Genomic DNA, 121,896 nt, shown 5'->3' on the forward strand with positions numbered 1-121,896 from the left:
GGATCGATATAGTAAAAATGGCCATCTGCTAAAAGCAATCTACAGATTCAATGAAATCCCCATCAACATTCTAACTAAAAAAACAATTTTCAACTTCTTATATAAAAACAAAAAAACCGAGGATAGCTAAAACAATGTTCAACAACAAAAGAACTACTAAAGGTCTTCGCATTTCCAATTTCAAGTTGTACTACTGAGCTATAGTAATTGAAAAAAAAACTGCATGGTATTTACATAAGAACAGACACGTTATCAGTGAACTCAAACTGAAGACCCAGGCATAAATCCACACATAGGTACACACCTGAGTTTTGATAAAGAATCCAGAAATAGCACTGGATAAAATATTTTCAACAAACGGTGCTGGTCAAACTGGATGTCTGCATGTAGAAGAATGCATATAGATCCATCTTTCTCACTCTGCACAAAACTCAATTCAAAGCAGACCAAAGACATAGGAACCTGTTAGAAGAGAAAGTGAGGAATAGCCTTGAACTCACCGGCACAAGAGACATCTTTCTGAAAAGAACATTAGTAGCACAGGCACTAAGATTGACAATTAATAAATGGGACCTTATGAAACCAGAAAGCTTCTGTAATGCAAAGGAAACTACAGTCAGACAAAGTGGCAGCTTACAGAATGGGACTTGACTTAAGGCCCACTCGAGGAGAAGGAACCCATGCCTGACACTGTTTGGGTAACCAAGAACCAAAGACTAGAGATCGCAGAGACCTAGGGAAAACCAAACACTACTGGTCTAAAAATAGGAAGTGTCGATAAAATGCCTCCCAATGATGCTTAGTTACACTCTTAGGTCAGCGCCGTGTCCAGTCATCACCACAGAGGTTTCCTCTGGCAGTAGGTGGGGACACATGCAGATACCCACATCTAAAAATTATGGAGAGAAAGAGAGAGAGAGAGAGAGAGAGAGAGAGAGAGAGAGACAGACAGACAGACAGACAGAGAGACAGACAGACAGACTATAAATGGGAAGTTCCCATCACATTCCTCCCCTCAGAGGCAGAGGGCATGGAGGACACCAGGAAGTCAGCGCCCATTGAATAAACTAAGCAAGGTGCATATGAACTCATAGAGACTGGTGCAGAAAGCACGGAGCTTTACATGGGCCTCAACCAGTTCTTCTGCCTACAATAATATATAATATACAATATATGGTACATAACATATAATATAAAATATATAATAGTTATATATTATAACTATTAGCTTAGTATTTTTATGGGACTCTTGACTGTGAGAACTAGCTGGTATCTGACTCTTGTGCCTGCTCTTGGGATCCTTTTCCTCCTGTTGGATTGTCATGTCCAACTTTGATATGATAGTTTTTGATTCATCTTATTATATTTTATGGTCATCTATCACTTTAAACGTTTACCATTTCTTGGTTTTGAAAACATTAGTTAACCTTCTAACTGGCCTACAAACCAACTAAGCAGGGCTCATAAGGACTCACAGAGACTTAATTGACAATTACCGACCCTATATGGTCCTCTGCATATAAATTATTGTTGTGTAGCTGGTGTTCATGTGGGGCTCCTAACAGTAGGAGTGTTGTGGCGGGGGAGGCAACACTGAGTCCTTTGCCTGTGCTTGGGACTCCTTTCCTTCTATTGGGTTGCCTCCTCTAGCCTTGCTCTGAAGGTTTGTCTTATTGTAACTTGTTAGGCCATATTTGGTTGACATCCTTGAGAAGCCTGCTCTATTTTTTTTAAAAGGCAAACAGAGGAGGAGTGGATCCTGGGAAGAGAGGAGGTGCATGTGGTGGACTAGAAAGAGTGGAGGGAGGGGAAACTGCAGTCAGGATGTAATAATGTATGAGAGAAGAATTAAAAAAAAAAAAAGGAAAGAATTCCGAAATGTTTTGAGTCATCTGGTTAAGGGTTGTCAACTGTGGTTATCCTTCGGCACCATAAGGCATTAGAAGCGATTCCTCCAATCTTGACCGCAACACCTACCCACCAAACATCTTCCTCCCATTCCCAGGACTAATAAAAATTTGAGGCAAAAATGATTTATGGAAGGTAAAAATGTGAAAAAGTTCTGTTTGTTGCCAACTCTGCCATTTGGAAGTTTATTGTAACTTTAAACACGGTTATGCAATTTCAAATGTTCGCATCTTAATCTGTCAATAATTAGAGACATTAGCTCTTAACTTATGTGTGGGTGTGTCAAGGGTTAAATGAAACAGCATCCTATCTTTTTCTTTTGCATTTCTGAAACTAAAAAAAGCACATCAAAGAAATGAGTCCACAGCCACTCACATGCTGCAAGATACACATTCCGGAGTAGTGGAAAATTGCTGTACAATTTTTCAGCAAACTCAGTTATGAAGCTGGAGCCTGCATCTACACCACATTGTATAACTTACATGAGTCTCTGAATTCCACCCTTGGAAAGAATATATTTCACTGTTGTTGCAGGAAAATGAAAATTTTTAACTTGCCAAATTTGCTATGACAGCTAACATTTCAGGAATGTAGGAGATAAATCTTAACATTGATTAACAATTTTATACCTTGACTCATATCCTGGATAAGATGGAATGTATTTTTGACTGTCCTCATTTCTTGTCCTCCCCCCCTCCTCCCACCTTCTCCCTCCCCCCACTACTGTCCAGTGAAGTGGTTCCAACCAGTGAGTCTGTTGATGAGGGAATCATTTATTTATTTGGTGTAGTGTTCTAGGGACACTGTTTTCAAGTGTTGCCAACATGCTTCGACATTAAGTAATGTCATCAAATAAATAAAAATGCTTTGAATTACTCCTGGTGAATCACAGCCCTTCCTTTTTCCACCCCTAGGGACTGTAGTGTAATTTTTTTTGACACATTCCATTTCTCATCACAAAAGAGCAATTTGGCACATATTTTGTGTTTAGTTCCATAATTAAAAATTTTTTTTGAGGCGGGGGTGGCGGTGTGGGAATCTGGAGACAGTCTTACATCTTGCCTGAGGCACAGTGGGCAGCTGGATGCAGATGCTTGCATAAAACATCTTGAATGGACCCTGTATCCAAATCAAGTGGTTGGGCCCAAGTTTGGAGTCCTGCTCAACAGAGAAACAATGAACAGAAGAATGGAGCAATGGAGCCAAAACCCAAAGAGCACCTGAAAAGAGAAACAAACTACAAGTGTAGAGATATCAGGGAGATGACTCTGAGGAAATTGTGACCAGGACATGGCTGATTAAAGGGTCATATCAAGACCATGGAGACCCGGAGCAGAGGTTTTTTACCATGTGCCTCTGTGGCAAGGCTATTGCACAAAGCTGTTTAAACACTAATCCAGATGTTGCTGTGCGATTATCTGACATACCCGATGATGCTTACGATCAGCTGATTTTCGGTGGACCTGTTGGATTTTAAATAGATCATGTGACAGTCTCCACAGTGAAATCAAGAAGAACGAGTTCTGTGTCAGGACTGTTACATAGAAATCCTTCAAGTTCACAGCCAAACCAAGACTGTAGTATCAACTCTCAGTTGAGTTATGCCACCCCAACTTGACCTCATGTGCTAACATTTTCGTCACCCTATTCTTGACAGATGCACTTGTCTTGTACTTATTGTTATACATTCAAGAAAAGTGGATACTCTCATGCACACACAAAGATGATGGATGGCAGGTAAGTTTCCAAGGAGACAGTAAAGAGAAGCACACGTACAATCAGGGAAAAAAAAAAACCAGGAAAGATAAATATCTATAATGAAAATTTGTGAATCTGTGAGGTGAAGTTTGGTGGGATGAGCAAACTGGGTTGTGATTGGAGGACTGAGGAGGTGATGATCTGGGAAAACCTTGCTCTACCATCAGCCTTGCCCACAGGAAGTACCTGAGGAACTAGGAAACTTCCTCTTTTTTTTCTTTTTAATTAACTAGTAGACAACCCTGCAAACTTTGCTTCAAATAGTGCAAAATTATATTTCCAAAGTCTGTGCCAATTTGTATGACCAGAGAAAAATCTCTGAGAATTCTAAAAAATATTGGGAGGAATTAGATGAATGCAGTTTTTTCCATTTTATTATTTTATTCATATTACATCTCGATAGTTAGCCCTTCCCCTGTTTCCTCCCATTCTTCCCTCCCTCCCACTTCCCCCCTTATCCCCTCCCCTATGTCTGTGATTGAGGGAGACCTCCTCCCCCATATATGCTCTTAGAATATCGAGTCTCTTCTTGGTAACTTGCTATCCTTCCTCTGAGTGCCCCCAAACCTCCCCATCCAGGGGACGTGGTCAGAAAAGGGGCACCAGAGTTTGTGTGAGAGTCAGATCTCACTCTCCACTCAACGGTGGAGAATATCATGTTTGTCGGCTAGGTCTTGGTAGGGGTTCGAAGTTTAATGCCTATATTCTCCTTGGCTGGTGCCTTAGTTTGAGGAGGACCCCAGAACCCAGATCTGCCTGTCATAAAGTTCTTCTTGTAGGTTTCCAGGACGCTGTGGGTCCTACTATTTCCCTATTCTTCCATGCTACTCTCGCCTAAAGTCTCAATAGGATGTCCTCTCCTCTGACCCACTTTCTTGGTAAGTAAAGTTTTTCATGGTACGTATCCCTTGGACTAGTGTTTTGATATAAGTGAGTATATACCATTTGTCTCTTTTTGCTTTTGGGTGAACTCACTCATTATGATAATTTCTAGATCAATCCATTTGATCACAAATTTCAGGAATTCCTTGTTTTTAATAGCTGAGTAGTATTCCATAGGGTAAATGTACCACAGTTTCTTAGTCCTTTCTTCTACTGAGGGACACTTAGGCTGTTTCCATGTTCTGGCTATTATGTATAAAGCAGCTATGAACATGGTTGAGCATATGTCCCTGTTGTGTGGTAGGGCATTTTCTGGGTATATTCCAAGGAGTGGGATAGCTGGGTCTTGAGGAAGCCCTATTCCCATTTTTCTGAGAAAGTGCCAGATAGCTTTCCAAAGTGGCTGTACTAGTTTGCATTCCCACCAGCAATGAAGGAGTGTTCCTCTCTCTCCACATCCTCGCCAACATGTGGTGTCATTTGAGTTTTTGATCTTAGCCAGATGAATGCAGTTTTAAAACAAGCTACTTCCTTCCCAACTCACCAGGTTTTTATCTATTTTTAAAATACCATTTGTAAACATTCTGCTCTTGTCATATAATCTCAGCCCATTTTCAAAGGGCATCTATTATTATTATTATTATTATTATTATTATTATTATTATTATTATTACTTGTAAAATCTCACCATGACACTGAGGAAAATGCCACATAAATAAATAATTCATATTTTTGATATGAAATCTATGTGAGCAGTCTTGAACCCATATATTGCCTAACTCTTTAAAATTTTTTATTTATTATAATTTATTCACATTACATCCTGATTGTTATACCTTCCCTCTTATCTTCCCATTCCCACCCTCCCTCCCTCTTCTGCCCTATTTCCCTGCCATAAGCCTCTAATGAGGGGGGCTACTCCTCCATCTTATGACTTCCACCAATCAGGTCTCATCAGGATACTCTGCATCCCCTTCCTCTGTGTGCTCACAAGGCTACCACACTCTCAGGGGCACCAGAGTTGAAGCGGTCCCCACTCTTCCCTGCACCACACACATGGAGAATGAGCTGTCCATCAGCTACGTCTGAACAAGGGGTCTAGGTTCTCTGCTTGCAATGCCCATGGTTGGTGTATCAGTTTGTGCAGGGCCCCCTGGGTCCAGATCAGCCTAGCTTTTTAAAAGGATTTATTTATTTATTATGTATACAGTGCTCAGCCTCTTGTACACCTGCAGGTCAGAAGAAGGCATTGGATCACATTACAGGTAGTCATGAGCCACCATGTGGTTGCTGGGAATTGTACTCAAAACCTCTGGAAGAGCAGTCAGTGCTCTTAGCTACTGAGCCATCTTTCCAGGCCCCAGAGCAGCCTATCTTTACTGTCTTCTTGTGGAGCTCTTGACCTCTCATGTCCTTCCATCTCCCAACTCTTACATACAAGTCTCAGCACTTGGCCCAGAGTCTGGCTGCAGCTGTGAGTCCCAATATCTCTCCTGATCCCTTGCTGGGTAGAGTGCCTCAGAGGACATTTATGTTGGACTAATATTCACTTATAAGTGAGTACATACCACATGTGTCTTTCTAGGTCTGGGCTACATCACTCAGGAGGATCTTCTCTAGTTCCATCCATTTGCCTTCAAATTTCAAGATTTCTTTGTTTTTAATAGCTGAGTAGTATTCCATTGTGTAAATGTACCACAGTTTCTTCATCCATTCTTCAGTTGAAGGACATCTAGGTTGTTTCCAGATTCTGGCTATTACAAATAAAGCTGCTATGAACATAGTTGAGCAAATGTCCTTGTTATATGGAGGAGCATCTTTCGGGCATATGGCCAGGAGTGGTATAGTTAGGTCTTAGCAATAGCATTATTCCCAGTTTTCTGAGAAAGTGCCAGAATGATTTCCAATTGTACAAGTTTTCACTCCCACTAGCAATGGATTATTTGGTTTGGTGGTGTTCAATTTCTTGAACTCTTTACATATTTTGGATATTAGCCCTTTTTGGATGTAAGGTTGGTGAAGATTTTTTTCCAGTCTGCAGGCTGTCACTTTTCTGTTGACAGTGTCCTTCACCTTACACAAGCTCTTCAGTTTCATGAGGTCTCATTTATTAACTGTTGACCTTAAAGCCTGAGCTATTGGTCTTCTGTTCAGGAAGTTTTCTCCTGTGCCAATGAGTTCAAGGCTCTTCCCCACTTTTTCTTTTTCTTTTGTTAAAAATTTATTTATTATGTATACAATGTTCTGCCTGCATGTAATGCCTTCTTACCAGAAGAGGGCACTGGATCTCATTATAGATGGTTGTGAGCCACTATGTGGTGGCTAGGATTTGAACTCATGACCTTTGGAAGAGCAGGCAGTGCTCTGATCCTCTGAGCCGTTTCTTCAGCCCTCCACTTTTTCTTGTAACAGATTTAGTGTGTATGATTTTATGTTGAGGTCTTTAATCCACTTGGACTTTACTTTTTGCAGGGTGATATATATGGATAAATATGGAGAATTTGGCAACTTAATGGTATACCTGAAAGCTTTATACTAAATGAATAAGTCACAGTCAAAAGAAATATATTGTTGGGCTAGAGCTCATAAGGATAAAATAGAAACAAACAAAGATCAGCAAAAACAATTACAAAGCATCAATAACATTAAGAGTTGCTTCTTTTAACAGATTTAGCATGTCTGGTTTTATGCTGAGGCTTTAATGCACTTGGACTTTAGTTTTATGCAGGGTGATAAATAAGGGTCTATTTGGATTTTTCTACATGTAGACATCTAATTAGACCTGCACCATTGGTGAAGATACTATCTTTTTTTCCATTGTATGGTTTTGGCTTCTTTGTCAAAAATCAAGTGTCCATAGGTGTGTGGGTTTCTTTCTGGGTCTTTGATTCGATTCCATTGATCAAAAGCTTATTTCTGTCCCAGTACCATGCCATTTTTATGACTGTTGCACTAGTATCGCCTGAGATCAGGGATAGCGATTCCTCCAGAAAATTTTTTTATTGTAAAGATTGTTTTAGCTATTCTGGGTTTTTGTTTTTCAAGTATAGCCTGTGTACGACTGATTAGCACAAGGGTCACCTAAGGATGCTTATTTACAAATATTCCCATCACAACACCACCCTTATGCTGAAAGCATTTGGACCACATATCTTCCCTTTGTAGCAGATTCAACCCATTGCTAGGTAATGGGTATTGTCATACATTTATTTGCTCCAAAGTCAGCTAAGTGTGTCACATTTGTGGTAACACGGAATATACATGCTTGGATTTTTTCATCTTTTAAGTAAATTCCTGACTGCACATAGTTCAATGTATTCTGTAATAAAATGTGCTGAAATCAGCTTCTTCTTTTAAAACAAGTGGAAATCATTCTCAGTGTAGGTGGTAGAGTTTATGGAAACCACACCCATGTGAATAAAGAAAGGTGTTTTACAGTGCCGCTGGAGTGTGCCTTAGTGACTTATTAAGGGGGAAGGGTGTTTTTGACATAAACCACATTCTTGTCCTAAGGATGCTTTTCACATGCATGCTGGGCTCCTATCCAGTGAGATCCAGGCAGCAAGCAGAACATGTCTGAGAAAGGTGGGTTGAGCCCTGAGACCCAAATCTGTCGATTTGGAGTACCACTCTGCTAGTTTGAGTCCATTTTAGGGGATGTCTGATTATTTTACTTCTGCCTCTGTGTAGGCAGCTGTGACCACTCAGGTGAGGTTGGACTCATATTCACCTATGAGGCTGAAATGTGAAAATGTAAAATTGGGGTTTTCCCAGTCTGCTCACTGTGGGTACAGTACGGATTTTTAGGTCCTTTATTGAGACCCAAGAAGACTTATCCTTTTCAGTTAATGGTGAAAGAGGGACCTGAACACAGTAAACTGTGCACATACACAGGTAGGAAGATGATGGAGTCTGTTTTTTGTTAAAGCTCTTTGCATACTGGATGCAAGTTCCTTGAGAGAAGGGATCGTTTCTTACCCATCTTTGTATTCCTTGCCATTCCTAGCCCGAAGCAGGTACTTTGAAAGGTCTTGCCAAATTAAATTAGAGAAAGAGAGCTGCCAGCAGTCTAGAATTGAATCACACTGCGACACACCAGCTTCCATGTCTGTAGGAAACATAATTTTAGTGTTATGATTAAGGGTTTATTTTTCTTGTGCATGATTTGAAAAATTAAATCTACACCAACTTCTTGATTGTTGCTTCTAGCCTGATCATTGTTCTCTCAGAAATGATTTAAAGCAGTAAAATCTTGGGCTCGGCACTTTAATATTTCTTGTATGTTTAGATACTTTCTGTTCCCTGTCAATAGTATGGGATATTATCTTCCCAAATTATCCCAACTTTGGCATCTTATTCATTAATATTGTAACACTAGATATCCTTTCGCTACATAATAGTCCCCAGGATGATATTTTCCTTATTTTTTCAGGTGAGAAAGCTGAAGTTCTCATGGGGAAGGAAAAATTACATAATTCTTTGGGCACTTGCTAGAGCTAGAATGTTCTCTGAATGCAGAAATCTTGCTTCTTTGCTCCAAGACCCCCTAAGCCCAGGAAAGCACAGTTACCTCTTTGCTTATCATTCCCTTATTTGCGAAGGAGCATTTCCCATCGTCTTTATTTTTTTATTGTTGATCAAAGCCAGGTTGCTTTGAAGATTCATGAACAGGTAGGTTATTGCCTTGAAGGGACTTCAAAGAATCAAGATCTATTCACGCACAGGTCTGAGACACTCTGTGCCGAGGGAGAACTTTTCTTTGTAAAAAAACAAAGAAAGTACTATTATCCCTTCCCTGCCTTTCCTAAACCATGTAGACCAGGTGAACTATCGAGAATCTGTATCTATCATCACAGTATCTCTGTGATGGTTCAACAAATGCGAGGGTGTGGGCAATGTACATAGATGGTGTGTGCCAACTCTCTTTGAATTTCTATCATTTATTGGCTCTAGTCCCTTCCTATTTAGAGTTTAGCTTTTGGATCACAGCATTGCAATATTCTGGGCCGTGTCAGCAATTCAAATTACCACTAGAGGCCTGTTGATTCAGAACCCATATTTGATTTAACAAAATCTCTTCTGATTCTTAAGCTCATTAAAGTTAGATGTAATTAGGCCATAGTAGCCTTTTCAGTATTCTCATGCTGCTTTCCTGAAACACTACTATTGCCTTCCTTAAAATATAATGTACACACACAAACTGAAATTAATCCTTAATTACTCTGGTGATGATAGTCTAATGTGTAATTATGCCTTAGGGCTTTTGATGAACTACAATTGGCCTTTGGATTGACATTCAATTAGTTTAATTCTTTTACTTGTAATTATAAATACCTTTCATATATTTCCTTGAGGACAAGAACTGCATTTTAATAAATATGTGTGGTCATGCAATTCTTTGTATGTAAATGCTTGATAAACTGAAAGTTGAACCATAATAAAATACTGAATGAACATATAGAAGAGGATTTCTCCAGATGGCAAATTTCTTGAAGGCCAGAACAGGATCTTAAGTCATTTTAAAATTAAGAATGGAAAAAAAAAAAAAGCACTAGTCATTTTTGTTGGTTATATATGTAATGAGGCTAATTCTAGGATATGACGCTAGACTCTATAATAAACAGCAGTTCTCAATCTGTGGATTGCAATGCCTTTGGGGGGGTCAAATGACCCTTTCACAGGCGTTGCCTAAGACCATTGAAAACCACATACATTTGCATTACAATTCGTAATACTAGCAAAATTACAATTATGAAGTAGCAACGAAAATAATTTTATGGTTAGGGGTCGCCACAACATGAGGGACTGGCTGGGTTCATACGGACCATTAGAAATGCTGAGAACTGCACACACACACACACACACACACACACACACACACACACACACACACACACACACACGCACTTTGTGGCTGAGGAAGAACACGCTTTTGTTCTGGGTTTTTCATCAGACTGGGTAGGAACAATGAAATGAACTCTACTACCTGGCCCTGTCTCTCTCCGTCCTCGGAACGCAAGTGCTAGGTCTTTCAGATGCGGAGGGGACCAGAGAGGGACGGACACTCGGCCCAGCAGTTGCCAGGCAACGCTTGCTGGAGGAGTCCCAGCATAAAAAAGGTCCCGGAGAAGTGTAAGCGGCCAGGCGTGGGACCCTGCAGCACATTCTTTCTGTGCCAGCGGCTGTCCCCGCGGCTGGGCGGGTTAGGGCAGGGGAAATGTTGCAGGAGGAGTCGGACCTGTCTCTCATCATTGCCCAGATCGTCCAGAAACTCAAGGGCTCCAATTTGTATGCTCAGCTGGAACGGCAGGCCTGGGTAAGCAATGGAGACTAGCGGGCCCGCAGGATGTCCTGTCTGCTTCAGGGCCTCCACCCAAGCCAGAGCTCTCTGAGGTCTCCACCCCTTTTTTGGTGTTTTAAACCCCTCCCTGAGCCCTGCATCTAGGTTTGCTCAGATCCAGGCATGGGGCGATTATGTTTCATTAAAGATGGGTGGGGCGCACCACGCCTTTCTTCAGGCCAGAGAGTGCCCAAGGCTTCTTATTCGTTTGTCTGTTCTTGTAGTCCTTTAAGGGACCCATTTTTTAAAGCTGTTGGATTCACGAGTGGCACGCCTTCCTTCTGTTTCACTGTCTCGCGGGTGGACTGGGGCTGCTTGAGGGTTTTTAAAATGCGTTACTTTCTTGCACTTTACTATCCCTGCAGTGATTTTTTTTTAAAGTGCTCCCACCTAGCGCTTACTGAACACATTCAAACAGACCAGGCACCGCGAGTACATAGAATAACCAGGAAATCGTTACTATATGAGAATGTAGTGTAAATGGAATCATACAGTATGTAAACTTTTGTGGATGCGTCTGTCCCTGTTATGCTTTTGGCGTCCTTCCAGAATGCTGGTATTTTAGTATTTCTGTTCCTTTTAGTTGCTGGATAGTATTCCATTGTTTGGAAGCCCTGCCATTAGTTTCTCTGTTTGGTACTTACCTGGTGAATATTTAGGTTCTTTAGCGATTATGGATAATGTCAATATGCTATTCTGTGACAGTATCTTTGATCCATGCGTTATCTGGAAAAATCCATTGTTTAGTTTTCAAATTTTGGGAGTTCCCCCAACCCAGTTCCTTTCTTTTGTTGATTTCTAGTTTAACTCCAGGATCTAGAGCATTTATATTATGTTAACTCTTTAAAATTTGTTGACTTTTTAAAATATTTTATTTTAATTTTGTTACTTTATTCAGATTACAACTCAATTGCTATCCCATCACTTGTATTCTCCCATTCCTCCCTCCCTCCCTCCCGCTTTCACCCTATTCCCCTCCCCTAGGTCTTTTATGATCCAGAATATGCTTTAGCTTGCTGAACGTTCCATATGTACTTAATAAGCATCCTTTTTTCCTAATGTTTTCGAAACGTCAGTTAAATCAAGTAGATTGAAAGTTTTGTTCAAGTGTTCTGCATCTTTATTGAGAGTGGTATGTGATGATTAATCTTAGGTGTTAACTTGATGCACCTGAGAAGAGGAAACCTTGATCGACAAATTGATCCTGTAGATTTCTTCTGTGGGCATGTGTATGGGGCATTTTTGTGATTCCTAATTGGAGTAGGTTGGCCATGCCCACTGTAGGTGATATCTGTAGGTGGGTGACGAGCCTTGGAGCAAGCCTCCGTGATCTCTGCTTTAGTTCCTGCCCTCTGAGCTGCTGCTCTGGCTTTTCTTTGATGACGGACTATAATGTGTAAGCCAGATCAATTAATTCTTTAACTCCTCCAAGTTGTGCCGGGCATGGTGGCGTTCGCCTTTAATCCCAGCACTGAGGAGGCAGAGGCAGGAGGATCCATGTGAGTTCGAGGCCAGCCTGGTCTACAAAGCGAATCCAGGACGGCCAAGATAACATAGAGAAACCCTGTCTCGAAAAAACAAACAAACAAACAAACAAACAAACCAGCCAAACAAACAAACAAACAAACAAAAAACTCCAAGTTGTGTTTGGTCAGTGTTTTATCATAGCAACACAAAGTAAGTTGTGGTGCTTCAGTTGTGTGTGTGTGTGTGTGTGTGTGTAGGGTGAAGCACGTTGTGCTTACAGTAGGTCTTGGAGCAGAGTCAAGTTGTCTCCGTATTTCTATTCCCTCCCCAGTGTTTGTAAGTTTCTGCCTATGTCCCCTTTAAAGCAATAGGCTGCTTTAGACTAGGCTAGGATCTTGGTGGGTGTGGGAGCTCCTGATTAGTCCCATCTGTACTAGTAGGCTGTCTTCCTTACTGTGAGGGGCCCTTCTTACCCCTGGCCTTTATCCTTCTCCTTCTTTGTTTTGTAACCAAGCTCTACTTTGTATCCGTGGCAGGTGTGTGAGAGATACAAACCTACGCAGGTGCCACCTCACCTCTTTGTATTGGTGTGGGGTCCTAGGTCCAAGAGAGTTTTTCTTTTCTTTTTTTCTTTCCAACCTGCCCATGAGGCAAAGAGCTTTCACAAATACTCGAAACTTTGTGACCTTGTTTGTGCTTCAGGGCCTTTGCCTCACAGGAGAGGAGGGCTGAGTTGATGTTGCACTTTTATGCTCGTTCTTACATTTTTAGCAGATTCCTGTGCTGCCCAAATCTTTTGCGAGACGCTGATGGAGGCCCACGGGAAAGGATGGGCCCGTAGGAAAGAAATCCACAATGAAAATAGCTTTCTTCTCTGTTTTGTTCTCTGTGCTACTCCCGACTGATCTGCTAGCTCATGTCTAGTCTATATACTGTGTACCTAACCTCAGTGGTTAGGCAGATTATAACAGACACCTGGAAAGTTTAAAAGCTAGCATCCACATATAACAGAAACCATACCGTATTTTCTTTTTGGCTATTGGCTTCCTCATTCATGATGATTTTTTTTTCTAATTCCATCCACGTACCTACAAATTTTATAATTTTATTTTTCTTAACAGGTGAAATATATTCCATTATGTAAAAAAAAAACCCACATTTTCCTTATTCATTAGTCAGTTGATGGACATCTGGGCTGTTTCCAACTTGTGGCTAGTATGGCTAGAGCAGCAGCAAGGAACATGGATGAGCAAACACCTGTACAGTAGGATGTAGAACCCTTTGGTTATATGCTGCAGAGTGGTAGAGCTGTATCAGAAGACAGATCAACTCCCAGCTTCCTGAGAAACCCCCACGTTGATTTGCATAGTGACTGTACTCCTCTTTGAATAGGAACCACTAGCTGTTCCCCTTTCCCTGCATCCTCCCCAGCCTGTGCTGTCGTTTGTAGTATTGATCTTGGCCATTCTGATTGAGTAAAATGAAATATCAAAGTAGTTTTAATTTGCATTTTTATCTGATAGTAAGGAAGTGGCACATTTCTTTGAAGTGTTTCTCAGCCCATTATGCTTACTCTTTTGGGAACTCTCTGCTTAGTTTTGTACTCCGTTTCAAAATTAAGTGATTTTTTTTTTTTAATTAAGTGATTTTCAAAAATCAAGTTTCTAGGTTTTTTTTCTTTAGTTTTTTATATAGTCTAGATACTAACCCTCTGTCAGATGTACAACTGATGAAGAGAATTTCCTGGTCTGTAAGTTAATGCTTTGCCAGATGATTATGTCCTTTGCTGTAGGCGAGGCTCTCCTAATGAAGGGGTATTAGAATATAGTGTTGAGGAGATGTAGGGGGACTAGAGTAGGGCAATTAGATAGGGAGGAGGATGGGAGAGGAGGGAGCATGGGCAAGGACAGCCAACAAGAAAGGCCCTTTGAAACACCAAATGGAAACCCACTACTGCAGAAGCTTCCTAAAATATATACATATGTGAAAGGAATCTAAACAAAGTTACCAAATAAAAGAGGAAACAATGCCTCAATTGGATATCTCCTGCCACCAAGTAAAATTTCCAATGCCAGGAATGGGTTAATGTTATTAAGTCATTGGCCAAAAGGGTACCATGGCCCCTCCTGCCCCAAGGCTATTGATTACTCTCCACAACCTGAAGGTCAGGCACTATTGCTGAAGACATTTGTTTATGTTATCAAACATGGAGAAGCCAAGCTGGTACCTAGCTAGAAGCTTCACTGGTAGTCACTAGAATTTGTGGTACTGGGAGGCACTCTGCACACTACCAAAGAGAAAAGTAATGATCAATAATAGTCATCTACAAACCCTGCAGCCTGCAGCAGTGACTTCCCTGCAAGATAATACCGACGCAGTAGTGACACACGTGTTATGGGAATAACATCAAAGCCCACTCCGTGAGGTAGAACCCACACCTGACTGTCTAGTGTTCTTTTGCTGTGAAGAGACACCATGTCCATGGCAAATCTTATAAAAGGAAGCATTTAATCGGGACTTGCGTACACTTTCAAAGGTTTAATCCACTGTTATTATGCCGGAAGCATAGTGGCTGTTAGACACGGTGCTGGAGAAGTAGCTGAGAGTTCTACATCTAGATCTGCAGGCAGCCGGAAGAGGGAGCCTCTGGGTCAGACTCGGGCTTCTAAAACCCCAAAGCCTATTTCTAGTGATATAGTGGCCTCCAATAAGGCCACGCCTACTCCAACAAGGCCATATCTCCTAATCCCACTCAAGTAGCTCTATTCGCTGATGCCCAAGCATTCAAATATATGAGCCTATGGGGGCCATTCAAACCATCACTCCCAGTGGTAAAGTGGTCAAGAACTTGAGTCTAGATAGGTAACAAGCCTACAGCAATACCTCCTACTATTATTCTGCCAAAAGATCACAGTAATAAAAATAGTTCCTCATGACAGACTGCTGTACCCGTATAGATCAATGCCTTGCTCAACTCAAATCAGAACAACTTACAGTAGAAAGTTAATTAACACAGAGACCCACACTTGACAATGTGCAGAGAGAGTCTTTGGAGAACTCAGTCCTAAATAGGATGTCTTCATCAGCATCCTCCCCTCAAGGTATAGGAATCTATGTGGAAGAGAGAGAGTCTAAGAGCCAGAAATGATGGATGATTCCAAGGAAACTGTGTCTTTTAGACACAATAGGATTGATACACATATGGACTTACAGACACTGGGAGCATGTATAAGACCTATACTACTGCGAGTCAGATGGGGTCCCATCACTGAGAGAGGAAAGTAAATACAGGTTCTCACTTCTAACCAAGAAGCCATCTGCAATTGATAGCCACTAGCAAAAAGAAAATCAGGTTTTTTTTTCCCCCCTAAATAGATTGTCACTGGGTATATCAACCATGTTTCAGGACAGTCTCCATGCCCAGGAGTAGTTTTGTTTGTTTGTTTTTGTGGTCTTTTGTTTTTGTTCTGAGAGAGAGAGAGAAAGAACATAAAATTGGGTCTGTAATTAGGTGGTAATTAGGGCCTTTGAGGGAGGGGGAAATATGATAAAATATATTGTTTGAAAGAGTTTCAATTAAAAATAAAAATATGTAACAACTAATAATTAATATAAGAGGTCTGCAGAGACGATTGAGTGGTTGAGAGCACTGGTTGCTCTTCCAAAGGTCCTGAGTTCAATTCTCAGAAACCACATGATGTCTCCCAGCTGTCTTTAATGGATCTGATTACCCCTCTTGGCATGCAGGTGTACATGCAGACACAATACTCATATACATAAATAAATCATTAAAAATTAATATAGCAAAAGTGAAAAAATCAGTCTATTTGTTTAGTAGTTGATTGCTTATTGCCTGCTGTGTATCAGCCTCCCTTTGTTCCCAGGCTCTGCCAAAAGTAAACTAGATTGGAGACCTGCTTGTCCTTGGATGATCTTGTTGAGAATTTGGCTCATTTGGTTTTCTTAACAATTTTTGGGGGGAGGTGCGTGGGAGACAAGGTGGAATCAAAAGTTATGATTTCATTCCAAATGATCTGACATTGGTAAGAAGACGCCGGATCTCCTGGAGCTGGAGTTACAGGCCATTGTGAGCTCTGGGTGTGGGCTCTGGGAACCAAACTCAGGTTTTCTGGGAGAGCAGTGGGTGCTCTTAACTGCTGAGTCTTGCCGACAGCCCCTTCAGGTGATGCTTGTTTAATTGTAAAGGTCCCGCTTCATTAAAACTGTTTTCTAGATGCTGCATGGAGGTCTTTGTAATCTTGTTTCCTCTTGCCTTTGTGTGATGACAGTCAGACAGCAGCATGCCTTTAGTGAATGCTTTGCATTCTGTACTAACTAAAATGTAGCCTCCAAATGACAAGATCATTGTCACCTAACCCTCCACGAATCAGCCTTCAGATTAGTTACCAACTTTAATGCCATTATGTGTTGAGCCAAAACTGAGTTTTCTCAAGATCAGTTTTCCCTTGGTTCTTTCCTGGGTCTCCTAGGTTTTCAACAAAGGGTTTGATATATTCTGTGGGTCTTTTACAGTGCTTCTGTTGTTGTTGTTTTATTTTATTTATTTATTTATTTATTTTTGTTAATTTGTTTTTTTCGAGACAGGGTTTCTCTGTGTGGTCTTGGCTGTCCTAGACTGGCTTTGTAGACCAGGCTGGCCTCAAACTCACAGAGATCCACCTGTCACCACCTCCCGAGTGCTGGGATTAAAGCTGTGTGCTACCACACAGCTGAGAACCCAGCTTCAGCACTTTTTTGGTGTTGAACTTTTTAGCCTTCTATCTCACAGTGTCCTAGTTTCTTGAGGATAAAACTGGCCAAGCACTTAATGCTTGCAAAGTGTCTACTTAATTCTCCGTGTCCTCCGCAGCCCTGCATGAGCTTTGTGATGGCCTTGTCCTGATTCTCAAACCCATGTCTTCCAGGACAGGCTTACAATCCCAAGGGAAGTGTAGCTGCTGCATAGCCAGTTCTTCCCTCAGGGTTCTCGCTCATTACTTCTTTACTCAGCAATTCTTTTCTACTTTCAGATGTGTGTGTGTGTGTGTGTGTGTGAGAGAGAGAGAGAGAGAGAGAGAGAGAGAGAGAGAGAGAGAGAGAGAGAGAGAGAGAGGGTGAGAGAGAGAGGGTGAGAGAGAGAGAGAGAGAGAGAAAGACAGAGACAGACAGACAGAGACAGACAGAGAGACAGAGACAGAAAGACAGAGAGACAGACAGAGACAGACAGACACACACACAGAGAGAGACAGAGACAGAGAAAGACAGACAGAGACAGACAGACACAGAGAGAGAGAGACAGAGAGAGAGAGACAGAGAGAGAGAGAGAGGGGAGAGAGAGAGCCCATTCTTTGTTCTATACAAGTTTATTAACCAGCTAGCAGATTCTCTATCCACTTTGTACATATTCATCTCATTTGACTGAACAAGATAACATACCTCACAAATAGTTATATTAGTACGTGCTTTATAAAAGAAACCCTGTTTTGTTTTGTTTTTAGGTACAAATGACACAGTATTTCTTTGTTCAGTGTCCCTTGTTATCTCAGTGTTCAATGTGGTGCTTTGCTCTTTACCCCTGAAACACTGACCCATTTATTCCTTTAATCAGCTTTGCTGAAGTACTTTTAAATAGCTGTCTTGGTACTATGTGTTTTCTACCTTTAATTAACATATTTCCCTGCTGGTACATCTCCTGTACTGCCTCAAGGTTTCTGTTTTGGAGTCCACAGAAATTGGTAGAGCAACTTACAGAGAAAAATACAATTGTATAGATGCTAAACATAGATTTAAAAATTTTTTCCTTGCAAATGTCATTTTAGCATATATAATTAACCATCAATTATGCTTAACATAGCAAATTGTCATCTCTTTTGTTTTCTAAATATCCCCAAGTAGCAGTCTTGATGTTATTTTGAATTTTAGGATTGCGTTTTCTCATTCATTCTCTAGACACTGGGGTGATGTTGTAATTCCAGATTGGTGTCCAGTGCGACATCGGTATTGCTACTTTATTTTATTCTGCATTAAATGGATGTTATATAAGCCATGGAATGTTATTTTTAGTCCATTAAGCATTTAATATGTCTTGTTATTCATTTTTTATTATAAATAATAGAATTATAACAGGAAGAGCCCTGAAAGAAGATGGACTTTAGAAAGAGGAATATATAATACGTATTGTCATGTCTAGAACCCCAGAACATCCTGATACTAGTAAAAAAAAAAAAAACCTCATGACATTTATCTCAAATATATAGAATTTATATTAGTATAAAAGGTCTGGTCCATAATTAGAGAAAAATATGTTCTATGTTTTTAAAAGATTTTTTTATTATTTTAAAATTGTGTGTGTGTGCCTGCAGGTGGGTGCTGTGAGTGCAGCTGCCTGTGGAGGTTAGAGGCATCAGGTCTCTCAGAGCTGGAAGTTAGCGGCGTCATGTGGTTGTAACCTACCTGAGATAGGGGCTGGGAATTGAACTTGGATCTTCTGGAAGAGCAGTATGCATAGACTGGTTTTTTGAGTATATTTTAAGGTAACATTTGGCATATACTTGGGAAGATCTAGACTGGATTGTTGCACTTGGTATACAAATTAGAAACTCAGAGTCTTTTATTTGTCCTGAAGCAGGAAGTGATGCCATCCTTACCCATTTTATGTTGGCTTTTATTGTATTTTTACTTCTGTAAAGTAAGATAGCAAGGAAATGAGAATTCCAAGAGAAGAAAGTTCTTGCCTGTATAGAATTTATATTTAAGATACAAGCCAAAAGGACCTGGAGGGGACAGGAGCTCCACAAGGAGACCAACAAATCCAACAAATCAGGACCCAAGGGGCCCTGCAGAGACTGATGCACCAACCAAGGGCAGTGCATCGTGAGAACCTAGACCTTTGTTCAGATGTAGCTGATGGGCATCTGCCTTCATGAGGGTTCCCTAGTAAGGGGAGCAGGCACTATCTCTGACATGGACTCTGGTGCCTGCTATTTGACTGCTTCCCCCTGGCAGGGCAGCCTTGCTGGGACACAGAAGAAGAGGCTGCAGGCCGCCCTAATGAGATCTGATAGGCTGGGGTCAGATGGTAGGGGAAGAGGGCTCTCTTTCTCAGAGGACTAGTTGTTGGGGATAGGAGGGAGGAAGGTGGGAATGGGAGGAGTTGAGGGAGGGGGTTATAATCAAGATGTAGTGTGAATAAATTATAAAAAGTAAAAATTTAAAAACTGAAAAAAAAAGATACAAGATCTATATTACTTGTGAATTTGGCTTGATAAAGTGTATTTCCTTTTTATGTCAGCACTGAGTTGCTTAGAAAATGTTGTGAAAGATTCCTGGATTAGTAAGAATAAGCTGAAAGGGCTAAGGGAGAAGATTGGTCACAAAAAGTAAAGCAAGAAGGATTTTATGAAAGAGAATAAGAGGTAATGGTGAGACTAAAGGTGGAAAAGACAGTAGGTTGAAAGTGGGTCAGCTTGGGGACGTGAGCAGCCAGCCAGGGAAGGCTCCATCTTCAGCTGAGAGAAACCAGAGTAGGGCTGGAATTGTACAGCACTTGTTGATGTAAGGCACAGTCAGCGCTCAGGGCGCCAGGCCTTCCCATCTGAAATCAACACTTACTCCTGGCTACAGCGTGTTCCGTTGGGACTGCTAGGATTACAGCAATGAGTCTGCACTATGGTTTTAGATGGAACCAGAAGTATTAGGAAGAAATGGAGATACCCAATTCAACGTGTCTTCATTGAGCATCTCATTAGTGATGGTAATGGGCTCTTGAGAGGAATTAGACTAAGTCCAGAACAATTAAGGTAATGACAAGGATGTCTGGGAATTACTGTAGGAAAGGGCAATAACTTTTTAAATAGTAGGTCTCACTTTCATTTTTATGTCTTTAATTATGCTGTGAGATTGTTAAAAGTAAGGAAGGATATCTTTTTATTTTTAAACTCAGCAACTGGCACATACAAAGAATTCAATTAATTATTGTAAGAACAATGCAGATGAATAGAGCACAAATGCACCTAGAGGAAATGGCTAGAGAGTCAGAAAATCTTGTGTAGCACTCAAGGTGGGACGAAGAAACCCAGTTACCAATGTTGGGGCAATGAGAAGGCCAAGCTGGGTTCTTGTGCAGGAACTTCTAGATAAGTAGGTTGGGTGGGACGAGGTTTTTTTGAGAATTGGAAGTTCCTGAATGACGACTATTATTATTATTATTATTATTATTATTATTATTATTATTATTATTATCCACAACAACAACTACTACACCAGGCATGAAGGGGTTGCTGAGGTACTTTCAGGATGGGAAGTCACAAGATTGCTTACAGAGCACAGGCATAGCCTCTGATAATCAGGAGAGAGAAAGTGAGAGGAATGCTGTAGCCTCTTCTACTTGTCTTTACTTCCACATTCTATGGGTTCTTCTGTATTTCCACAAGAAGTCCATGAACTGGGCTCAGGAGACCCCGACCTACACAAAGAGCTAGAGGCAACTAAGGAATTCTGAGAGAGAGAGAGAGAGAGAGAGAGAGAGAGAGAGAGAGAGAGAGAGAGAGAGTCTTCCTTCTCAGGGAAGAACACAGTAACTGATTATCTAGAACCAAGTGCCCTAAAAACATACATGTAACATTAGACAGACTGACCAGATTATATTTAGTAATGTGACATGTATGTGGCATATAATCATATATATTTATATAATGACAATTAATGAAAAAAGAGACCATCAATTTGAAAAAAAAAAAAAAAAAACAAGGAGCGGGATATATGAGAAGGTTGGAGGGAGGAAATTGAAGGGGGTAATGATGTAATTGTAAGCTCAAAAAGAGAAAAATAATTAAAAAGGCACTTAGGAGTTACAAGCAAATGAAATAGACTTTTCAAAAATGAAACAGTTGAGAAACTGGTGAAAGCTATGATAATTCATAGGTATTCATGTAAGCTATTATTCAGAGAATTGATGGTGTTATTCAAAAAATATTTGGAAGATACTTTCTCAAAACTGTATAAAGTTAGCATGCCACGTGAAGGAAAGCCATTGTGTGTGATGATTGAACTCAAGCTTTGAATAAAAATGAGGCACTGGAAATGTGCCTGCCACTGTGAACCTAATGGCTTCCCAATATTTAAAAACTACTTGTGGTGATATTGGTGGTGACATTAATGAATCTTACTTTTTTTTTCTTTTCTTTCTTTCTTTCTTTTTCTTTTTTCTTTTTTTTTTTTTGAGACAGGCTTTCTTTGTGTAGCGTTGGCTGTCCTGGACTTGCTTTGTCGATCAGACTAGCTTCAGATTCACAGAGATCCACCTGCCTCTGCCTCTCAAGTGCTGGGATTAAAGGTGTGTGCCACCGTGCCCAACCGAATCTTACTTTTTGAGGTTGTTCAGGGACATGTATCAATCACCTAGCATAGTTAACCAGTATTTGACCATGCGTGATGTCACAGAATCATGTGCAGGCAAAGACGCAAGTTCAAGGCTGACCAGTGCATTTTTATGTGCTGGAGACTAGAGAGTTTATTGACATTAGGCTCCACATTACAGCCGATCTTTAGGAAACCACTGCTTATATGATTTTGGTGTATTCTTTTGTTTGTTTGTTTGTTTCTTTGTTTTTGAGACAGAGTTTCTCTGTGTAGCCTTGAATGTCCTAGACTCACTTTGTAGACCAGGCTGGCCTCAAACTACTCAGAGATCCACCTGCCTCTGCCTCCTGAGTACCGGGATTAAAGGCATGCACCACCATGCCGGGCTTGATTTTGGTGTATTCTTCAAAGAACATCTTCAGATATTTGAAAGAATAATAAAATTCTACCTCACCTTGCACAAAACTCAAATCCAAGTGGATTAAAGACCTCAACATAAAACCAGAGACACTAAGTCACTTAGAGGAAAAAGTGGGGAAGAGCCTGGAACATATTGGCACGGGAGACAACTTCCTGAACAGAACACCGACGGCCCAGGCCTTAATGTCAACCATTAACAAATGGTACCTCATGAGGCTGAGAAGTTTCTGTAAGGCAAGAGACACTGTCAAGAGAACAAAACGACAGCCTACAGACTGGGAAAAGATCTTCACCAACCCTACATCTGACAAAGGTCTAATATCCAAAATATATAAAGAACTCAAGAAATTAAACACCACCAAACCAAATAACCCAATTGAGAAATGGGGCTTGGAACTAAACAGAGAATTCTCAACAGAGGAATATCAAATGGCTGAGAAACACTTAAAGAAACGCTCAACCTCCTTAGTCATCCAGGAAATGCAAATCAAAACAACTCTGAGATTCCATCTTACACCCATCAGAATGGCTAAGATCAAAAATTCAAGCGACACCACATGCTGGTGAGGATGTGGGGAGAGAGGAACACTCCTTCATTGCTGGTGGGAATGCAAACTAATACAGCCACTTTGGAAATCTATCTGGTGCTATCTCAGAAAAATGGGAATAGGGCTTCCTCAAGACCCAGCTATTCCACTCCTTGGAATATACCCAGAAGTAGCTCCAGCACACAAGAAAATTTGCTCAACCATGTTCATAGCAGCCTTATTCATAATAGCCAGAATATGGAAACAGCCTAAGTGTCCATCAGTAGAAGAATGGATAAAGAAACTGTGGTACATATACACTATGGAATACTATTCAGCTATTAAAAACAAGGAATTCCGAAAATTTGTGGATAAATGGATTGAGCTAGAAATGATCATAATGAGTGAGTTAAACCAGAAGCAGAAAGAATCAAATGGTATATACTCACTTATATCTGCATACTAGCCCAAGGGGCATGTCCCACGAAAGCCTTCACTTACCAGGAAACTGGGACAGAGGGGAGGACATCCTACTGGGACTCTAAATGAGAGACGCATGTGAGAATAGCAAAATAGAAGGATCCAGAGGGTTCTAGAAATCTACAAGAAGAGCATTATGATAGGCAGATTTGGGCCCAGGGGTCCCACTCAAACTAAGGCACCAGCCAAGGACAATACAGGCAGTAAACTTTAAACCCCTTCCCAGATCTAGCCAATGGTCAGAACATTCTCCACAGTTGAGTGGAGAGTGTGATATGACTTTCTCACGTACTCTGGTGCCTCACATTTGACCATGTTCCCTGGAGGGGGAGACCTGGTGGCACTCAGAGAAAGGACAGCAGGTTGCCAAGAAGCGACTTGATACCCTATGAGCATATACAGGGGGAGGTAATCCCCCTCAGGAACAGTCATAGGGGACGGGAAGAATGGGAAAATGGGGGGGGGGGAGGGAAGAATGGGAGGATATAAGGGATGGAATAAACATTGAAATGTAACAAGAATAAATTAATAAAAAAAATTAAAAAAAATAAAATTCTACCCCATTTCCAGTTACACAAATATATAGTTCATATACATCAGATAAAACAGAAAGTACCATAGATGAGCTGCCATGGAAATTTCAAAATGTGAGTTTTAATCTACTAATTTATACATTGAAAAGATTATATGATGTTTCTCACTGATGTTTTTTTTTTTATGTCATTTATTATTATGCACACCTGCAGGTCAGAAGAGGGCATCAGATTACATTATAGATGGCTGTGAGCCACCATGTGGTTGCTGGGAATTGAACTAAGAACCTCTAGAAGAGCAGTCAGTGCCCTTAACTGCCGAGCCTTCTCTCTAGCCCTCTCACTGATGTTTTAAATTCATACTTGTTTCTAAAAATATAGTCACTTTAAATATGTAAACATTTAGGGTTATGATGATTATTTTAAGATGAATCAGACAACTCTTTATTGTGGTCAGATATACATAAAATTTACCTCTGCTCCTTAGGAGTGCAGTCCCTTGGCATGACGTACATTCACACTGTTGTTAAACACACTACCGTCCATCTCTATAACTGTTTAAAACCATCCCAGGCTGAAGCTGTGTGCTGTCAAATACTGACTCCCCAGCCCCCCTGATCCCGGATCAGCACTACTTTCTCTTTCTGACTTTGACTATTCTGGGCAGAAGGAAATCATCATATTTGCTTTTGTGTCCCTTTCATATAGCATGATGTCTTCAAGTTCATCCATATTATATGGCATGTATCAGAAAATACTTTCAAAAGGAAGATAATATCTCATACACACAGCATTTTGCTTATCTATAAAAGTATCTTTCATTCTCCAGTTGTAATTATCATCTTGGAGGCTTAATGCAGAATAAGCTCACCCTTTCTAGCTCTTTCTGCCCTTTGGCTGGCTGGTTCAACAAAGCTGTTCTGATTCAGAACTCCTCTCCAAGCTGCCTGATTCAATTTGGCTTCTCTCAGCTTCTCACTGGAGTGCTCTGGTTGGAAAACTGCCCCTGAACTCCACGAACTCAACTGTACCAAACTCAACTCTACTCAGCTGAACTCACTGAACTGATCTGAACAGCCATGAACTGGACTGCCAGCATTCCTCTCAACCTTCCCCCCACTGACTGCCAACTGAGTTGGGAGTATCCTATCTCTGACTCATTCTGTCAAGTTTTTCTCTGATTTGTCATTTTCTCTGCCTGCAGTTAGACATTTCTTTCAAACATGGGTGCTTCCTTCTACAAACTAACATTCATAGACTCTGGATCTGTTGATAAGAATTTCTTCTCTGGACACCCACAAAGTTTGCTATGATTTGTGTGCTGAAAGTTTTTCAGTGGAGTGAGGAGATAAAAATTATCCATCTACATAGAAGTGGTTAAAGAAATTGTAATCTACTTAAATGATGGGATCTATGAATCCAGATGCTATAAAAAAGTATAAAATAGAAGTTTGTGAGATTGATAATTGTTTCTGTTGTGACAATTAAACTGTGTGTGAATTTTAGCTTAAACAGGAAGGGGGCAATGTAGATGAATTTCAATCCAGCAACATGGCAACTCTGGCAAGGGATCACATCCAAAGACCTAGGTTTGTGTAATCTGGGTAGAATGCAGATATGTCACACACCTTTAATTCCTCTGGCTGGAATACAGACACACCCTTAGCATACACCTTTAATTCCAGACAATGATGTCTAAATGAGGGACAGACAAAGTGACAAATCAGAGAAAGATTTGACAGAAATAGGATACGTCCAACTCTCATGAGAACAGAACAGGAAAGAGAGGCAATTTAAGAGAGAGCATGAGTTGAGTGAGTTGAGTTAAGGTCAGTCAGTTAGCAAAAGTTGGGAGTCAGTTGAGAGGCATTACAGTGGAGTTGAGTTCCTGAGAGTTCAGTTGGTGGCAGTTCAGTTCATGGAGTTGAGAGCTAGACAGTTTTACAGAGACGGGTTGCAGAAAGAACAAGCTAGACATAGCTGAAGGCAAAATGAACTAAGCCAGAGAACGGGTAGAAGCCAGAATATTAGAACAGATTGATAGAGTTAGTTTGAGGCCAAGCAGAACAATTCAGTCAGAAGCTGAGAGAAGCCAGTTTGAATCAGTCAGCTTGGAGGAGTTTGAGCCAGAACATGAGTTGAACCAGCCAGCTAGAGTTCAGAAAGAACTAGAAATGGTGAGCTTATTCTGTGGTAAATCTCCAAAATGACAAATACATCAGGCGAATAAAAGTTAACTTTTCATTTATTTGTTCATTATCTCTAGAGTTTTGGGCCGTTTCCACATTTGGGATGTTGAAAATAACACTGGTGTCACGTGTCTATTTGCCTCCTGCTCTGGGATCCTTGTCGATGCCCCCAGAAGTAGAACTCCCAAGTCACATGATAATCATGTGCTCCATTTTAAAGGAACCACCATACTAAGAATTGCTTTCAATTGTTTTCACTTCAATCTAATGGTGTACAATACTTAAAATTCACGTAAAGCATCCCAGAGTCCTCAGTGGTGCTTAAGAGAAGGAGGAACCTGAGATTGAAAGCGTAAGAGTCAGTGTTCTGGAGGAATGGCAGTCAGTCAGGAAGCCACAGCAGCGGTAGACAGGTGAGGGCAGAGCTGCTCACAGAGCCAAGGCTGACATACGAGGGAATTTGATGAAGCTTGAAATTGATGTGGCCTTAAGGAAAGCAAATTCTGAGAAGACACAATAGCTATTATTAAAGGGCTCTCACCACAAGGGATCAAACTTGCTCTGTGGCCCGAGGGTGGAGGAATTAGTGGTGGCACATGTTAAGTGCTGCCTGCCACTAACCCAGAGCAGGAATGTTAGGTGAGCATGGCAGTGCTAAGGTAGGAAGGTAAACTGTTTCTAAGCACGAAAGCTAGTTCAGCTTCCACATTGAATTTCCTCAGGCAGATCACCTCTTGGATGGGGCAGTGGCCTGCGAGTGGTTAGTGGCACAGCAGAGCTTCCTGAAGTTTCTTCTAACCCTAAATTCCCCAGATTTTCAGGCACAGCTGGATACCTGGAGTCCAGTGCTGGTATGTGAGTGTAGTGAGAAGGGGAGGTGTGGGGCTCCATCAAGCAAAGGCATATGGGAGCCCTCTTGATTGCCCTGATGTGTGTGCATGTGTCCTCAGCCTCCCTCAGTCTGCAGCTGTGTGTGTGGGAGTGAAAACTGTGTGTGTCTGTGTGTGCACGTGAACCTGTGCATTGGGCTGAGGAAGAGCATGTGTTTGGACATGCAGAAGGGTGGTGTCACCATCAGCATGGATGCATGAGGAGTGAACACAGTGGCAAGATTCTGAGTTTCCCTCCCACTGTCTTGCAAGAGGAGTATATTTTAGTTCTTGGAGCTAGAGGTAATGGGTTTTTAAAAGGCTCAAGTTTTGCCTGTAGGTTTTCCAAAAACCTCTTTCTCCAAGAATCATATCTTTCCGCATGAAAATCTGTTATAGATATCTAGTCCATTACGATCTGGGCATATCTTATATCTTATAACATTAATTCATATTGAACTTCATAGCCTAGAAATTGCTTTGATAATTTTCTACTCAATTATCATTATGACTTAGTTTAGCTTCTTTTCTTTGTTAAATAAAGAAGACATAACTGCAGAGATGTTAAATGGCTTAATCAAATTAATAAGTAAGTCTGGGAGATAATTTCAGCTCTCTGGTGCCAAACCCATGCTCATGCCATCCTATGTGCTTTTTAAACTCACCTCTATTATAGCCAGGCTTAAAACAGGTGATTAAACAACTATATTAAATAACCCCTCAAACTCATTAAGCACTAGAAGTGCAGTGCATAGACTTCGGTGAACATCTGTGCTCACTCATGTTTGCACCTGATACATCACACAAGTCAGGATGCAGCTGCAGCTGCTGTGCAAAGTATGGTGTTGGCCAGGGAAAGCACATGTGCGCATGCTCACAGGCTGCTACTGTAGCATGCTGCTGAGGTGCAACACACCAAGTGGAAGGAATGCCATGCACACACAGTGAACGCCTGGGTCAGAAGCCCTGCTCTGGTTTCTGTGTTAGTGATAAGGGAATTTTTGATTTATCCTAAAAATAAAAATTTTGAACTACTTCTCTGTCAATTTCCAGTGACGTGTTAACTTGGCAAAGTGATTAGATTGTTAGGAAATTTATTAGTAATATGAATATTTCTCTGTAAATCAGAAGTTTTCTCTTCATTGAGCCATCAAAACAAAATACAGAAATAAGATACTGAAACTGTGGCTATCAGAGTACAGCTGCAGCTTTTCAACACTGAAAAGACTCATCCTCAATGTGTAGCAATGCTGACCTTAGTGTGGTTTATACAGCACAGTTCCCAGAGTGTTTTGAGTGACATTCACAGAACTCATGCTACTGAGTCACGTGTCAGAACCGTGTCACAGCAGCACGTGGTGCTCCTGCTCCTGCCCTGCTTTGTGTATTGTGTATTGGTTTGTATGGTGGCCGTGCCTGTGCCTTTGGTGTGGCTGTGGTCCTGGGCTCAGACCCAGGTCTTTGAGTCTGCTTGGCAAGCCCTCTACCACTTAGCTACATCGTCAGGTACCCTCTCCTGGTTTTAATAATTACCTTGAATGACTAGTGAATTTGGTTTCTGCCATATCCAGAAGGGCTCAGGGAACAGACTTCACTGGGGCAGCGAGGAGATGAAGAAAAGACACACAGGAGGGTGGGAGCTAGTGGTCTAAGCCCTCTGCTAGAGAAACCCCAGGTCCTTTCCCTGCCACCACCTCAATGTGCTTATTATAATAGAGGTGAACAGAGAGGCAGGGCTATTGTGTACAGATAGCCAGGAGGCAGGGCTTATGACCTATAGCTGAACCACAGAGGCAGGTTTACATTGTCTGATAGGAAAGTAGTCTTCAGACAGTTCCCAGAAGAAAGCTGTGGTGATATCTTCTGCACATTCTCTCAACATCCATACATGGACCAGAAGGGAAGGAGTGTGTGGGGTGGGGTGGGGCCAGGTGGGGTCGGGTGGGGAAGCTTTGCCATCCATGGAAGGCTTTGCTATTCCTCCGTGAATCTGAGGCTCTGGAGTCTTTGATGTTTGTGCCCACGTAGGCAATACGCATTCACTCAGGACTGCACTTGCTCCCTGCTATAAAAAGTCTATCAAAGAGGCCTAGCAACCTTGAGATGGTGTGAAAATGTCTAGAAAGAATAGTAAGATTTTTCTCTTCAGATTCTTTAAATGGTGCTCTGTGAATCATTTCCAAATACAAACCAGGAAGGGAAAGAAAAACAGGAGACGTTAACTTTCCATTTGCCTCAGTCATTGTGAATAATGAGCCGGAAGTTTTACAGCTTTTAAAATACTCCTGGGAATAATGGGCTGGAAGTCACTCTGCTCAGTTAAAAATAATTTCATGAAGTTCCTTATTTATTTGGAGATAAAATTGGCTTAAAGGGTAGGACATGGCTTGGTCAATATAATTTTTTTCAAGCAGCAATTAATGCCAGAGTAATATGTAGGATGCAGAAATGGAGGCCTGACCTTGTCCTTTGGTGGATAATTTACTCAGAAAGATAAATGAGACGAGTGCTCCGTTGTGTCGCTGTGCTGTCACAGAGGACATGGTGTTCTGTCTTTGTTAGGGGCCCCGGGGAGGGAGGTTTTTGGAAGTTACTATGTATTTGTAATGAGGGAGCGTTGGTTTCTAGGGAAATGACATGAATAAAAGTTTGAGCCCTCCTTCCTCAAGACCCAGCTATTCCACTCCTTGGAATATACCCAGAAGATGCTCCAGCACACAACAAGAAAATTTGCTCAACCATGTTCATAGCAGCCTTATTCATAATAGCCAGAACATGGAAACAGCCTAAGTGTCCCTCAGTAGAAGAGTGGATAAAGAAACTGTGGTACATATACACTATGGAATACTACTCAGCTATTAAAAACAAGGAATTCCCGAAATTTGTGGATAAATGGATTGAGCTAGAAATGATCATAATGAGTGAGTTAAACCAGAAGCAGAAAGAATCAAATGGTATATACTCACTTATATCTGCATACTAGCCCAAGGAGCATGTCCCACGAAAGCCTTCACTTACCAGGAAACTGGGACAGAGGGGAGGACATCCTATTGGGACTCTAAATGAGAGATGCATGGGAGAATAGCAAAATAAAAGGATCCAGAGGGTCCTAGAAACGTACAAGTAGAACATTATGATAGGCAGATTTGGGCCCAGGGGTCCCGCTCAAACTAAGGCACCAGCCAAGTACAATACAGGCGGTAAACTTTAAACCCCTTCCCAGATCTAGCCAATGGTCAGAACATTCTCCACAGTTGAGTGGAGAGTGTGATATGACTTTCTCACGTACTCTGGTGCCTCACATTTGACCATGTCCCCTGGAGGGGGAGACCTGGTGGCACTCAGAGGAAGGAAAGCAGGTTGCCAAGAAGGGACTTGATACCCTATGAGCATATACAGGGGGAGGTAATCCCCCTCAGGAACAGTCATAGGGGAGGGGAATAATGGGAAAATGGGGGGGGGGGGAAGAATGGGAGGATACAAGGGATGGGATAAATATTGAGATGTAACAAGAATAAATTAATAAAAAAAAAAGAAAAGAAAAAAAAAGTTTGAGCCCTCAGGGGATTTCCAGTTGTAGGGCTACAAGTGAGGACCATGGTGAGATGCTTAGGGGGTCCTTAACTTGACCAAGCAGCAGCAACAGCAGCTCTATAAGGATAAAGTAGATTTAACCTGTAAAGGGCTAGGAATGCCTGTTGAAAATTCAAGCTCCTTTATATGTTTGGAGAGCCACAGCCAGGACAGACTTAAATTTTAGGAAGAAAGCACTAGAGAGCAGATTGGAAAAGGGAGATGTTACTTCATTCATTCATTCATTCATTCATTCATTCATTCACTCAATAAACATATATTGTGTATGTACTTTGTGAAAGTGACTATATTAGGTGTAAAGATAGCCCTAGTGGAGTTTGCTATTAATGGTGAGTCATATAATTTACTAATAAATATAGTAAATGAATTAATTGATAATATGCTAGAAGCTAGTGAATTCTAAGAAAGAAGCCAGGTTAGGAGTGCAGTCTGGGTAGATAACAACATGAACCGCATGCCAAGTTATCCAAGTAAAAGATGAGGACGGGCCACAGAGAGCTCGGTGCCTAAGAACACTTACTATTTCACAGAACCCTAATTTGGTTCCCAGCACCCACGTTGAGTGCTTCCCACTGTCTGTAATTCCAGTGCTGAGGATCTGACACCCTTTTTCATAAATTAAAAAAAAAGAGGACTAGACTAAAGGTGATACCTTAGAATGGAGAAAAGCAGTGTATTGGAAGACATGGGTTTTTTTCTTTGATTTTTACCCTTTTTCATACAAACTCATGACCAGTCGATAATGCATTGTTTCAAGGTGAATGCTCCTTGTAGTACCTATCAGGGTAGCAGGTTGACTGTCACAGCTAGACTCTTCCTCGTGCCTCTGTAGAACTGCAGATCAGTTTCTCCCTGGCCACCTGATGTTTATGCTAATGAGCTTCCTGCATAAGCGTATCTGTTAGTATAGCAGAGTCTTGACAATTTAAAAATCAAATGCCTTCTAGTCTTTTAAAATATAGGTTTATTTAGTTATGTGTGTGGTATATATGTGTATGTGTGTATACTCGTGTGTGCACATACTCCTGTGTGTGCACATGTGTGTTTTCGTGTGTGTGGCTGTGAGGCGTTAGTGCTGGGTGTCTGCTGCAGTCATTCTTCTCCTTGTTTGCTGAAGCAGGGACAGTCACGTGAGCCCAGATCTCGCTCATTTGGCTACTCTAGTGACCTCGCTTTGTCATTGTCTCGGGAAATATGAGCAGGCCACCATATCTGCCTAGCATCTATGTGAGTGCTGGCAACCCCATGTCTGGTCCTCACATTCTCACAAAAAGCACATTGTGCATTGGATCTTCTATCCAGGCTTTCTTTTTTTCCTTTTTCAGAGTGTCTTGTCAGCTAAAGGGCTGGACTTTGCTGACTGTAAACTCACACTGCAGCTCACCATGTTCTGTCCTTTACATGGCTGTCCTGGACCTCAGGCATCATCGGAGCCGGTGTCATCTTTTGGCCCAGCTGTTGGTAGTAGAGTGTTCTTTCGTTGAGCGACACACACGCTGTCTAGGTGTCTCTTCTGCAGATTAATAGTTGTGTCTGCTCAAGGCCTAGAGTCCGCAATTCACTGGGGTTGCAAAATGCGATATTCTTACTGGATCTGTTTCAGTTATTAGCTGTAATACCTTAATTTTTATTTATTTTGCCTGAATGTATATTCATGCGCTACATATATGCCTGGTGCCCATGGAGCCGAGAGGGCATCAGAACCCCTCCATCTGGAGTTGTGCACAGTTGTGAGCTACCGTGTGGGTGCTGGCAACTGAATTCAGGTCCTATGTAAGAGCAGCAAGTGTTAAGTGCTGAGCTCATGCTCCAGCCCATAAGCTGAAATACTCATATAAATTAAAATTTCCCTTTTACTCTTTGGTTTCTCATATGTACACTTCTTATTAGAAAGACAGGACAAATGTGTTTTCTTTTACTCACCTGTTTAAAGATAAGGAGTTACTTCCCTATCACCCACCATTTGATTACTCTATCCATGTTTTACTTGTGTGTTCTTACAATAAAGGGAGCCCCGATTGGCTATACCATCCTAGTGTCTTTATATAGCACACAGGAGTAGGCCAGTCCACTCCAGACTTAAGGTCCTCCACTATAGTAGGTGCACTAAGTGTCCCATATTTGTTGGCTAGTTGGGGGTTCTTTGTCCTCCTACACATGACAGCTATCTTGATTGCTTGGATTCTTCCCACGTAGGTGCTAATACCTAGCTGTTAAGTCGTCACAGCCAGTTGTATTTTGGGTTTGTGGAATAGATTACTTAGCTTTGCTATAAATGCTTTTCTTAGGATCTTCTTTATTAGTTAGTTTGTTTTATGTGATAGTAAAGGAAATTAAAAATTAAAAATTAAAGCCCCGGATAGAGATGACTTAGCAGCAAAGAGCGTACATTGCACTTGAGAGAACCCAAGTCTAGTTGCAGCATCCGTGTTGGGCAGCTCACAATTTCTCATAATTCCAGCTCCAGGGAGTTGCAAGATCAGATGGGTGGCAGTTTCCCTGCAGAAGATTTCAAAAAGGAGCAAGACAGGTGGGGAATGAGAGCACTCTTTGATTTCATAGGTTTGAAGTGAGCATAAAATACCCCGGGTAACAGAAATGTCTTGTTGAAGTGTGTTTTAGAGTTTCTCAGACAGAGCTGAGTACTGAGACCCCAGCAGCTTGAGGATGATCAAATCCACCACAGTTAAGGGAGGATGTTATGGCACAAACTGCAGTGTGGAATACAAAGAGGAAAGGGACCTTAGTGGTAAACACTAAGGAATTAGGGTTTTATGTACTTTTGTAAATAGGCACCATGCACGTGTGTGCTGAGCAGCAGTCTAAACCAGAAGCCACTGTCCAGACATGCATCATCACATCAGCGGGTCTGGTACTCTGGTGTCTAGGTGTGGGTGCCATGGACTTTGCATATAATATGGGATTAGATTCCTAAAAATCTGAGCATCTTTCTTCTTGGGCCTGTAGCTAAACATGCTATGTATTTGAAAGCTGTCAAGTTTTGTGTTTTGCATAGATTGGTGTGCTGTCATGAAAGTAGACGAGGAGGCCTTCTTTGTGAGGAGCCAGTCCAGAGGGTTCTAAGCTCCTATAACCTCCAAGTGCATTAAAAAAACACCAGGTGTTTCTTTCTACACATTCGTTAACATTACTTATGAACTCAAGTGGCATAACCTTTTATTTCTGTTTTCTCTTTCTTTTCTTTTCCAAAAAACTAGGCCTGCCTTCAGAGACCTGAGATCAGACTTGAATCACTCAAAGAAGATATTAAGGAATTCTTTAAAATATCAGGTTTGTAAAGTACTTCTCTTACCTTTACGTATCCCCAGACTTCCAGCTACTTCTTTAAAGCTCATGTAACTTGGCTGAAAGGCGTCTGTGTGGAGAGAATTAGAATTCACATATTTAATAAAATTGTACAAACACTCAAGGATGGTGTAAAAATGACTGCTTTGCAATAACCAATTGTTTTCTTCCTAGTCAAAATATGTCCCAAGTGTAGCAAATATATACTTATTTAAGTAGCTTGTCTTTTTACTTCCTACTATGGCTCGCCTTCTACATTATTTTTCTATGCACTCAAAAATCAAAAACCAGAAACAAAATCTTAATTGTTGGACAAAGAGGGACACCCTGGCGTCAGCACTTACATGTGGGAGCTGAGACACTAAGTGGTAGCGCCTCAGAATATGATGTTGGTCAGCCAGAAGTTTAAAGACATTCATTTTTGCATTTTTAACAGTGAGAAATGATGTTACTCTTGAGAAAACGATTTGGTAGTTTTACATACATAGCAATGGTTAGCAAAATTCTTTCACAAATAACCATGATGCCAATGTTTTAGTGAGTTAAAGTTTATTAAGTTGTGGCTCAGCACCCACATGGTGGCCCACAACTACCCTTAATTCTAATCCCAGGTGATCCGGTTGCCTTCTTCTGAGATTCGCAGGCTCATATGTGAATTTTGGTGCACGTATATATACACTCAGGCACACACACATAAATTTTAAGAAGGTAAAAAATTTTACCATGTTGCATATTTAAGAAACTTATATTTATTTATTTTTTAATTTAAAAACAGGTTGGGAGAAGAAGCTCCAGAATGCTGTTTATAGTGAACTGAATGTGTGAGTTTTCCCATCTATTTTGAGATATTTATTTGTTTAACTATATTTACTTTGTAAGTAGTGGGATTAGTGTTGCTGTCTGTACCTATATTCTCACTTTTCATTAGTGCACTTACAGGATTTCAAGTAAGTTATGTCACCAATCATCACAGTCTAGTCTGAGAGGAGTCATGAGCAGGTGGTACTTTCCTATGTTGCCAAGTTTGTATACTGAGACTGCATTCATCCAGTGTAATTAGTAATGGGATGTTTCTCATAATACTTACATTCTTTTTATTGTTGAATTTTGAATATTATACTTCTTTCTGTCATTACAAAGTGACCATCCAAAACATAATTTCTTTTTCTTTGTAAGATTATTATTGTTACTAAGAATCTAATGTTTTTTATCTTGATTTGCCATCAGTGCTTATTAAAGTGTATATAACTTTTGCTCTAAAAAAGTACAGCTCTAGACTTTTAGCTTTGTGGTTTATTAAACACCGCACTGTTCACACATTGTTTATGGAGTGTCCCCTGTGTGCCAGTGGGATGCGAAGCACTCAGGGTGTGGACTAGAAAACTAAGCCCACATCCTGCTCTCATGATGTGTGTAAGCAGGCCAAGGCGTTTCTGGTCTCCTCTTTGGTCACCACCTGATCTGTCTCTAGCACTCTCTAGTTTCTAACATTCCATTTCCCACGTTCTCTGACTAACCTGTTGTTAATGGGGAAATGGATACCTTTGCTTAACCAGGATGCTTGTGAGGTAGGCTCAGATGAAGATCTGTAGGTTTATACTTTGGACATACACTTAGTTTCTTTTCTATTGTTGTGAAGAAACTCTACAGCCAAGGCAATTTATAAAAGAAATCATTTAATTGGGGACTTGCTGATAGTTTCCAAGGGTGAGTCCATGACCATCTTGGTGGGGAGCAAGACAACAGGCAGACTGTCTGGGCCAGTAGCTGAGAGCTTACTGATGCACAGGCTCAAGGCACAGAGAGAGGGAGAGGGAGGGAGGGAGGGAGGGACAAGGGAGGGAAGGAGGGAGAGAGATGGAGACAGAGAGACAGACACTGACTGAGACTGACTGGGCTTGGTAAAGGCTTTTGAACCCTCAAAACTTAACCCCCCAGTGATGCCCCTCTTCTAACAAGGCTACACTCTTAATCCTTCCCAAACAGTTCCAAAAACTAGGAACTCAACATTCAAATATATGAACCAATGGGGGCTATTCTCATTCAAGCCACCACATACATTTTAAAAATTAGATTTTAGTGTTTTTCCTATTATCGTCTTCCAAGTTGGTTTTTGAATTCTCAGCTAACATCAGATATAAGTGCTATCTATTATTGAAATTGAATGTAACTATGTTATTGGTAGTTTGGCCACCAATTGAGTAGATGTTTGTTATGACAAGTAAAAACTATGAATTCACACAATGTATTATTACCAATCCTGGCCTTTCCATCTGAGATGTTATTAATGACTTCTGTTGTCATGATCTAGTGCAACCTGAAAACAGTTTTTTGATTTTCTAAAATATTTTATTTAATTTTAATTTATGTGTGTTGGTGTGAGGGTATCAGATCTTGGAGTTACAGACAGTTGTGAGCTGCCTATGGGTGCTGAGAATTGAACCCAGGTCTTTGGAAGAGCAGGCAGTGCCCTTAACCACTGAGCCATCTCTCCAGCCCCTGAAAACAGTTTTGTATGCTCAACTGTGTCCTTTTGTTTGATGGGAAGGCCTGTTTTTCATTCATTATCATATCTTCTGTATCCTACACAATGCAACTTTGTACATTTTTCTAATAACTAATTGAGAGGTTTAAGGAGCTCATTAATACTGCATTTCTTGTTTATTGGGAAATGATAAAACAGAAGTGGGAGCTCGGTATCAGTCTTTTGTTACTGAAAAAGACTTAATAGACACATGCATGTGCTCATACAGAATTTCACATACATGTAAACACAGTTTTTTTTAAAAATAAAGGCCATAGCTCATAATGAGAGTACAAGGAATCTGTAACCTGAACTTCAAGATTAAATAGTAATAAATATCCAATCAAACAATTATTTAAGTGGTCTGCTATGGTTTAAATGTCCCCTCCAAGATCCAAAGTGGGTGAAATGTATATTACCAACTGAGACCCTTGGGAGCTGTTAGGGCACAACCCTTACAGGTTGGCCTGGAGATACTATAAAAGGCCAGGTTTGGCCCTGTTTTCCCAGTGAGCCTCTTACCTTCTGTAACCAGATGATATAGAAGGAAGGCTCTGTCCAGATATTGGCACTTGGGTGTTTGACTTCCTGGCTCCAAAACTGTAAGCCTGTGTGTTTCTGTTCTTGACTGATTACATTTTGTCTGGGTGTGGTTTGTAAACCTATCATCTCTGTGCTTGAGAGGCAGAGGCATCACCAGTTCAAGGCCATCCTGGTCTGTATAGCGAGTTCCACGCCTGCTGGGGCTGCCCAGTGAGACCCTGTGTGAAATATAAAACAGAAGCATTACTCATTACTAGGATGATAATGAAATTAAATTAGTCCCTATACGTACAAATGAACTATTAGCAGATACTCTATTTTGTTTGTAGCATAGACTACAGAGGTAAGTAACTTCTTACCAGGACAATTCATTATTGAGAGCTCGATATGCTACTTAGCTGTGCTACCCAGTGTGCTGCCTCTCTCTGCTTCCAGGTATCCTTTGCCCAGTCATCCTTCTGCACCTGCGGAGCATCTCAAAGAGCCTTTGGTGTACATGAGGAAAGCACAGGTCGGCCACTGTTGGTTTTCCTTTTCTTCTTGCATGCCAAGTAATACAATGTAGAGCATATTCTTATTGGCCCAGTATATATTAGATCATGTAAAGACTCGGTGAGAAGCTTGTAAGTAATAGTGATTCTTGTACTGATACCATATTTAAAATGTAGTTACTCTCACAGCAGGCTTTTACTGTTAGTTGGCTGGCAACAGGAATAAAACATTTCAAAAGTTAAAAATAAAACAAGTTAAGTACAAAAGCTACAAGAAGGCATTAGCATGTAAAGTCAGTGATCCTGTTACATGTTCCCATCTCTCCAGCCCACTTCTGTGGCACAGCCGTGCTTGTGGACCTTCCTTAGAGTGCTGAAAGGGGCTGAGGAAGCACCACAGCCGCAGACAAGGTTCTTCTCTATAGCATGGTCTCAGAAATAGTTGAGAAAATTTCAGATCACTTGTACAGAAAGCCTGTGAAGCCATCCCTTTGCCTCCTCTGTCATGCCTTTGCAGCTGTAGGAAATGCTCTTCTGCATCCAGGGTTACTGTGGTATGTGCTAGCAAGATTCTAAGTGCTACTTTCATTAAAACCTCCTCTAAATTAAAAGGCAGTAGAGACAGTATAACAGAAACTGTGGAGATTCCAAGGAAGTATGTAATATACTTATTCTTGGTGTTATCTATAAGGTCAGATAATATCTATTTGTATAAAAGCACAATCGCTAAATATATTCATGAAAGAATTGTGTGGCTTTTGTTACAAATTTAAACTGGAAAAAACTAGAAAGGTAAAGTCTAAATATTTTTTGGAAATTTTTTTCTATTTTTATTTTTACTGAGACAGAGTCTTACTATGTAAGCCTGGCTAATCTGGAACTCACTGACCTTAAACTCAGAGAGATCCACCTGCTTCTGTCTCTATAGTGCAGGGATTAAAGGGGTGTATCACCATGCCTAGAGAGAAAAAAAAAAATCGTTTTAACTCATTTCATGGGAGAGAGCCAACCCCTGGACACTATTAACAATACTCTGCTATGCTCACAGACACGTGCCTAGCAGAGCTGTCCTCTGAGAGGCTCCACCCAGCAGTGGACTGAAACCAGTGCTGAGACTCAGAGCCAAACATTGGGCAAAGCATAGAGAGTTTGTGGAAAAGTAGGGGGAAGCATAGAAGGACCTGGAGGTGACAGGAGCTCCACAAGGAGGCCAACAGAGCCAACTAAACAGGGCCCAGAAGGGCTTGTGGAGACTGAAGCACCAACCAAGGACCATGCATGGACTGGACTTAGGCCCCTATACAGATGCAGCCGATGGGTAGCTCAGGCTTCATGTGGGCCCCCTAGTAAGAGGAGCAGGGCTGTCTATGACATGGATTCTGCTGCCTCTTTGATCACTTCCCCCTAACGGGACTGCCTCGCCGGTCCACAGGGGAAGAGGAAATGCTCAGTCCTGATGCAACTTGATGATCTGGGGTGGGTGGATAGGGTGGAACTCCCCTTTTCAGAGGTATTGGGGAGGGGGGATGGGAGTAGAGGGAGGGAGGGTGGGGCCAGGAGGAAGGGAGGGAGGGGGCTAAGAAGGGGATGTAAAGTAAATAAACAATTAATTAAAAACATAAACAATCATCATAAGTCACAAGATGTTACTGTTTATCTTTTGTCAGCCTGGGACTCACTGTGTTGACCAGATTAGCCTCAGACGCACAGAGATCTGCCTGTCTCTGCCTTAGAGTGTTGAGATTCTAAGTGCACATCAGAATGTCCAGCAGCATTTTTAATTGATTTATGCAGCAGGAACTTCATTTATATTGAATAAGAGTTTGCAGCTTTTCTCCCAATCAGGCTTCCATAGTCACATAAGTTTGAACAACATTGGGTTAACTGAAGTTTAAATACTTAAAATTTTATCCAGTGTTATTTAAACTTCCATTACTATAAAACCCCATTTCTGTATAGAATACTTTGGGAGAGATTTTGGTACATTCAAAGAAAGTGGTATGTGAAGAAACTAGTACAAGTTCAAGTTCTTTTATCCCAATGCTATTAGCACAGAGCTCTAATGGGCCAGGACTCAGTACGTCCCTTGTGTCCACTGGTTTGGTTCTCATGGAGACTGATAAGGTGAGTCACTCTGCCTAACTTCACATAGCAGTCAGTGGTAGACACAGAACTTGACCTGAACAGTATGCGTCACAGTTCATGCTTCCTAGTGGGACTCATTTAGCCCTGATCTACTTCTGGAAACTCAGAATACTCTATGTGCATCTGCCCTCAGGACACACCCCAACAGCTTAAATAACTTCAATAGGCTCTAGTTCTCAGTAGTTCCCTTGCCTCTCAACTGTATGCCACTGGGGTCTAAGAAGTTAGTACATGGGCCTGAAGACACTGACTGTTTTGGTTTTTTTTAAAGATTTATTTGTTTATTCTTATGTAAACAGTATTCTGCCTGCATGTTCACCTGCAGGCCAGAAGAGGGCACCAGATCTCATTATAGATGGTTGTGAGTCACCATGTGGTTGCTGGGAATTGAACTCAGGACCTTGGGATGAACAGGTAGTGCTTTGAACCTCTGAGCCATCTCTCCAGCCTGGCACTGACTGTTTTAGCCACAGTGCTGCTGATGCCACCACACTCTGAACAGTACCTGGTGCAGAGAAGTCAACTAAAGAGTGAGGGTAGCCATCTCAACCAGCTTTGCCATGTCTAGGAATATCATTGTAATGTTTTTTTCCTATTAGGGTAGATATTGTTAATGAAAAACAATGACAGATTGCACCTTTTCTTTCAGGGAAGTTGGGAAAAAAGAATCCTGAAGAGTTTAAATAGTATGTGCACAGAACTGAATATCCCGTTAGCACGAAAGGTACATTTAACATTTTTTTTTCTGCTGAAGTATTTGTGCGTTAACTACTGAAAAAAATGTCATAAATTGTATACCTGTTAGACTTGATATTCTTCAGTTACTGGTGTATGTGCCAATTGTTTGGTTATGTTTTATGCATAATCTTACTTTACATACTTAATGATTTTATAATGAACCTGTGCTGTAGCCTACTTAGACATTTGGCTGTTGTCTTGGTTACTTTCCTATTGCTGTGCAGGTTATGCAAGGAAGGGTTTATTTGGAACTCCTGTTCCAGAGGGGTAGAGCCCATCACCGTCTCAGTGGGGAAGCATAGCAGTGGGCAGGCATGACGAATTAGGAATTAGAAAGCAAGCTAGAAAGGAACCATGCAAGCCTTTGAACTCACAAAATGCACCCCCAGTGACACACTTTATTGAGGAAGGCCACACCTTTTACCCTTCCCAAATTTCAGCACCAACAGGGGTGCCAAGTGTTCTTATGCCTAAGACTCTAGGGGCATCCCACTCAAAGCACCACAGCTATAAAAAAAATGATTATACTTTAAAGATTTCAGTGTTTGGACATTTAGTGTTTGGACATTCTGAGTAAGTGAGCACAGTAGCACTGTTCCTTGAAGGCCACGATTACTGCAATCTTGTAATTAGTAATATGTATTACCATCTTCTAGTATTAATGTAATAAATAAAAAGAATATCTGCAGGCCTGGAGTTCTGCTTAGATCTAGTTCCTTACTTAGTAAGGAAACATCACTGGGAGTCTGTTCTAGATAGTATAGCTGCTCCCAGGTAGGAGAGAATGAGTTTCCCTTCCTTCCTTCCTGCCTGCTAGCTGTCCTGCACCGCTGAGTAGCTCAAGAGTGAGACTGTTGGTGAGTGCTGAGGAGAAGCCACTGAAGCACTAACAGGGTAGCTTACAGACAAACTTAGAGGAAAATCTGTCTGAATGCGTAGTGCGGCATGGTGCTGTCTTTCACACCAGAATATCATGCTGCGGAGGCAGTCATACCCTGAGCCACGCTTTCCTGAGCTTGCTGATGGGTGAGAACTGTGGGGTATGGCTGAGGAGCAGGTCTTCCTGAGATTTCCTGGCCCGTCTGACCGTTTACTTTCTCTTCTTAGACTCACTGGCTCCATGATCTAAAGAAACCATTGAGACTAGATATGTTGTAATCATTTTAAAACTTAATTCATATATGTAATTCCAAAAAAGTTCTCTGTGTTTAATTGGTTTCCCATATGCTATGGTACCTTATTTAAACTTTTGAATAAGTTATTGATCTTTGAAACCAATTAAAATTTTTTCTAGAGACCAGTTGGAGAACAGAAAGAACTTCTCAATAAATGGAACGAAATGGGAACTGATGAGCCAGGTATGTATGGACTCCTATGAGATTGGCAATTGGACTGAAATAACATAGTGCTTCTCTGGAGGCACGTGACCTTCCACCTCCACTAATCCCCTGACATCTGATTTGTCGATTTCTGTTTTGCAGTATAAGAATTTACAGCTTTTTAGTCTGTGTTTTCTATTACTTGGATAACACTAAATCACTTATTCTTTTTTTTCAAACAGCATTTTAAAGCATTTTTATAAAAGAATAAATAATCTTTTGGTCACCTCTTCTGTGATGTTCCCTGACCCTTAGTTATAAGAAGTTTGTTATAGACAAAGGACCAGGGTGTCTGCTGTGAAATTAGGTTCTCTATATAAGACTGGGAACCTGTACTCCTGAAATGACAACAGTACGGTAGGGTAGCCTAAACAAGACCAGACAAGGACAGCACCAGTTGATATGCCAGCACGGACAGGGAAGATCTATGATTTTAGGCTTATTATAGATGGACTGTACATAGTTAACAGATGTTGAGAGAGGAAAACTCAGCCTGCCCTAGGGATGGCCCTAAGCATTTATCCAATACCAAGCGTACAGCCCTAAAGTGTATGCTTATGAGCAACACTAAATGGACTCGATTGGCTGTATTTATAGATTTATGTGCATGTAGACATCTAACAGTAATAATTGAAGAGAAACAATAGAGATCATACAGAAAGTAGAAGGAAGGCTTGGAGCTAGAGAAAGTGTAACAGTGGTAGGAGGAGTGGAGATGGTGGTAATAGAGGATTGAAGATAATGAGAATACGTTACACCTGTGTTTGAAATGTCACAACGAAGCCCATCAGCGTGTACAATTGATGAATGCTGATGACAGTGAAAAAAATTTAAAAGTGCTGATGACAATGAAAAAAATAAGAACAAATATAAAGTTCATTCAGTAGTTTCCCTAGCTTTATCTTTTAGTTAAAGTAGAAATTCTGTAAGCTTAATTATATTGAGGTGCTGAGGAAAGATTGGCTAATGAAAAGTAAATTTCAGGAACTTCAAGTGTTTTTAAGTTGTGTTTTGTCTCACTTTAAATTTAATGGACAGTCAGTTTTATAAACACATAATGAGTAACAGTTGTATACTGTATGCCTATAATTGTTTGGACAGATGCATACATGGCTCCCCCCAGGCCAGCCCCCACTGCTAAAGCTAGTCTGGGAACTAGGCAGGCACGTGCTGTAATAGGAAATGGTGCAGCTGAAGCCAGAAAAGCTTGATCCAAGCAAAGGAATTAATTGAGAATGCATTATTTGTATTCTAAAAGCTTTGAAAGTTCTCAAACAGAATCTTTATAAGAAACTCTTAAGGTCTTCTGTAATGTTGTTTAAGGTGTCGAAGACAGTGTTTTTATTTCTGTGTTCCCAGTATCTCATACAGTGTACAACAAATAATACTCAATAAATAAGTGATTCATCTCTATAGAGCCATAGGAAAGTGATAATATTTACTGGACATTTCCTATGTTATCTGAATTTTTGTTTTACTCTCATTTCAGACTTAAGACTTTTTCGACCCGTTTATGCACCTAAGGATTTTCTTGAGGTATGCTCTGTTGGGTAGATATGCAAACAGGATGGGTGTAACAGAAGACCCTGCATGACCCCAAATGGCTTTTTAACCTGAGGTGATGCAACAAGAATTATCATGCTTGACAAGGGAAAACCTATAAGAGACTAACAAAGCTTGTTGTTTATTTTTAAAGGTATTAATTAATCTCCGCAACCCAAATTATGAAAATGGTGATTCTCTTAGTTTTAGGACTCATTTGGGTTTAATCCAAGTTCCTCTGAAGGTAAAAGACATCCCTGAATTGGTAAGTATGTGTATATATATATATACATATATATATGTATATATATATAATAAGTTAATGTATATTCAAAGATAACCACTAGAAAAATATTTTAGTGCAGCATGTATCTACTATAAGTCATAGATGCATTAAAAATTAACTATTGTGATATCTTTTTAGTTGGAAATATATACATAGAAAGAGCAAGTTTGTGTATGGAAATCAAATCAGTTTACATTGGCCTATAAATGTTTTGCCCATTATCTTAATAAAGAACAAATATTTGTGAGCAGTTTGCTTGTATCATTATAAAAATGATTGGAGCAAATCATAAGATTTAAAAATGGATGTTTAATAAAACACTTGTTATTTAGTTTAACCAACTTTCCTGGAGCCTGTAACATGGTGAGACACTATGCTCTGGAACCCATCGCTTCAGTGAGGGATAAGTTTGAAAATGGACTCTGAGGAGATTTCCTGATCTCGGGAATGAAGTTGTCATCACTCCGTTACTCATGTCAGAATAAATAAATAAAGGATGCAGTGTTGTCAATTCCTCTGTGGTGGTGAAACTCTGAATTTTAAAGATAGAGAGGTCATGATAACTAATGTGTGTTAGTGAGAGGTGTGCAGTGACCCTGTCAGCTCCATGCCCTCTGCTATCTCCCTTTTGCCAGCTGGCTCTTTTTTTTTTTTTTTTTTTTTTTTGGTGAATAAAGGGATGGTTCTGGAGAGCTATTTGAAAGACTCCATCAGGAGAAAATTGTTTCCTCCTGCTTTCTGTGTACAGTATTGTCCTCCTCAGCCCAGCTCCAGCCTGCTCCTTTTTGCATTTTGTTGTTTTTCTCCACCCTTGGTCTTGGTCAAAGCCTTGAGCACCTGGAGGACACTCTTCTGATTTCATACTTTCTTTTCATTTATGCCCCTAGAAGCCAAAGTTGCTTTCTGGATTTGCTGCTTCTGTTTTCTCCCTTGACATCTGTGGCATGCCTTTTCTTTATTAACTAGAAGTTGACTGATAAATAAGCAAAAATGGCTTTCTTCATAGAGCTGTGGAAAGGCTCAAGGATCAGAGACCTCATAGGCTGAGAATGGAGGTTCTGTGAAGACTGTCTGGTGGAACTTCTTCCCACTACAAAGTCACATGCCTCTCCTCACCCCCATAGGAGTCCAGAGGCACACTCACCAGAGATACACAACAGCTATTAACTCAGAACCCTCCGATGTATGGTAGGAAGATAGACGTTATTAACACAGGGATCAAGTAGAAGTCTATGGAATGGTGAGACCTATGTTCTTTTCTCTGCTCTATGCTTTCAAACCCTCTACCCACTCCAGAAGATCAGAAAAGCTAGCAAAGATGTGGAGAACCCTTCTAGTTTCACAGTTGGCTGGCTACAGAGCCCAGCACACTCTAGGGAAATCTCTGCTGCATAACTCCCAGTCATATTTTTTATTGCCATATTCCCATACTTAAGTGATGAACTTAAAATCCCTAGGTGTATAAACTGTTGCAATTTGAGAGCATGAGGTAATGAACTCAATGAGCAAAAGCAGAGGGGAAGGGGAGGGGAAGTGAAGAGAGAGAGAGCATGGGAAGGGAGGGGAGAGGAGGAGAGAGAGCATGGGAAGGGAGGGGAGAGGAGGAGAGAGAGAGCATGGGAAGGGAGGGGAAGCGAAGAGAGAGAGAGCATGGGAAGGGAGGGGAGAGGAGGAGAGAGAGCATGGGAAGGGAGGGGAAGCTAAGAGAGAGAGAGCATGGGAAGGGAGGGGAAGCGAAGAGAGAGAGAGCATGGGAAGGGAGGGGAGAGGAGGAGAGAGAGCATGGGAAGGGAGGGGAGAAGAGGAGAGAGCATAGGAAAGGAGGGGAGAGGAGGAGAGAGAGCATGGGAAGGGAGGGGAGAGGAGGAGAGAGAGCATGGGAAGGGAGGGGAGAGGAGGAGAGAGAGAGCATGGGAAGGGAGGGGAGAGGAGGAGAGAGAGCATGGGAAGGGAGGGGAGAGGAGGAGAGAGAGCATGGGAAGGGAGGGGAGAAGAGGAGAGAGAGCATGGGAAAGGAGGGGAGAGGAAGAGAGAGAGCATGGGAAGGGAGGGGAGAGGAAGAGAGAGAGAGCATGGGAAGGGAGGGGAGAGGAGGAGAGAGAGGGTGAGAGAGTGTGAAGGAGAAGGAGGTTTGGACTTAGGGTGACACAGAAGAGAAGAGGCCACAGTTGGCTCCATATTAACTTTGATTTATAGACTGACACAAGACAGAAAGCAGAGAGGCCCATGTACCAGCACTGGTATCAAAAACATATTCTCCTGGTAGTCTCAAGCTCTGGCTCCAATCTGGGATCAGTCTGTTTTGGGTCTTGGTGGAGTCCTTTTTATTAACCCTTTTCTCTTTATTGCTATCTCTGGAAATTTTCTCCTCTTTGGTTAGAATAGTATTTGTTGGGCAAAATCACAATTTTAGGTTCTGCTGTAGGGCCTATGGTCTCCCAGTCATGGATTTTGGTAAGGATTATAGTACTGGGCATGATAGTCCTTCATTCTAGAAACTTTCTGATTGGATTTGCAGCTTGTTGCAGCATTACAGTCATGCCTCTATTGCACCACTGGACCCATCTTGCTTGCTAGGTCAGTATTGTAGCGTGCAGGAGTATGGTTATGCCTCATCTGCAGTCATCAGTATCAGTTCCTGCTATCCTTGTACTGTGCAGGATGATTCTAACTCAGAATGATTGGATTATGTAGACTCTTTCATGTTACAAGGAGATTTCTTGAAATGGAGATTTACTAACTCAAAAGAGAGGTTGTAACTAGTTTAGTGGACTATCCAGATGGGACTAGACATTAGTAGTTCAGTGTTTGCCGGGCCGGGCATTCGATAAGTACTGGGGAGTGCTATACTGAGAAGTAGTTGTCATCTTCGAAGGACTGCAGTCTAGTAGGGGGATGGACAGTGAAGGGCAGTTTTACTAGAGTGTGAGTGAGTGTTTAGGTCTAAGCTGAGAAGAGATAATATATTGAGAGTTCCTTTTGTCAGTCTGGAATAGCAAGGAATGCTTGTGAAGAGCCAACCTCCCTATGGTCAGTTTTGATGGAAATTAGAGTTCAGACCAATGAAATGGAAAATGGACATCCAGATCCCATATGCCATAAGTAAAACTCTCCATTTTGATTATGGGACCTAGTATTGAGGTGTTTATTGGCCCTAGATTTGTGGTTTAGTGTCCAGATCAGCACTGTTATTTTTTGTGTTGTTTTGTTTTTGGAGACAGGGTCTCTCTGTATTAGCCTTGGCTGTCCTGGAGTTGCTTTGTAGACTAGGCTGGCCTTGAACTCATTCTGCTTGCTAAGTGCTGAGGTTAAAGGCGTGCACCACCACGCCTGGCTTTTTTTTTTCCAGCATTGTTCTTAAACTGAGATGTATAATCACTAATAGTAATGATTCATCCATTTTATGATTCATAAAATACATGGACAACTGTGGTTGAAATGGAAGAATCATCAAACTCACTAGCCTACTTAACAGATGATTTGGAAAAGTTTAAATTAATTCCGTTTTAAAGGAGAGGGATGCACGGCTCACCAATGAGAATATTTATAAAGTGCTAAAGCAATTATTAATAGAAACATTTAATTTGCTGTAGAATAAAATAATACAAACAATATGAGGATGTTTATGTTTCCAAAAAACAGATGTTACTTTTGTCCCAGGATATCACCAGACAAGTCGAGGAAGTCTTATGAATAAATCTAATTCATCCTTGTTTTAGCTGAGCACTTAATAGTCACTTTTGCTAAAAAAAAAAAAAAAAAAAAGAGCTTGTTTTAGATATTTGTGATGTTTGGTTTGTTAACAGCAGAGTAAGATGCCAAGTCATATCACACTCTCCACTCAACTGTGGAGAATATTCTGACCATTGGCTAGATCTGGGAAGGGGTTTAAAGTTTACCTCCTGTATTGTCCTTGGCTGGTGCCTTAGTTTGAGCGGGACCCCTGGGCCCAAATCTGCCTATTATATTGTTCTACTTGTAGATTTCTAGGACCCTCTGTATCCTTTTATTTTGCTATTCTCCCATGCGTCTCTCATTTAGAGTCCCAATAGGATACCTTCCCCTCTGTCCCAGTTTCCTGGTAAGTGAAGGCTTTCGTGGCACTCAGAGGAAGGACAACAGGTAGCCAAGAAGAGACTTGATACCCTATGAGAATATATAGGGGGAGGTAATCCCCCTCAGGAACAGTCATAGGGGAGGGGAGGGGAATAATGGGAAAATGGGGGGGGGGGGGAATGGGAGGATACAAGGGATGGGATAAACATTGAGATGTAACAAGAAAAATTAATAAAAAAAAGATTAAAAAAATATAAAAATAAATAAATAAATAAATAAATAAATAAAGGCATGGTACTGGAATGGAAAAAAAAAAAAAAGATGCCAAGTCATAGAAAACACAGAAGTTTATGTTGGTAATTTGGCACAATGATGTTAGGTAAAATTGAAACAAGTGAGTGGCTCTGGGGAGGGGGGAGAGGAAGGAAGAGAGAGAGGGAAAGAGGGAGGGAGGGAAGGAGAGAGGGAGACCTTATGCATGTGCTTGCTGCTTTCATGCGTTAGGAAAGGTTAAAGCATTAATATATTGTTAGCATTCATACTAACAAAAGGGTTCAAAGAAAAAAGTTTTAGACAGGAAAAAGCGATTAAAAGAAAAATATTATCAAAGGTCTGTACCAGAAAAATACTGTACGTTTACATTTCTTTTCCCATATGTATACTAATTTTTCCTAAATGCTATCGCTTTTCTAGTCTTGTTTATTCCACATGATAATGAAATAAATGTGATGCCTAGCCATATCTGCAGTACACAGCTTTGGTTCCTCTGCTCCTCAGTGTTCAGGCTCTACTCTTGTTGTTTTGTTTTTAGATATTTGACTGAAACAAAGATTCATTTTACATGTGATTTTTTTAAATGTGTTGATATTTAGGTGAAAGTAACCTTTTCCCATGCACCAGAGCCTGAGATGTGTGCTAATTTTCCTTATGTTATTTTCCAGAAAGAATGCTTTGTAGAACTTGGCTTAAATACAGGACAACTGGGTATAGATGATTCTACACAAGTGCCTCCTGGTTAGTATTTCCCATCTGACATTAATTAGTGACAAGTGATAACCCCCAAGTACCCAAGCCATCTCTTAGTATCCGTGGATTGCAAAGTGGACACACTGTTGACCTCTGGCCCCATCAAGAAACAGTGTATCATAAGAGCTTAGAAGCCCCCTGGGCACAGATAACAACTACCACCCCATAGGAACTGCTGTCCTGCTTGAAGCACCGTAGGGCTGATGTGGCCTGTTTGGAATTAATCACTGCACACACTTGTACCAGTTTTCTTTGGGTTACAGTTGTCTATAAGATCCAAACTGTTATGGAGAATTATAAATTGTTTGTTTCCACTTTCTTATTGTGATCCGCCATATGTAATTACTACTGCCTATCTCGTCTGTTGCCGATGGCCATTGGAATTATTCCCACCATTTGGTTATCATCAGTTGTCCTGCTGTGAATATTTTTTCCCAGGCCATTTGATGTGCACATACATCTTAGGGCACATACCCGAGAGTTAGCTGGTAGTTATCCTATCATGTGCACATGAACAATCTCAATGGATAGTGCCAGTTTTACAAACTTATCATGCCAACTTCCATTCTCACCAACTTTGTCTGAGAACTTCATTTGCTCCATATTTTCCTTTGTCTAAAATTCCCAGTCTTTTTTTGTTTTTCCCATTATGGTGGCTCTTTGTCTCTTATCGGTCCCTGTTGTTTTCTCTGATGACTAATGTAGTCAAACAGCCTTTTATGTTTCCTAGTCTTTATAACTTACCACTGTTGGCAAAGAGCCTTTTCAAGTGCTTGGCTTATTTGTGTCTGACAGTTGTGCGCTGCTTTCTGTAAAGCTGTTTTATAAATTCTGGATACAGGTCCCCTGCCAGATACACATGTATGAATACATTCAGAAACTCACCTTGTCAGACTCTCTTAATGGCATCCTTTTCTTTTTTGTAGACAGAAGTTTATTTTACAGTTCTTTAGTTAATGAGGTTTGTCTGCATTGTGATTATATGTGTTCACAAGCAGACATTCCAGTGAAATCATTTAAATAGCTTTCAGGAGGTAGGCTGTGCACAGATAGACTTTAATCCAAGCCGGAGTTGGAAACAGCACCTTCTAAAGGAAGCTGCTAACAAGTGTGGTTTTTAAATTTTATTTAGTGTGTGTGTGTGTGTGTGTGTGTGTGTGTGTGTGTGTCTGTCTGTCTGTATGTATATGTGATTACAAGTGTGAGGGTGCCAAAAGCAAGCACTACAGCCCTTGGAGCTGGAATTTGCAGCCCGACATGGATGCTGTGATCCAATCTCAGGCCCTTTTGAGTGAGCAGCAACAGCTCCTAACCCGGAGCCATCTCTCCAGCCCCTGAAATGATATAAAAAACAAATTCTTCAAAGTTCTTCCTCTTGAATGTACAGAAATATTTTTGTATGAGAGTATATTTTGTTTTAACAAAATTTCCCCATTTTTGTTTGCTAATTAAGAGTGTGAACTCACTTCTAACAGCTTAGGAAAAGGCTTTTCTACATTTAGATTTAGGTGCCTTATTCTGGTTTTCAGGGCCAGGTGGGGTAGTGTGCCTTGAAGCCTAGCACTTAGAAGGCTGAAGCAGCAGGGCTGTGCTCCTGGGGCTTCCCAGGCTACTTAGTGAGAGGGAGACCAGTCTGGGCAGCAAAATTCTGTTGCAAATAAACAGACAAACAAACAAATAAATAAGTTCTTACATTTTCTATATAGTTATCCAATTTTAAAGATAATTAAAAGTATTAGTACCTGGAAAAAAAAACTTTTCCTAAATGTAGTTGATCATGTTTGTGTCTAATAATTTTATTTTCTTTTAATATTTTTAGAACTTTTTGAAAATGAGCATGTGCGTATTGGGCAAAAAGGTAAGTTTAGTTAATATTTATTAAAATCTATTTAACAAAATGAGACAGCTTTTCAGATCTAGCCAATGGACAGTTCAGTTCATCCTCCATGGTTGTGGGGGATGGGGCACTGCCTCTGACATGAACTCTGCTGCTCTGATTTGATCACTTCCCCTGGATGGGGAGGCCCGGTGGGCCCACAGAGGAAGGAGAGGCAGGCTATGGAATGAGACCTGATAGGCTGTGGTCATGTGGTGGGGGAGGAGGCCCCTTCTGTCTAGGGGAGGGGAATAGGGAGGGAGGGGGGGAACGGGAGGATACAGGTGAAGGGATAACAAACTGAATGTAATCTGAATAAATTATAATAAATTAAAATTTAAAAAATGAGACCGTCCCCATGAAATAAGCCTCAGTTGAAGTGTACTCTCTGTAAAGTGAAGCACTGGCGATTCATGATGTTTAACTGAGCAGGCAATCTAACAAAGTGCAGTGCGCTGGCTGTCTCAGTAGGTGAAAGTGAAGCGCACATTGGCTCGCTGAACAGGAAGTGCAGGCCAGCATACGTCAGGCTCTGGAGAGTTGAGCACTCTGCAGCAGAATTTTATCTCACAATCAAGGAGGCAGCTTCCTCTTTGATGCATCACACACCTCTCATTAGCGCTAATGAGGGCATGCTCCTGCATCGGGAGAGGCTGGAGCTCTTACATCCCACTGTGGGCTCACAGCAATAAGGCTTAATGAGTGTAGCAGGTCTCTGTATCCTAGGAACAATTGCCCATCTTTTGGGCACTCTTTCTTGTTTCTATAAATCCTTTATTGTCTCTGAGGTGCAAACAAGGATTTGTGTCAGACTGAACTGTCTTTGACAGTTACTATCATGTATCAATGTCCCTACTTCACATTTTCAAAGTCATGTTACTTTCAAAGGCCTCTTTTGTAGGCTTGACCTCTTTCATTAAACATTCAGATAGAGAACATCATTTTAAAATTTATCATGCTGTCTTTGTCTCTTTTCACCATGTCTTTCTCATTTAGTAGAAAATGTCCTCTTTAAAAGGAAACAAGAGAATGAAACTGGTAGATGAACATTGGTTGTGTAGTATGTCTCGTGTGTTTTGTTTGTCTGCCTTTATTTGGTGGGCTTTTTATTTTTATGCTGAATAGCTCATATTTTAATTAAAGAACATAAAAATGAAAGCAAAAGATACTATACTGGTTTTTTAAAAAAATATGGATGCTTAAAGGATAACTTTGTTGAAAGTTTATTAGCCTTTGTTTTGCATTTCTTTTCCTTTTTTTGTTTTGTTTTGTTAATCTTTGTAGAGCTAAGAAGTCATTTGGTAGAATGGATGTCTTAATATTCGCACACATTATTCTTGGGCAAGATACTGCATGGACAGCGCTGCTTCCAAATAACAGAGCTGCACAACTTGGTAGCATACATTTATGAAAATTACTGCTTCTGAAGATGAGGCTCTGCTTGGTCACAGAAGCCAGACATCAGTCTCATTAGTAGTGTGGAGCTGTGGAGCTGTGGGAAAGCAGGGTGCTCTCAAAGTATCAACACTGAGCTTTGTCAGGCTGAGGAGCTGGGGGATCGGGACTTGAACCTGTGGGCTGTTCTAGGGCCATCTCTAAACTCAGAGCTGGAAGGCAGACAACAGTAGGTGTGTGTGTGACAGGTGCAGGGCCTGAGGCCTTGCTGCTAGCCCAAGAGATTCATATGAGAGATTCCTGAGACGCCCTTGCATTATGAATTTTCTAACAGGATTATCATATACCTTTGACAGTTCTAGCACAGCAAGATAGCGCTGCTGCTCAGCAGTACATCCGACAAGGAAGTCCCACAGCGCTGAGAGCCGAGCTCTGGGCACTCATTTTGAATATCTCCAGTCAGCCCGAGGTAAGACGCAAACAGGACAGATGAAACTTGTTAACGTTTGGTTTCTAGATACCGTGTGTTTCAAAGCAGAACAGCTGTCAAGTCCCTCGTTATCCACTCTGCTTTCCATTTCCAGCATCACTGTTGGTTTAGGGTAAGGCAGATTTAAACAGTATGCTCAACAGACATTTTTGTTAATAAATAATGTGGTTGTGTATATATGTTGTAAAACAAGTAAAATTTTAAGAACTCAGATCGGTGAAGCTGTGACAGAATTGGACGTTATAAAGAAGAACAACTATGAATAAATTAATAAAATACATTTTAAAAAAAGAGTAGTTTGTTTCCCCAGTGAGATCCCCTTGGAAAAAATAAAATTTCATTAAAAAAAATAAAATAAAGAAGAACAGCTGAGAATGAGTAAGTAAATTTTTTGTGGTGTTTAGTTTGTTTGTTTGTTTGTTTGAGGTAGGCTCTCATGTAGCCCATGTTGGTTTCAAATTCATGTATATAGCTGAGGCTGGCCTTGAACTCCTGATGCTCCTGTCTGCACTTCTGTAAGTGCTGGGGCGATAGGCATGCATAACCACCCTTGGCTGTTATGGCTGCCTTTGACGTATGCACTGTCCCTGGGCTTCTAACATTTGACAGATAATGTGGGAATATAACTTTTCCAAATACATGATTATTTTTTCAGGAAATCTAGTGAATATTAAAGGAAGTAACCAAATCACCAATAGATAGACCAGGGTTGTTTGGGGATGGAGCCCGGGGCTTCGTGCATGCAGGGCAAGCACTCCACTGACTGAACCACTTCTCCAGCCTTGGGAACAGATTTTACGTAAGACATCGACTTTCCCTGGGACATTCTCACTGAGTCTATGTATGTAGTTACCTATGTAGCGTGGTTACATATGTGTATAAAGTCACTCATGTAAAGATTTTTAATAACTGTTACACTAATTATATAACAGGTTCTATGAATACGTAAACCTGGTCTAAACTCAAGAGTTCCCTCAATTTAATGAATGCATACCATTGAGCAAACTGCCTAAATTTCTTCAAGCCTCAGTTAGCCTATACTTAAATATATATAATGATATTTATATCATGTAGTTATGACAAATATACAAAAATGTGAGTTTGCCACTAATGGCAGTAATCATAATAATTAATATTGTAATATTTATTATTAATATTAATATCGTAATAATAACTCTGATAACAAAATAAAACATTGTCTGTTATAAAACTACATTTTTAACCTTTGCAAATTATGTACAAGATGTGTGTGTGTGTGTGTGTGTGTGTGTGTGTGTGTGTATATATATATATATATATATGATGTGTGATACTGCTGATCTTTTGTGGTAACACTTTGGAGATAATTTTTTACAAAACAGATCTGAGTAAGTTGGACAGATTTTTTTTCTGTTTGTATGATCTTCTATAAAATGTAATCTTTGCTGAATTTAAGTACTCAAGTCCAATGCTGCCTCCACTGTGGAGTAATGCAAATTCTGTTCTCTTTGCAAAGGAATTGCTACCTTTTCAAAACCAAATTTATGATAAAAAAAAATTACCTAAAAAAATGACAGGTAGTGATTATTTTGTGTAGTATTCCAAAATGAATTTTTACATTTCAGTTTTGAAGTCTTGGACCATTTTAATTTAAAAAATTTAAGTGCCAAATCTATCTAATATTTATAACTAGAAACTAGTATTTTCAGAAAGACACTGGAGAACAAAAGTTTCAAAATAACTATTACAGGCAATTCTTTAGAATTTTGGTTCAACTCATTGTACTGTCTTTGAATGTTTCCAGTAAGTTGAAAGCTATTCTAAAATAAAATTTTGTTGAAATATTGATATTTTTGTTTTAGTGCAAAGATTTTGTATATACTACCTTAAATTTCCATTAGTTAATATAGTACATTCAATGGACCATTATTTATCTTTTACTTTTTATTTCTGTTCTCCAGTGTTTCTCTGAAAATACTAGTTTCTACTTATTTGACATTTAAATAGGTGATATGTTTTAAAGGATTAATTTTATATGCTATTTTCTACATATCTCTATATTTGCCAAAATATATTTACTGAATGATACTTATATTTAAGCATGCTTAAATCAGTTTGCTAGCTAAAATCAAAAGCTTTTCTATATTTTGCTCACCAATAAAACAACAGACACAACAGCCTGGTGGCACATGCCTGTATTCCCAGCACCTGAGAGGCAAAGGCAGGCGGATCTCTGTGAGTTCAAGTCTAGCCTGGTCTACAAAGTGAGTCTAGGACAGCCAAGGCTACACAGAGAGACCCTGTAGGGAAAAAGAAAGAAAGAAAGAAAGAAGGAAGAAGGAAGGAAGGAAACCATAACAAACACTTGTATAAGGCTTTCTTTAGTGGTGTATGTGCGTGTGTGTGTGTGTGTGTGTGTGTGTGTGTGTGTGTGTGTGTGTGTGTTGGAGGGTGCTGGGCAGGTGCTCTGTCAATGAACTCCTCTCTCCACATGGTCTGTCTTTTGTCATTTATACATATAGTAATCCTCCTCGGCTAATCGAGCTCCCGTCCCAGTTCCCTCAGATTGCTAGTCTTGTCAGGCCTCTCTCCTGAGGCGCAGATAGGGCTGCCCAGTGGCTTGATGGTGCATATGAATATCGTTAGGGCACCTCAGTTCAAAATGTCTCAACTCTGCCTGAAGTCCTTGTCTGTCTAGTACAACTGTCCATCAAAGTGTCCCAGCGGAAAGGCTAGTGCCATTCTTTTCTCTGTCTGAATCTCTCATTACATTCATCAGTAATTCCCTCTTGACTCAGTTCCTCACCATGTTTGGAATCCATGTATTTCCCTCCGTACCCATATTTCTACCAATCTACCTCAAAATTCTATCTGCTTGTCCCTGGATTCAACCAACCTGGTGTTGTGCATGCAGCTTGGTCCCCTACAGAAACTTTCAAACACCCTTTCTCTAACACTGACACCTGCCAGTTCTGCTTTTATTTATTTTCTTTTTAACCAGAAGGGGTTCTCTGTGTAGCCCTGGCTGTTCTAGAACTTGCTCTGTAGACCAGGCTGACCTCGAACTCAGAGATCTTCCTGCCTCTGCCTCCCAAGTGCTGAGATTAAAGTCATGCTCCACCACACAAAGCTATCTCTGCCCGTTTGCTTAAAACATTTGAAACCTCTTCTTTAAGATGCCTTAACACATGTTACTTTTCTCTGATCTCTACATATGTCTCATATACCAAACCAACCAATCAACAGCAATTCCCCCTATTATAAGCTATGTGCTCCATGTCTGTTAAGACCCTTTCTCCAGAATGACTGCCTGGCACCCTCTCTGGCAGAACTTTCTCACTATAGTTAACCAACAAATACTTAGCATTATTTTTCTGTTTTGACTGCTGTGGCAAAAGAAAAAAAAATCATACCTAGCACATAAAAAATGGCCAGGAAATATATATTGAATTAATTGATCCTTATTTAATTAAAAACTTTTAAAAAAATGTTAGGCATGAATAGGTGTTTTGTCTATATGCATGTGTTTACACCACGAGCATGCAGTGTCCTCAGAGGCCTGAAGAAAGCATTGTGTCCCCTGGCCCTGTGATTGATCCCTCTGGAGGGACAGCAGTGCTTCTGTGATGAGCTATCACTCCAACCCACAACTGATTTACTGTTTAAGAGGTCTAATGATAGATGTATTCATGAAGAATTAGTTTGGCTATCCTCATGGTCATCAGCTTCTTTCTTAGAGAATGCTGTCCAAGCTGGTGAGATGAACACACACTACTGCAGAAAGATCATGTCTCAGTGCTGCTACCCCTCCGGTAGCCACCCAGGGGTGAGCCTGGAGCAATCAGTTCACAGCTTCTCTTTTAAGAATAAAAGCAAATTGTAGATTCTGTGTTTTCTCTAGCTGTCTCATTGCTCCCCTTTCCTTTCAAAGCTGCATCTTAAACAAAAGTCTGTGATATATTGAACTTCATTAATGATTTTCTTTAACTGGTAAGATGAATTGTTTTATTCAATAAATTACTCAGTCGTATCCCTATTGCATAGCAGCAAGTGCCCTACACAAGTTGCCATGGAGCAAAGGGCACACTTTTTTGTTTTGTTTTGTTTTGTTTTTTTGAGCAGAGTTTCTCTGTGTAACAGAGCCCTGGCTGTCCCAGACTCACTTATAGACCAGGCTGGCTTCGAACTCACAGAGATCTGCCTGCCTCTGCCTCCCAAGTGCTAGGATTAAAGGCGTGCGCCACCACACCCACCTTCATTGATCATTTTCTAAAGCAGTTTTTGTTTGTTTGTTTGTTTGTTTCAGAAGTCACCAGGATCGTGTTTCTCTCTGCATTATATAAGTCCTAGGACAAAGTGTAGTTTAATGTAATATATCAATAATATTTCTCTGATGCAGAGCTGTCCCCTCTGACAGGATGCTCATCTTCTTTGGCTACATCTATACCATAGACAACCACTGAGTGAGGAAAAAGGCAGCCTGTCTTATCCAGCATGGGCCAGCCAAATTCACAATGGCAGGGCATTGAGTGATGGGTGGTGCAGCTAATAGGCCTTCAAATCACATCCATCAGCACAGTAGTGGAGATAAAGTAACAATACACACCGTAAGGCCTCGATAAAATCCAGTAGCCACTCTGAATCAAATCTTGAGCGATCTGAGTGCAAGCTGAGCAGTGACTCTAACACTCTTCTCGTTAGGACCATGATGAGGCTGCAGTGTGACCGCTGTTACGCAGCATCTTTCTTTAAGGTTCTAGCTGGTGTGGTAAGATAGGAAAATGAACTGCTTCATAATTGAATAAAGAAGCCACACCGTCATGTTCTCTAGAGATGCTTATAGTTAGGGTTAAGTACCTAGAAAACCAAACATTGTTAGAATTCAAATATTTTGGTAAGATATTATATAAAATATTTAAAAATAAGTTGCTTTTATCCATATTATCAGCTTGAAATACAAAAGTGAAAAACACCTAGTTTGTAATAACAGAATCACGAAAACATTTACTATCAAGAAAGCAGGAAAAGCCACCGAAGCCATATGAGGAAAATGCACACAAAAGACAGGGAACAATAACATCTGACTCTCAGGAAATCTTCCAGGCACCATTTTGAGCTTATTGGTGTATCCATTCCCCCACACCACCCTAGAAAGAAGGCATTGCTATCATTTTTCTGAAGCCCACAGAAGCTTATGAATTTGCCTTATGTAACTAAGATCTCCATCTTATTCTTAGACGTGATGGTGCCTTAGCATCATAAAATAGCTCTTTTTCCAAAACAGATATTTGGAACAGTCTCGTTTATTTTTAACCAGATGTAGTTATTAAGGTTTTTATGGAGGTTAAGTGTCTGAGAATAACCAAATGCATTATTCAATAAAAGCAGGTGGCGAATTAATAAGTGGCTCTTACTCCGTTGAGTATGCTGGTGCTGACAATTGACTGTGACTCAGGCAGAAGTCAATAAGACCTTTTGATAGCAGATGTAACAATAAGTTCAGGAGCCTTACAGATAGAGTGAAAAGTAAGCTGTTTCTCAAAAGTATTTGTATAAACACCAGTGTGGAAGCCTTTCCTAAGGCAAGAAAACCCAAAGCCATAAGGAACGTTTAAGGAGCTGTCAGCATTTGCCATAAAATTCAAGCAGCATGTTATCTTGGAGGAAAACACCTGCAACACAATGACAATAGTTAGTTTTCCTTCCTGAAGAGTCTGACACATTATGGACAGGAAGAGCAGTTAATGCACAGGTGGATAGTACTGAGAAGAGGGGGCCCTGCTGCGCAAGTCCAAGCAGCCAGGAAACATGGGGGAGGAGCTTCAGGTTGTCGGTTGAAAAGCACACATGAATACAACAGTGAGATACCGTTTCTCATTTATGACAAAGTTTATAGAGGTAGAGGTGTAGATAAAATACTACCTCATTTTGCTGGAGAATTTGAACTGACATTATTCTTGGAAAGTAGTCGGGTAGTCCATTCCCTGACAGGAGGTGTATGTCGTCTTTACCCTACAGCTCTGCTCTGCCCAGTTGTCCTGCAGACTGAAAGGCATAGTGCGGGAGGGGATTTATTGCAGCATTATGCAGAGGGACAAACTGCTAAGGAACAGCCTAAGTCTTCATGTATAGGGATGTGATTTTAAAATTGTAATGTGTAAGACTTCATTGCGCTGGACTGCCCTAAAAGCCTTCTCCCAAGGACCATCTCTCATAATAGTCAAAGGTCATGCTTGCCTTCATAGTGAGTTTGAGACCAACCTGAGCCTCGTGACACCCTGTCTCAAAAAACAAAAACAGACAACAACAACAACAACAAAACCTGTCAGGGTGAAAAACAATCAGTAAATAGTCCTGTCCACTGTAAAGCCTTGAGCCACACAATGACCAGTCTGCAGCTTTGGACAGTGAGTTAGTTTTCTCTCTGGGCCTAAGCTCCTCAAATGTAAGTGGAGAAAGTTCTTTCTCACTGACCGATTTCACATTTTATTGTTAAATGAATCATAAGGTGCACCTTGCTCATAAATATTATATTCCTTTTTATAGTTAATCAGTTTAGTAAATATTGATCGAATACCCACTGGGTACCAGTGATGGGAATAGGCATGTTATTGAACATCTACTATTGCTTAGCTTTCATTATGTAGTAATGAATAAGCAAATAATGACTAAAACAGAGTCCCCACCTCTTAATGGCTGTAATTTTATTGTTGACTGTGGTTTATTAAGGTTTGAGGCTGACCTTATAAACATTAAATTTTTGTGCATTTTTCTTTTAAATTTAGGATATCCTGTATTATGAGCAGCTTAAGACCAATGTGATACAGCATGACCTTTTGGTGGACAGCCTAATTTATAAGGTAAGCCAGAGATCCATGGTTTTCTCATTTCATTAATAACATTTAAAATAAAGAGTTTCCTCTCTGCAGGGCTAAGTCAAAGTAGCCATGGTTTTCCCACTTCACTAATAACATTAAAATAAAGAGTTTCCTCTCTGCAGGGCTTGGACTGTGGGTAGAAGCACTTATCAAACATGAAAAATAATTTGAGTGGCTGTGGGTGCTAGTGTGTCATCTGTGATGCCTGTACCCTGAAGGCAGGGGAAGGAGAGTTGGGAGTTCAAGGTCATGCTTGGCTTCATAGTGAGTTTGAGACCAACCTGGGCTTCACAAGACCCTGTCTTCAAACAAACAGACAGACAGACAGACAAGGGAGGGGGAAATAACTGAAGTGGTCATTATAGCTGTGAAGTCGAGGCTGGCATTCCAAGCCTGAAGTCGGCACACAGTGCTCTCTTCTTTTCTATGGAGTTATTCTTGTGTTCCCTTCCCAGAGCCCCAGTGTTTTCCTGATGAGAAAAAACATTGACCATCTTAAATTAAATCTTTCACATAAAGAAAATGGTTTTTAGTCTTGTTTGTCTCATGATTGTTTAGGGGCTTAGTTCTATATTTTCTTTGTAATAAAGCTATCTTAAATATTTTTAAATTATGTGTACATGTCTTATGTGATGCTGGGTGCATATGGGTGCAGGTGCCCTTGGAACTAGAGTTACTGATAGTTGTGAGCTTTCTGAAGTGGCCAAGTATATCTCGAGTCTTATGGTAGGAATACATTGAGTTGTTGGGACCAGGATTACACTGTAAATATAAGCATTTCCCCTGAGATGGCTGTAGCTCAAAGAATGCATGGGAAGTGATGTCAAAGTCCTTCCCTGAACAGATCTCTTAGAGTCTTCTGTCTGCATTGGGCTTTCCTCACTTCCCTAAGAGCGAACCTGTAACCTCTGGTTCCATTCTTTACCCTGGTCTGCCGCTTTCCCAATGGTTTTCATTCTTAATTATCACACCTCTAAGGAAACCGCTTAATTAATGTCTAATAATGATAATGACCATGAGAAGGTTCTCTTGGGTGTTCCTCATGCCACTGTAGTACATAATTTATCCTTTTTTATTCCCAAGAACCAGTTTTGGCTCAGCGTATCTCCTGAGAAGGTGTTTAGGGGTCACTTATCAAAGCACAGAGACTCTGATTTGAAGTTACTAGCCAAGGTCATGCAGCCAGAAGCTCTTAGACCTGGTGGGATGTCTGTGTTCTTCACGCTGGTTTACACAATCAGCATGTTCAACTCACCATAGAAACCAGAGACAGTTTGGGGGATGGGGATGCTTTGCTTTATTCTTTGGGCTTTTGTTTGTTTACTACTGGAGAGGTCACCCATGTAATGATGCATTGCATTGCATCACAGAGAACTGAAATTGGTTTCTGTTCATTTTATCATTTGAATTTTTTTTCAAACACGTTGGACACTTAGGTGTCTGTCAGACCTTGTGATGGAGCTAACTATACAGAAAGCAAGACACACAGAGACCAAAGTCTCATTGAGAGAGTAGACTGTTTTTAAGGAGTCTCAGATCAGGAAGTGCACATAGAAGTATTTACAGAAAGAACCAATATTCTACCCAGGGGGTGTCATGAACCAGCCCTGGAGGATGAGCTCATGAGGCAGAAAATCACAGTTATTAGCCTCCGGAGCCATTTCAAGTCACCAGTGGCAAACACGAAGGAGATAGTTGATATTCTGAGGGAGTGGCTAAGTGTGTGAGATGTGAATGGTGAAAGCGGGATATAGTCTGGGAGAGAGTGTTACGGTCGCTGCTGGGGCTAATAGTCCTCTTGATTTTTCTTTTCCAGCTTTAAGGCATCTAAAAGGAAATTAATGGAAATAAATAATAAATGGGTATTATTGAAGCCCTAGGGAATTAGAAATCAAATAATGTGGTATATATTTTAGCTGAGTAAATATGTAGTGGGGATAACATCTGGCCAGGAAATTTCTATAAAATTACACAAAATATAAAATTAATTGCAATATCATTTCCAAATGTTATATTTATTCTTTAAGAGTTATAGGCAGATCCATTTGCATAATTTTCAGTGCTTTGTAACTTTTAATTATAGGATGTGAAGCTGACAGCAAGCAATGATGATTACTATTTTGTATTTGAAGATTATTTATATCAAGTAAGTTTTTAAAATTATCCAGTATCTTTGTTTTAAGTTCTCTATGTTATAATATACTTTAGAGTTAAGTAAATTCTCTGAATTCCCAAATGAGTTTCTGGGCTGCCCCGTCTGGTTATATATGCTGCAGCCAGGATGTGCTAGCAGGTCAGTTCTCTATCATTTTTGTTGGCACAAATTCTAAAACTGCATGTCAGTACAAAAAAAGTAATCCCAAGATATTTAGATAATGCATTTTACATGATACTTTCCATTAAAATTATGAAAATTAATTAATTGAAAATTAGTGTGGAGAATCATAATTATTCTGTTCATTTTGACAGACAGAACCTTCAAAACATCCATTAGAAATATTTTAAAGTACAGGGCAAATGAGAGAGAGAGGAGTTTGAGGTGTATAGAATCAAGATACAGTGTATAAACATGTAAAATTGTCAAAGAATAAACATTTTTTAAAAGTAAGTATGTCAAAGAACTAACAGGAACCTTTCTTAGGATTTCTCAATGAACAGAGGTGTGATTTGGGCACCAAATTGTTGTATGAGCAATGTTCCCAGCAGCTGCACAGAGTGAGGCCAGTGCATACCGTCATCCCACAGAGAGGACCCTCCTCTTGCTGGCCACATCACCTGGCAAGGGCTCTCTGCAAGGATGCGAGGCCTGTGACACCTTAGCCCATGCAGAATACAGATAGGCTACACAATTTGGGGTTATAGATGCCCAGCATTTGCTACAATTGCTAATTTTTCTCACATATAGTCAACTGCCTTTAAAAAAAGAAACCTTTCTTAAATAATAAGGAAGACATCATGATTTATGTCATCAGATAGATAAGGTCAATAAAGAGATGAAATAAAAAAGAGAAATGCTGGAGAAGAAAAATAAATGAAAAATTGACTGATGGCTCAACAGTGTATTTGAGAAGTCAGTAAGTAATCAGTGAAGTTGGAAAACAGGTCACTAGACAGGTGGGCAGAGCTTGCTCTCCTTACCCAGGAGTTTTGTAGTTTTAGTATTTTCACATTACTTGCTGACTGAGGCTCCCCCAGCATCATAGAGCTGTAGATTTCCTTCTCTTATGACTTAATTCTTGATATCGTAGATCTTTTCCAGAACTGCTTCCTAAGGAAAACTGAGTAGCTAATGTTATACAAGTCAAGATACAGTTTGAAGCCAAACCCCTGAGACATCCAAATTTCTCTGCTTACTAAGGGTTTTGGTTCTTTCTGTTGTTTTAATCACAAACACAAGTCTGTTAGAACAGGGCCAGCGCAATGGCTCTCTGAATAAAGTGCCTGGCATGGAAGCTCAGGGACTAGAGTTGATATCCCCAGCGCCCACGTCTGCTCTGTGGGCATGTGGTCTGCCAGCAATCCCAGCTTTTATAAGGCACAGGCAGGAGATCCCTGGAGCAAACGGGTGTTTTCGAGCTCTGGGGTCAAATGGGAGACCCTGCCTCAATGAATAAGGTAACAAGCAATCAAGGAAGACTCTGAAATCAACCTTGGATCTCCATATACATATGTACATGTACACACATGCAAACACATATATACATATGCATGTACATGCCCCCACATAGTCTATACAATTCATGCATGCACACCATACCATATTAAAAACTGTTATAAAAACCAAACTTATAAACATATAAATTACTAGGTATCAAAAAAAGAGACAACAGTGACGTGATTCATAGTCTCTGACTATTGTATTTCAATATGTGGTCATAGAGAGTGTAATTTGACAAGTTAATCACATTTAGTGAATGAAGAGAGACTGTCAATTTTAAACTGCAGCCATAAAGTCTTTGGGTGGTGCTAACAAGGGCTTGCTAGGTGACAGATGCACCTTACTTGCTGAACAGAGTCAGTGAGCAAGAGTAACAGTTTCTCTAGTTAATACCAGAAATAACGCATAAAGCATAGTCACCCCCACCCCAACACAAGTCACCTTTTTTGTAAAAAGCTTGAAAGTAAACAAATCAGACAGCAGAATCATTTTCAAACAGTGCATGTGTTTTCTGAGGAAAGCCAGAGCTATCTCCAGGGAACCCTTATGATCAGCACAGTAATAGCTACAGTTCCTTTGCTGGGCCCGCAGTGTAGGAGAGCAGGCAGAGCATGAGTGTACAGCACGTTGGGAACTAGTAGAGCGCTTATGTAAAGCATTTTCACCACGGGGCACCTGACACATAGCCTTTAACCTCTACTTCCCATTTTAATCAGTATTTTAGTTCAAATTCCATTCTTTTTAGGTTTAACATATCTCATGACTACTGTTGCTGCTGCAATTAGTACTTTAGAAATAATACTAAATAAGATTATTAAATAATTATTATTAACCACATGTGTTACACAACCTATATCACGAATCTATGATAACTTTTGTATAGCTAGAATGTTATTCTGTTGAATATCAATTCCCTCTGTGTCCTCCCTCCAAACCCTGGCAACCACCATTCTCATCTCTGCTGCTGTGAATTTCACTGTTTAAAAATCTCATACCAGTATTGTCCTGCCATCTTTTCTTTCTGGGATAGGCTTATCCCAGTTAGTAGTATCCTCCATTTTTAACTGTACTGTCTCATATAGCAAGATACCCTTCCTTTAAAGACTAAATATTAGTCTGCTGTGTATGTATACACTGTTTTCTTTATTTGTGTTTCTAAACAAGCTTCAGAGTGGATCTTATCCCCATTGCATAAATATAGGATGATTACAACACATAGGTTTCTTTTTTGAAGAGTTATTTAATTAAGTTTTTATATAATCACTTATTCATAAATACTTTCTTCATGATACTTTAAAGTTGTTTTATAATTAGCTTGACTATTTAAAACTTTATAAACAAGTTAATCTACTTGCAGATGATGTGATTTTATACATAAAAGACCCAAAAACACACACCAGGAAACTCATACAGCTGATGAACACTTTTTTTTTAGCAAACAAGATTCAAAATTAACATACGAAAACCCAGTAGCCTTTCTATGTACAAATGACCAAAGGAACCAGGGAAATAGAACCTCTGACAATAATCTAAAATGAAAACGATAACAAACTTGGAATAACTCTAAGCAAGCATATGAAAGACTTGTATAATAAAATCTTGAAGACACTGAAGAAAGGAATCGAAGACAACACCAGAAGATGGCAGGAGTGCCCATGCTTACGAGTTAGTAGGATTAGCATTGTGAAAGTGGCCATGATACCAAAACCACCCACAGATTCAACACAGTCCCCATCAAAGTTCCAACACAGGTCAAAGAAATTGAACAAACTATCTTCATATGGAAACACACAGAGACACACAGAAAACATGTGCATGCACCAAAATACAAAAATCAAGACCAAAAAGCAGGATAGCAAAAAAAAAAAAAAAAAAAAATCCTGATTAATAAAAGAACTTCTGAAGGTATCAGTATTACATATTTCAAGTTGTATTACAGAACTTCAGTAATAAAAACAACATATACTGGCATAAAAAGACACAATATACAGTGGAATGGAATTGAAGACACAGATATAAGTCCATGTACCCATGGACATGTGATTTTTTTTATTTTAAAAAACGCCAAAATTTATACACTGGAGAATATACAGTATCTTCTACAAATGGTGTTCACCAGACCATATGACTGCATGTAGAAGAAAGGAAATAGATCCATACTTGTCACCCTGCACAAATTTAGGATGGATCAAGAACCTCAGCATAAGACCAGCCACCTGAGTCTGATGGAAGAGAAAGGGGAAAATAGGCTTGAGCGCACTGGCACAGAAAGGACATTCTGACCAGAACACCAATAACACAGCACTAAGACCAACAGTTAATGACTGAAGTTGGAAGTTTCTATATGGCAAAGGACTCCCATTATTTGAGCAAAGAAGCAGCCTACAGAATGGGAAAAGATCTTCACCAATTATACATAGAGAGATAGTATTTAAAGTATATGAAGAACTAAAAACCGTGAACATCAAGAATACAAAAACCCAATTTAAAAGTGGGGTACAGAGCTAAGCAGAGAGTTCTCAAAAGATGAAACACAAACGAATGGAACTTAAAGAAATGTTCTACATTCTTAGCCACGTGGGAAATGCAAATTAAAACAATTTTGAGATTTCATTTCACCCTGGTCAGGATGGCCAAGCTCAATAAAACCAATGGCAGCTCATGCTGGCAAGGATGCGGGGAAAGGTGAGCACTTATTCATTGCCGGTGGGAGTGGAAACAGGTACAACCACTGTCAAAGTCAGCGTGGTGATTCCTCCGAAGGCTGAACTTGATCTACCTCAAGATCCAGCTGTACTGCTCTTAGGCAGATATCCAAGAGACTCCTCATCCCACTACAGAGATACGTATTCATCCATGCTTATTGCTGCTTTACTCATAATAGCCAGAAACCGGAAACAGCCTAACTATCCACCAATTGATGAATAAATAATGAAAATATGGAGTATTTACACAACTGGGTAGTACTTAGTTGTTAAGAAGAATAAAGTTCAAAAAGAATGAAATATAGGTAGAAAAAAAGCCATTCAAGCCAGACAGTGGTGATGTACACCTTTAATGCCTGTGCTCGGGATGCAGAGTCAGGTGGATCTTTGTGAGTTCAAGGCCAGTCTGGTCTACAGAGTAAGTTCCAGGACAGCTGGGCTATACAGAGAATCCCTGTCTTGGAAAAAACAAAATAAAACAAAAAAGGCCAGAAAACAAACAAGCAACATCATCCAAAGTGAGGTAACCCAGATTCCAAAGGACAAATACTATATGTTTTCTCACTTATGTGGATATTAGCTTTTAAGCCTTTGATATGTGTGCTCCAGTCCATATAACCACAGAGGTCAGGAGCCTGGTAAGGGAGCAGTGTAGAGGAGAAGATCTCCCAAGGACTGGGAAATAGAATATAGTGTTGTTGAGAGAGTTCTCGTGGAATAGTAAGTAGAGTATAGGAAAAACTAGAATTGGAAATTAAACAGGGAGGGAGATGGGAGATACAGGTCAATGAGGGAATATAGGAAAAGGCAGCTATCACTAAGGGCTAATGGAAGAACCGTATATGCACCTACTATTGTAGAAGCTTCTTAAAGTATATACATACATGAAATGTAGTCACCAGCTAATAGAGAGAATGCCCCCAACTAGCCAGCTTATGGCGCCACATAGAACCTCCAGTGCCAGGAGCCAGGAGTTGTGCAAAAGGTCCCTATGGAAATCCCCAAATACCACAGGCTATTGCCAAAGCTATTGGTTACTTTCCAGAAACTATTGGTTTTCAGCACTGTTGCTGAAGACAACACTTACATCATCAAACACTGAGGTTGAGCTGACACTCAACTAGAAGCTTCCCCCCTACTGACTAACATTCATGGTACCGGAAAGGGAAGGTAATTATCAATATCCCCTAGCTGTAAGCACTGAGGTCTCAGTGTAGGTCTCAACTACAGCAGTGACTTACCTCGAGAACATACTGGTGCAATAGTGGCACAAAAGTTGTGAGGATAACCAAACACTTCTAAAAAAAATTGGTTTTGAGGCCTGCTCTGTGTGATGAAACCCATATCTGACACTGACAAAGTAGCCAAGAACCTGAAACTACGTAGGTCACAGACCTAGAGGAAAGCCTAGGACTGTTAGGTTTTAGTTTTAGTCTGTTTTAGTGACTAGAACAGTGGTTCTTACCTTCCTAATGCTGAGACTGTTTAATACAGTTCCTTATGTTGTGGTGACCCTCCTCCCACCATGGAATTATTTGTTGCTGCTTCATAACTGTAATGTTGCTACTGTTATGAATCACAGTGCAAATACCTTCATACAACCCCCACGGGAGCTGCAGCTTACAGGTTGAGGACCACTATACTAAAGGAACATAGTAATAAATGGTTCCTAATGGCATACTGCTATGGTGATGGATCAGTGCTTGCCTCCGTTCTCATCAGAGAAGCGTCTTCTTGCAGTAGATGGGAATTAAAACAAAAACCCACAATTGGACAATGTGCAGAAAGTGACAGATTAGGGGGTATTCAGTCCTGAATTCATCAAAATTTCCCCTCTCAAGTCTCAGAGCTACATGGAAGAAGAGGCAGGAAGGTTCTAGGGTTCAGAGATGATGGATGACTCTAAGGACACAGCATCTTCAGACACAAGACTGTTAGGTGTGAACTCACAGACTGTGAGAGCACATACAAGGCCTGCATTAACAAGCCAGATGGTGTCTAGCATTGAGAGGGAAAGTGAGCACAGGCTCCCATTCCAGACCAGGAAACTCTCTGCAGTTGATACCCACTGATAAAGAGATTGTCACTGGTTATATTAAGCACACTCCAGGATGGACCTCATGCTCAGAATCAGTTGGCCAATACAAAACAAACTCAATGGTATTTTTGTAGACTTTTTGTTTCATTTAGCTTTGTTTTGGATTTTTTTTTTTGTCTTATAAATGTTTTGCTTGTGTGTTTTTATTTTGTTGCTTTTTTAAAAAAAGAGAGAGAGAGAAAACATAATATTCAGTGGAGAAGGAGGTGGGGAAGATCTGAGAGGAATTGGAGGAGGGTAAACATTATTAAAATAAGATGTATGAAAAAAATTTCAATATAGTTCTGTTAGAATTAGTCTGAATTATTAAAAGTTTATAAGATACACACACAGACACAATTATATGCATTGAAAACAACAGTCTACTATTAAAAATTCAGTTCTTTTTCCTCAGGGAAAATTTTATAGATAATTGATTCATACATGTGTGTGGTCTGTGTATGTCAGTGAAAACAGTAAGATAAGAAAAACCTTCTCATCTTTGATTACATTGCCGTTGGCAGTTTTCTAGCAACATGAGAGCTCTAAGGAAAACTGTTAATAATAATAGAGTAAATTTGGCTTTTCTGGCATACTAAGGCCTCATATTCCTCCCTAGATGATGCGAGTTTATTTACTTTTATGATCGGACTACAGAATTACATGGCATGTTCAGAAGGGGGATTCTCCAGTGATGTTTAAGGCAGCCTGGGCATGTTGCACCTGCAGCAGGCTTTTCCCTGAGCGTCTGTTACTGCTGCCTCTGTCTTAGGATACAGCATGAATGCTGCGAAGATAACGTTTTCAATACGAAATCAACTTCGTAACACTTAATTTTTAGTTTTTATTTTTCATGACATTCTTAACAAATATTTAGTAATACTGAGTTTTCAATTATCTCAGAGTTTTAAAATATGTTTAACCAGAAACCATATCTTAGTCAACACAAGTAAATTGGTTGTTTTAACAGAACCATTTAGGTTCCTGTATTAAGTGGCGTTATCGCAATGTACATAAAAAAAGGACTTATTCTCTGTTATATCATAAATCTTCATCATATGTAGCATTTTCTGAGTAGCAGAGCTGGAAAATATGCTGTATTTACAGTATGTCCTGTCACTGAATGGGGTTTAAGAAAGGCACAAAGGTAATCACAAATTTTTCTCTGCATATGTGTGCTCACTCATGATTGGGTGCACATATATGCAAATTCACACACATGTGTATGTGCCTACATGTGGAAGCTGCCCATCATCAATGCCAGAAGTCTTCCTCATTTGCGCTCCCTCCTATTTATTGAGGAAGAATCTTCCAGTAGAACCCAGAGCTCATCCATGTGTCTAATCTAACTTCATCTGGGGATTCCCTGTCTGCACTTTCCAAGGGCTGGTGCTGGAATTACAATCAGGCCACCACACCCACCTAGTGTGCGTGCGTGCGTGCGTGCGTGCGTGCGTGCGTGCGTGCGTGCGTGTGTGTGTGTCGGTGATCTGAACTCTGGTCCTCATGATTGCACAGCAAGCACTTTCTCTATTGCACCATTTCCCCAGCTCTAGGTATTTTTTTTAAGTTCATGTATCCACTTAATCAAAGTACTTAATGTTCTGATATAGACACGGTTTGTTGGGGGTAGCAAAAGATGATATTTATTAAGCTTATATCTTTGGTGAAATTGGGAGAATTATAAATATATAGATAGAATTTGACAAGTATGATAGAGGTTTATGTTCAGTTAAAATTCTATGATTGCAGAGTTCAATAGAACAGAAACATTTAAAGCAAGGTCTAAGTCTTTTATTGTTTGAGAATTTCATACATGCATATAAATATACATGGACATTCCTCTTCTTCAATTCTTCTCTGCCCCTCCCACCGCCCCGCTTTCTTCCTCTCAACTTCATGTGCTCTTTTTTAGAAAAACAAAAACAAAGACAACACCAACAACAAAACATTGAGTCCAGTTAGGGCCGCCTGTGTGTGCAGTGATAACGGATAGCCTGTCGGAGGTTGCATCCCTGAAGAAAACTGACTTTTCCTCTACGTCAGTCATCAGTTGCTGATAGTTCAGCAGCTGGGGGTGGGACTCATGAGCGCTCTCCTACCTATACAGGATAGGAGTTTGTCTGGCTTGATCTTATGCAGGTCTTGAGCATGGTCACAGGCACTGTGAGATTATGTGTACAGCTGATCATGCCCTCTTTCAGTTTCTTCTCTTGGCCTCTGGGATACCATACTCATGAGCTTCCTTGTGCTTTACCTACTGCCATTGTCATTTAGTTTGCTGATTTCTCACTGGTTTCTCATCTCCAGTGTCTTATTCTGGGATTTCTGAGCCATTACTTCCCACGCATTGTCTTTCCTTCTTTTTCCTCCCTCTCCTTTTTGTGGGCTCTCTACAGCACATACGGTGGTCAGTATGACACCATAGGTTCTGATGTCTCTGTTCATTTTAATCCTTGTGTACATGTGTGTTTGTTCCACAAGCCCTTTTGTTTCCATTGCTTTATCCTCAGCTCTGGTGAATATATTCTGCCTGTACAAATCCACCTTTCATCCTTCCAGTGGATTTTCATTTCAGCTGTTGTCTTTCCAACCTCCAGAGTTGCTTTTTTGTCTCATTGTTATTTTTCTGACTTTATTGTCTCTTGATTGGGGTTTCCATTTTGTTCAAATTTAATTGTTTATTTTCCCCACATTTTTCTTTATGTGAGCATTTTCGAGATCATTGTCCCAACACTCAAACCTATTAAAGTTGCCGTCAGTTCTTTTCAGGGTTGACTTTATTCTGTGGATGACACGCACTTTCCCATTCCTTTGTATTTGTTCTTTGTGATTTTTGTTGAAAACTGGACATTTGAGAATAACACTATATCTCTGAAAAATTACACACTCTTTACCTCTCAGCCCATATTTTTTCAGTTATTCTGTGGAATTTTTGTTTTTGTTTCTTTGATTTTTGTAAGTTATTTCTGAAATCAGCATGAGATGTAGCATTAAGGTCTTCACAGAGCTTTTCTGAGCCTGCACTTTTACCTGGCTGTAAGATCTCTTTAGGGGCATTTGCTGTAATGTCCTGTCTCCTAACAAGGGAGCAGAAGAGTGAAGCAGGGCAGGATGGCTAGCGCTTCTCTTCAGCTGGAGCGCAGTGAGCTGGCAGTAGTGGAGGTCTACGGAACACCAGGACCAACCCATCCTCTCCATCTCTGCCATCTGCCTCTGCCCCCCTCTGGGCAAATGTAGTCATCAGCAGTGGGGATGCAGGTGTCCAAAGTGTTGTGCAGCTTGGCAATACCACAAGGAGGAGCTGTCAACCCCAATTCTGACATGGAATTCTACGTCAAATGCCTCTAACATTGAGACAATGGCAGTCATGCTGGAATTTGCTAGGGCAGCAAGCTTACCTAGAAAACTTAAATCTGGTTATTTACGAATTAAGTAAAAATCATATCTGTATGGGGTAAGGTTATACATGGTAGTTATTTGCTTTATTGACAAGAGCCTTAAGAACATATTCATGGCTGCTTGACAAGAGTGTGGAGTGTCAGAGTGGGTAAATGCTGCTGTGTTACGAGCCGGCATTGACCAGACTAACCACAATTTACCACTGATGGTCCCCCTGAAAATTCTAAGACGTCCTCCATGCTTCCCAGACAGTGATATCAGACATGTCTGCCAGCATGGTAGTTGTCTTAGGACTTAGTTCACTTCCTACTTAGTAGATTTCTCTTGGTAGATAATTCTTACTTCATAAAATGTTCCATTGTTTGGGTTTGGTTTTTGGAATAGGGACTTGCTATGTAGCCCATGATGTTCTGAAATTAGTGATCCTCCTGCCTCAGCCTGATCTCAAGCCCTGGGATTACAGGTGTGTCTGGATCTACAAGGCAACTGTATTCCCTTTTTGTAGATAAAAAGCAGAAGATAAGATCCCAAGCTCATGCAGCTACAAGGGCTCCAAGCCTTTCCATCCATATTCAAAGCTCAGTAAGCAAGCTGCCCTTTAATTTATGAAAAATTAAATCAGACAAGAGTGCTTTTAAAGCCATTCTTGAAATTTTACCATTTCTTCAATAGCTTGGAGAAAGTGCACAAGTACACAAATGAAAAGATGTATAGGGCTTATATGTTAACCATGTTGTCCAGTTGGTATTCACTATTTTGTGTGTGTGTGTGTGTGTGTGTGTGTGTGTGTGTGTGTGGTTTTCATTTCACAAACCACTTATTTCTTGGAAGCATTTATAACAATATACATTGACACATTTAAGAAAGCTTTCGGCTCAAGTAGACCTTTTGCAGACAGTCGGTCTAACTCTGCAGTATCAACCCGTAGTTCATATTAGTGCACAGTTTCTTATGATCCTCCAACAGTGAAGATCCCTGCCGTGAGTAACCTCATGCAGCACATTTAATTTTTTCTTAATTTGTAAGTGGCCATCCCTTTCTGAGTGTGTAACTTCCAGATTTACAGCAAGCCTGCCATCTCCTTACAGACAAGGAAATGAGAGTTACACCTGCTCAGTCTGGAGGAGGAGTTGGCGGCTGTCTGCGTGTGTCCCAGGGTTGCACTCCGGTACATACTGTCTAACACACTACCTCTGGCATTCTCACTTTACAGTCCCAGGATTCTCCGCAGAGAAGTCTCATATGTCTTGCCTTCTCTGAGGCCGCAGGCAGCAGGGCCTCTATGGAGATATATTTAAGCACAGAGCTTCTTCTAAAGTTACTGTGCTACCACAGCCTGCTAAACTGAGGGGACATTGATATAGACATTTCCTTAGGAGTCTCCTCCTGAGGCAATGATAGGTTATTACGGTTTACAGTTGGGTATTTTTCCCTTTACTTAGATGTATTTATTGCACACATCTATTATTTGTATTAGCTTATTGCTGTGAGTAATGCATTTTTACAATTTGGTGGTTTAAATAAATCCTCTTGAGATTCTGAAACACAGAAATGAATGATTTACTTGGCTACATTCGTGGTTTTCACCGGGCTGTGTTATTTCTGGGGGCTCTGAAGAAGAACCCATTTCTTTGCCTTTATCCACTTCTAGAATGCACTCTCATTCTTTGGCTCACAGCTGCTTCCCTCATTTTTGAAGCCAACAGATAAATAGCATCTCACTTTGACCTCATTGTCACGCTGTCTCACATATAAAGAGCCTTATGATTCTGTTGGGTCCAGTCAAATAATCCTCGATAATCTTACCATTTGCAGATTATCAACTTAATGGTATCTACCAATTTTTAAAAAATATTTTTAATTACACTTACATCATTTCTGCCTTCCTTTTTCTCCCTCTATACCCTCCCCACAACTTGCTGTCATTGAAACTCATGGCCCTTTTCTCTATAATTGTTTGACTTTCAAATATATTTGTATATTCTGAAATATATAAATACAACCCACTCAGTCTTTATAACACTATTTGTATTTACGTTTTGAGAGATGACTATTTGGTATTGGTTAACCAATCAATGTGCTCTTCCATAGGGAAGACTATTTTTCCAGATCTCAGCATTCCTTTGTTGTCTGTAGTTCTTTATCTAGGATTGAGGCCTCATAAGTTTCCCTCCTTCCACATTTGCTTGTTTCTTGGTCTCTTCCTTGTTCAAGTCATGCTTAAGTAGCCATGTTGCTAAGATTTCATGGGTGTAGCTTTGGACAGTTCTAGGAGACACAATCCCACAGCAGAATTTCTGCTCTTTTGTTACAATCTTTCTGCCCCTCTTCAAAATGTTCCCTGAGCCTTAGGTGCAGGAGTTGTCCAAGAGATACCCAAAGTATCACAGGCTATTGATATTGCCCTTGGTTGTCCTCCAAAAGTGGAAGCAAGACCCTATTGCTAAAGACACCATGCACTGAAGACGTGACCCAGAGACCCCTGAGGTGGAACTAACCTGAATGCTTCCTCCTTGAGGATTGGCTTTCATGGTTCCAGAAGGCACTATGCCAGCTTCCAGGGGAGGGAAGCAACTAGGAGTCCTCCCCGGCTATGATCCCTATGAACCACAGTAGCCAGCATGGCATGATAACCTTAAGGGTGCAGCAGCAGCATGCATATCTTGGCAGTAACTGGCTGGGCTTAAGGCCTGTTAAACTTGAGATTACCATATAATTACAACATTCTCTCCTCCTCTCTCTCCAGGCTCTCCCATATGAGCCCCCGTCTTATTTCATTCAAATCCATGGCCTCTTAGACATACTAGCGTGGAAGGGGTAGCTTACAAGGTTCAACCCCAATAAAGTACTGCAGGCAACTAAGGAATGCTGAGATGAGACATATTATTCTCTAAGGAGCAGCATGCCAATTGGGTATCCAGTACCTAATGGTCAGCCCGGAAACACACATACACAGACACACAACAATAACAACAACAACCGTTAAAAAGAAAGAGGCCATTGAATTTGAATGAAATAAGATGGGGGCTTATATGGGAGGGGTTGGAGAGAGAAAAGGAAAGGAGAGAATATTGTAATGATGATAATCTAAAAAAAAGTATTAATCATAACACAAAGAGATGAGATCAGTATTATATATTGGTTCAATCACATTTTCTGACTTGATGATTTTTTAGAGCCCAGTGATTTTGCCTCAGTATTAGAAACTATCCATCATATTAATAGGTCAAAATTAAAAAGTTTCTCAGTAGATGCCAAAATTTGGATTTAACAAAATGTTTTTATTTTTTGTTGTTTTGTGTTTTTGTCTTTTAAAGATGTATTTATTTATGATATGTGCAATTCTCTGCCTGATGTATGCCTACAGGCTAGAAGAGGGAATTAGATCACATTATAGAAGGTTGGGAGCCACCATGTGGTTGCTGGGAATTGAACTCAGCACCTCTGGAAGAGCAGACAGTGCTCTTAACCACTGAGCCATCTCTCCAGCCCTATTTTTCTTTCTTTAAAAAAATGTGTTATAATTTATTCAGATTGCATCTCGATTGTTATCCTCTAGCTTGTATCTTCCTGTTCCCACCTTCCCTCCCTCTTCTGCCCTATTTCCCTCCCCTAGACCTTTGGGGGACCTCCTCCCCCAATTTTTAATGATTTATTTATTTTTATTTCATATAGTTAGTAATATCACAGTAGCGAGCTGCCATGTGGGTGCTGGGAATTAATAAAATATTTTTAAATTGTGGTGAAAAAATGAAAAACAGAAACATGAAATTTATTATCTTACCCATTCCTAAGTATGTAGCTAGTGATGTTAAGTGTTTACATTGTTAATATTGACAACCTAATATCCATTTTATGCCATTTTTATCCTTGAAAGGAAATGTATTTCTCAGCAAACAGTGTCTATATAGTACCAACATTCATGTCTTTATATAAGTTAGTGTTGTTTACTGTTAAGTGCTGTGTATTCTCATCAACGCAAAGGCCCCTGCTCTTCCCACTTCGCATCTGTGCTCCATCTCCACAGCCCCAGAGCCTCCTCTCTCAACTAAGTTCCAACTTTTGACTCTCCCTCCTAGGGTGCTTTACGCTAGTTAGCCACACGTTATGTTTCCCAACCCTTTCAAAGTGTTTGGCCCAAGAGCACCCCTCCTCCATAGTCCTTCAGGACAGAATGGCAAGGCCCTCTCTGCACCTCCTTTGTCCTGTTCCTGCAGCACGGCCACCTAGTGTACTGATGTAGTTGCTCACCACTGGGCTCTCTCTACCTCCCTTCACCACAGCTGAGCTCAGTGCTTCATTTGTTTGCCTGTCTTTCTTTTGATGTGCACCCTGCCTCACCCTGAGGTTTGGGCTTGGTGTGTAGCCACAGTGAAAGAGACAGCTAGCCCACTGAGTTGTAGAAATCCGTGGATGTCCTCCATACTGGATTTGAAACTCATAAAAATAAATTAAAAGGACAGCAGGTTGAACAAGTCATAATTACAGAAGATCTGTAAAAGTAAATAGAGAAAAATAGGGATCATTCAGAAATACAATGCTGAGGTATTTTCCAGAAATAGAGATATACAAAAATTTAAGTTGAAGAAACATGATAGTTGAGCCATATAAATAAACAAATCCCAAATTAGGTATATTAAGAACTGAGAATAACAGTATAGGACATTAATATCAACGTAGTAACAAGTACATGTAACATTTTAATACTATGACATAACATGCCTAGGCGCCGTTCTAAACACTTTCTATATACCTCTTAATCCCACAGTGCACTTGGACCTAAACATTGTTATCACATTCATTTTCCATGTGAGGACACAAATACTTAAAAGTCTAGTCACTTGCCCTTGTCATCCACGTAGTAAGTAAGCTGTAGAGCTACAGTTTAAAGTCCAGCAAAACTAAGTCTAAATGGATGAGAAAGGACGGCACAAGAAGTCTCTAACCCACCCTTACTGTGTGCCTGCTTCCCTTTTTCCAGCCACCCTGAGTTGTTTGTACTATCCGTAGAATCCCACGTCTTCTGAATGTCCTTTCCTCTTCCTGGGGACCGGACTCCTGACCCCCCCCCCCCCCCAATTTCAGGCTAGTATCAGCAATCCGGTTTCCTCTACTGGGAAGTCAGCTGCTGCTTGTCTTGAGAAGATTCCTGCCTTGCTGCCGCCGCCCTTTCTGAAATGGAGGCCCTGTCTCCATTCTCGGCATGCCTAACTGTTGCACACCGGTTAAGTCTGGTTCCAGTTTCCTACCCGCCTCAGTGCTTGTGTGTGATTACTGTGGTACCTCGACGTAGTTTTCATTTGCTGAGTTTCTCACAGGTTATTTTAGTTTCCAGATAAAACATAGGAAAGTCAGCGCATAGTTAGCAGCTTTCATTTTCTGCTGTTCAAAATCTAGGGAGCAAACAGGACAAATTTTTATGAGACCTGGCTGCCTTCACTTGAAGCCCCTCTATGAGCATTTAACGAAGGTGCACCGATAGAGGGCGCTCTTCCCATTGAAAAACGCAGCACTGAACTTGAGCAGTCCCGCTCCAGTGCCTCCTCATGAAATTATAATTAATTTAATTACTATCAATTGTTCTATAGCAGTACTCATTGTTTATTTTTCCAATGTTATATCCAGGTATTACTTTGTTTTTCACGGGACACATCTGTACTGAGTCACTTTGCATACAACAGTGCTTCACCACCGAAATCATACATCAGAGGTAATATTTTAATAATTCTAAAGAGAAATTACTAAGGACTTATATAATCATTCCAATAATGTTTGAACATTTTATATCTTATATTAGTATTTCCAGTTTTTAAACTTGAAAATTATTTCCAATTTCTCTGCAATAGTAATTACTGTCTTTCCTTTCAATGTCAACACCCAAGGGCAGAGGTCACCCTGTGGTGCCGACGGACATAGCATTTCAGTTGCCTTTCTGGTTCTTGCCATCTCCTGCCTCCTCTGCCCCTGTTGTGCCAAATCTGTCATTTTTTTTCTTCTTCTCACTACCCATGAACTCATCATAGAGATTTGTCTTTTCAGTTTTTCTTAACTTTCTGTTTGTAATTAGTCCTTGAATTCAGTTATAATCATGGCATGACATACATGCTGTACTGCCCCTCTAATTTCTATTCTAGCATTCTCTCTCACATCGGCCACGTCAGCAGATCCATGTCACCATTTCAGTGTCCTGTCAGTCATCACCAGAAGGCTGAGCTAACTTCAGCCCTATCTTCTTTTTGCTGAGTGGTGAACACCAGCACTACCGTCTCATTGCCCTGTGGTGTGTTTGTGGCGACTCACCTGCTGCCTTCATGAAGAAGAAGCCATCGCTGCCTGGCTCTTCCAGCTCTTTTCTAGGACAGACCACACCATCTTGCGTTGAGGCAGGCTCCCTCCGCCAGTGTGGGGCTGCTCTGCTTCTGAAATGAAGACATGAAAACTCTTGTTTTCTTTTGATCTAAAGAGATTGTTGCGACAGGGAAGTGGCTCGGTTAACAGAGCACTTGGACTGCAAGCATGAGGGCCTGGCTTTGGTTCCCCAGTCAGAGTTCTCACAGGTGATCTTAGTGTCCAGATAAAACATAGGAAAATGATCACACAGTTCAAAAACACAAATTTTGTTTTCTGCCATTCAAAGTCTGGGGAGCAAGTAGGGTGAAGTAGAACAGCATACCCGTACCCTACCACTGAGGTACAAAGACGAGTGGGTTCCAGATGCTCACTGGCCAGCCATCCTAGCTTAATTGTCAGAAAAAAAGCGGGAGGGTGATCTAGGAAGACAGCTGGTTCTAATCTCTTGCCTCTACATGCAAACACACACACACACACACACACACACACATGAATATATACATATATACATACATATATGTGTATATATATTAACATACCCCTACATCTCATCCTGCACAGAATGATCGTAAAATTTAATTGTAATTACCTAATGGGCTAAAATGAGCTATAATTTTGAAGACTCTCCATCTGCTCGCATCATCTTAACCTAGCTTTCTTTCCTTCCCTGATTATCTCACAATATGCTATATTCATTCTAGCCCATACATAGCCCTAGTGCATAAGAAGCATCTCGTTCTGTTTTGCAAATTATAGGCCCTTGATGAACTAGCCGATATGTCATGTATACCAACCTATCATCAATCTCCCTCCCCTCTGAGCACTGAAACCCTTAAAGCCCATTTAAAAGAGTCAGCAAACATATTCTATCATTTTGTGGTTTGGCCTAGGTTATGAGCCGAAAGGTGTAGGTGGGGACCATACCCTGTATTGCTGTGCTTGTCTCCAGACCTACTGCTATGATCAACTGTGACAGTTCTTCATCATTCTGTTTGTTCTTCTCACAAAGATCAGTCCTGTATGTTTCACCTTAAGCTAAGGAGGCCCCAATGTTTACTCTTGTCTTCTTTCTGCCTTACACCCAACTAAAAAAGCAATAATAATAATAATAATAATAATAATAATAATAATAATAATAATAATAATTTTTAATTTAAATCTCAATGCAAGAATGAATGTCTGTTTAATAACTCAGGGTTGATAAGAAAACTGTTAACGTGAAAGCCACCTGTCTTAGTTACAGTTTCTGTTGCTGTGATAAAACACAATAACAAAACAGAGCTGGGGCGGGAAGGGTGCATTCTGCTGCCCCTTCCTCATCACTGTCCTGTGACTGAAGGAGGTCAGGACAGGAACTCAGACAGGAACCTGGAGGCAGGAGCTGCTGCAGAGGCCCTGGAGGGGTGCTGCTTACTGGATTGCTCCCATGGCTTGCTCAGCTTGCTTTCCTATAGAGCCCAGGAGCCACAGTGGGCTGAGTTCTCATCAGTCCCCAAGGCTGCCTACAACCTAGTCTTATGGAGACATGTTTTAAATTGAGGCTTAATCCTTCCAGATGACTACAGTTTGTGTCAGGTTGGCACAAAACTAGCCAGCACACTACCTGAAGTTGCTCATGGAAGATGGGAAAACTGAGACGCTGTTGGACATTATAGAGAGTGTACCTCCTGGACCAGTTCTGTTTTCAAATGTCTATCCTCTTTCTCTGGTTGTTACAAATTATGTTGAGAGTCAGGATATATTTGACTGTTACATAGTTGAAAATATTTAATTTTTAACTCTTCAATACATTTTCTGAAAACATAAGCTAATGAGATATGTCAAGGCTTGCTTTAATAAACAGGGTTGTTAAATTCAGAAATTCAATTTTATGCTCATAAATAATTCTTCAGTGCTAAAGGAAATTGGGAAGCATTGTTTAATCAATATTATTGAGTTTAATTCCTAAAAGGCTTTGCTGGCATCAGATGATTAGTTGACAGATTTTCAGCTAATTCCATATCATGAAATGAAATAAAGTTAGACCATGGTTACTTTTAATATTCCACTTATTATCTATTACTTATTATCACAGTCCCAGAATGTTGATTCTTAAAACTTTGTTTTTCTGACTGCGTGGCTTTCTCTTACAGGAAAGCTAGGATTAGAAGAGTACGCTGTCTTCTACCCGCCCAACGGTAAGTGGTGCTACTGCTTCCTCTGGAGGGACATGCGGAAGTAACAACCTTTGTTCTGGGGATGCAGATTTCTTATTCTGTCCTTAAAATGCAGCAAGTTATCATCTGAAATAACCCTGCTTTCTGTAAGAGGTGCACTCTAGTGACTTCCTGCATGTTGGGTAGTTTAATGCCAAACTGTGCACATCCCTCCAGCTCTGCCTGGGACCAGTAGATGATTCATGAGAAGATGAGTCAGTGTAAGCACCCATGTCTAAGGCATGTCGTTTTCCTTGAGGAATGCTAACTAGCTCAGCTAGGGCCTTCGCTTTGTGTTATCCGCACAGTGCAGCAGCTAGGGTAACAGACTGCCCTGTGCTGCAGCTCACTGTCTTCATAAGCATCCAGTGTGGTGTTAATTATATACAAAGATTGTGAAGAAAATCATCGCCTTGCTGAGAAGTGATCACTTATGACTCTGTATTTACTGTTTAGACACTCAGTGTCCAGGTCTTTTGGTATGCTTAGAAATGCCTCACAGAGCTGTCCTTTGTCCTGGTGCTGTTATCCTACACCCTGAGGAGCTTTTGCTTTAGAGGAATTAAGGGCTTGTGCATTGGAACCCAGCGGATCTGCATTCAGATCCAGATCCGAGCTCTGCCAATTCACTCCATGACTTTCCATGACCTGAAGTCTCATCAACTTAACATATGGATAATGATCACATGAGGTATGTTAGGAAGTACCAGCACAGGGCCTGATATGTACTAAGTGCAGGCAAAGCAACCATGGTGTCAAGCACTGTCTGACAGCTAGATGTTTCCCTGCCTGGCCACCTTGTAGCTGTCGGCACTGCGGCCTGGTTCCTCACACCCTTGTTCTATCATCCTCTTCACACATTTCCCTATGTTCACATCTGCTTTTGTGGATCAATTTGTTAATTACTAAAATTTCTCTCTAGTTCTAACCTGTTCTGTGATACCTCAAATCTGATATGACCCAACTGAGTATATTATTTCCTGTACCTCTTAAGAGATTAAAAACAAAAACAAAAACAAACAGCAAATTAAGATAACAAGCACCAACCTACACCTGTCTCAGCTGACTACCATTTCATTTACCGGGAGCTCAAGGCCTGAAACCTGGAAGTCATCCTGGAAGCCTGTCTTGCCCCATCTATGTCTCCAGAGCCTTTTGCTTTTATCTGGGGTCATCTCTTCCTCACTCTCACTGCTGCCTTGCTCTCCATCTGATTTGCCATACCCCGTGTAACTGTAATGACCATCTGCACTGGTGTCTGCCCCTTACCTTTTCTATTTCTCTGTTTTTGCCTCTGTTATCTCAGTTCTACATCCAAATGAAAGTCTGAAGATTTCCATTTTTCTTAAAGTTTCTTAAAGCTGCTGCAAAGTTTAACAAGGCTTCTCGGTATGACATTCACACTGGGACCCCTGTACATTCCACTACCTAGCTTCATACGTTACCATTTCCCATCTCACTTTTAAAATATTAATATCAATATCCACCTGTTTAATCTCACACATAGGCACATCCTGACACGGGCACTGTGTTGCTTCCTACTTCATCCCTGATGCTGTTTCCAGCTTAGAATAGGCCGTCAGGCTTTTCTACCCTTAGCCATGCTGGAGGCATGGGTCACACATGATCCTGTTTGGACACAGCACGGAATCCCTGCTGAGTCAAGGGCCCTTGTGTAGGCTCTCATGTACCTGGGCAGAAAACTTTGGTATCTCTCAACTCCATCTCCCTCTCCATGTTGCAGACTTCGGAAGGTTCAGGAGCGTGTTCTTGTGTCATTGCTGCTCTCTCAGTATCTAGCCTATAGTATATAGTAGCATCGCAACACTTACTTATCTGAACTAATTTAGATGTGGTGTGCTAACTTTAACATCTGTATGTAGATATAAACTTGTTGTTTAATTCTTCATCCCAAGACTTAATTTTCCACTAACTTTTTATACGGAAAAAGTAGAAAATAAAAGAAATGTGTCTAAGTAGCTGAAAAAAGGTCTGCCTACACTTGAGGTAACAGGAGGTATTATAATTTCTTAGCTTTTACTTAAACACATGCCTGGCAAGCTTGGCTCATTCCCCCCTTAACAAGAAGCATGACCAGTGGCTGACACAGGTAGGGAAATGACTGGAGCTGTCAGAACTGAAATGTAAAGGCCTCGTACTATGGAGCATTCTACAGGAGCCCTCCAGCAAATTCTGCTAGGACTGACTTCTATAAAAGCCAACAACCCCCTGCCCTTCACAAAGGCTGCAGGTGGTAACAGGTTGTAATTTGAGCCCGTGTGTGTGTGTGTGTGTGTGTGTGTGTGTGTGTGTGTGTGTATGTGTGTGTATGTGTGTGTGTGTCTGGGTGTTAACCCCATGTCTCACATATGCTAGGCACATGTTCTACCACTGCATTCTCTCTCCAACCCTAAGATAATTATAAAAATTTCAAGATACTTATATGTACAATTACAATAATAATTTACGAGTAGTTGTAGATACATCAGCTAATACCTTCTGAGCCATGCTAAAGCAGCCAGAATTATGTTAAGTATATTATATTATTAACTCATGTAATCATTATAATAATTCTATGATATAGGTCCTAATGTTCAATTTAAAGGCCAAGAAACTGAGGCACGAAGGGTTAATCTGCCAGTCAGTGAATGACAAAACCAGGCTTTGAACCCGAACTATCTGCCTTCAGAAACAGTATTTTTATTGCTTGCCCATAAGCCTCAGAAGATTAACTAAAGTTATTGCAATATCTTTGGAAAGAAAAGAAAGTGATTACAATATAGACAAAGTAAAGAGTTACATATAGTAGTTCCAGAAAGATATCTACACACACTAGAAATAAATTATTGAACACAACCTGAGATAAACTTACAGCTTCTCATAAATTGAGTTCTACAGAGTCACTTCTTTTGGGTGGTTTTAGGACTTAGAAAATCAAGGACGCTTCTCTGGAGATAAAGTTCATTTAGTGTACAGACTCCTCTCTCTAAAACTTAGCAACACTAAACAACATTTCACATTCCCTGTCTCATTTTCCAAGCTCTGCCAGAATAGTAATATGTTGAAAGTTGAGGGTGATCTGTAGTAGTACCACAGTCAGTACTGGTTTTCTTGGGCAGAGACATTTACCTAAAGCTCTCTGAAGTATTGTCAGTCTCTGACCAGCAGGTGTTTCCTAGGACAGAAATCTCACCGCCACCCACCTCTTCCCTCCACACACCTGTGAGTTCCTTCCCAGGATGAAAATGAAAGCTGTGATGGCGATAAAACATTGCCTCACTGGAGAACCATCCCTGGACACATCCTCTCTAATAAATTAATACTTGTTAAACAAGATTTTTGGGTGAGAGAGACACCTCACAGTGTCTTTTAAGCGTTTTGTGTTCATTGTTATTAGCCAACATGTATAGGTTGTCTCTGTTTACTTGTGAACACTCACTTCCTGTTCTGACTCAGTGCTGGGAGTGACCCACACAAATGAGTACACAAAGGACCTGCTGATAAGAGCCGTTCATGCTAGTAAATTAGACATGCAAGAAAGAAAGGGAGAGAGATGTCTGAGAGAGTGATGAGGTGCACAGTCCAGGTGTCAGAGAGTGTGGGGAGTTGGAGAAGGCCTGGCTATTCTAGATAAGGCAGACGAGAAGGCACCTCTGAGGAAGTAGGAAACAATAGCGTGTGTGAGCAGAGTGAGCCATGCAAAGCAGTGGGAAAAGAATGTTCTGGAGAGAGAATATAGCATGTTAAAGCCAAGAGTAAGACCAAGACTGACAGCTGGAAGAGCACCACATGGCTAGTGTGACTTCTGACGAGCTGATACAGGTACGTAGGAGCAGCAAGCAAGGGCCAGACCAGGGTTGGATGTGATAGATGTAGCCCTGTCTAGGGTTCCTGAAGAACAGTTTTTATTAATTTTTTTTTTTTTTTTTTTTTTTTTTTTACCTTTCCCCCTTGTGGATGGGCTGTACTTAATTTCTTTGCATACTTAGTAGATTTTTTTTTCCATTGGTGAAAGTTGGCTGTCTTCCCTATTATAATGTGATAATTCTGGGAATCAGACTACCTCTTCCCGCTCCAGAATTCACTGTTGTTGCTTATGCTCTATAGTTGTTGGTTTAGTGATTTTTGTAAACTATTTATATAATTGTTATATTTATTATTTTGTGTCTACTGAAATCTCTAATCTCTTTGATTAATGGTGAGCTAGTGATTTTATAAGACTTTCCTTAAGTGGTTGTTAGCACTAAGTTTTTTAAATTCAAAATTAAAACATCCCTTGGGGTTTGCAAATTGGCTTGGAGAGGGTCACACAATGCGGGATAGCTAGGCCAGTTACAACTGCGCGGTAGGCTTCACTCCTTTACAGAGGCTAAAGTCAGAAGTGGAAGCCTGTGTTCTCAGGTCCTCCCTACATACCTTCATATTGTTATATAATTATATTATTTTCACATAGAGTTCCTTTCTGGGGCTCTTTTTTGCCATGCTTTTCAATCTGTCTATTATTTGCCCTGCCTGTTATTCTTTCTTTTTTGGGGGCCATATGTAGTAATTTTGCCTTTAAATGCTCTTGACAAATGCTGCCAGGCAGGCGCCTCAGTCCTGAGAAATCATGGACACTAGCAGGTGCAGCACAGCACACCTGAGCCTGTCCCTTAGGGAGCTGCAAGGCAGGCCAAAACACAAAGGCACTTTTCCCCATAAAAGATCTGCATTGTCTCTCACCCCACCGAGTTCCACGAGGACCGTGGGCTGCTGTTTGCGCTGCTGTTGCCAAGCCGGAGAGTAGGGGATGGCAAGTGGGTGGATAAATTAAAATGCCACAGTGATGTCTTACCAAAATCCTTGCTTCATTAAGCATCCTCCTTGTTATAAGGATTATTTTTATTAGATTCCAGAGTGTTAAAAAATTGATTCTAGCTTTTTTCCCAGTTGAGTATTGCTTTTGCTAGAGGGACAGTGCTGGGTACTTTCCTTCGTTCTTGTCAACGATGGCTCTCTTACACCTTCTGAAAAATCACCCTGGATTCTATATAGGATGTGGTAGTTTTTCAAATGTAAACTTGAAGAGAACAAGGACATTAATACTTTTAATGGCCATTATACCCAACATTTACAATCATATGTAGCATGACGTCTGTGTTCAATAAACATGGAATGAATGTGCAGGTGACGGGGGGAGCTGACACAGAAGAGTCCAAAGGAACAGAAGGAGGTGAGGTTTCCTAGGCTAACATGAAAAGTACACACACATCTGCCCGAGACTTGACCATTAATCACTAAATAACATGTAGGGAAGTTCTGGGCTCTAGAACAGTGATTTTCAACAGAGCTTAATAATCCCAGCAAAATACAGAGATGTGTGCTCACATGCTACTAACATCTTACAGCATACAGAACAGCTCCATAACAAAGACTAGGTAAATTTCTTGAAGAAAAAAATGAAAATATATTACTTTTAAATATTTTTGAAAGTGTAAAGTTGATAAATGGCAATGTATTTTGTCATCTATATTAATTAAATTAATTTAAAATATCACATAACCTCGTATCTATTTAGAGTGTAAATTTAGATAGAAGTGGAAAAACTTTTTAAGATTTAAAAACAAATATGACCTCTGGATTCACATTTGGATGTTGTTTTATTGTAATGGTTTGGAAAATTTTAATTGCTAAAATAAAGTATCAAAAAGTCAGGTGCAGTGGCACATGCCTGTAATCCCAGCATTCAGGGAGGCAGAGGCAGATGAATCTCTGTAAGTTCAAGGCTGGTCTGCAAAGTAAGTCCAGGACAGCCAAGGCTACACAGAGAGTCCCTGTCTCAAAAAGAAAACTGCTTTAGAAAGATGATAAAAATGACTTAAAAATCCAATTTAACCATTCTCTTAGTCTCTGTCTTTACTGACATGTTGGTTATCCATGAGATGGGAATAAACAGAGGACTATATTCTCTCAACAAATGATTCTAATAAAGTGTACTAAGTAGGTTCAAACGAAAGGCCATAAGCACTCCAACCGCTGTGAGGGGAAGTGAATCAGATGAAGTTATAAAGGCGATGAGGAAAGGGAGCCCAGCCTGGCAAGTGTGAAGCACGCTAAGTGTTGTTGTTGTTGTTGTTGTTGTAGTGTTTTCTGAGCTTTAGCAAGGCTCTGTTAAATCACCTCTTTGCACTGTTTAGTCATATCACACAGGATGGGCAGTTAACATTGAGACCTTCTTCAGATACATAGGGGAGGGCATCTTAAAACAGTCACTTATAACATACTTGTGGAATTTGGAAGTCTGGTCCAAAATGTGTCCCCCGTGCTTAAAGCACATGCTTGGATACAGCCACGTGAAGGAAACTTGACTCTTGAAAGGCTGAAGTGTTGAGAGGCAAAGGAAGGCTCTGAAAAAACTGGCTAAGAAACAGCTCTATGATCAAAGAAACCCAGTGTATCTGGTGCCCCCATTTGACCACTTCCCCTTGGCACTCAGGGGAAGGGTAAGCAGGCCATCCAGATGAGACCTGATAGGCTGTGACCATATGGTGTGGGAGGTGGTCCCTTCTGTCACAGTCCTAGGGGAGGGGAATAGGATGAAAGAAGGAGGGAGGGAGAAATGGGAAGATACAAGTGAGAGGATTACAATCTGGATATAATCTGAATAAATTATTTTTAAAAATTAAAACAAAAGAAGCCCTGTGTATGTTCTGGGTTGCTCAGGGTTCTTCCCTATTCCTTAGGCCCCTGCTTTTTGCCAGGACTTTACTGTGCCCTCTTCAAACCATGGAGACTTCTTGGAGCCCTCGTTAATCTTAGTCAAGCTTTTCTTGAACTTATGCTCATAATTAAATGTAGTTCATTCTGTTTGGAAAGCATAAAATAGCTGTGGGTATTGAACATCTGTGTTGTACTACAGATTATGCTGGTTTTACTGGTCAATAAATACAACTAACTCATTTATGTCCGAGAAGAACTCAGCAAAAGTTCATGCATTAAAATAAGAATTCAGACAAGATTGGTAACTTGACCAAAGTCACAAAGAACTCAAATTCATGTCTATATGACTTCGCTGAGTTTTTGTTCTTTTTTTTAAAAAAGATTTATTTATTATGTATACAGTGTTCTGCCTACATGTACAGTTGCACACCAGAAGAGGGCACCAGATCTCATTATAGATGGCTGTGAGCCACCATATGGTTGCTGGGAATTGAACTCAGGACCTTTGGAAGAGCAGCCAGTGCTCTTAACCTCTGAGCCATCTCTCCAGCCCCACATTTTTGTTCTTTACAGAGTCATATGTAACATCCTATGCTATATCTTAATCACATGTTTATAAGTAGTTTTTACTTCAGCATTTAATTTTTCAGCTTTTATAAACACTAACCACATTATTTGTCATCTCACAGAGGATGCTAGGCTGGATTCTGAAGATAACGCACAGTGTGAAAAGTGGCCCTTGCTTATGTAGCACAGTTGCTGGTTTTTCAGGTCTTGGGAGAATGTAATAACAATTTAGCTGAGCATGAGTGATGTTGATGCACGCACCCTTTGTGCGCCCATGTAGCTCACTAGCTTGGTCGCTGGAAGCTGTATTGAAGGTGGCTTGCCTTGATTAAGCCGCGTCTCACTTAGCAGATTCTCAGAATTCGGAGTGGTTGAAAGTAACCATAGCTCCTTTCAACCTACTGAAATGCCTCAGTAGAGGCTTAACAGAAGACAAAAATAGCTTTTTTTTTAAATATATTGTTTTATTTTTAAATGTCACAGAGTGAGGCATAAGAGTGCAGGTGTTGTGAACCTGGAGATAAATGTGTGTTAGGATTAATAGGTTAGGGACTTTGTTTTTGTCTTAGGTTATAGCTCACTTCAGGAGGGTTCTGAGTGGATGCATTGTATACAAAATTATCAGTGAAAGCTACTGATGTAGGAAGCCTGTGGTGGTGAGTTAGTGTGCTGCACCCCATAGGCTCCAGACTCAGGATCGTACAACAAAGAGGAAGCAGATTTATCACAAGTTGTAAGGCCAGTTCGGAGGTTTGAATTCCACAAGTGAACTGTAAACATTTAACCAATACAGCAAACCCAGACTTTGAATTTCATTGATGAAGGATCAATGTCTCACTTATTCCAGTGTCTCTAGGGACTAGAGAGTAGGTGCCTGAGTATCAGGTAATTAAAAAGTCAGCGTCCAGCAGATGTGCGGTGGACGGATGGATGAGCAGCAGGCAGCATGGCTCCAAGCAGAGGCCTTCCTCATGGTCTCAGCACTAGCTTCAGGAGATAACTTGAACAATTTCAAGCTGGTTAACGACTTGAGCACTTGGAGGGAAGAACAGAAATTAGGAGGCTTTTGCCGAACCCCAGGTAAGAGCTCATTAGAGCCCAGTTACGAGTCATAGATGGAGGCAACTAAAGAAACAGTTCAAACACAGCAGAGGCAGACTCCAAGTTCCATAGCGCTTTCTGGAAGCATGTAATGGGTACAATTATGTTCTTGGCATAATATCTGTCCTCTGCTCAAAGGATTTATATTTTACAAAAATAAAAATAAAATGGATTATAAGACAGTGAGGTAAGGAAAATGCGTGTGTTAATCACTGACTTTTGTCAAGTGTAGTATTCTATTGCACACATTGTCTTATTTACTCATCTTCTAATTGGCAATACTTTATAGGTAAGAGCTAGCCAATCCAGAACCCTCACAGGACCCGTCTGTCATCCACTAACTATTAAAAGTTGTAAATCTGAGCAGGAACCTGGTAAATTTTCTGTGCTTTCCTGCCTGGACTTGGATGCCTTCATAACAACCTGGAAGGCCAGTTTGGATTCTCTGACTCCTCAGCATCCCTAGGGTACCATATTCATACCTCCTTCTTATCCTGTTTGTGCTTCCCCAAAGAAACACCTCGGCCCACTTGTCTGCCCTGCAGTGTATATATTCATCAGGACTGAAAAGAGCATGCAGGCTTTGCAAGCGGGCTTCAGGAAATCTGGCCTGGAAATATGGGATGGTCACTAAGAAGAGACATGAACTTCATGTCAGGGGTGTAGTCAAAGTAGAGCCCTCAGCCCAGAGTCACTGTCCTTACCCTGAGAGAGCTGTGGAAAAATAAATAGGTTAAATAACTTATCTCCATGTCTGTAGGCCGTGATCAAGCCAGAATCGCATAGTGCTGTCTGGGTGCCCAGAGACCCGTGCCTCATTTAAGCAGGGCAGGTCAGCCGGCACAGGAGTACTCTGTGCTGAATTGTTTGACGTGAGAAACCAGGGACAGCTGGGAGATAAGTCTAGAGTGTTGCTGAATATAATCAAAATGTTATATAAAAGGCTAAGAGAATATGATATTAAAAAAAAATAAACTTGGACAAGTCAGAGTCAGGGCTAGGAGGGAAGGTCGTTGCCTGAAGCCCTGTGCACCCAAAGGCTGAAAAGGATGCCATCCACCAGGGGTGCTTGTAGAGTAGGGAAAGGAATGATGGTGGTGAGATAGCCAAGTGCCCTGTTGACCAGAAAGAGACAAGGTACCAGACATCAGGGACCAGAACCAAAGGAGTACAAAAAAGCAGTAATAGGCCAAAGCGTGTGCAGGGATGTGCTGAGCACTCATACAAACAGCATCCAGAAGGACACAGGATTCTGAGGTTTCACAGTTTCCATTAAAGATTAATAATGAGAATTCTGGTGGACTGAAAGTAAATATGACAGAGTCTTGGAAGGCAGCTGAGATTAGGGGTGAGCACAAGAACCGTAGAGAATGAAACACAGAAGCACAAGTTTTGGGGACCAAGCCTAATGTGCCCAGCTCATCACTGCCACGGGAAGGTCAAGGCTGAGAGGGAGCCTTCTTGTCTAGAGCTAACGTACCCACGACAGGCAGCAAGTCCCTGGGCCTGTCTGTGGCTGCTAGGGTCATGTGTCATGTAAAGGTGTCTGGGCAGTAAAGGCAAGCAATGTAGATGGCTGTGGGCTTTTGGTTTTTTCATTTAAAAAATAAGCTTGGCTTCAAAAGAAGATTTTACATCTAACTAATGAAAAATAAGATCTGGGAAGAAAATGGACTTTTGATGATGATGTGTGATGAGGAGACGTGTGTGTGTGTGTGTGTGTGTGTGTGTGTGTGTGTGTGTGAAATCTTTGATTTAAAGATGTCCATGGGAACTAAAGATACAAAACTTAGATGCCCATCCTTGCTTCTGGTCTCCATAGTAGAAGTAAAGAGCACATCTCGTGCCATCCACCTCAGACGAGCTGTGTGCAGTGGACTTTTCTCCTCGACCGTCAGTTGACTGCCAGAGCCTCCAGGCCCGCCATCTTACCTGTGTAGCCTCTGTGGCTTCCTCTGCCTTTGCCAAGCCTGACTGTCCCCTCCACCCCTTTCCATTGTGCTATTTTTCTTGATAGCATTTATCACTGTCTGAATGCAGACACTTAGTCTATGCCTCTTCCATAACAAGCGGCCAGTTGCAGTCCTTAGAATAGCATCCAGCACATGCTAGAGGTCCAGGAGATGTTTGTTGAGTAAAAAAATGTGGCAAGGAGAAGGGATAATTGGTGGACAGGATTCTAAAGCAGGGATCACCAGACTTGTTCTGTAACCAGCCAGGTGGTAAATATTTTACATTTTTCTGGTCACTGTCTACTTCATATTACTATTTGTTTTTGTAAATAATCCTTTAAAAATGCAAAAGCCATTCTTAGCTCATAAGCCACACATAAACCAGTTGTGGAGTGAAATTAGCTTGCTGACAACTGTAGAGGACAAGGAAGCACGGTTTAGTGAGCTGAGAGGGAAAGGGGAATGAATGTCTTCCTGATGAGAATGCTAGTGAGACAAGGTAGGGTATAAACTACAGACAGGCCAGAGTTCACACCAGTGACGTCAGCCTGCTAGTAGCAGAGGAAAGGTCTGCCAGGTGTTAAAAGTGAGAACATTTTCAAAGCATAGAGAGGCTAAACAGATAGAGATAACAGGAGTGCTGATAAGCACCAGAAACAGCCAAAGTAGGACAATATATCATAAATCTGTGACATGCCGTGAGGTGAGACACTGAAGAAAGAGATCCTGAGACTTAGAGTGTGTGACACCTAAGAGCCACCTAAGAGCTGCCTCACTTCTGGGTGGTCTGGTATACTAGCTCAAAATAATAACTGGGTTCCCATCATAATATTTGTATTAAATTGTTTTTAAACAAAGAAATGTGGCATTATTTAGTGAATGCTTGTATCAACAGTATGCATTTACTACCTACGCCAGCATTTTAACTCCCCATTACTGACTGAGCCACAGTCATTACATTATCTAACTGTGTAGAGTAGGCTTTAGCATGTTCTCTGATTTGTGGATAAGGGACTGAAGCTTACAGAAGTTAAGAAATGTACTGAGCAGCACAAAAAGCTCCTAATCGACAAAACTAAATTGATGAAGGAAGTGCGCTGTTACCCGGTCGCGGAATTCAGGGAGCTAGCTCCTAGTGACAGTTACTATCCTCAGCCTTCCTTGTTTACCATTTTTTGTTGCCTTAGAACATAGATAGCATCCATCAGGGAGAGTAGCAAACACTTTAGAAAAAAGTGCAAACTCGGAACTGTCTCCTGCTGGAATGCTTCACCAGAGATGACATGCAGCAGATAAGAACACAGCGCTACTCGGGTCCAAAAACAACTGTCCAAGTGCACCACCTTAGCTGCGGCTGTGTGAGGAGGACAATAGTCAGGGGGTTTAGTCATCAACTTTCAGATGGGAATAAAGTGGGGGAGCTGTGCCAGACCACTTTCTGTGAGGAACAAGTCAAGAACCTCAAAGAGCCTCAGTGGCTACCATGTGTGACAGGGCTGGACATTCCAGCTGTGGTGCATATGACCTCCATGGTTGGAATTAGGAACAAGCAGTAGACTGTCATAGGGAACTGGAGTTTGACCCAGCATGAGAAATTCTTTCCCCCATCATGTTTTGGAGATGGCCCTTGCCCTCTGTGCCTTAGATGGTGATCTGACTGATTTCTTAGAACTTAGTCTAGATGGCCTGCCAACACTGTTCTGTCTCCTTATGGGTTGGAAGAATGCAGTATTTCTATACTTTAAATAAACAAACAAACGAGTAAATAAATTAAAAATTTTTGGATTTTTTAAATACATTGATAAACTGATTTAGTGTACTGTAAGATAATCAGTGGTATAAATTACAGGTATTCTGTTTGGACCCAAGGGTATATAAATTCCCAACTTTTCAACAAATACAGCAAAATATGTGTGTGCTAAAGTTACGCTTTGTGTACAAGTTTTGCCAATGATTATACCATATGAATTTATACTATAGCCCTGTTGATTTATCCTAACTTGCTCTCCAAATATAATTATATAATTATTAGTAAAATTGATGAAATACTTGTAGTATTTCCTATAAAGTGATGTTTACAGAAAGTGCCTTGAAAATCTCACTGATCTTAGCAGCCTGGATTCTACTCAGTGGAATGTAGTTGTTGAAGGAGGAACATTATAAACTGAGTTTAAGGACGTTGCAGTAGTCCTCAGTGTAGTTCTATGGCCTTTACAGCTTGATCCTGTTCTTCATAAGCATGGGCATTAGTTCTGATTGCTCTGCCATCTCGATAGAAAATTAGATGTCTCATCAGGAGAAGATTTCTCTTCAGTCTAGTCTTTTTAAAGGAAATAATTGAGCAGAGAGACGTAATGTAGCAGAAGTTTATTTACAAAGCAAAGTAAAATGATAACACAACCCAGAGAGATTTGAATAGGCTGACCCAAACCTGTGTAAGTTTGGGGCTGGTGTTAGGGGACTGAACAGACCATTGGGCATTGCCCTGTTGACTTTCTTTTTAACCTTTTGTAAATATTTATGAGGTATCTGGTATATTTATTCATGGGCATAAGGTAACGTTATTTTTCTCTTTGCAAATCATGGGAACCCTGTCTCTTTTATAGGGCATTTCTTCCCATGATTCTATTGAAAAGCCCAAAAAGAAAAAGGTCCAAACCATAATGCAGATGCTATAACAATTAACCCTTACGCCTGAGCTTTTGAGGATAATAATAACTTGATGCCTTGCTAGTATACAATCACAGTTAGGAAGGGATAGTGCTGGGATTTCTGACCCAGTGGGAGCAGCCTAGCTGCAGTAAAGGATGCTCATGCATGAAGCTGCGCTATGACCATAGCTGGACACATATTCCAGGATACAGGGACTGTTCATCAGCTCTCTCCTCTACCTCTCTGCCTCAGGCGGAGGCACAGCTGTAGTTTTCCACAGTCATTTCATGGCTTACTCGGTCTCAGATACAAGTTTGAAAATGTCTAGTTTACTCTTCTAAGAGTGTTAAAACAACTGTTGCTGGTTACCATCACTGTCTTTCTGACATTTCAAACAAAATAGAAGCAGAAAGTAGAAACCTTCATTTGCAGTTTTGATCCTTTAACTCTGTGTACAAAGCCACGGTGTGTGACTGATACTCTGTTTACTTTTCAGGTGTGATCCCTTTTCATGGCTTTTCTATGTATGGTAAGTTGGGTTTGATATAGTTATCTTTTTTATGTTTTTGGAGATTTAAACATAATAATGCTTATTATTTCACCATTCATATAAAGTTTTGTGTATATTTTAAACATTAAATTTAGTATTTTTATATGCTAATTAAGAAAGTTAAAGATGAAGATTGCAGCTGTTCAGGTAATAATTTCTCAGCAGATGAGAAGACATACTTGAAGATTACTGTGAGCTTTGCCATCTAATCTAATGAAATAATGACACATTCATATTTAGACTCACCATAGTAATAAAACCAGCATGAAGCTGGCATAAAACCAGTCATGTTGATTAATGACATCAGACTGAAAAAACCCAGACATAGTTCACATATGTGTGGATACCTGTTTTTTTGACAAAGAAGTAAAAAGTACACACTGGAGAAAATACAGCATCTTCAACAATTGGTGCCCCTCAGATTAGATGGCTGCATGGAAACGGAAAAAATAAATCCACACTTGCCACCCTGCACAAATTCAACTCCAGATGGATCAAGGGTCTCAGCATAAGACCAGTCACCTGAGTCTGATGGAAGAGAAAGGGGAGAATAGGCTTGAGCGCATTGGCACAGAAAGGACATTCTGACCAGAACACCAATAACACAGCACTAAGACCAACAGTTAATGACTGAAGTTGGAAGTTTCTATATGGCAAAGGACTCCCATCATTTAAGCAAAGAAGCAGCCTACAGAATGGGAAAAGATCTTCACCAATTATACATAGAGAGATAGTATCTAAAGTATATGAAGAACTAAAAACCGTGAACATCAAGAATACAAAAACCCAATTTAAAAAGTGGGGTACAGAGCTAAGCAGAGAGTTCTCAAAAGATGAAACACAAACGAATGAAACTTAAAGAAATGTTCAACATCCTTAGCCATGAGGGAAATGCAAATTAAAACAATTTTGAGATTTCCCCTTACCCTGGTCAGAATGGCCAATCTCAATAAAACAAGTGACAGCTCATGCTGGCGAGGGTGTAAGGAAAAGGGAACATTCATACAGTGTTGGTGGGAGTGCAAACTGGTACAACCACTGTGGAAATGTAAGCATGCTGATTCCTCAAGAAGCTGGAATTGTTCTACCTCAGTATCTAGCCGTGCCACTCTTGGGTATATGCCCAACGGACTCTGCCCCACCACAGAGAGGTACTTGATCATCCATGTTCATTGCTGCTGTGTTCATAATAGCCAGAAAATGGAAACAGCCCATATGTTCTTCAGCTGGCGAATAGATATTGAAAATACCTTACATTTGTACAATGGAACAGTATTCAGTTGTTAAGAAAAAATATGAAATTAGCAAGTAAATGGATATAGCATCCATTTTATCCTACATTAAATAACCTAGACACCTAAACACAAATTTATATATTTTCTCTTATATGTGGACATTATATTTTAAGCCTTTAATATGTGTGCTACAATCCAAATAACTACAGAGGTTAGGTACCAAATAAGGGACTAGGGTGAAGAAGAGAATGAGAACTAAAATATAGTATTATGGAGTGTCAAAGGGAAACTGGAATTGGAGGATTAAATAGGGAGGGGGATGGGAGAGAAGCATAAAGGAGGGAATACCGTAGGGGGACTAGCAATAGTAAAGGCCATTGGAAAACTGTATGGATATCTACTACTATAGAAGATTTCTGAAATATATATATTTATATTGAATATAAAAATTAATATATAAATTAATATATGATAATATAATTAATAGATAGAAATTTAATATATAAGTTAATATATATTAAATTATATATGATATATATAAAAGGATTCTAAATGGAGTCACCAAATAATAGGGGAGACAATGTGCCAACCAGACAACTTGTGCCACCAAGTAAATCCTCCAATGCAGGAATGGTTTACATCTTGTTGCATCATTGGCCAAAGGAGTCTCACGGAAACCCCCAAACACTATAAGATATTGCTAAGGCTATTGGCTGCTCTCTACAATCTGATGGTAAGGCCCTATTTTTTTTTTTTTTAAGCTTTTTATTGATCCTTTGTGAGTTTCACACCAGGCATCCCATCCCCATTCATCCTCCTATTGTCCCTTAGTAGCCATCCTCAACCCTTGCAACCTCCCCCACGTGCACACACACATACACACACAAAACAAAAAACAGAACATCTTGTTGTGAAAGCTGTAGTGTGTTACAGTGTGTCCCTCTGTCCACACGTCTTCAGTTGCAAATGTCTATTACAATAAGTCTTTAGTCTGTTTCAAAGTCTCTGGTTTCTCACACCAGCAATAATACTGGCTCCTCACCAGAACTGTCCCTGTTATTCTGTTGTTGCCCAGTGTTATGGAGATCCTGCGGCTTTGGACCAGCAGGACCGCCCCTTTCACACACTCCAATAGCTCTCAGATGCTGTAGATTTTTGGGCGGGCCAACTCAAAGCCCTGGATCTGCGCCTTGGGTGGTTAGCTGAGCTGGCCAGCCTGCTGGCTTTCCCATTTCCTCACTACCAGAGTGGGCTAACACTGCTCCAACTAGGCTACTGACTACCTCTATCAGCAGGAGTCAGGGTCAGCTGCCCTGCTCTCATACCCTCTGGGCCAACTCACCCACACCCATGCCTCAAGAGCCAGCTCCACTGTGCTGCTCAGTAAGGTGTGGGGCCAGGAAGGGGGTGGGTCAACTATAGCCAATTAGGGGTAGCGATAGTGTTCTTCTTCTCATGACCTTGGGGCTGGTTCTCCAGAATACCCCAACTGGTGGAGGGCAAAGTGGGAGAAGGCATCACCCCAGCACCCACTCCACCTCATGGCACACGAGTGGTAGGGCCAGGTCTTCCTGTGCTTACACCCTCAGCACCAGGACACTCATACCCCCTATACCAGGGTCAGCTCCACTGGGCTGCGCAGGTGAAGTACAGGAACTGCTCTCCTGGGTGCTACAGCTGTGTAAGGCCCTATGGCTGGAGACAGCGGTTATTTAAGTCATTGAATGTGGAAATGTTGAGCTTATACCTCACTAGAAGTTTAATAGTGACTAGCATTATTGTGCTAGAGGGTAGTCTTCACACTGTCAGAGGAGAAAGGTAACTATCCGTATCACCCAGCTACAAACCCTGTGCCCTAGACAGTAACATGCCTGCGAGCCATGACGCTGAAGTACTGGCGCGGATGTTATGGGAGGAACCAACCACACTTTTCCTTTTATGAAAATATTTTCTTAGGAAATAATTTATCCTGATTAAAGTTTCTCCTCCCTCTACCCCTCCAAGTTCCTCCTCCTCTTCTATCCAGTTCCACACCCTTTCTGTCTCTTATTCAAAAAGAACAGACTTCTAAGAGAGAATATTAAAATATAACAAAATTAAATATAATAAGATAAAAAAAAAAAAACCCTATCACATTGAAATTGGACAGGACAAACCAACAGAAGGAAAAGAGCCCAGGAGAAGGCACAAGAGTCAGAGACCCACTCGTTTGCTCACTTAGGAATCCCCCAAAACCACTAAACTGGAAGCCATAATGTACACACATAGGACCTGGTGCGTGCCCTGTGCAGCTGCTTCAGCCTCTGTGAGCTTACATGAGCTACACCCATGTTGAGTTAAGGGCCTTGTTTTCTCGGTGTCCTCCAATCCCCTCTGGCTCCTATACTTTCTTCCTTCTCTTCTACAGGGAGGAACCAACTACTTTCTTATTGGCCTTCAGGCCCACTCCATGAAATAGAGCCCTTATGAGACACAGAATAAATATGTCATGGGCCTAGAGGATCTGACCTCATCAGGGAAACAGCTTCTTACAGTAGAGTCCAGAACTGGACAATGTGTAGAAAGGAAGAGACCTGGAGCACTCAGTTCTAAATAGGATGTCTTTCTAAAACCGTCACCTCATAGCTCAAGGGTCTGTGCGGAAGAGGAGGCAGAAAGATTATAGGAACCAGAGGTGATGGATGATGCCGAGGAAAGAGTGTCTTTCGATTGCTACAAGGCTGGTACACTTATGAACTTACAGAGACTGTTGGCAGCACACACAAGACCTGCAGTAGTTCAAGCCGGACCAGGGTGCCAGCACTGAGAGGGAGCAGTGGACATGGGGTCCCACCCCTAGCAAGAAGCTATCTGCAGTTGATACCTAATGGCAAAGGGAAAGTCAGTTTTCTCCAATCGAGTGTCACTGGCTACATCAGTCACACTTCAGAGTGGGTCCCATGTCTTTGAGTAAGTTGGCTAACACCTAATAAATTCATTGGTATTTTAATGGACTTTTTGCTTCATTTTTTCTTTGTCATTTTCAGTCTTAATTGGTCTTTTGATTATTTGTTTTGATTTCTGTTTTTGTGTTGTGGGGTAATGTTTGTGTTTCTTGTTTTTAAATATATGCTTGGTTTGCCTTTTTGGTCTTTTGAGACAGGGTTTCTCTATATAATAGCTCTGTCTATACTGGAACTCTCTTTGTAGACCAGGCTGGCCTCGAACTCACAGAGACCTGCCTACCTCAGCCTCCTGAGTGTTGGGATTAAAGGCGTGTACCACTATGCCTGCCTGGCTTTTTTGTTTTGCTTTTTAAAGTGAAAAAAATTAACATAATGTTGAGTAGGATCTGAAAGGAATTGGGAGAGGGGAAACATTAAAATATATGAATTTTTCACTTAAAAATATTGAACTCTAGTAGGTGCAAAACCAGGTTGCAGACATTTCTGGACTAACTACTAGACTTTCGTGTGTGTGTGTGTGTGTGTGTGTGTGTGTGTGTGTTAATGTTATGTCAGAAAAAAATCAGAAGGAAGGGACAACATGATTGGTGGCTCGGGATTCCCCGGTATGCATGCTGTCAGCTCTGCTGGAGCACTCGTTCACCCTCAGGGAAATGCGTGTATGGCCTGAGGGCTCTGAGGCCTGTGGCCGCACAGGACATTGAATGAGAAATGGTAAAAGCGTAACAAAATTAGCAGGAAACAGAGCACACTGTACTTCATGATGTCACTTAATGTGTAAGTGCTCAGCAGTTACCTAAACAAACTTATGGCATCTACTTTATTTATCCCCTTATTACCTTTAGGATACGTTAATGTTTTACCCTTTTAACATGAGCCAGCAATATAACAGTATCTTTCTTTTTTAAAAAAGTACTTCCACATTGACAATCAAAGTCATTATGAAGGATAAAATGTAATTTTCAAAGTAGAATATAGTAAAAAATGTACAGGAGGCCTAGAGGGCCTTGGCCTTGGGCTGTCTAGGTGCTGTTGCTCGTAGACTTGGGCTGTCTAGATGCTGTTGCTCATAGACTTGGGCTGTCTAGGTGCTGTTGCTCGTAGACTTGGGCCGTCTAGGTGCTGTGCTCGTAGACTTGGGCTGTCTAGATGCTGTTGCTCATAGACTTGGGCTGTCTAGATGCTGTTGCTCATAGACTTGGGCTGTCTAGGTGCTGTTGCTCATAGACTTGGGCTGTCTAGGTGCTGTTGCTCATAGACTTGGGCTGTCTAGATGCTGTTGCTCGTAGACTTGGGCTGTCTAGATGCTGTTGCTCGTAGACTTGGGCTGTCTAGATGCTGTTGCTCATAGACTTGGGCTGTCTAGATGCTGTTGCTCATAGACTTGGGCTGTCTAGATGCTGTTGCTCATAGACTTGGGCCGTCTAGATGCTGTTGCTCGTAGACTTGGGCCGTCTAGATGCTGTTGCTCATAGACTTGGGCTGTCTAGATGCTGTTGCTCGTAGACTTGGGCTGTCTAGGTGCTGTTGCTCGTAGACTTGGGCTGTCTAGGTGCTGTTGCTCATAGACTTGGGCTGTCTAGATGCTGTTGCTCGTAGACTTGGGCTGTCTAGGTGCTGTTGCTCGTAGACTTGGGCTGTCTAGGTGCTGTTGCTCGTAGACTTGGGCTGTCTAGGTGCTGTTGCTCGTAGACTTGGGCTGTCTAGATGCTGTTGCTCGTAGACTTGGGCTGTCTAGATGCTGTTGCTCATAGACTTGGGCTGTCTAGATGCTGTTGCTCGTAGACTTGGGCTGTCTAGATGCTGTTGCTCGTAGACTTGGGCCGTCTAGATGCTGTTGCTCGTAGACTTGGGCCGTCTAGGTGGTGCTGCTCGTGGACTTGCTTGAGTGTGCTCTACTTTATTCTCCTGATCCACAACAGTTTATAATATAAACATGCAACATTATAGTGAACCTCATGCATATTTCTTTTATAAGATTAAAAGAAATCTGAAACAAGAAACATGAAGATATGAAGAACATAAATTGTACCCTTGACAATAAGAACTGTTTGCCTCTTGTTATTTATTTTAATAACTGTTAACTGTTAACATTTTCTAGTTAAGAGATATTTAGTTTACAGAAGTGATTTGGCATCTGCTTGTTTCCATGAAGGGTTAAACATCGGGCAGGGTTTAGTAGAACCAGCACTTCGCCGCTTCAGTGTCTTCATTTTACAGATTACAACATTTATCTGTTTTTACAATCCATTGAAAACTACTAGTTTAAACGGTCTTCTGGACCTCATCTATAGTTTTATTTTAAGTGTATAGCACATTACTATTTTATAGGTAAAGTTTCTCCACACAGGATCTAAGTAGCTTTAAAAGTTAATGAGTAAATTTATTTTTTGGAAGAACCAAGTGGAGAAATATGCATGAAGTCAAAATTTAGTTCATGCTTACTTCTTCCATATTACATAATGGACTGATGCTTTGCTGTTTTGTTGCTCTCCCAGGAAATTCAACAAAATACTGTGATGCCTTGAGCACTGATTACTTGCAGGGTTTTTGTATTGTTTATGTTTGTGGAAATGTATTTTTAAGTTCACACTTCATTTCTGCACTAGACATGATCATTAATTTCAGAACACATAAATCCTAAGTTGGAGGTTTTATTTATTAAAAATCTTTTTTGAGAATTTCATACATGAGTATTATATTTACATCATTTATGTCCCTCTCTCCCTCCAACTCTCATACCACCCTACTCTTCTTTAATCATTTTAATTTAGAAATAAATTCCAATTCTTCATTTTAAAGTTTTATTAATAACATGTATTTGTGTCACATTGATTTGTCTTAAGTTGTTATTACAATTAAAGCATGAATTACATTTTTAAATACATAGACTGCTTTAATTTTGGCTATTTTAATAAGTAGGAATGTATTTTGATATATTTCAAATGTAAGTTTGAAATGGAAGGGTATACCTGTCTGGTTTTCAACTTTATATAAAATATGTACTGTATATGAAGTTTTCTCTGTTTCTAAGTAATTCATTTATTCACTTATATAATAACTCCACTGATAGTAATTTGTTCCTCTCATGCCCTACAGAAAAAGTAGAATTTGCCATAAGAAATGCTGGTTTTCATTGAATTATTCATCAGTCACATTGCAAACCGTGCTTTAGGCCATGTAACTGAAGCTTTGTGCCCAAGCATTTAAAATATTTTACAGCTTTTTTTGCCCAAGAAGAATGCTAAGTTATTCCATTGTTTTCCCTACTTACTTAATGTTAGTGCCCTAAGGGTGTGCTGAGATATTATAGAGCCCAGCCCAATTTCTACCATATGACAACACTACCAATAAGCAAGACATTTTTGTTAATTTAAATGTACAGTTTTATATATTTGCATTGTTTATGCTGTCTCAGATATCTGGAAAATGTGACAGGTTTGGTCAGATTGGCCCCATGATTTGTACTTCCTGATGTCCAGCTGTGGAACATTTGAATGATTGACAACCCACCAATACTTAACTGACAATAATTGGATGCCAAAGAAAATGCCACTTGGCACTCATTACAGAAAAAAATCTGTGGCCCAAGGAACATTTTAAGTTGGTGGAAGCTATTTTGATACATAAAGATATGTCAGGGGCTAGGGAATGTAACTTAGTTGGTAGAGTGCTTACCTGGCTTGCAGGGAGACCTGGCTCTAATCCCCCGCACCACAGAAACAACAGTAGCAAGAACAGTAGCTAAAAGCAGGTATGGCGGTGCATGCCTGTGTTCCCCACACTCAGGAGGTAGAGGGAAGGGATCAGAAGATCAAGCTCATCTTCTGCCTTGTAGTGAGTTTGAGACCATAAAATTTTAATAGAACCAGTAGTAGGAAGACATTGCTGAAAATTTTCATTTTCAAAGTGAAACAATTAAAAATATTGAGAAGTCATCTTATATTTTACTAACTTAACTTCCAAAATTAGATTTCTTGAGGACTAGTGTGATGACACAGTCAGTAAAGGGCCTGCACACAGATAAGAGGATGATCAGAGCCCTGATCCTCAGCAGCCGTGTAACAGCCAGGTGTGGTGGCACCCATCTCTCCCCCTAGCACTTGGGGTGAGATGAGGAGGGACAGATGAGGGGAGAGATGGAGACAGCTGGGTCTCGAGCTTGCTCGCCAGCCAATCTAGCCAGTTAGTACACATTTGATGTAAGACCTAGTCTCACAAAGAATTGTGGGAAATGGTAAGACACTCAACATCAACCTCTGGTCTTCACATGCATGTACTTGCACACATACTTGTATGTATGCACACAAACATGCATATAAAAATTTTTTAATTGAAATATAATTATACCATTCTTTCCTCCCTCTCCTTCCTTTGGTCCTTCCCAGGACACCCCCCCAATACACACCTTGCTCCTTCTCAAATTTGTGGCCTCCTTTTCTTTTAATTGTTATATAAATATAAGCTGCTTAGTCTGTATAATGTTACTTGTATGTAGCATTTAGCGCTGACTACTTGGGATTTGATAACCTATCGGGGGCCTCTTCACTGGGGAGGACTGTTTCTCCTGCTCTCAGCATTCCTTTGCTGCCTGTATTTCCTTGTCTAGGGTTGGGGTCCTATGAGATTTCCCCCTTTCTTGTTACCATGTCTATTGATTTCATCTTTGTTCGGATCTTCTTTAGGCAGCCATGGTGTTGAGACTTCAGAGTATAGCTTCCTTGAAATTTCTCAGAGCCCCATTCTCACAGCTGACTTTTGTGGCTCCTACAATCCTTCTGTCTCTTCTTCTGCAGTGATACTTGAGCCTTAGGTACAGGCACAGGAGTTGTGTTGTGGCTGTATCCGCTGGAGCTGGGCACCACACGATCACTTGTTCTGGTTTCTTGTTGTTGTTGTTTTGTTTTTTGTTTTTTGTTTGTGTGTGTGTATAATATGTCTCAATCTGTTGCAATGAAAAGTTTCTTTGGTGAGAGGTGAAAGCCATGCTTATCTGCAGATATAAGGACAAATATTTAGAATGTAGTTAGGGGTTTTGTTGATTTAGTAAAGTGTCATGTGTCGCTTTTCCTTAGCATCCATGATCCATTGCCCTGAGTACTTGACCAGGTTTCCAGTACCAGCCATGATTTCCCTGTTGTTGAGAGGGCCTTAAGCTGTTGGTCCCTGCCAGGATATTCATGCCCCTATTGCTCTTGCATTCTTTGCACCCATTCCTCCACAACAGTGCTCCAGAAACCTGGAGGGGTTACATAGATATTCCATTCATGGCCGAGTATTCGACTGTCACTTTTTTCCATCCTTTTGACCGTCATGAGCAACTGCAGTTACCACTGTCCACTACATAAAGAAGCCGCAGAGGATAACTGGTAGTAAATATGGTCAAGATGCATTATATTGGTGTATGAAAATGTCATGAAACTCATTATGGAAAATTTATACTACTAAGAACCAAAATATCTGTGATAAGAACTCAGATCTAATAATAGGAGAGATGCCTGTATTCTGATAAATAATATCTGAAATCAATAAATGTCATATTTAACAATATTAAATGTTTACCTCTAATAAACTGATAAAGATGTTCCGTTGGTGCTGCTTATATAGTATAGTCCTTTGAGGGTCATAGGCAATGAAATATAAAGCAAGGTTAAATAAATAAACACACAAAACAAGACAAAAACACTAATGCTAGAATGACAAAATAAATTTTTATCATCAGATATTGTGCATAGAAAATTCAAAAGACTGATCAGATAGTCTATAATGATTGATGAGTTAATTTAGTAAGCTTGATGAATATGCAATCAATACAAAGACCTTTTCTCCCAATGCTCCAACAACAAAGATGCAAAAAAAATTAACATCTTTTGCAGAAGCGATGACATAGAGTGGCAAATGTAGGTGCCACCTTCTAAGAAGTGCTGCGGGGTGAGGCCTTCATTTCTGAAAATCTTCCATGGCACATGAGCAAAAAGCTGGTGAAATAGGTGAAAACATAGACACCGAAACAAGTCTGTGTTGTAGCATTGGATAAGTACCTCAGCTCCCTTGTGCCTCAGTTTCTCCATCTGCCAATCCTAGATGACAACATTATTCTAATGAATAAGTTGCTGTGATTTTTTTTTTTTTTAAATTGGGAACTTGTACTTGGGAGGCCGCCGAGGAGCAGAAGGACTTGGTCAGAATTACGGCCAGCTTTGGCTATGACACCCTGTCTCTGAAAAAGAATAGGAATTGCCTGGTTGTTGCTTTCCTGGTACTTCATTTTTCAAAAGGTGTTTGAAGTAGTCCTTATATTTTTGAATTTTAGTATGCACTTCACTCTCATCAAATGATAGGCTGGGCTTCTAGCCATTTGTAAGTTGTGTATCTACAATATTTAACAGTCGTTTGAACTTTCACATGTTCGTATTTTCCCTTTCAGCATTAAAACACAATGTATGGATGACAACAAACTTTGCTATGGCTGTGAATACTGTACTTTATTGTTTTGTTCTTTGAAGTTCATGAACTTATTTTAAACATTTTAGTCTTGCTGTATTACTAATTACATTTTCTTTCAGTTGCACCACTGTGTTTTCTGTATCATGAACCTTACAAATTGTATCAGATATTCCGTGAGATGTACGTCCGCTTTTTCTTCAGACTCCACTCCATCTCCTCTCACCCCTCTGTAAGTTCATAAGTTGCATCAACTTCGACTATAAACTGTTCTGTCCCTAAAAAAAAACTCCTTAAATTCGAAAGCAAGAAATTTTCATTTATGTGTCAAATAGCATGTTTCTAGAATCAAGGAAAGAGAAGAAAGTAATGTCTAAATACTTTGCAGAGTAGAGAGAAAAACATCTCTTTTTAACTAGATTTTAGCTTGCTGTGTTAAAGCGGGGGGGGGGGTGTCTAGAATCTCACCCTTAGCAAAAATGCCTATGTTCTTCATGTAAGGAGGGGCCACGGGGAGGTCAGCTGTGCTGCTGCAGGGAAGTCTAAAGAGCAAGCAGGGGCTGGGTGGGTACTCTGCACATAAAAAGCTACAGTTTTGTTTTTATTAATGCTATAATTATCATTATCACTTTATCCTTTTAAATGAAAAGTGAGAATTTATTTGTTTTATGAAAAATTACCAGTTATTTTACTACATATTTTCTTTGTATTTATCCAACTCCTACAGACAGCAGTTTAGTTTTGTCTTTCTTTTGTTTGGTTGGTTTTTGGTTGTTTGTTTGTTTGGTTGGTTGGTTGGTTGTTTGCCCGGGCAAAGATAGCATTTACATTTCTGTCAGCTGTCTTCTTTGGTGGTCTTTGGGCTTCCTGTGGGTAGCCTGCCTCGCTCTCTGTGAGTACCTGTCCACTGGAGTGCAGGGCGGCCTGCCAAACTGTTCAGTGAAGACTGTTCTCGCTACTAAATTGAACAGCTGGTTTCTATTCTTCCACTTACAACTGTGTGTTCCTGCTCCACTTCTTTGTCTTCAGTTTGCCCCTCCTGCATTTCTAGTCAAAGTTGGCAACTAAGAACATTTCAGATGTCTTAAATAAGCTATCAAATTATCTTAAGACTCTCTCCAAGAGAACTGGATTCATCTGTTACCTTCCATTCCTATCTAATCTAGAATAAACAGATACATGAATAGTTCTCTTTTCTATTATCATTGTCAGGATGACATTCTCATAACCACATACCCATTCCCACACACACAGGCACATGCACACACTCACATGCACACACACAGGCACATGCACACATTCACACGCACACACACACAGGCACATGCACACACTCACATGCACACACACAGGCACATGCACACATTCACACGCACACACACACAGGCACATGCACACACACACACACAGGCACATGCACACATTCACATTCCCACACACACACAGGCACATGCACACATTCGCATGCACACACTCACAGGCACATGCACACATTCACATGCACACACACACAGGCACATGCACACATTCACATGCACACACACAGGCACATGCACACATTCACATGCACACACACACACAAGCACGTGCACACATTCACATGCACACACACACACACACAGGCACATGCATACACACAGGCACATGCACACATTCACATGCACACACACACAGGCACGTGCACACATTCACATGCACACACACACAGGCACATGCACACATTCACATGCACACACACACAGGCACATGCACACACACACACGCACATGCACACATTCACATGCACACACACACAGGCACGTGCACACATTCACATGCACACACACACAGGCACGTGCACACATTCACATGCATACACACAGGCACGTGCACACATTCACATGCACACACACACAGGCACATGCACACACACAGGCACATGCACACATTCACATGCACACACACACAGGCACATGCACACATTCACATGCACACACACACAGGCACATGCACACACACACAGGCACGTGCACACATTCACACGCACACACACACAGGCACATGCACACATTCACATGCACACACACACAGGCACATGCACACATTCACATGCACACACACACAGGCACATGCACACACACACAGGCACATGCACACATTCACATGCACACACACAGGCACGTGCACACATTCACATGCACACACACAGGCACGTGCACACATTCACATGCACACACACAGGCACGTGCACACATTCACATGCACACACACACACACAGGCACGTGCACACATTCACATGCACACACACACACACAGGCACATGCACACACACAGGCACATGCACACATTCACATGCACACACACACAGGCACATGCACACATTCACATGCACACACTCACAGGCACATGCACACACACACAGGCACGTGCACACATTCACATGCACACACACACAGGCACGTGCACACATTCACATGCACACACACACAGGCACATGCACACATTCACATGCACACACACACAGGCACATGCACACACACAAGCAAATGCACACACACATACGTGCATACACACACACACAAACACAGAAAACATAGACACATATAGACTCATATAAATATTTTATACCTTAGAGTTTTGGAAAAGCAAACCATCCAGATGATCCCTAGCCACACCTTGCAATTCTGCCCCTTTCCTTCACTAACTGGGGAACTGACTCAAGTTCCCCTCATTTCCAGGCTTGTAGCCAGACTGAAGCTATTTAAAACCATGACAGTTTAGAAACTCAAAAAGAGGGTAAAAACTTCCTTATCAAGAGCAACCTGAATCGCTTCTGAGCCTTTTGGCTAATATCAGGTGAAGAGCAACCTGAGGAACACTGAGCCCCAGAAAAACTTTATTCAGAGTTGCTGAGGAATAAACACACTTGAAGAAAAAAAAAAAATACTGCTTAAGTTGGTTGCTTCAAGTTTACAAATAATGCTCCTTTTTAAAAAGTAGATTTAGTATACAAATAAAACTTTTATTCTGAGTAATCAGATGTTTTTGTTTGATAACTTCTTGATGTGATTCAGAGAAGTGAGAAAAGCAGGAAATGTTTTCCCAAGGGTGAGGCTGGAGGCAGAGAGACACATGGAGAGAGGCAGAGATGGCAAAAGCACCAGGAAATGCCTGGAGACTGGAACACATCCAGAGAAAACTAATTCTGCTAGGCCTAAGTGGCAGTGTGTAGCTCACAAAATGGCAGGTTTTCTGTAAAGGATGTTTATGTTTGCCTTGGGTTCTTCAGCTATGGGAGGGAGAAGGTGGGGCTCCTCTGGGGAGCCTGTTGTGTTTAAAAAGAGACTGCTTAGCATGTCAGCAAGTGTGGATTCATGGCAACATAAAATTTACCTTTAAATGCAGTATCAGAGAATCATTGCTGTGTTCTGTTTTTGTTTATAAAGAATACTTATATGCGTTGTGGTTTTTGAAAAATTTGTTGCCATAGTTTATGTTTATAGACTAAACTTTGCCTCTTCTGACTCATTATTGGATCTAGGGTATTGTGTCCCTCTGTTTGCTGTTCGAGACGCTTCTTCAAACATATCTTCCCCAACTCTTCTATCATCTGCGAGAAATCGGAGCCCAACCGTGAGTATATTTATTGCCATACTGCGTCTTCTCTGTTTCCCTACGGTAAAGCTGGAAACACAGAATATTTTTTTCCATCACTTGCAGCCACAATATATCCTCAAGGAAGTAAGGCAACAGTTTCCCCCCAAAAGTGATAAGCATTAAGTACAACTGTATCGAGCCCCAACCCTCCAAAATAGGACCTCACCAGGTCTGTAGCTTGATGGGAAAGCTCTTGTCCTGCATGCGTGAGTCTCCCCTGAAAACGCAATGTACTTAGAATGACACATCCTGTTAGGAGTTGTGTGTACTGGGTTTGGGTTTTGTGTCTGGTATAACGATCACCAAATTCATTTAATTTCAGTTCACAATGAAAACATTTTTGAAAGCAAATGCAGTCTGGGAAATGTGATAATAACAGATTAGTCAGTGTAGACTAAGTTTATTCGAGCATAACCTATGAAAGTGTAAGGTTACACTAAATGGAAGCCAACCAAAGACCTCCCGGCAGTTGTCCTGTGTTTTCTCCTTACAGAAGTTTGCATTTGCTTCACTGATCCCAGTGAGTCATAGTGAATATGTAGATTAGCTGTGGCCTCAGGAAGTGGTTAGTTTCCTTTTAAATAATAATACCTAGATTAGCACTTTGCTTCTGTCCACTCTAAGCCACACGTGTGCGCGCGCGTGCACACACACGCACAAACACACACACACACACCCCAGATACACACATTGTCTACATGAACAAAGAACCAAGTGTGGTTTAGTTTTCTTCATACTAAACCTGCGGCACATGCCTACCTGAGTGGATATAAGTGTAACCCAGCTGCAAAGTCCATTTCTGTTAAGCTGTGCCATCCAGCTAAAGTTATTTATGCCATAAATTCTTTATGCTTTAGTCAAGATAAGTCAATTTCTGTATCTTAAAATGAAGAGATTCCCACCTTATGGGGTTGTTTTCAGGTTCAGTTTCAGTATAGACAAGATACAGACATGGAGGGAGCAGATGTGAATGCTGTCTCCTTTCTCTGATGCCTCATTGCATTTGAGAAAGATTTCAATGTTATTTTTAAAACAATACTTCATAGTATCCTTTGATAGTCAGAATTGACACTCTTTCCTTTGTGGCCTCTTGTGAAAAGTAGTCTGTTCTTATTTGACCCTGTCAAACAGGAATGTGGCAAAAAAAAAAAAAACACTTTATATTGAGCATAACCCTTTTTCTCTTAAACCATTCACTGACCTCTGTTGAATGTTGTGAAGCTAAAAATAGGATATAGCTAAGCTCTTCTTTATTGGGTTGAAACTGGTTCATTGCTAGAAGCTAAAATGTTGGCAGTTTTTTTCTAGTCCACTTACACATTTTTTCCCTCACAACATTCATTTTTTTGTTAGTTACTATTTTTATTAAATACTTTTTTACATATATATGTGTGTGTGTGTGTGTGTGTGTGTGTGTGTGTGTGTGTGTGTGTGTGTAATAAACTACCTACAGCAAGAAGAACCATGACACAATCAGGAATTATATAAATGTTACATGCTTAGTGTTTTGGCTATTTGTATTTGGCAGCCTTGAAGAAAACATTTTTCCTATCTTGGTGCATCTAAAATTCTGAATCAGTTATCTATCATAGCTCATCATTACCAACTTAAAACATCTATCTAGACCTAAAAACATCTTAACCCCTAAACAACTAAGCTTCATTGTAAAACTAAACTATCTGGTCTTCAACCCCATCAGAGACTTGAGAAGGAATAAAATTAGTTACCTGACTAGACAGGGAATGCAGGTTAGCAGCTTCCAAATTGAGAAGATGACAGAGACAGTTTGCTGCCTGAGCAGTCACCCAAAACTCTCTATAATGTTGGAGCATCATCTTCAGCCTTCTGGCCCGATGTATCTGACATATTTCTGAAGCAGGAACTATTGAGGACTTGCTTACCCTGTTTTGGCAGAGCTTGGCCATTGACTCTGCCTGCATCCAAGCTTGCCCATTTTTAGGCAGAATTCTGTCTGTGGTAGAAATGAGGACATTTTCCCCAGTAGCTTGTTCGTCACATTTGAAGCCATCTCCATAAGGATTTTCTTTGATGCTCATCATCCTCTTTGAGTTAGGCTGGGTGTTGCCAGGAGTTAACCTGTTGCATTGTCAATGAATCTTTAAAATAATAAAAACATTCTTAAATGCCATATTCTGTATGTCTCTGAGGTTTTTGAAGATTTTATCTAACTATTTTACCTTATCTTTCTATAGAATCATATCTATCATTGCACTTAAGATGTATATTCTTGTGATTAAAAATAGACTAATAATTGATATGAGCATGATTTGATCAACTAACAATTAACTTGTGTAACTTATTTATCCTAAACAGCCTGCAATAGCACTTTCAAAGTATTAGAAGTAAACTTTATATTATAATTGAGCTATATGGGTACAATGCCACATATTAAAGTAGAAATATATATATATAAAATGTGTGAAGAATAATCTTACATTTGAATTCTATACTACTGTACCTAAAATTAAACTTATTTTGCATCTGTATACAAAATTCTATACCATTGAATTAAAAATAACCTTGTGAATGGTAATTAAGGCATTAAGTTGGGGAGTAGATTCACTAATCTACTTTTTGTTTTATCTTCCCTATATATTTCTATATTCCTCTTTCTTTCTTTTCAACCCCTATCTCCAAACGTAAGAATGGAAGATAAAGGAAAAGAGAGACATCCCTGCATCCAACCTTGCTTTCTCTCTAAATAAGACCAGTAATAACTTAAAACCAACTCCCATTGAAAATAACTCTCTATAGCCCAAGAAAGCAACCAAGTGATCCTCCCCTTAAAGGAAATGGGACATCATTCTCTTAAGGTTTCTTCTGGCTGATTTGGGACAAATAATACCATTGTAGGGGCCCAAATAAAATTGGGGAAATGGCTAAACAAGCTAGGAATAGCATTTATGGTCCAGTTTCTAAATGTTGCAAAATTCCAGGCTTAAGGAGAGTCCTGTGTGAGACGTTCTGAAATGCTGGACTAATTGGGATTGGAAGCTTTCTTTGAAAGTGTCCTAGGAGCTGTCTTGTTCTGATGAGGAACAGCAACTAAAGCACTTGGTGCTGGAACATGAAGGATGCAGGATGTCAGTATCCAGCATGCTGAGAGGAATGAATCCTGTCAGGTCTGATCCAATGTCAGTGTCCAGTTCTTTTGTTCTGGAAACATATAATTTCTCACAAGCATTATACAATCACTACAAGGAGCATTTAGATTTTGGTGACTTAAAATTCTTCAACTGGAGAAAGTATAAAAGCCCAATAGTCAAGGTAGAAATCCATTTTTAGAAGATTTTCATAAGTGAGAACTGCTCCTGTTGTAGTTTTGTTTTTCACTATTTACTGTACACACACGTGCATGTCCCGCCCCCACACACACTCATGCACTCGCACACACATGTACACACTCAAGCATGTATGGAGAGCAGAGGACAATTTGCAGCAGTCAGTTCTCTTGCTGGGGTTGGTCCTGGAGATGGGACTCAGTTCATCAGGCTTGGCCGTGCCTGCCCCACCTCCTTCTGCTGGTTGTTCTGCCTAGAGATGTATTGACTTTAGCCATCTTTGAAAGATTGAGTTCAGTGTTCTGTTCAGTTTTCTCTTGTTTCACAGTTTCAATTTCATTGCTTTCTTCTCTTTTATTCTTTATTTCATTTGATTTGTGTTTATTTCGCTCTTATTTTAAGGTACTTTTTTTTGATACAGGCATTAATATTATAAATTTCTCTCAAAGTTAAGTTTACCTCTACCTAATAAAGTTTCATATGTTATTGTCTCATTTTCAGTCAATTAAAATGTTTAATTTATTTTGTGACTTCCCATTTGACAATTATATTAATTGTCAATTATATTAAAAATGTGATGTTCATGGAGAAATTGAGTTCATGTTCCATTAGAAGCTTCATCCCTACTGACTAGCATGCATATTGCTGGAAGGTACTATACAGAAATGATCAACAGCCTTACCCAGCTATGAACCCTGAGAGCCACAATAGCAGCACACCTGCAATATCTACCCATTGGGACAATAGTGGCGCAAATGTTATGGGAGTAACTAACCCCCTTTTATTGGATTTACATGAAATACAATCCATACCTGAAACTCCTTAACAAGTCCAGAAAGCACAGACTAGATAAATCATGGTGCCTAGAGAAAACTTACAGTTACTATTCTACTGAATGAACATAGCAACTAAATGACTCCTAATGAGATATTGATGTCCCCGTACATCAGTGCATCTCTCATCTCTCACAGAGGAGCCTCTTACAGTAGATGGCGATTGACATAGAGACCTGCAACTGAACAGCGTGCTGAGTGATAGACTTTGGAGCACTCAAACCAACATAAAACAGACTTCTATTGTTTTGTGCTTTTTGTTGTTCATTCGGTTTGGTGGGAATTTTCTTAAGACAGCAAAAGAACAGGGAATTAGGTGGGTAGGGAGAGAGAAGGATATGATCAAAACATATTTATGAAAAATATTTTACTAAAAACGTTAATTTGAGATGAGTGTGGTGGCACATGCCTTTCATCCCCAGTACTTGGGAGGCAGAAGCAAACAGATCTCTATGAATCCAAAGCCAGCGTGGTCTACAAAATGAGTTCCAGGACAGTCAGGGCTACACAGAGAGACCTAGTCTCAAAAAATACTCCTTTGTTTTTTCAATGTGGTATTGAAAAGGTTAAAGATTTTTATATTATTGCTTTCTGTTTTCATTCTGTTGATTTCAGTGCTTTTTTTTTTTTTACATTTTTGACCCAAATATAATCTATTAAGACAAATGTGCATATCTACTTCAAATTATTTATGTTCTTGGGTCAAAGAAACATCTCTATGTATAAAAGCACCTGAATCACAACCCTGAAAACCCAGCTTCCCATTCCTGGGACCAACATAAAGAGCTGGGTGTGGTGGTGCGCGTCTGCAATCCCAGGCTACCGTGCGACTTTGTAGGCAGAAACAGAACACTGCACGGGAAGTCTGCAGGCCAGCTGCCCAGCTGGAGTACACAGCACAGCACTGAGAAACAGCCACAGACCCTGCCTCAGAATGAAAGTGGGAGGCAGGAACCAGCCCCTAAAAGTTGTTCATGATCAACACACACACACACACACACACACACACACACACACACACACACACCATCACCATCACCATCACCATCACCATACTAAAAGGATGTGTGTTCCATGAATATTTGGCAGAAGTCTGTAAATATCAGTAAGTCAACTGTGCAACTGTGCTGATAAGCCTTTTGTCTGCTTTTATTCAGTTCTTTGTCAGTTTTTTTTTTTTTTTTTTTTTTTTTTTTTTTTTTTGTTCTTAGTTATTGAGCATTATTACTCTCTAGATACAATTGTGGATGTCTTCTTTCTTATTTTTATATATAATTCATATCTCTGCTCTAAGGAAACGTGGCCTAATTGGTTTTTTAACTGATCATCAATCTACCATCCTGGACACTAGTACAGTTATGACAGCCTTCTTTTGATTACACATTGCATGGTGTTCTCAATGATGGTGATGATGATTGATCAGTGCTTTTAAGTTTCAGGTAGGTCTCTTATCGAAGTATAGTTGAGTCTACCTATATAGTAGTAATCTGTCTTCAAACTGGTATATTTTATACCATTTATAATTTAATATAATTGACATTATTCTATTGAAATCAATCTTGCTAGAATTTTCTGTTTCCTCTGATCTTTCATCTAATTTACTTCTACCTACTTTTAAAATCCTGAGCACTTTTTATTCCACTTATTCTGCACCTTTCATTGTTTGTGCTGTTGGTAGAATGATCTTTGGTATGTGCCTCTTGTTTCACACGGTGAATATATTCTACTTTTAATCAAATTCCAAACTTGGGTGTCTGACCCTTTCAGGAAGGATCAATTTAATCCTTGTTTTCTGTAGTTGCTATGAAGACTCTTTACCTTTCAACAACTTGATTGCAATATATCTAGACTTAGATCTCTTTGAGTTTGTCCTGTTGGCGTCTGTTGTTCATATCAGGACTGTTGTCACATTGGGATAGTTTTTCTAGCTACTGTCCTATGTTTTGTGCCCCCCACCCACTCTCCTCCTCTTCCGGGTTACAGTGACATGGCGTCAGTGCTCTCAGCTTTGCCCACCAGCTGCTAAAGATGTTGAGATCTATATGTACTTCTTGCTTATGTGTCGGCTTTAATTCTCATTATTTGGTTTTCTAATCATCTTGCCTGTAATTTTGGATTCAACACTTATTTAGATCATATTTTCATTGATACCTGCTCAAATTCATTGACTCTTGGCCATTTCAATCTGCTATTAGACCTACTCAGTAACTTAGAGGTTTTATCATTAAATGTTTCATCTCTCTGCAAATAACTATTATATTATTCAATTCTACAATTTTCATGTAGTCATTCTTCATACAAGCATATGGAACTGGATACTTGCAAGGGTAGATTCTGCTACGCTAAATCATCCCCCAAGAAAGGTTTTCCTTTTAAAGCCATTGCTATGCTGTCTCTATGGGAAGAGACACATTCCTTGCCCCAAGACACTGAGAATTTGAGTAAAATGAAAATGATTGAATGTAACAGTTTAGATATATTTTTCAGTATCAAAATATTTATGACTAAAAGGTTGGTTGGTTTGCTTGTTTGATTTTTAAAAAATCAAAAGGCTTAGTTTGTGAATACCACTAAACAATACTTGGATATATTTGAAACTAGAATAATTCAACAAAGAATTTGGCTGTGACCTTTCAGGGACAGTAGAGTGATTTTAGATGCTCATAAACAATACAGAAATGTGAGAAATTTGTTTATCTCTTAGGGCATTAAAGTCAAAGAGCTCATTTCCTGATTCTGGGGAAAACTGTTATTGTAAAATATATGACTTATAAACATGGGATCTCATACATCTTCGAACTTTTTATACCAAAATAAATCAGTCAAATTTGTTTTTATAACCTTCATAACCTTTATAAACCCTTCACTAAAATGAAGGGTTTGAAATAAGAATTCTAAGGTCTTTTATTGCTTTAAACCAGTTGTCTTCTAGATTTCCAACTTGTTGCTTTACTTTACTTTATCTGCCCCTCATAGTAGTTTGGCTGAGGTGTACAGGTAAAACTTGTTGAACTGAAAAGTATAAAAGCACTGAATGTTCTTTAAAATATTTAGAACAAAATCTAAATTTTTATGGTTTGCCTAAAATTAAGACTATTAGAATAAAGCTCTTGATCACACTCTAGAAAAGTACAGTGTAAGATGATTTATAAATATGAACTCCATCATACAGAATTCTTCTTCTTAGTGGTTTGGAGCATTAAGTTGAGGACCCACCTTCATGCCTCTGACCTTTTACAGCTTTTAGGAAATGAGGAGTCATAGTCATTAGGATTATTAGAAAACCTCAAACAATCATAACAAAATTGGTTGGATTCTTCTAAATTGCCTCTTTATAGGAAAGATCTAATAATAAAATTCTTATTTCCCTTGTCTACAGACTTCGTATATCATTTAAATGGATGGTTCGAGCTTTTTCTGGATACTTAGCTACAGACCAGCTCTTGCTTTTGTGGGATAGAATTCTAGGATACAACTCTCTGGAAATTCTTGCTGGTAAGAGGAAGTCCCTTGTTCGCAAAGTCCATGCTGCTTCTGTGTGGGACTCTATGCTGCCTAACACTCCCTGCTTGTCTACAGTCAGCATTTCTAATCCATGCACATTTCACAGGTTGAGCAGGCCTAGACAGCAAGCCTGACGTTCTACACTTCCGATGCATCCATCTAACTGCTCTATACCAGTCTGTTCTGCTCCCTGTGAGTTTTGTGCAGCAGATATATTTGCCTTCTGCTCTAAACTATGAGTTTCATAACATTGTGTCCTATAGCCCTTCTCAGAGACTGAGGCTCCGGATGTGTCAAAGCTCAACTACTCGGCTCTACAGTTTATTGTGGATTACAAATACTTTCATTTTTGCTAGTGGTCTCTGGCTTCTACCCTGGTGCTGAAATTTCTTCTTTTAGATATTCTCTCATAAAAACAAATAAGCAAGCAGACAAACAAACAAAACATTTTTTCCTTTGCAAGGAAGCCACAGATTCATCTATTGTTAATGACTAAATAGTTTATGCCACAGATGTACACCAAGGAAATCACACTGTAACACATCAGGTACATGTTCTTATGTCCTCTGCACCCCTAGTGCACAGGTGACTCCATTTCTGTGTCACTAGGATTATTAGACAACCTTAATAACAGTTAGGATCTTTCTGCAACAATAGCTGGAACACAGAAAAGTTGGCAGTGTTGTCTGCTTCCTTCCTTTACTGTTAAAACTGCCTCTCTGGGAAACTGTGGAAATAAGGCTTAGTTAGAAAAATACTGTGCTAAGAGTGTTCTCTAGGCACCATAGTGACATTTTCTGGAATGCCAGAGGCCCATAGTATGTGGGTGACATTTGGGAAGGTGAAATTAGAATAACTATAAAGTATTATGAAGATAAATGTCACTCTAGGTGCAGTCAAACTGTCACTGACTGATGTGTTAGCAGCTCCCAGCATCCCTCTCCCATTTGTCTTAAAGATCATACAGACTTATTAGGGAAGAATAGCTTAGCTAAGGGACAGTGACAGATCATCTAGGAACGGAAGAGATGGCAGAGAGCACTGGTCATACCTTTTCAGACATTTCTGACAAACTGTCCCTCTCTGTTCTAATACTTAAATGATGGACAATGCTGCTCTTCTCGGAGGGCCCATTTCGTTATGGCCCGTATAGCTTATTAACATGTGCTCCTTTTAGGGCCTTTGAGATGGCTCAAACTGAAGATGCTTACTGCCAAGTCTGGCAGCCCATGGTTTTTTTTTTGTTTTGTTTTGTTTTGTTTTGTTTTTTTGGTTTTTGAGACAAGGTTTCTCTGTGTAGCCTTGGCCATCCTGGACTCACTTTGTAGACCAGGCTGGCCTCGAACTCACAGCGATCCGCCTGCCTCTGCCTCCCGAGTGCTGGGATTAAAGGCGTGCGTCACCACGCCTGGCTGGCAGCCCATGTTAAAGCCCCAAGACCCACATGGTAGGAGAGAATAAATTGTATCCTGACTCCCACACACGTACCATGGCTTTCTTATGTGCACCATGGCACTCAACCCATATGCATACATATGTACCCACAGAACACACATAAAATAATAACATAACTTTTAACATTAAAAGTATCCCTTTTTTCTTTTTTAACGTTTATTATGTTGACATGTTTGTGTAGGTATGCACAGACACCAAAAGAGGACATCAGATCTCATAGAGCTAGAGCTGCAGGCAGTTGTGAGTCACTCTGCCAGGTGCTGGGAACTAATCTTGGGTCATATGAGAAAGCAGCACGCGCTATTCACCTCGTGTCAGCGCTGCAGCTCCAAACACGCCCCCTTTAAACCAAGATTGTTTTCATGCTGTTTTTTTTCTACGTTGATTTCCCCACCTTTTCCTAGAGTCTTCTATTTTCCAGAGTAAGCACTTTGGTTTTCTGCTACCCTTCCCCAGATGTATGGATTTTAGACTTCACCCAGTTACTCTTTGGGGATACCAGAAACTTTGAAGAGCACACTCCATGGCATTTGTATTGTTTCAGAGGAAATAGTGGGTAAATGCTAAATGAGGAAGCTCACGAGGAGAAAGTACTTCCTCAGGGAGGAATTAAGTGGAGTGAGCTCCCTATCCCTTGAAGAGTGAGAAAGTTGGTTTTTGTTTGTTTTTTTAAGACAGGGTTTCTCTGTGAAGCCTTGGCTGCCTTGGATTCACTTTGTAGACCAGGCTGGCCTCAAGCTTGCAGAGACCTATCTGCCTCTGCCTCCCGAGTGCTGGGCTTATAGCTATGCACCGTGGTCCCTGGCTGAAAAGTGAGAAAGTTTTAATGTGAAAGAAGCTTTGAGTTAGAAAATTTTGAAGGACTCTTCAGATTTAAATTTTCTGTTTTTTGTTTCTCATCATCCACTTAACTGAGGGAAAGGGAGAAAAAAGTGCAAAATACTGGATTTGCTCTGCACCAGGTACTCAACGCATTAATTAAATCAATGTATTTGTTAAATCAATGTGTTAATTAAAAACAGACTGGCAGAGAGAGCGAAAATAATTCATACATTGCATCCACTCATTTCCCTGAATGCTCTCAAAATTCAACAAGGACGAACTCAGGAGCATCTACACATGAAACTGGAGTGTGTGGACTCCCAACCTTGGAATTCAAATAAAAGCCCATAAAAATGGATGTAAAAATACACAGATTCTCATTGATTATGTCACCCAGTTTTGATACAGGTGTTTAAGAGCCACCTTTCTTTATATCAAGTATGCTATTTATAGAGTCTTTACAAATCTTTCCATAAATATATCCATGTTTAATTATGACATATAGACCACTAAAGAAGAGCTTAAACAGAGGTGTGATAGGAATTATTAAGATTAAAGTCATCAGAATAGTTGGAAAAGTAAAAACAAAGTAAACACTGTTATTTACACATTTTATATGAAGCATGATTTCAGTTAAGAATATCCCAAAGTACAGGCCCTCGCTCCATGGCAAGCAAACCTGTTCTGTGCAGAAGAGCTGGACAAACTCAACATGAAGCAAACAGAAAGCACTTCTGTGATGTGACACCAAGATAAATCAAGACTCTGAGCACACTTCTGGATGCTGAGTTCAAACAGGACTTACCTGCCGTTGGACAGACCGCTGGCCACCCTCTAAGACTTCCCCACTACTGCAGAGTGCTGCTCATCCTGTCAAGCTTTCAGCCAACTGCTCAGCTATCGACAGGAATGAAAGTGGGAATCATATTTCCTAGCAACTAAAATGTTTCCACTACCCAAAATATGATTCCAGATAATGGGAAGTGATTAACATTGCTAACCTACAGAAATTGCTTTAACACTATTGTAAACGTAATCACTCGTGGCTTTTAAATTCCCTTTTAATTCTTTTCAGTTAAAGAAAAAAAATCCATTGTCCCAGAACCCCTATATGCCTTGCTTCTTGGTGAATAATTCCAGCTGACTTCTTTTTAATTTGTATTATTATTATCCCCTCATTTTCTCTGCGATCTTCCTATCGAATTTTAATGCTCTTGTCCAGACTCCCCAAAATCACCCCCCAGCAAAATACCTGCGCTCTCCCCAGTTACTGGTTGTACTGCTCCCTACCTGGGGTGAAAGTTATTCTCATAGTAAAAATATTGTTTTAAAAAGCTTGTGGTAGCTATGCAGTCCACCTAGGAACTGATCTTCCCACTCACTTGTAATGCTCACTACCACCTACACCCGCCACCACCTCAGGCCATGGGGACAATGAGCCAGGAGTCCTCTCCGGGTCATTGCACTCTCAGGGTCACCTGTAGGTGGGTCCTCTGCTCGTCAGAGCCCATCACTCACATGGAGTCTTGCGCTCATTCCTATACTGATCAATGGTGTAAGCGTGCCTGGCCCTGTTTGTGTGTGCTTAACAGAAACTAAGGCCCTGTGTTTCCTATTTAATTTCTGTTATGAAACTTCAAATTGTGTGTTTTCAAATTTTCAACTTATTTTTCATGTAGCTAAAATGTAAATATCAAGAGTAGCCCCACAACAGCTGCATGCATTGAACTATCCATTTGTGATACCAAGAAAGTCAATGAGTACATAAAGATATAGATGTAACAAAATATTAGAAAATCACTTTTTAAACATTTTATACCGATGTTTATATCAGGACACCTTCCACAAACACGTTAAAATCAGTTTTTTAAATTTAACTTAATGTAACTTTCCAAAGGCTTCTTAATTTAGTGTTCTACACATATCTGTGAGATAGTAGAGCTCCATTCATTGCAACAGTTAAGGTGTTAGTTGTAGGTGGAAAATGAATTGTTTATAAATGACACTGAATTTTTCACTCTGTGAATGGCCAGGCATCATTCTCTGGAATAGATGTCTCACTCATTATGACTCCCCAAGGCAGAGGGCAGGGGAACAGCTGCACTGCCTAGGTCCCTCGGCGTCTCTCGGTGGCTGTGGGCAGAGCGTGAGTGTCCGGGCTCCTGAGGAGGCCAGCCGTTGAAATAGTGTGCATTCTTTTCCAGTGCTGGCAGCTGCCGTGTTTGCTTTCCGAGCGGTGAACCTGATGGAGGTGACATCACTGGCTGCAGCTGAAGTAAGGATAAGTTTCACTCTGATGGGATGGAAATAGTTCCTGAGAGGCCGCCAGGCCCTCCCTTTAGTGTCTGCTGCATAGGACACGCACTACTTGTAGTTGAATTTTTTAACTCGGGTAAAACCTATAAAGTCTGGGTTAAGTATTATTAAGTACTCAAATTTCCCTAATCTCTTAAAAACAACCTTCTTATGAAGGGTCATAAACAAGATTATTACAGGAAGCCATTATAACCATTATGGGAAACCAGAGACCCAGTGATCCGAATGGGAACCATGGCTCGGTATAGTTCACTTTGTTGCTTATGCCCATGTGTTGCAAACAGGAAAACTAGTTGAAAGAGTTAAATAGTATGTGTTTGAAGAAAGTACAAATAACACAGACTTTGGATTCTTTTGGGTGATGAATTAAAGATTTAAAGCCAATTTATTTCTTCCCTCTTCTTTTCTTCCTCTCTTTTAATGTCGTCTCTGTAACTATCTCAGAATCCAGTCATGGTCCTAAGACTCGTGCTGGTGCTCCATCATTTTGTTTTTTGTTTTTCTGTTTGTGCCCTTTTCCTTTGACAGTTACTTTGATGTAAGAATACAGTGAACTTCAGCCACCCCCCCCCATTACCCTCTCCTCCCTCTCTCTTGATGAACTCTTTCTTTGTTTTAATCTGTGTCCATGCTGCCTCTTCCGCCTGCCACCCGGTGTGACTGTGTGACCTTTGCGGTTAACTAGGGTTGCTTTCAGGAGCTCAGGTGTAAGCGTTTTTACCCAAGTATGGGCACCTTAGCAGCAGCTATGCCACTGAAGAAAATGACCCTCTCCATCCATCAGCCATTAACTATCATGAGCTCCTCTGGGAGTGTGAGGGCCTTATGAGGGTGGAATTTTGAGACTTAACCTTGTGAAGGCCTCACAAAAATAGCCACAGCTGTGTGATTTCTGGGAGTGTGATGACCACGTCTTATCCAGATGACACAGTTTCACAGCCCCCACCCCACCCTCTGCCTCTTACATTTTTTTCTGCCCCTCTCCCTTGATGTTTCTGAGCTTTAGGAGAGGGCTGAGCACTTGACAGTCATACATGCTCCGCACTTGGGCCAGGTGGGTCTCTGCTTTAATTGCTTCCCACTGCAGAGAGAAGCGCTGTGATGTGAGACTCAGGTTAGCACCAGTCTATAGGACAGGCGCCCAGGAGAGGGACTATTTGCAACTAACTATTGCTTGAGGAGGGTCGTTCTTCTCAGTGGTAACCACTGAGAACCCTTAAAGCTAGTCTCTCTTGATGATAGAGCTTATACCTGAGATATGGCTCAGGTTAGTAGTGTCCAACGTAGTACTGTATTTATTGTCTCTCAGAGAGATATGCCTTGTCTTTCAAATAGCCACCTACATGTTATGTTGGAAGGGAAGAGGATGTTTATGTGTCTTTCAGTGGAATAAATATTAGCTCCATCTCAACAAGATTCCCTGCAGTCATTTACTCTCTCCGCTAGAGGACCGGGTCTAGTGTTCATAATGGAGGTTTATTTATAGAAGCAAGCTGAAATGTTAGACCTCCTGTAAACTCCGCTGCCTTGTGTATGTGAAGAAAGTGCAAGGCTGGGGTCAGGTTATTTTCTTATGTGCATTTTAGATTTTGCACATGTTCAGAGATTCCAAGAAGGAAGTTGTAGCACTGGGGGCGACTGAAGTCACCGGAAGAACGTAGTGGGAATGGCTTCCAAGCTCACGCCAAGCAGGTGTTTCTGTTGTGCTTGACTTGACAGACCTTGGTGTTAATAATTCCTTTTTGGTTCTTTGTTCCAGGCAGTTCTGGCTGACCTTTCTACTTTAAAAGTTATGCCTCTTCTTCAAATTTTTCTGTTTGCGACTGTCACCTGATCTTTGGGGTCGCTGACAACACATCTAGTTTTTCATTAGAAACTAATCATGAACTATGCAAATTCTGCATACAACCAAAATTAAACTTTGCATATAAGCCAATAAAGATCATGTTCCCTCCTCAGTTAAAGCTAAGAAGTTCTTCACTTTTTGAACCAATAACCTTACACACCAAATGCTGCGCTTGCATGCTGATGATTGTCAAGAGAGAAGCAATAGACGTCACTTCTGCTGAACCGAGCACCCAGCACACACAGATTCCTAACTTGTAACAGGCATGTACCATATATGCAATAAGAACTAAAGCCACTGTAATAAACTTCAAGAGGTAACATTAGCTTCTTGTCAGTTTGTAAACTTCTCCCTAGATGATAGTTTTGTTTTGTAAATTGTTCCCCACAAAAGCCAATGGTGGACGGACATGGGGAAGCGTGAAAGTAACGATGCATTTGAGTGGACTTCGGCTGTACCTTGATATTTTTATCAACTTTTAATTTATGATGGATTTTCAGATCCCTCCCATCTTTTTTCTCCACTAAACATCTCTAGTAGCAAAAGATATACAGATATCTCCATCCAATAATTGGTGTTAATAATTTTGTTTTGTTCTGTTTTTATTTTTGTTTTTGAGGCAGTCTTACATAGCCCAGGCTCTCCTCAAACTCACTGTGTACCAGAG

At 40.5% G+C, this 121,896-nt stretch overlaps 1 protein-coding gene across 1 annotated transcript; it reads left to right on the forward strand.

Moving 5' to 3' along the window:
- The first annotated feature begins 10,634 nt into the window (after positions 1-10,634).
- Positions 10,635-121,672, forward strand: Tbc1d19 (TBC1 domain family member 19). Its single transcript, XM_051164694.1, has 21 exons — positions 10,635-10,864; positions 33,546-33,618; positions 34,409-34,454; positions 37,136-37,211; positions 39,986-40,060; positions 41,369-41,432; positions 42,943-42,989; positions 43,150-43,260; positions 48,279-48,351; positions 50,183-50,221; positions 51,991-52,103; positions 58,889-58,963; positions 61,065-61,127; positions 76,449-76,533; positions 79,307-79,351; positions 92,837-92,869; positions 103,637-103,746; positions 107,036-107,127; positions 114,666-114,781; positions 119,272-119,342; positions 121,143-121,672. The coding sequence occupies exons 1-21, from the start codon at positions 10,766-10,768 to the stop codon at positions 121,215-121,217; spliced, it is 1,581 nt and encodes a 526-aa protein (XP_051020651.1). The 5' UTR covers positions 10,635-10,765; the 3' UTR covers positions 121,218-121,672.
- Positions 121,673-121,896: the final 224 nt, after the last annotated feature.

Source organism: Acomys russatus, chromosome 22 (genome assembly GCF_903995435.1).
Source record: "Acomys russatus chromosome 22, mAcoRus1.1, whole genome shotgun sequence".
NCBI lineage: Eukaryota > Metazoa > Chordata > Mammalia > Rodentia > Muridae > Acomys > Acomys russatus.

Coding starts and splice junctions, on each gene's coding strand:
- Tbc1d19 (XM_051164694.1), top strand. CDS start 10,766: ATGTTGCAGGAGGAGTCGGACCTGTCTCTCATCATTGCCCAGATCGTC. Junction 10,865..33,545: donor AGCTGGAACGGCAGGCCTGG/GTAAGCAATGGA, acceptor CCAAAAAACTAG/GCCTGCCTTCAGAGACCTGA. Junction 58,964..61,064: donor TGGACAGCCTAATTTATAAG/GTAAGCCAGAGA, acceptor TTTTAATTATAG/GATGTGAAGCTGACAGCAAG.